This window comes from Gorilla gorilla, chromosome 1, assembly GCF_029281585.2.
Source record: "Gorilla gorilla gorilla isolate KB3781 chromosome 1, NHGRI_mGorGor1-v2.1_pri, whole genome shotgun sequence".
NCBI classification, from domain to species: domain Eukaryota; kingdom Metazoa; phylum Chordata; class Mammalia; order Primates; family Hominidae; genus Gorilla; species Gorilla gorilla.
In genome coordinates this window covers 181,402,584-181,546,762 of record NC_073224.2, presented here as the reverse complement: position 1 = coordinate 181,546,762, position 144,179 = coordinate 181,402,584, and the positions used below count along the sequence as shown (strand labels likewise).

Here is a 144,179-nt window from a genome sequence, read left to right as displayed (position 1 = left end):
TGCCGAGCAGAGACAGTTATGATCTGTTAGCACCCCAACCCTCACAGCAGCTGAGGAGTGTGTCCCAGCCAGCAAAAATGATATGGGAGAGGCACCATCAGCATTTACTGCAAGGAAGATGAAGAATTGCACCCTGATTCTTGCATGTTTCTGCCCCGAAGTGATGCACATCTCTTGCACTCACATTTCATTGGTCAAAACAAATCACCTGGTCATGCCTGAGATCAAAGGTTCTGGGCACAGAAAGAAGAAAACTATAAATACTGATGAGTAGCACTAATGTTAGATGAGCATTATTAATGGAAAGGGGCTTTCTTAGAAGGCTAGAAGCCCTTTGTTTATACTGAAATTGCAGTTCATCAAATAATGAGTGTTACTATATTAATAATATGATGTATCTTATGTATACATTATATATAAGCATATGATATATACATATTATATAAAATGGCAATAATAATTGTTGCTGATTGTGTTTTTAGCAATTTTAACAAATAATCTTCTACCTCAAATATATATCAGCTCCACTACTTGCTAATTGTATGATTTTCTAGTTTGACCAACCATCCCAGGTTCCCTGGGGCTAAGGGATTGCCCACGATGTGGGACTTTTGGTCCTGGGCAAACAATGACAGTTGGTCACCCTTACCTTGGCAAGCCTCTTAACCTCTCTAAGCCCCATGTTTTACATTTGTCAGATGGAAGATAACCAAATCTACTTTTTGTGGTGATTAAATGTATATGTAAACACATGGCACAATTTCTAGTGCATGGTAAATTCATTAAATTCTGACTATATTAGTAGCAGTAGTATAAAGTTCCCAATAATTGGATGAAATAAAAATCAATATTCCCACCTTACAGAGGAAGACATTAAAACCCCAGCAGATCATGAGACTCACCTGAGTACACAAGCCCACCGCAAGCCTGCTCTTTGGTTCTGCAGAGGCCAGGCACTGCCCTCCGTCCCCACCCCGCCTAGCAGCAGGAAGCTGCTTCTTGGGCTGAGGCCTTCTCTGGCCTGGAGGAAGTGCTGTCTTGCAGCATCTCAATGGCTCCCCTCCATGATTTACACCTCCCATGTCAACTTACTTTACGCAGGTGCTTCTGTTCTTGGATCTGTGAAAAACGCTTCTTGCTGGAGGATTTAGAAACCTGGATGTGTGGCGAGAGATGTGCTCTGAAAACCCTCTTCTGGAGAAATAGGGGCTTTCCTTCAGGGAGTGACAAACTACAGTTTCCCTAAAGGAGTACTCATCCCTTATGCTTAGGAAGCGCGTGATATCTGGTAAAGGCTTTCTATAGGAATCACTCCACTTGTTATTCCCAAAAAACATAAGAGAAAGGAGACTTCATCACCTCCACTCCCCAGAGACAGAAAGTCAGGCTCAGGGAGCTGAAGCAACCCCAGAGAACAGGTCTCCGGCCTGGCAGAGTTCTCTCTGCCATAATAAGATTTTCAGATGGCACTCCAGGAGTCATGGTCTATTAGGGTAAGCAACCATTCTGATTTGCCCAGGACTGTCTAGATTTTAGAACTGAAAGTCACCCATCACAGGACATCCCCGGTCCCGGACAACCAGCATGGCTTCCCTGGTTACCCCTAACCATCCCTTTTATACCATTATTTAAATTTATATATATCTTATGCTCCTCATTGTAGACTCACCACAGTAATAAAAAAGAAATTAATTGGGAAATTGACTTCGTCTTGTGCACTAGATTATAAGCTTCAGGCAGGCATTGGCCAAATCTGTGTTCGTTGCTCCCAGCCCATTACATTACATATAGGAGTCTCTCAATATATCTTTCTCTAATAAATGAATGAATAAATAAATTTCTCAGTAAATATTAGATAAGAATACCTAGTAACCACCCTTGCTCACATCAGCATTTCCTAAAATATCTTCCTTCCAGAAGCTGTTAATATTCATTTTTTAAAATAAGGGTTTCCTTGGTGAAATGAACACCAGAACACTGGGTTAGACAAAGCCAGTTGATTTATTTATAATGCAGGGACCTTCCTATTTACTGAGCAAAGTACAGTCAAAAGGGCTGGGGGTGGGGTGGTGGACAAGTAAGTGCACGCTGTTCTCCAAGAACAGTAATTTAACCATGAACCCTTTTAGCAAAGGGCATTTGAGAGACTTGTGCTCTGCCAAACATCTTCTGAGAAATGCTGGACTAGATAACTAACCATGTGTACTCTCTGCTGTCAACTCCATTTCCTTTGAGCCTGTAATTTTTATTATTGTTACTAATGCCATCCATCCTTGTTGTTCCATGTCAATGGATAAGAGAGAACTAAGGATAAGCTCTGCCCCTCTCCCTGTAAACTCTAACTCTCCAAACTCCCATACTTTCTCCCTCCAAGGCAAACTAATGTGTCATAAAAATAAATTACCATGGTGTGCTGGCTTGTTTCCAAAATACTCCTGAGGGATGACAAGCTGTTCCAGTTTATTCCTCCCCAAACCCTCGTATCACCTTCCATTCATGATCCTCATGGTCCCTACTGAACAGTGGAAGGAAACTCTTTGGACATCCTATTAGGATGGTGTTGGTGGCAAAATTGCTTTTATCTTACTAGCTGAGAGCTGAGTGCTCAGTGGCCAGGTGGCCAGATTCCCCCATGGCTCAGCAACCTCCCTGGCCATTATTCACAGGTAATGACTAATCAGTCACCTAGAGCCTGTAGAGGAAGAAAAATCAAACAAAGGGTTTGCTTGACTGTCATGAATGCTAAAAGAATAGTAGCAAGGGGTGGCGGGAATTGCACCGGCTCCTGAGGGGATGAAATAATGGTGCATTTCAAAGTACATTTAAAGTTGTTTTGAAATACATCAGCCAATGATTGGGTACAAAGTCATCTGTCAACATGAAAAAAAGGAGTTGATCAACTTTCAGTCTCAGAAAGGACACAAAGATAAACTTTCCTGCTATGTACCAGTTTTTTTTCCTATTGATATTCATGTATTCATTTTTATTCTTTAATTTAACAAATATTTAAGAACCAATTACATGTTGGGCACTATTCTAGCTACAAGAGACACAGTGGTCAGCAAAAGAAACACTGCCAGCCTTCCCAGAGCTTATAGATTAGTGAGGGAGAGGGTGAATAACCAGATAAACAAACGCTCGTAAGTGCTATGAAAGAAAAGAAGGAACGATACATAGTGCTAATGGCAAATGTATGACAGAACAATGTGAGCTTGGATGAACAATCAGGGAAGACTTTCTTGAGGAGGTGACATTTGGACTGAGATCTAAAAGATGAGCAGAAAGTCTCTTATTTGAACATGGTAAGATAGGTATTCTAATACCATATATCAGAATAGTTTTGCCTGTGAGTAGCACTAACTCAACTAAAAATGACTTAAACCAAAAAAAAAAAAAAAAAGTCTTATGCAATAAGAAGACTGGAGGAGGCAGAGTTTCAGGGTTGATTAAGTGGCTTAACAGTGTTATCCAGAACTAGGTTTTCTCATCAATCTACCTTGCCATTCCCTTGGGGGTATGGCATGTCCTTTTGGTCTGCCACATGCAGCCTCATGCAATGGCTAACACAGCCCAGGCGTCACATAAGATAACAACATTCTGGGGCAGAAAAGTATGTGTTTCTTTCCCTGAGGCTCCTTTTTCTTTTGCAGAAATGCTTTCCCTGTGTCTCCCAGCAAGCATACCCCTCATGCCTCATTGGCCAGAATTTCAACACATGCACATACTTAAAGCAGTTGTTGGCAAAATAAAGGAATTACCTTGATTGGCTTAGATCAAGATTAACCCACTGGGGGCTTCAACCTCCTCCCCAGAAGTTTGTGATTACTTGATATCTATATAAACATAGGGTTTTGTTAGGTAGATAGATAGATAAGATAGGTAGATAACAGAAAGTAGATAACAGAAATTTTGCCCGTGGTCAATTTTACAATAAGAAAACTGAGATCAAAGAGTTGCACAACTTGCCTCACACAATTTTGAATTGGAGCACAGATGAATCTGACCCCAGTTTGTGCTTTTCTCTTTATACTGAAGCATGCAGTGAAGACTGGACCAGATCCACAGGGAACTGATTCTGTGTTCCAAGATGGGGGGCTGGCCCTGGTGTTGAGTTCGCAGGTGAAGGAGCTCCAATTATAGGAGGAAACAAAAGGCTAGGAGCAGCAAGAGCCCAGCACATTTTCAAGGGAGAAATTTAGGGACAGGGGACACAAGCACAAGAGATGACTATAACTAGGGATCCCATTAATGTCTCAGAAATAAGGGGAAAATCCCAGCTACTGGAATTGAGGCTCTGGCAGGCAGACTAAGTGACTGAGTAAAACGCTTGCATCCCTTCCCTGTCTCACCACTGGACTGCACAGCTGCCTTGGCTGTGAGTACAGCGGGGCTAAAGAATGTGGGAGTAGGGCAGATTATGAGAACAGTTCAAAGGTGGTCCATCTACGTTTATAGAGTAGAGAAAGAAATAGAATCCAACAAAAGAAAGTGGAAGAAATAATCATTGAGGTAGAAAAAATGGAAATAGCGTAGAAGGCAAAACAAGATTTTCATAGGAAAGGGATGGTCAAACCAAGGTCTGGCATAGAATATGAGTGGAATACACTTGGATACATCCATGCGTGCATGAATGAATAAATGGCTGAATGAACTGGCCAAGCACAGAGGAAGGGCCAGAGAGGCTGTAGGACCTGCATGTATCACGGGAATGAATCTTAGCCCCCAGGGGTTGGAATTGAGGAGAAAAGAGACAGATGGAATGCTCTTGAGGATAACTGGTCAATCTCAGGACTTAGGTCCTCTTGGACTTGAACACGGGGTGGGAGCCAGGTTACCCTGACCCTTTTTCAGACGCAGCTGCAAAGTCAGGCTCTGCTGCCTTTTCTGCCCTTCATAGATGATGTGCATGTCCTCTGACAAACTGGCCAGGGTCCTTGAAACAAAGCCTACACTACTGCAAATAATAGAAAACCAAGCAGATGGAACTTCCCAGGATGGGTGAGAATAGGATAGGAGAGACCAACCACCAAATGTAAATTTTCTAAACTCAGAGATGACCTTGGAGGAGTCCTCGTGCTCCACTCTAGGATTGTGTTCAGTCACACCCCTGTCCTGAAATCTCAGGGAGGCCTAGGTTGGAGGTAAGACACCACTTCTTCAAACGTGCCCCCTTGATTTCCTAATCCAGTGCCTCAGTGCATGCTGTCCTCTCAAAGTGAAATGCTTGCCTACCCCACGTTGACTTGTCCCCAAAGGAGACAACTTCCTGAAGCCAGGCTGTTTCCTTACAGATCCCCTCATTTAAGGCAGTTGGGGCTTCCATATATCATAGCAGTCATTCCACTGTATTTACATCTAATAATTCATCTGTTTTCCTTCTAGCCCAAGAATTTTTTGAGATAGGAACAATATTTCATGTCTGTATCTGCAGTGACTAGCATAACACCTGATTATGTGGTCAAATCAGGGGTATTGATTGACATATGTATGATTTTATAAGCAGGTATATAATAATGCATAAGAATGAGTGATATGTGAATGAGTGAATGGGAGTACGTGACATAATTGGAGAATAAAAAATAAATCAGGGTTTCTGGTTCCAATCAAGACGGTATATGCACCCTTCACTCTGTCTTGCTCCTACTAAAAGTAACTGAAAACCCTGCAAAGAAATCATAGAGCAGCTATCTAAGGACTCTGAAAAGCAAATGATAGCGGGTGAATCTGCAAAGGAAACAACTTCAAGTAACAGCAAACTGTTGGTGGATTTCCTGCTGATTTTTAATCCAGGATTCCCCCATCGCGCCCTTGACTCAAAGGTGACCTGAAATCTAGAACCATGCACTGGGTGAAAATAGAAGCCCTAAGAAAAATCTTCTAATCCTGGTCCGAGGAGTGGCTTCCCACTCCGGGAGGTGGAGCTCAATTTCTTTCCCCCCAATGTGTGGGCTGGATTTAGTGACTCACTTCCAAAAAACAGAATACGGAAAGGAAAAATCGAACAGTTGGCTCACGTCTGTAATCCCAGCACTTTGGGAGGCCGAGGCGGGCGGATCACAAGGTCAGGTGATCGAGACCATCCTGGCTAACACAGTGAAACCCCATCTCTACTAAAAACACAAAAAATTAGCCAGGCGTGGTGGCAGGCGCCTGTAGTCCCAGCTACTCGGGAGGCTGAGGCAGGAGAATGGCGTGAACCCGGGAGGCGGAGATTGCAGTGAGCTAAGATTGCGCCACTGCACTCCAGCCTGGGTGACAGAGCGAGACTCCGTCTCAAAAAATAAAATAAAATAAAATAAAACAGTAACTTGACAGAGAGAAATGTGGCAGACAAGTCTGTAACCAAGAGATCAAGGTTAAAGTCAGCAGTTATGTTGGTATCAGGTATTCCCTGAGATGATACAATGAGAAGGGCACTACACCTGTGCAACCCTAGTCTATCATAAGAAAGTGTCAGACAACCCAAATTGAGGGAGATTTTACAAAATACCTGTCTGGTACTCACCAAAATTGCCAAGGTCAGGAAAAACAAGGAAAGCCTGAGAAAGTGTTACAAATCAGAGGAGACCAAGGAGACACAATAACTTTCTAATTTTTTTAATTTTTATTAATTTAATTTTATTTTTTCATGGATATGATTTTGCTCTGTCACTCAGGGTGGAATGCCGTGATGCAATCACGACTCACTGCAGCCTCAGCCTCCTAGACTCAAGCAATCCTCCTGCCTTAGCCTCCCAAGTAGAGAGGACGGTAGGCACATGCCATACACCCAGCTAATTTTTTATTTTGATTTTTTGTAGAGGCAAGGTCTCACTGTTTGCCCAGGCTGATCTCGACCTCCTGGGCTCAAGCGACCCTCCCACCTTAGTCTCCCAAAGTGCTGGGGTTACAGGCGTGAGCCACTGAGCCCATCCCTGACACATGATAACTAAATGTAATAAGAAATCCTGAATTGGATCCTAGAGGAGAAAAAAGTCTTTAGTGAAGAAATGGGTGGATCCAAATTAAAGTCTGTAATTTGGTTAATAGTATTGTGCCAGTGTTAATTTCTTAGTGTTGACAACATACCATGATAATGTAAGACGTGAACATCAGGGGAAAATGGGTGAAGGATACATGAGAATGCCCTGAATACATAAAGTTATTCCAAAATAAAAAGTATATTTTAAAAGATAAAGGACAAGAAAAGACATACTATACAAATACTGATCATAAGAAAGCTAGACGGGCTTTAGTAAACATCAGGATAGAAAAAAATACCGAAGATAAACAGAGGGAAACACAGTTAATGATAAATGGAGCAATAGAAAACAAACGACAAGTTAAGACTGGAAGAAAATATTTGCAGCTCACATACTCAATGTAAGACTTATATTCAGAAAAATATAAAGAAGTCTCAAATCTCAACAGTAAGAAGCAAAGCATCCACTTTCTTTCTTTTTTTCTTTCTTTTTTTTTTTTTTTTTTTTGACGGAGTTTCACTCTTGTTGCCCAGACTGGAGTGCAATGGCACGATCTCCACTCACTGCAACCTTTGTGCCCCACCGCCCCGCCCCCTGGGTTCAAGCAATTCTCTTGCCTTAGCCTCCTGAGTGGCTGGGATTACAGGTGCGAGCCAGCACATCAGGCCAATTTTTGTGTTTCTAGTTGAGAGGGGGGTTTCGCCATGTTGGTCAGGCTGGTCTCGAACTCCTGACCTCAGATGATCCACCCACCTTGGCCTTCCAAAGTGCTAGGATTACAGGCGTGAGCCACTGCACCTGGCCTGCATCCTTTTTTTTTTAAAGGGCAAAAAAAGAGACACTTTACCAAAGAAATTATTCATATGGCAAATATGCACATAAAAGATGTTAAACATTATCAGCCCCTAGGAAAATGCAAATTAAAACCACAATGAGATAGAGATACCATTATAACCCTATGAAAATGGCTAAAAAAAAAAAGAAGACAAAGCCACATGTTCACAATGATGTGGGCCAACTGGAACTTTCATTCACTGCTGGTGGAAATGCCACATCACAGAGCCACTCTGCAAAAAAGTCTACAGTTTCATACAAAGCTAAACCAGGCGCAGTGGCTCACTCCTGTAATCCCAGCACTTTGGGAGGCCAAGGCAGGTGGATCACCTGAGGTCAGGAGTTCAAGACCAGCCTGGCCAACGTGGTGAAACCCCATCTCTACAAAAATACCAAAAAAAAAAAAAAAAAAAAAATTAGCCGGGCACGACGGTGGGTGCCTGTACTACTCCCAGCTACTCAGGAGGCTGACGCGGGAGAATCACTTGAACCCGGGAGGTGGAGGTTGCGGTGAGCCACGATTAAGCAACTGTACTCCAGCGTGGGCGACAGAGAGAGACTCCATCTCAAAAAAACAAAAAACAAAAAAAAAAACAAAGCTAAACCTACACTTGCCATACAGCTCAGCAGTCCCATTCCTAGGTATTTAAAGTGAAAAAATGAAAAAATATGTTCACACAAAATCCTGTACATAAATGGTATAACTTCTCTTTTCATAATTACCAAACACTGGAAACAATGCGGTGTGGATAAACAAATTGCAGTTTATCCATACGATGGGATACTACTTAGCATTTAAAAACAACAACAAACAACATGGATGAATCTCAAAGGCATCGTGCTGAGTGAAAAGACCATCTCAAAAGATGATACCGTGCATGATTCCATTTATATGACCTTCCGGAAAAGGTAAAATGCTAGTGAGAGAGAACTAGTGATCACCGGGGGGTAGAGGTGGGGGAGTGTGAAGCACTCAAAGCAAACGGACACAGGGAGTTTTGGGAATGACAGGCTCCTCTGTGTCCTGAAGATGGTGGTAGTGTCACTAATCTATACATGTTTACCCAGGGAAAGGAAGTCGACTTGACTGCATGTAAGCTCATATAATAATTATAATTGAGAACAGCAATAATAACAATGGTGAATGGCTATATTCCTACTCGCGAGTCTTTGCTCACACTGTCCCAACCTGAAAGGATCTCCTTCACTCCTGCCAGCCTATCTGTAGCAATCTCAACTAATTACTGGAATCCTGCCTCTCGAAATTCGTCTCTTTTTGAATCTCACTGTCCCAGGTGGCCCATGACCCGAGGCGTGCTGCAAAGGCTTTGTGAAATAAGCCCCTCTGGAGTCAACCTCCTTGATGAGCTGGGGATGCCATCCTCGCCTCTGCAGAAACACTCCTCACTGCCCTCAGGTGCTCTCCAAGGGCTGCAGCTACCTCGGGTTCTGTTTCCACCAAGATTCTTGGCTGTATGGAGGAAAACCTCCCCCACCTTGCACTAGCTTTAGTAGAAGGCACTTATTGATTGTAGGACTTCACAAAGATCTCACAGAACCTGTGAGAGAAAACTGAGGAGAGTCAGGACTCAGGAATGGAGACCTGACCTCTAGCTCCCAGGCCTGCCCAACCTCTCCTTTTCCCCATGGGTCTGCTCCAAGCCCTGGCTCTCCCTCACACCTGCTTTCTCCTGCTTGTACATCAGCTTGTACAAGGTCCCCAAGTCTTCCAGCTCCAAATCACCTTCGTGCTACACACTAGCAGCAGTCTCTTTAAGTTTTCGATACCAAGTCTTGGAGAGAAATATCAATTGGCTCAGCCCAACTTTTTAAATCTGCTACACAATTCTGGGCTTCGACTGGGCATTCACCTCTGGCCCAATTAGCAATTGGATAAAGAACGGGATCAAATGGCCTATGAGCTGCTCCATCGAGGGGCTGTGGCAAGAGCAGGCAATACAATAATTGCCTCTGGAATTAACTCACAGAAATGGCAGGCTACAAACACACAGCTCTCCCTGGGATGCAAAGTCAAGACTACACGTCCAGCTGCAGGAGCAACTGCAGTTTGGGGGCAGCCAGTGAAGCCTCAGCTTCAGACCCATTCAGATGGGCCAGAGCAAGAGAAGGCCCTGGGTGGGTGAGGTCAGGAGGCCTCCTAGAGCCAGACGCTTGCAGGAGTCGACCCAAACTCAGAGTTCACCTTGAGCAAGAGACGGCCACAGCAACACAGAAAAGCTTTGTCGACGGATGTCAGGGCAGGCTAGGGGCGGGTGCAGGGGCGTGTCTGTGAAGGGCACTCAAGGAGGCAAGGAAAGGAACCCACGTCCGGGGCCACACCTCCTTGCTTTCTAAGTAGCATCAGCCTCCTCCTGCTCCCCACCACCTGGGGACCCTCCCTCCTCACCCAGGGCTTGATTGAGAGGCGGCTGCCTTGTCCCCTCTGCTCCAGGCCTTTCTGAGATTTCATCAGTTCCGCCTGTTCACAGACAAAACAATTCTCCACACTCAGTTTGTGACAGTAAAGCGCTTTTCTCCTTTCTCAGGAAAGAAAATACGTGGTCACACCCTTTTCCTACCTTTGAATATTTATTTTTTCTGTAAAACTGAAATCCCTCCCTTATCCTACCACCCCAAGAGCAGATCTAGCCTGACCTGCCCTTGTGCTGCCTTCAGGTCACTCAGTGGTGACCTGTACCATCCGAAACTGCATTTGCACATTTTCTCTCCAGCTCATGAGCTCTTTAAAGAGAATGCCTTTTCCATCTGTTTCCCTATCACCTTGCACAGTTCTGAGGAAGTGTCTATATTTGAGTTCTTCCAGAAGCCACTCTGAGTGAGAGCAAGTAGTTCAACTGGGAGAAGATCTCAGGAAACACCTGCAGGGGATCAGGAGTGTGGGAGGGGGAAGGAAAGGCAGCCAAGGGCTGATGCATTTAAAATCCAGCTATGACTTGTGAGCAAATGGAGCTTAGCCCCACTGGGAAAGCCCTGGGAGTGCAGGATGCACACTGTAGAGTTGCCCTTCCACAGGGCGAGGGAGCTAGGGTGGTTACTCACCAACACCTGTCAGTCATCAGGGGAGGGGTGCTTCTACGTGGCCTTAATACCCTAGGATTGCAGGCCCACCCCGCGGACAGGCACAATGCGCTGCAGCAGTCAGAGATGGTCCTCAGCAGAGACATGCAGGCACTGGCCATTGGAACTTGGCAGAATTGGAAATGAAGTGATCAGGAGGCGGAGAGAGGGGTGAGGCGGTGCAGTTTAGTAAACACCTACTGAATTATGCTCAATGAACTTCAGAGGTCTTTGGGAATTGACTGTTTTTCTTTTCTATCACTACAAAGGGATACACAAAAGAATGAATGTTTTTCTATTTAATTATTCACAATTTTGCTGGAGAATCTTAGGCTGGTTACTTCAGTCTACTATTCCGTCCCAATTGCCTTTCCTTTAAAAAACAAAAAGACACAAATATATCCTCTAATTGGATATCTGTCACAAATTGGACGGTTGATTCTGATTCTGTGGTTGAACAAGTGAGTGGTGTCTCCTTCTCTCCTTCCTCTCCCTCTATAAGCATCTCTCGCAGAGCTGTGAGGTCAATCAGAGCAGAAAAATGTCCCCAGAGGGATAGCTCTTCATCAGTCAGGGGCACACCCATAGCAGGGGCTACAAGTCAGCCCAGAGCAGGGCCCTGGCTCTACCTCCACTCAGTGTATGACAGTGGGCAGATTACATCACTTGTCTGTGCCTCACTTGCGTCATCTATAAAACGGGCATCTACCTCGCTTAGTTTTGTGGAGATGAAATTACATAAAGTATGGAAAGCATTCAGTACTACGCTCAATACTTGGAATCTCTCAATTTTCTTTTCTTCCCTAAATTCAGGGTAACACTGTAAGGCAGGGTCAAATGAGGGAGAGCAACTGATTTCAAAGACTGGGATCTTGGGGGATCCCCATACACATAGGAGAGAACTGAAGCACAGAGAGGTCAAGAAAATCATCCCAGATCACACAGCTCAGCTGGGATTAGAACCTGGATTGTCTGGCTACAGAGTCTACATTCATAATCACTATGTTCTACCGATTTGTCTGGGAGGATGGTGTGAGTTGAATACTAGAAGTGGGAAGGTGATGAAGTAGGTTCTTTGTAAGGAAAGAACTCAGAAATTCATTAACTATGGTCTGAAGCAGAGCAGGCAGGGGTGGGAGTGGAATGGAGGCATGGACAGGAGGGATGTGGCAATGGAGGAGCGTGAAGACTGGGGAAGGCTGAGGGAGGAGGGCAGAAGGAAGAAAGGATCAGCGGGGATTTGTATTTGCCAAGCCTGTGGCTGGTTTTTGGCATGTGTAACTTAGGGCCAGAAAGCAAGGTTTGCAGAAAGACGATGACACAAATCTTGAAAATATCCATTAAGTCACCAAATACTTATGAAGCTCCAGCTACATATAAGCTCCACCACCTCCAATTAGGCCTTAAGTATGGCTCAGAAATACCTAAGGAGCTGGCTGTTAAAATCCTAGCACTCAGACCTTACTATAGACAAGTCAGTATCTCTGGAGGTGAAGCTATGGGCATTAGTATTTTTTAAAAACATTCCAGGTGATTTTAATATGCATGCAGGGTTGAGACCCCTGGAATTCATTATCTCATTTAATTCTTACAGCATCCCTGTAAGGTTCTATTATTATTATCTCAGAAAGACTAAGAAACTGCTCAGAAGGAGCAGAGCCAGGGTTTAAACTTTAGTCTATGTGCCCACAAAATCCATCCTTTCTGCCAGTATGCAAGCTTATAGCTTAAAGGAGTCTTAAAGTTTGCCCTGTTCCATCTCCTCTCATTTTGCACAGTAGAAAATCGAGGTCTCAGGATTGGAAGTGAACTGTCAGAGGTCACTCATACCAGTCATGTCAGAGTCCAGACTCCAACCTGCCTCTCCTGGCCCTCAGCCCAGAATTCATTCTTCCCAGCCAGGCTGCATTCTGTTTTAGTCTAGAATATTGATCCAAGAAGTAGTGAGGAAAACCACCCGAGAGTCAGACAGTGCTCCCTCCCTCCCAAGGCTGGAAAGACAGGCACGGTATTTCAGGGAGGTAGTGAGAAAAAGAGTCCCAGCTGGCCACCTCCTCATGTCTACACAATAGCTCCAGCTCAGTGACAGCCAAACTCCTTATTAAGCGGCCTGTGCCATCTCACCTCCTGCCCTTGCTGAACTTACACAGCTCATGTTGTAGAGATTAGGGAAAAAAATCCCTTAACCCCGAGGCAGAGCAATAACAACATGGAAGCCAACGGGGAAGGCAGTTCGTTGTGTTGGCTTGAAAAATAACGAAGGTGACATTTAGGGCTGCTCTGGCCTCCCTGTCATGGAGTCTCATCATTAATTTAACCGTCTCTGTTACAAACTTCCCAGTCAGTCTTGGAGTGGGGGTGAGGGCTTCCTATCCTCTGTGGCCCATTAAAGATGTAGGAGTCTTCTTTTATTTCCCTCTGTCCCCCCAGTCACCTGAAATCTAGTCTCTGTCCAATTCCTGGTACTCACATGACATTTCTTCAGGAGAGCATAATTGGCTGTTGTTGACGGGGAAAGGTGGGGAGAAAAGGCAAGAATGGTCCGCTACACATCAATGCTGTGCCTGGCTGATAGATGCTATTTATTGAAAGCCCATGATGGACCACTCACTCATCCATACATTAATTCATTCAACAATTAGTTACAAGTAACTCATTTATGTCAGGCACTGTACTAAGTGCTGAATATGCCATCTGATCCAAATAGGCATGTCCCCTGTCTTCCCGGAGCATAGAGTCTAGTGCTGCCCAACACAGTGGTCACAAGATTCAAGTGGCTTCTTAAATTCAAATTGGTTTAAATTACATATAATTAAAAATTCAGTTTCTCATTTGTACTAGCCGTATTTCAAATGCTCAATAGCCACGTGTGGCTAGTGGCTGCCAAATCAGACAGACAGAACAGTCCCATTGTCACAGAAAGTTCTACCAGACAGCACTGGTCTAGTGGGACAAGCAGACACTTTCTGTATATTCTTGCCTCTACCCCTCAAAGATCCTTTGGAGATAGGTGTTGTTTCCCCATTTTAGAGAGGAGGAAACAGTGATCAGCTGGTCAATTTGGAGCCAGGATTTGAATCCAGGTTTGTTCTACTCCAAAATCTGTAAGTAACTAAAAGGTACCAGCATCAAAGCTACAGGTAGCAAAGTTGTTAAAAGAATATGTTTTGCAGGCTGGGTACAGTGGCTCATGCCTGTAATCCCAGCACTTTGGGAGGCCAAGGCGGGTGGATCACTTGTGCTTAGGAGTTTGAGACCAGCCTGGCCAACATGGCAAGACCCCTTCTGCACTAAAACTACAAAAATTAGCTGGGCATGGTGGTGCATGCCTGTTATCCCAGCTACTTGAGAGGCTAAGTCAGGAGAATCGCTTGAACCCAGGAGGTGGAGGTTGCAGTGAACTGAGATTGAGCTGAGATTGTGCCACCGTACTCCAGCCTGGGTGACAGACAAAGATTCTGTCTCAAACAAAAACAAAAACAAAAACAAAAACAAAACAACAAAAAAATGGTTTGCAGTCTACTTACCAAAGTCTAAATATTAATGTGGCTCAGGATTTTTTAACCTCTCTGAGCCTCAATTTCCTCATTATATAAGGATAGTCATATGGTCACCTGATATTAAGGTAGAGATGAGTGGTGAGATAATATATGTGTGCATGATGCCTGGAATGCAAGTCCTCAATGCATGGTAGCTGTTGTTTTGGATAAGAAAGCTGAGTGTAAGATAGGAGAATGAACAATAGCAGCCTAGGACCAGAACAGGATTAGCCCAGAAATCATTTATTTGGAAAAGTTAAGAAGACAAAAATTAAAACCGCCAAAGAACACAGAGAGTGGGCTCAGGATTTTGAGCATTGCGTTATCTACTGCAATGTTACAAAATCACCAAAACCTAGGATCTTAAAACAATAAACATGAATTATCTCACTGTTTCCGAGGTTTAGAAATTGGGGAACAGCTTAGCAGGGTAGCCCTGGCTCAGGATCTCTTGCAAGGTTGCAAAATAACTGTTGGCTTCGGCTGTATAATCTGAAAGCTTGACTGGGGCAGGATAATCAACTTGCAAGAGAATTTAGTGATCAGGCTGTTGGCAGGAGGCCTTGGTTTCTCTTGGGCTGTTGGTAATCATCCTGGATCTTTACCACATGGGCGTCTACACAAGGCTCTCCAAGTACTCTTAAGAATGGCAACTGGCCTTTCCAAGGGCAAGAGGCCCAAAGGAGAAAGAAAGAAAAAGAGAGGGAACAAAAATAAGAGTGCAGAGAGAGAAGGAGCATCCAGTCTTTTTATAATGTAATTTCACAAATAACATACTATCATTAATGCTTTATTCTATTTATTAGAAACAAGTCACAGGGCTGGGTATGGTGGCTCACACCTATAATCCCAGCACTTTGGGAAGCCAAGGTGGATGGATCACTTGAGGCCAAGGGTTCAAGACCAGCCTGGCCAACATGGCAAAACCCCATCTCTACTAAAAATACAAAAATTAGCCTGGCTTGATGGTGCATGCCTGTAATCCCAGCTACTCAGGAGACTGCGGCATGAGGATCACTTGAATGCAGGATCCAGAGGTAGCAGTGAGCTGAGATCATGCCACTGCACTCCAGCTGGGTGGCAGAGTGTGACTCTGTCTCAAAAAAAGAAAAAGAAGAAAATCACAAAGTCCAGTCCAACCTGGACTAAGAGAGGATTTATACTCCACATCTTGAAAGGAAGAGTACTGAAGAATTTGTGGACATGTGTTGAAACTACCATAAACATGAACTGGGCTAAGTGCCCAGAGCTCCCCTTGAGCAGAGAGCATGGATGACTCCACAAGAGTTGAAGCACAAAGTCTAGGCATATATATATACCATTTTACTATCCAGGAGCTCTGGGTCAGACCCAGAGGGTATTAAGATGCCTGATCCTATCAGATGAGGAAAATGGCACCAGTAGGACATATCTGTGGTAGAGATGCACATACGTGGGACTGGGCAGGGAAGGAGGGTGCATTGTCTGTATTTCAATAGGATATGACACTCAGTACCCATACAACCTTTCTTCTAATTGGGGTGTTGTGTTTGGAGAGGTGGGGACCAGAAACACTTCTACGGAGAAACATTTCCAAAATTGCATTGTTTTTTATTTCTGGCCAGAACATCTGTCCTGAATTCCTGTCTCCCTTCCTTCACTTGGCATCAGGTTGAATAGTGAGAAGGAGAAGGAAGAAATGAATAGTTACTGAACACTTACTATGTCATTTTATTTATTTCTCATAACTGTCTTATCAGATAGGTGTCACAGGCAGACTATTGGAAAGAGGGTCCCTTCCCACGCACGTGTGTAGCTGTCCGTAGTCCTGAATCTCATTGCTGTCTGACTGGGCTCCACCAAGACAGTGTGTATAATGATTCACGGGAGCTACGGGGAAAAAACATATTGGCCTTTCAATTTAGATATTTAAATTTAAAATCTATGAAGGTTTACTAAGATGCAATTTACAGATGAAAATGAATGCTCAGTATTTGTCACCTACTGTTTGTCAGAGATCCTGGAGAAAGTGTAAGTGCCCCATGGTGCAGAGGAGCCACCCATGACACTCTCACTCCATGTTTGGCTTTCAACATTTTATGGTTGATTAGGGATGACTTGTGCCCAGTCAAGTAGAGTTACAGATTATATTATTTAAAATACTAGAGCTGAGAAAAGATTATGAAAACCTTCTGTACCAGATAGAGTTTCACTGGTTATTCCAGTGGGCTGGGTACTTAAAAGAGTCATCAGTGTAAGCAAGCATTTTTCTTCCATTAGTAAATTATTTTAAATTACTATTTATTTTTATCTCATGCTTTTAAAAACCTCCATCTTAAAAATGTCCACTTATGTATGTTTTAGAAATAAAATATTAGTACAGAAGTTAACTGTGTACTGTGTTAATATAGAAATATATATACATTGGTACTAGAAGCTCAAAATTTTTATTGCCAGTAGAGGAATATGATCAAAAAAGAGTGAAGACTACTGCCTTAGAGTCTAGTTCTTTCTTTTAATGTGATTGAAACTTGCTCTCATTCTTTTGGAGCAATTAAAAGTAAGGAAAAGGCAGGGGTAGCTAGAAGGGAAAAAGCAAAGACGGAGACACAGAAGAGATGAAGGCTTTGGCGGGCCAGCGCTACTCAGGGATGGCCCAAGAGAAAGCAAGAGAAAAATCTGTCCAAAGCTGTTTTCACATAATCACAGTAACCAAGGACAAAACCACAGTCAACCCCAGCTAACCTACTAAGCAGCTAAAAAAGGGTCAGAAAGGTACATACACATCAAAGGATATGGAGCCAGCAAGTGTGGAGATGAACAATGGTGGTTCTGTGAGCACCCCAAAGACCGCCAATGAAGGCACTGAACTCTCTCTGAGGCTGAAGTATTCCCAATGGCTCCTGATTTTTTCTGTTTTTATTTTCTATCCTGATGAGAAATGCGCTGATTTTCACCCTGTCTCAGAACAAATAGAACTTTGACATGTAGTTCACAATTTATGTAACTGATTTCATATACTTCTGCCAGCTGTATCATGTCTCTGACAATTACAAATATTTCTCTCCTCACACCAAGGAATTGTGGGGCATCCACAATCATGCTGCTCTCCCTTGTATTCTACAGTCTGGGTGCTATTCCATCTGACACTGCAGGCAAACAAACTGAGGCTGACAGGGGTGATGTTACTTACCCAAGGACTCGGGGGGTAATTGGCAGAGACAAGATTGAGATCCACGTCGATCTGAGAAGGTTCCTTAACTAAATTCTTTTCTGTATTCTAGGTGTTAGTCTGGATAGCGTCAATCCCAAGGCATCTCAACCAGTAGCAATTTTTAGAGGTTCAGGGTATCCCCAAGCTGTCCTCAAAACTTCAAAAGTCTCATTAAAATGGCACAATACAGGTGATTTTTTAATGAGTACAGTGTTTTTATTGGATGAAATCTTTCAAGGGTGGAGTTAATGATGTAAGAAAATCAGATATGTGGTCATCGGTGGTCAGAATATGGGGAGCCATTGCTTTAGATTTTCACCCAGAAGACAAATATCCCGCATTAAATCCCTTTAACTTCAATAGCATACAACTTAGCCAGACTTCTTATTAAGCAGGTAACCTCAGGCTGTTCATTTGACCTTATGTGCTTCAGTTTCCTCCTCTGTAAAATAGGGATGAAGACAGACATACCTCTGAGTGTTATTGGAAGGATTGAAAGAACTGAAACACGTACAGAACTTAAAACAGTGCCTGACACATAGTAGGAATTCAGGGACAACTGTCATTCTTATTGCTATAACCTCAGCTTCCTTGTCTGTAAAATGGGGGTAGTTTATGTACTATTTATCTCATAGGATGATTGTAAGACTCAAATGAAATGGTGAAAAAGTGCTTCATAAGCAATATCAACCTCTGAAGATGAGAAAGTATGCTGCAATTTTCACTCCTATGTCTCACATATGAAACAAGTCTAAGAACAGTGTATTCCAGCCAAAAAATTAAAAGCTTTGTTCCTTTGGAGTCAAGAGTGTGTCCCTGCACAGATCAATGTTGCTGAAGTGAAAAGAGAGAGATTTAATTACCTCGAGCCTTAGTGCTTTCCCCACTGAGAGCAGAGAGTTCCTGGTGAGAGGAGTAGCTGAGTGTGGAGGTGACAGGTCGTCGTATGAGTGCCTGGGGACTCCTAGACATAAGCTCCGTCACCTTCCTAGGGCCAGACAACTTGACAAGGGAAGAGCTGGCTCTAAGGAGAAGGTGTGAACCTGTGTCTTTGAAAGGCCATGATCTGTGATGAAATCTGTTTGTGTGTGGCACCCTGGGGAGAAGGAGGCTAAGGCTGCCTTCCTGGCCCTTGCATGGCTGTGTGTATATCTTCATGTTCAAGGCATATGGTGTTTGCATACACTGGTATCCACATCCTAAGGGGTATGAGCACCCACATACTGAGTCTCATATGCATAAGGTCATATGCATGCTTGAGAGTCTGTGTGTACATATATCTACGGCCTGGGCACATCCTGCATGCATAAATGGGTTTGCATGTGGATTCTGCTTCTGCCTCCATGGGCAAAAATGTGCATCAATGTCTCTGCACTTGGCCTGGTGGACATTTACAGATGTGGATGGCCATGTGGACCCACCTGTGTGAGTCCATGGCATCACAGATATATGAATTCTGTACATGTCCTTGTCATGTGTTTCAGTAGAGTTTGAGAATCTGAGACAGGCTGTGGGGTTGTCCACTGGGACCATCTGTGGACCTGGGTCTCCAAGACTGTGGGTGAATGTCCCAAAGCTAGGAAGAGATAGGAAGGTTTGCATGAGAGAAGCTGAGCTCACAGCTCCAAGCAAATGGATCTTGCATCCAGCCAGAGGGGTCAAGGAAGACCAGATACTAAATGACAGGAGGTGCAGAGCCTGGGCTGTGAGGAGGAGAGTTGAAGAGCAGGGAATGGCACACTGCAGAAATGTGGAAGCAAAGTGCTCTGGCCACCAGTCCACAACTGCCAAGCAGGCACAGGCAGAATAGCATTTTTGTTGTTTAATTAGAGATGTTTCGTTAAAGGTATCATACCAGCTATACCATGTGTATGCATGGAAGACATCAATGTGTGTATTGTCATGCATACACTGAGGTCTGTATTTGTACAGGTCCTTCCCAGGGCTTGACATATGCCTAGGGCATGTCAAGGATTTCCACTGTTACTCAGACAGCATTTAGACAGCACTAACTGTGTGCATGATATGTTTGGGAGAGGATGGAATGAAGTGCGATCACGTACCCTGTCCTTGAGGTTTTTATATTCTAAATGGGGCCAGAAACAGAGAAATATGCAAGCAGAGAAAAATTATAAAGCAGCATAAATAAGATGGGTAGGAATTCTACTGCCTAGACTTGTGTTTAAGCCTGAACTTGGCCTTGTACTAGCTGTGTGGCCTTGTGAATGTTATTTAACTTCTCTGAGTTCCTTTTCCCTCATCTATTGGATATAGCATCAATATAACACAAAGATATAGCACTAGGTTGCTGTGAGAATTAAAGGAAGTAATATATCAAAGGCACCTAATAAAATATAAAGTATAAAGCAAATACGATGGATGTGGGCTTGCTCAGGCAGGCTTCTTGGAGGAGGAGACGAGAACTGACCAGGGTGATGGGCAAGGCCAACCCTAGCCCAGGACAGGATGCGACCGTTCTAAACTCCATATCAAGCAGCCCTTGCCCTCACACCTCAGCAGTATCCAAACACCAGGCTTCCTCTAATCACTGAATATTGGGGCAGGAGAGGACCTTAGAAACATGAACCTAACCCATCATGTTGCTAAGGCAGAAACAGACTCAGAAGAGCTCATTAAAGCCTTTCCAGAAGTTTGCAGGAGTAGCTGACACAGTGTGAGGCACTGTGCTGGTGTTTCTGCACACATTCTCAGCCTGGGTTATTGGCTGAGTTGCTTGCTGTTAACCAATACAGTATCTTTATCAAATAAGAAAAGTACTCTCCTCTGGACAGATGCAGTCCATCAGAGACTCGCATGACAAGCTGTAAGCAATGTTGTGTGAATGCAAACTAGAACACTGCCTCCTTCAGGCAGGCACAGCCCCTGAGCACACCACTGGCCACCCAGCCACAAGGTGGACTGCAGTCCCCCTCTCCTCTCAGGCAAACGCCCTGCATGACCCTAGAGAGTGGCTGACCCTGGGTTTGAGCCTGGCTAGGGCAGGGGTCAGCCAACATGTAGGCACTGATGATGTGGCAGGAAACAGGACATCGTCCTCACCCCCACAGGAATTCTCAGTTTATTGCAAGAAATGACAACAACGACAACGACAAAATGTGCAACCAATCATTGTAAAAAGTTCTGTGGGAAAAGGAGGCTACAGGCTCAGAGGAGGGCCCCAAACCAAGCCTCAGGGTCAGGAGCAGCTTCGTGGAAAGATGGTGAAGGATTTAGGACACAGTGAGGTGTAGGTATATTTGGCACACAGCAGCGGTGGGAGTGCACAGCTTTTACATTTTGATGCAGAGCCATCAAACCAATGCATTGAAATGGCCCCTAAATAAAAAATGGATCCATTAAAATAATAATAGATACCATTTATTGGGCACTTACCATGTGTTTTAATTCATGTACTTCTGTCACAACCTTGAGAGACAGGAACCGTCATTATCCACACTTAACCACGAGGAAACTGGGGGGTTCAGTGCCTTGCCTGCGGTACCCATGGTCAATGGCAGAAATGGGGGCTGCTGTGAAGCTGTGACCCTCACCACTACCCGATGCCACCTTTTCTCAGGACTACTTCCCTTGGCAGATCCCAGGAACAGGGGCTGAAGCAGAAGCCAGATGTGCAGGGTTACCAAATCTAGGGGAGTGTGGTGGCCATGGAGAATATTCCTCTCAGATACCCAGCTTCAGGGAGCATGACTGCCCAGCGGTCCCCACAACTGCTTTCCAAAATCTAGCACAAACGCTGTGTCCTGACCGCCCCTGGCCACCCCCAGCCAATGGAGGAGCAGGGCAGGGATAATGAGGAAGGGCCCTTCCTGGAGACTTGGGACTCCTCTCGTGGGCAACTTTGGCTCCAGGACTCCCAGACAGCCTTGCCAAAGTTTCCGTAGGATTGTCTAAAACACTTCCCCCCATCCCTCCCTCCCCTCCCTTGCTCCTTCACCGGGAGTCAGGTCTGCATCGTGGACTTGTGGCTTTTCCAGCCTCCCCTGGCCTCTACATTTTTTCCCACAGGCATTTCCCCTAACAGATTTCTTGCATGTTTAATCCTGTCTCGGTTTCTGCTTTCTCGGAGGCCCTGAACTAACACAGATGGGGTGGGTAGGTCTGTGTGGAAGCAATGTGGGGGCCCAAGGGAGGTCCCTGAAGCCAAGGACTTGGAGGCTGGAAGGCAGATGAATGGGATACTCGGGAAGAATGCACAAGCAGCTGTCAGGGGAAGCCCTGACACTCTGCTCATTCATCTTCAGGCCTCAGAGAGGCTGCCCTTTCTTGAAAGGGACAATCCTCCTTCCCTCCCAAACACCCTCCTGTCTTCCCTCCACCCACCCTCACCTGGTCTCATCTGGAGGTCATTCTTCCAGGAAGCCTTGACATTCCACACGGGTGATGTTTTGCCTCCTTTTACCACCACAGCCAGGTTGACCAGCGCCTGTCCCATAACTGGTCTGTGCAGGGGGAGCTGTGTTTGTGCATCTAAGCCCCCACTAGTTGGGGGACTCCTTGTGGTGGGTGTCAGTCTGAGCCATTCATCACTGTATCCTAGTGCCTGGTGCAGTAGTGCCTGGAATGCAGGTGTTGTTGAATGAATGAATATGTGAATACATGAGTGAGTGGCCTCACAGCAGATCCGCGGCTTGCCTTGTGTGATGCAGATACAGTGCCTGGATGTAGTGCCTCCCAGGGGACAAGTGGGACCAGAGAGTCTGATATGAACCTGACCTTGCTAATGAGCAGGTGGGTGGCTCTGGCCATTCTCAAATTCACTGAGCCTTAGTTTCCTTATCTGTGAAAAGCAGTGATAATGCCGAACTCCCCAAGTTGTGAGAATAACGCCAAACTCTTTGCCTGAAACATGTAACAAAGTGGCTGTCACTGTAACAGGAACTCAAACACATCAGGCCCTGTGGCCTGGACCCCAGCTGCCCCACTGCAGACCTACTGCCCATATGTAGCAGCACTCAAACAAAAGCAGAACGTCTGCTTTTTTGATTATATTGAAAAAATAATTACTTAGGCTTTGCCGTCTGCACTACCTGCCATCTCTCTCCCCAGTCCCCGTTTTCTCTTCTCCTGATTATTAAAAACATAATAAACACATATTGCTCCCTGGCTACTGTCATAGCCACTGGGGATTAAGAAATGAGGAGATGAGAGTCTTCTTTCTTAGAGCTTGTGGTCCAGTGAGGGTTGGGGAGAGAAAGAGAATAGAAACAAACATAAAAATAAATAATCGCTACTCGGTGCAGTAAAAGCCACAATAGACTAAGACTCAACTGCTGGCATGTGACAACATATATCCGAAATTTCCCAAAACATAGCCAATTTCAAATTATTTTATTATTTTTCACTAGAAACAATTTGTTGGGCATGATTTAATATGTTTTAATTTTTTATTATGAAATACCTCAGGCATATAAAAAGCATAGGTATAATGAACAACTGTGTACCAACCACGCAGCGTAAAATACAAAACCTGTTTGCATTTTTCTTTTTCTCCCCAGTGGTAACCTCTCTCCTGAATTTGGGTTTATCTATCATTAGCGTGTTTTTGGTTTGTTTGTTTTGAGATGGAGTCTCTCTCTGTGCTCAGGCTGGAGTGCAATGGCGCGATCTCAGCTCACTGCAACCTCTGCCTCCCGGGTTCAAGTGATTCTTCTGCCTTAGCCTCCCAAGTAGCTGGTACTGCAGGCATGTGCCACCACATTCAGCTGATTTTTGTATTTTTAGTAGAGACGGGGTTTCACCATGTTGGCCAGGATGGTCTCAATCTCTTGACCTCGTGATCCACCCACCTTGGCCTCCCAAAGTGCTGGGATTACAGGCGTGAGCCACCGCACCCAGCCCTTAGTGTGTTTTTATGCTTTTGTCACATATGTACTCATCTACAAATTATATATGACATTGTTTCACAAGTTTTAAAACTTTGTATAAATGTTACATACTGTATGTATCACTCTGCAACATTTTTGTTTTTGCTCAACATTATGTTTTTGAGATGTATGCATGTTGATGCCTATATCTCTAATTCGTTCATTTTGACTGCCCTATAGTATTCCATTGCATGATGATATCATAGAATTGATCTCTTTCCCAGGTGAGAGACGTGTGGGTTGAAAAACAGAGTCACTGTGTCTTTGCATTAGCATTCCTCAGGAAGTAGACACCAAGATGGGATTAGCTGTGCATGAGATGTATTGGAGAAGCTCTGGTGCATGACAAAGGAGAGGATCAGGAGGAGGCAGAGAGAGCCTTCAGACCATGATGTGGGTCTGCAGTGCGAGAAAGGAGAGTGGGAAAGAAGGAGGAGGAAGTAGGAAGAGCTGTGACTACAGTGCAGTTCTAAGAAAGTTTTGGCCAGGTCAACAGGGAGTCCTCATGCAATAGTCATCCATGACACCATCTCATGTGCAGGAGGAACGGCCCAGCTCTAGTGCCCCTGCTATATTCAGTTACCATGGGCCTGAAGGTGTGACAGCTGGAGCATTTGTCAGTCATGCATGCCACAGAGGACTCACTTGAAGAGTGATCTGAGTGGTACCCCTCCATGGCCGCTACACTGTATATGAGCAGAGAGGAAGCAGAAACATTCTTCCTGGCAGACCTTCTTTCATTCATTCATCCTCCGTCTTATGAAAAGAAAAGTGAGATGTTAGAGAAGGTTATCACAGGACAGGGTCATTAAAGCTGGGTCCTAAGGGACTGTCTCAGGCATCATTACTGGCCAGCAGTCACAGCAAGCTACTTTCATTTATTTTTGGTATCTATGTTGAGCTCTGCTGCCAGGAATCTGCCATCAGTGATCCAAGAGGCTCCATGGTAAGGCTTTGGAATCACACAGACCTGCATTTTATTCTCATCTCAGCCATTTGGGCATTGCATAACATTGTATAAGTCTTTCACTGATGTAGGTCTCACTTTTGTTATCTGAAAAATGAGGATAACCAGACCTATCTCATGCAGTTGTTATAGGGATTAAAAAACATGATGTAAGCATAGAGTCTGGCACCAACAGTAGGTGCTTTAAAAAAAAAAAAAAACATTAGTTCCTTCCCTATCCCACTACGACATTATTAGGGGAAAAGAACTCTTTTCTTAGATGTAGTAATTTTTCTCAAACTGAGTAATGTTAAAAAACTTAGGGCCTTAGTTCTGTAAACTCCAGCTATCTATAGCAATCGGGGTGAATCAGAATGATCTCCACTGAACCTTCTAATTCACACCCATCACTCTTTCTAAAGCAGCAATTTGTGATTAATCTCACTCTAGGGCTAAATCAGTCCCAAGCGCTTACAAGGCACTTGATAAAGAAGCTCTCTGATTTATAGCAAACACCATTATTGAGCGGTGGCAGGGAGACGCCATTGGGGATTTGTCTTGCTGGAAACTCTCTCTGCCGGAGCCATTTCTTCTATTTTCCTGGGTAAGAGCTCAATTTATTTCAAAACAGATGGATGGAGTTCCTTGGTGAGGTAGGAGGAAGGGAGGACTTAGAGAATTTTTAAAAATAAATAATAATACTTAATATTTTAAATTTGTGAAATTCTTTCAGCTTCCACAGACATCAGGACTTGATAGAAGGCTAGGCATATAGTAGGCCTTCAATAAACGTTTGTAGAAGTGTACAATCATCTCATTTACTCTTCACAGCAGCCCCAGGAAGTACACTGAGGCCATTCTTCCCATTTGACAAAGACGGAATTTGAGGTTGGCAGCTACGAAACAGCAAAGCTGGGACTTTCTCTTTATTTATTTTTTTATTTTTATTTTTAATTTTATTTATTTATTTATTTTTGAGATGGAGTCTCATTCTGTCACCCAGGTTGGAGTGCAGTGGTGCAGTCTCGGCTCACTGCAACCTCTGCCTCACAGGTTCAAGCGATTCTTGTGCCTCAGCCTCCCAAGCAGGTGGGATTACAGGTGTGCAGCACCGCACCCAGCTAATTTTTGCAGTTTTAGTAGAGATGGGGTTTTGCCATGTTTCCCAGGATGGTCTTGAACTCCTAACCTCAAGTGATCCGCCCGCCTTGGCCTCCCAAAGTGCTGAAATTATAGGCATGAGCCACCGCACCTAGCCAGAGCTGGGACTTTTCATGCAGATCCAGGCCTGATCCTTATCCTTCACCATGCCATCACCCTCAACGGTCCAGGAGCAGCACTGTCAAACCCATTCCTGGAGCACAGATGTATGAAGCACTGTCTCATCACCAAACTGGAAACCTGGTTAGCAAAGACTGCAGTTTCTTTTTTGCCTATTGTTTGGGCCCATGCGGTTCTATTCCAGAACACGTTCATGATATATTTGCATCTCGCACGCAGTCCGTCTTCCTGACTCCTGTCTACTTAAAGCCTGGCTCTCCTTCCAGTGACCTTCATGAATAGCTGTCTTATCTTTGCTTGAGCATCTCCTATGACTGAGAGCTCCCTACTCGGCTGCCCAGTGTCAAGAGCTCTTCTTATTTGATTGAGCGAACCTACTGCCCCTGGAATGTAATTCCCCTGGACTGTAGACTTGGATCCAGGCAGAATCGTAGCAGCAAAAGCTTATTAGGCCTTCCCACTTATGAGCTGTGTGACAGAGGGGAAGGGATTTAATTTTTTTAAGTCCTCATTTTCTCAATTATAAAATGGAACCAATACTATTTTATCAGTAGGAATACTTTTAGGTGCAAGTAAGAGAATACCCAATTAATGGTGGCATAAATAATAAAGACATTTAATATCTCACTTCACAAAAAGTTTTGAGGCAGATAGTGCCAGCATTGTCCTAGCAACCCAGTGCCACTGGAGTTCTGGGGTCCTATGTTGGTATCCCCAGGATTTCCTGGGCCATGATATCTTGACACAACACTTGGAAGGCAGGGATAAAAGACACAGGTAAAAACAAACAAGCAAAACAGACTTTTCTGTGGCCTCTCTCTTCTCAGGGAGGAAAATATTCACTATCCTTGGAAAGTACTTGACTTTGTTCTCTTTCTTTTTCATCAGATCTAGTTACACACCTGTTCCTAGACCCGGCCTTGGCTTAGGTGAATAGCATTACATAATTGACTTAGACATTCATGATATCTCGGGCAGGGAATACTGCCACCTAAACAAAATGAAGGTTTGCAGAAAAAGAAGAGGAAAAGTGGCTGTTGGCTGGTGATATGGTTTGGATCTGTGTCCCCATCCAAATCTCATGTCGAATTGTATGTAATCCCCAAACCCCTTTTTGGAGGTGGGGCCCAGTGAGAGGTGATCGGATCATGGGGCAGGTTCTGATGAGTGGTTTAGCACTATTCCCTCTGTGCTGTTCTCGTGATAGTGAGTGAGTGAGTTATCACAAGATCTGGTTGTTTTAAAAGTGTGTAGTACCTCCCCACCCCTCCTGCTCCTGCCATCTGAGGTACTTTGCTCTGCTTTGCACTTCTGCCATGATTTTAAGTTCCCTGAGGCCTTCCCAGAAGCTGATGCCACCATGCTTCCTGTACAGCCTGCAGAACCATGAGCCAATTAAATCTGTTTTCTTTAGAAATTAGTCTCAGGTATTTATTTTAGCAATTCAAGAACAGACTAATACAGCTGGGCAACAACAGCATTATAGTGAGTGCAAAATTGGATAATATATGCAAAGTGTTTAGTAGAGTTCCCAACACCTTCTGCTTCATAAATGTTAACTATTACTGTTGCCTACTATTATGATAAACTTTCATAAAAAGTAACCAGGGTCCCTCTGATCATCTCTTTTCCCACTTAGGACTTCTGTTCACCTTCAATTATGCCCTACCTTGATAGTCACGCTCCTTGGAAGAAAAAGACACCCTAGGTAGAGCTATCTTATTGCCTAATCCCATGGAGTGCTACTCACATGTTACTCTAGGGAATGTACCCTATGGAGGTGTGACTGTTAGCCTCAGTCCTGAATAGGAGTAAAATAGTTCTTCCTCATCTGTCTTCACTATTTCATCTTATCTGAGATGTGGCCTCCCCTTGTCCTTGGTATATTTGGTCCTGATATAACTTTATAGTTTTTATTTTGTTTTATTTTTGTCATTGGCACTTTTCATAAGTCTTGCTTAGAAACAGCCTGAATCAACCTCTTTTCAACATTGTGGGTAAAAGAGGGAGAAGCGGTTCCCTTCAAGTGAGTCAGTGACCAATTGTGGCCCCTGAGCTTGACCATGGGTGCTCTATCTGTTCTTCTTAGGTCAGTGGGGATGTGGGGAGGGGGCCTCCCCAGCTCTGCTGGGACATTTGAAATAGTTCAGAGAAAGAGACCTCACCAGTAGAGGACAGAAAATCCAAGGTGGGTAATGGCTTGTTACTACTTAAAGCTATCTTGAGTAGAAAACAAAAGACCGATGAAAACCCCTTCTTACACTTGTCTCTTGAAGTTCTCTGCCTTACAAAAGAATCTCTTAAATAAATGGAGTCCTGGAAAGAAGTGAATCTGCTCTCAGGCTTTGGCTCCAAAATTTTCCTTTATAAATCACGTGTGGAAGTAGGTGGAGCATACACCACAAAGCGAGAGGGAAAGAGGAGCAGCCAGCAGTGGCCACTCATCATGTGCCAGGCCCCTAAAGGCACAAACCCACTGCCTTCTCAGGGTGCTCTATGGGCAGGTGTTAAGATTTGTTAAGAGAGGAAGTGGTCCCAGGAAAACAAAGTAATTTAAATGACATTTCCCCGCACCACACTGTATTGTCATGCTTTACAAACCATCCAACCAGCCAGAGCCAACCTCCCAATGCTTAATGCTTCCAAATAGCATTTCATCTGAGACCCAAGAGCTTGCAAGGCCAAGGTAAGTCTTACCTGGGAGGTCTGAGTCAAGTCACTCAGACTCTCTGGGCTCAATTTCCTCATTCATAAATAACATGGGACAATTTTATCTGCCGCATAGAATTGTTGCGGGAGTCAAGCAAGCTACTGCATGTCAAGTGCTTTCAGAGCTTGGTTTACAAGAGGTCTCAATAATGAATGCTAGCCATTATTATTGCTCTTGTTACTGCTCTTATTGTTAGGGACTTGATCTTACCAAGCCCTAATGACCCCATCTCCAGAACAGTCTGACCCAAGAACGCTCTGCAGAGAAAGTCTGAGCACCGCCAAGCACACTTCCCAAGACTGGTGTGTCTTCCTAGCCTGTGTTTCCTTCACATTTCAACTCCAACAGATTTCTGTGTTCTGGATGAAGCTGTTGAGCGTTAACTCTGCAATCTGTTCTGGCTGTTCAATAAACTTCTCTTCCCGGACAAGCTGTCACATGCACGTAAATATCACTTTATGCCTGGACTTTGATTTCCGAGTCAAACTTCTACTTCATGGTGGCTATTAGGGTCATTCCCAATCCAGAGCCTAGGAATCACCAATAAAGCATCAAGCATTCCTGTGGAGTGTAGATGAAAAAGATGAGGATGCCAGAGCTCCTGCCCTCAAGGAGCTTTCAGGCCAATAGCCAGCTTGCAGCACAATGGGATAGTTGCAGTAATAGAGCTCTTTGCATGGCCACAACATACAGGTGAGGATAAACTGAGCTTTCGAGAGGCTTAGTGACTTGCTGGATCTCACAGCTGGTAAGGAAGGCAGGATGTGAACTCAGATCTTCTGACCTTGAATCCTCAGTGGTTTCCTAAACTATAGGTTTGTGCAAAAGTAATTGCCTTTTAAAATTTGCCATTTAAAAGTAATGAAAAAAAAAAGCAATTACTTTTGCACCAACCTAATAGTTCCCCTGAGAGAAGGAGTTGGTTCATTGTGATAAGCTCAGGTCAAAGCTGGTGGCCCATGTGACTTTGGGTACCTATTAGGGTCCAAAAAGTACCCTAACCCCTGTGTTGCCAAGGGTCAACTGTATGTTCCTGAGGCTGCTGGGCCTTTTTCATGAATACCTTTTAGTTAGCTGATTGGCTCATTGCAAAGGGAGCTGGTGTTGAGAGATGAGATCATGGAAAGTTTCAGGGACTGTGGAGCAGGAGGAATGCTCTAGGCATTCAAACAAAGCAAAGATCCCAAATAATTGTTTCCCTCGTTGCCTTGCCAATTGTTCTCACTTCTTGTGTGTGAAGGGAAGCATATTAAAGACAGTGAAAGCCTTTGAGTTTCACAGACCTAGCTAAACTCCTGGACTACTGTGTGACCTCAGTAAAGTTACACAGTCCTGTGAACGCTCATTTTCTTATCTGTAAATTAGGAGAATAAAACATGCTTCACAGGGTTGCTGTGAAGATTAAAAGGAGAGGAAGGTTGTAGAATCTTGCCTTAATAGGGCTCAACAAATACTAATGCCCATTTTCCCAGCCCATCATCTGGCGAATGGATTGGTGATTCCAGGAAAAGACTGGCCTTATTTCTCCAGATTTAAACATTAGAATGTAGAAATTGATGGAAATCAGGAACATTCTCCAGACAAGAGCCGTAATGGATTAATAGAATTTGATTAATTATTATTAGTAGTAGTAGTACTGAGACTGAGTCTTGCTCTGTCACTCAGGCTGGAGTGCAGTGGCACGATCTTGGCTCACTGTAACCTCTGCCTCCTGGGCTCAAGCAATACTCCTGTCTCAGCCTCCCGAGTAATTGGAATTACAGGCACCCGCCACCACAACCACATCTGGCTAATTTTTGTATTTTTAGTAGAGACAAGGTTTCACCATGTTGGCCAGGCTGGTCTGAAACTCCTGACCTCAAGTGATCCGCCTGCCTCAGCCTCCCAAAGTGTTGGGATTACAAGAATGAGCCACTGTGCCTGGCTGAATTAGGTTAATTAAACACACACACACACACACACACACACACAAACACGAATCAGACTAAAACAAAACGTGCCACAAATAAAAGTTCCCTTTCTTCTCACACTCAGGTAGGAAGACATCATCATCACTTCTGAGTTGTAACAGATCAGAGCCAAACTTTTGGAAGTGACCTCTCTTAACTAATAATCTCACAGCCCAGATGAAGACATGTTAGAATATATTAACAAGAATCAGCACAATGCAGCACTTGGGATGTTCAGTAGAGCATATACACGTTACTATATTTAAACCCATAATAATTCTGGGAATTGGGCAGGGCAAATATTACTATCCTATTTTCCCAAATAAATAAATGAGACTAGTGATGCTGCCCTTAATACTTTCAAGGCTACCATAACATCAGAAAGGAATAATTTGGAAAAAACTAAACTCAATATTTCTGTGCAAAAGCAATAGTTACTTAAAAACATACAACCCTTAAGTATAGAATAACAAAATCCTTAAGTAGAACATCCACCATTTCTAACCTATGAAAATATGATTATACTTTAATATATTGGTCAAAATTAACACGTTAACTTTAATATTCTGAAGGAAGAGGAAAACAAATCTGATTTTAGACCAATGCTGCCCAGGACAAGGTCCCGGGCCTCTTGTGGTCTATGAAGATGGTATTAGGAACCTGTCAGCTATGCTTAATATTTCAAAGAGCTTAACTAAAAATTTTATATTTTCTCTCACATAATTAGGTACTCAAACTAATTAAAACAACAATTTTTTTTTTCTTTTGGCTGGAACTTTGGTAACACCAGAGATCACATGATGATCAAAGGCCCTGCTTGGTCTTTGATGATATCAGAGACATCCTAAGACCTGGAAACAGAGCTGCACTGTGACTTATGCCCCATGCTCTGCAGTCTCCTAAACAGCCAGTGTGGTGAGAACACCTGGGCATGAGTCTAGACACACCAACTCTTCAAGACAGAATTTAGTGGTGTAAAACCCCTTGCACGCAGAGCCAGGTACTGTAAAAGGAGGCCTGGGTGATTCAGAGGCTGGGAGTGAGCCACTGGCCTAACTTTTCTGATGGAAGTTAGGGGGCAAAGTGTAGATGGGTAGGACACTGACAGAGTTTTCTTCCCAGTAATGAAGTGGGAGATTTATCTCATCTCACTACAGATTAAAGAATTCTCTAGGCTCTCACAAAAACATGTTATGAGGTAATTAACAGAAATTTCATCCCTCACATGTATACATACGCTTAAAATGGATATTTTTACCATCTGTCATAGACTATTAAAATGGGTGCTTTTAAATAAGGGAAAAGGTGTTGGCCCTGCTGTTCACAAGTGAAGGGTGAAGGGAAATGGACATTTTTCATCCTCACTTCCTATATGAGATTTGTTCATGTAAGTGGCAGTACATGGAGGAAGAGGACGGACTTTAGAGTCAGAAGATGGGAGGGTTTGAACCAGTTCTGCCACTGAGAGGTGAGTACTGCTGGACACACATTGACTAATATTTTTGAGCTTCAGTCTCCAGGTAAGTGGAGGTAACAGCTCCCTTTCCAAAGACTGCAGTATTGCTGAAAGAACACTGGATTACAAATCACTGAATTCTTTAGTTCCAATCCCAGTTCAGCCATTTACTTGAATGCATACTTGGACCACTTGCCTAATTCTCCAAGCGTTAGTTTTCTCCCCTACGAGTAAGTGATGCCATTTGTCCTTCCAATCTCATAGGCTGGTTTTGAGGATATAATTCAGTACAAAACAAGACAAAACAAAACAAAAAAACCTTGTAAATGGTAAAGCAAATATGCTAATGAAAATTTGCTATCATATCAATATAAAATTTAAGCTACTTTTTTATCAGATTAAATGTCATTTCAGATAAAATTGTCAAGGAATCATCTTGTTTCTTTGCCTGCTGAAAGGATAAACATTAGGTTTTAATTCTAGTTCTGCCACTTACTTCGTAAGCCCCGTGGTTGCATCTCTTCTAACACGCAGTAGCCATTCTGTTTGGGTGGTGTTGACTCATACCCATCCTCAGCTTGAATGTTGGATCCTGATAGGTCCAAGCCAATCAAGATAATGCCATCCCCTGCCATGGCGATTGCTTCAAGGGTGCAGTTAGAGTGTTAAAGGCTTTGTTTCAATAGTTTCGGTGTGAGTCAGTCACACATCCAGCTGGATGTGAAAGCATGCAACCCTGGGAGCTACTGGCAGCCATCTGGATATCACCAGGGAACAGGTGAGAAAGATTGCAAAGAAAAAAGAGCCCTTGCTCTGATAATATCATGATCCCCTGGATTAAACTGTGCCTGAAGCAGCATACTTCTGGGCTTTTCTGTCAGTTTGAGGCAACGAATTTTCTTGGTTGGGTTTGTGTTGGTTCCTCTGTTCTTACAAGTAAAAAAACCTTAAGGAATACACCATGTAACCCTGAGTAACTTCCATTACCCCTCTAAACTTCAGTTCCGTGATCTATAATAGGGCATAGTAGAATAGAATGCCTACCATAAATAGGGTCACTGTGGGGTTCAACGGTGCTTGAAAAATGCTTAGCACCACACATAGATGATATGGTTTGACTCTGTGTGTTCCCACCCAAATCTCATTCCAAATTTTAATCCCCATGTGTCAAGAAAGGTAAGTGATTGAATCATGGGGGCAGTTTCCTCCATGCTGTTCTCCTGATAGTGAGTGACTTCTCACCATATCTGATGGTTTTATGGGGCAGTTTTCCCTGCTCTTACTCACTCTCTCTTGCCTGCCACCACGTGAGATGTGCCTCTTACCCTTCCGCCATGATTGTGAGATTCCTGAAGCCTCCCCAGCCATGTGGAACTGTGAGTCAATTAAATCCCTTTTCTTTATAAATTACCCAGTCTCGGGTATGTCTTTATAGCAGTGTGAAAATGGACTAATAGTACAAAGTATGCGTTCAGTATATGGTAACAATTTTTCTTACATTTGCAGCTCTAGACTTTGTGTTAAATGCTTTAAGTATATCATTTCACTTGGTCATTGGTCAACCTAGGAGGATTTTTTTTGTCCCCATTTTACAATTAAGAAATGAAGGTTAGAGAGTTTGCATGACTTGTCCAGAGTTCCACAACTACAGAAGCAGATTTTACAGAGTATGATTGTTTCTCCTTTTTTTCAATCCTTTGAACAGATAATTATTGTACAGTGTCAATGTTAATTGAATGCCTATAATGTGCAAAGCATTATAAGTATATAGCAGTAAATATACACACTGTCCTTTAGTTTTAGAGGATAGTCTCACCCTATCTGAATTACAGAAAAGATCGGGTTGAGTTTGTGCCTTGGATTTATTAGCATCATGCTCCTAACAACTAAGTTAACCAGCCTATCATCTAAATCCTATAGGCACATGAAAAGTATTGACAGGAACAAAGTAGTTCTGCAACTAAGTGTAGAACATACAGCTTATTTCCATATAAAATTTAAAGTATATATATACATCTTGTATTTCAACTGCTATTTAATTTCTTCTAAAGCATTGAGCTGAACTGTAACATTTCTTTTACATTTAATTCCACTGGTTAAAAAAAATCTTTTTCATATACTATAAAGATATTATCTCTGCTCTTTCTGACATGGTGTCAACTTATATATGTTTCTAGCAAGTATGAACAACACAATTAGAAGTGACAATGGGAATGGAAGAAAAAGTAGGCCTTTGCTACATTATTTTCCCAGGAAATCTGAAGGAAAATCTAATGCTGTGTTTTACTGTTTACCTTTAGGTGACATTCTCCAAGTGTCTTTATATGTTATGGAGTGCCTTTTACAATACTCCAATCACAAGGAGTGTAAAAAATGATTATATGGAGAATAGTTAATGTGAACCTCTTCATGACCAATGTTGTCTTGTGTGCAGATCAGGAAATTCCTTACAAGTAATGTATAATAATCCCTGAGAAACATAAACAGCCTCTGAACTTGTCTTCTTAACAACTAGATATTCTGTCTAAGAAGATTTAATAATGTCAGGACACATCCCAAATGAGATTTCACAGGCTTTCACAGGCAGGGGGAGAGGTTCTACTCTCCTACACTGCCTCATCTACGCTTTTCATGTCAATTTTGATAGAAGGGTCTAAGAGAAGAACCTATAAAATCAACCTACAGAAAACACAAGCGGTCCCTGATTTCATAATGATGAGATTTTTACTTATATTGAAACCATATGGGGGGAAGCTAATGAACAACTGAGAATACTTTGTTCCTTGTCTTGATAGCTTAGTCTTAGATATCTGAGAGTTGTAAAAAAATGGACAGATTTGTAGTCAGATAGACTCAGCTTTGTTCTATCTAGGTGAGAGACATTGGATATATTATGTAACTTCTCGAAGCCTATTTGTCATTGTAAAGTGAGAATAATAAAACCTAGTAGGGTTATGGAATAAAGATAAATACAGGGCCCAGTTCATAGTAGATTCACAATACAAAGTAGTCCCTTTCCTCTTTAATTCTCTAAGAAAATATTTATTTAATATAATGTATTTCAAGAAAAATGCCCTTCTTAGAAATATAACCTAAGCATCACTAGACTTCACTAGTTTGGGAATACAAATATTAAATAACTCGTATTTCCACATTTATATAATGCAGCAATTTCTGGGCACCACTGGGGGTGTGTCTTGTGCTGCTTCTCTTGTCGTTTTCCTCCACTCGTCTTGTTGATATCTGCTGCTCAGGAAGGTCAACTTGGGGACAGTGCCTTGCCTCAGCCTCTTTTGAGGGACAGTGCCTTGCCTTTGCCTCTTTTTCTTCTCTGGGAACCCGAGATTCCCAAATGGTAATCTCATGGAGCAACCAAATGACATAACCTTCTGCTAAGACTTCAGTGCACCAGGAACACCCTGTGTCTCTGTGGAAATGCCCTCTCCCCCAATTCTGTTTCTTGCTTTGTCATCTGAACCACAAACTGTACTTCTTTTGCCTCCCTATGAAAATGGCTTCTGCCAGTAGCATTTTCTCCAGTCATCCACAGGTGAAGACAAGGAAATTCTCTATCCTGAGGCCCCCTTTTCCACATAATCCCACCGCAATGCAAACTATTTCCTGCAAACAGATACCTTCAGACTGTTTCCCACTTCATCATAACGACCCAGATTTAGAAAGCCAGTTTAGGCTCAGTTGAAACATTCTCTACAATAAAAACTACTGTATGGGCTCATTTCTCATCCACTATGGGTCTGCCTTCTAAATCAAAGGCAAGTAGAAGACAGAGTAAAATGTGTAATATAAATTTATTCTGTGACATTTTCCTCATTGAAGATATTTTAACATAGATTAAAATACATCAATATTTCATGAAAAATAAATTCTAGAAGAATTTAGATAATATCTGTAATGTACATGATTTGACCCTGAATATCCTTTTTTTTTTCACTTCAAACATCATTTTTTAAAAAGTAACATAAAATGATAAGGACTGCAACATTCTTCATATATCTTGTGTCTCATAAATTTTAATTCAACTGCCAGTTCTTTTCTCAACTATGTATGTTAATGGTATTTGCTCCTGTTTTTGAATAGGAAGAGTATCCATTTTCTCTTTCTTCGTGATGTTTAGGTCTTCTTTCTCTGATTCTTCAAGAAAATGCTTCATGCTGAGTTTGAATAGTAATCGAGGGTCTGGATTAGACAGTGGTGGACAATTACACATCTCTCTAATTTTGAGAGCCTATAAAGAAATAATAAAATAAAAAAATACTATATATATACATCAATGTATTCAGATTGTTTCAGTAATCCCTAATATGCTCCATGTAAAACAAAGAATGCATTCTGTATTTTTTTAATAAAAGGTATCTTGATTATAACACATAAAAGAGAATCACTGAAAAATCTACAGTGAACAGTTGTTTTCATGATTTGGTCAAATAGTATTATTTTAAAAACAACAACAATAGTATTAATAATCTGTAACAACTGCCCTAATGCTGTTTTGAGGGTAAACAAATCTTAGAGATACATCTATGGTTTCAGTTAAACTCTAGCAGACCGGAGAATCATTCAGATTTAAAAAGGCTCTATGAGAGATTTTTTTCAAGAAAAACTGCAGAACATAGATGATTGAATATACTGAAAAAAGATATACATAACTGATACAGTCTTGGGTAAAATTGATGATAATAACCTAGTGATATGGTTTGGATATGTCTCCACCCAAATCTCATCTTGAATTGCAGTTCCCATAATTCCCACATGTCATGGGAGGTAACTGAATCATGGAGGCGGGTGTTTCCCGTGCTGTTCTCATGATAGTGATTAAGTCTCACGATGGTTTTATAAAGGGCAGTTCCCCCTGCATATGCTCTCTTGACTGCTACCATGTAAGACATGACTCTTCTCCTCATTCGCCTTCCACCATGATTGTGAGGCCATCCCCAGCCATATGGAACTGTAAGTCAATTAAACCTCTTTCCTTCATAAATTACCTAGTCTCAGGTATGTTTCATCAGCAGCATGAGAATGAACTAATATACTTAGAAAAGTAAACAAATCAAAATCATGACAATTTTTAACTCCAGGAAAAATAAAACATCGCAAAGGAAGGAAAAGTAATCACAGTATACTATGGGGCTCAGCTATGACTAGTGCTTACAGTTTAAAATACCAAATCTTGATGAAACCAAAAAGTACAATTTCATCATACTGAGAAGGGGAGAGCTGCATGTGTGTGCACATGCATAGGGTGTGACACTGGAAAGAGAGGGCTTACGTCTCATCCTGAAAGGTGGAAAATAATTAAGGCCCAAAATTGAAGTTAGAACGTAGCAACATAAGCATGTTATTGAGACACAATGGGAAATACTAAAAGAATCGTCCAATAGAATTGGAAATAGTTACCCCTGAAACTGATGGCAGGGTCGAGGGACTGGCTGCTGATTTAAGTAACTAGCCTTAGAACTATTTAACTCTTCAAAGTGGGTATATGGATAATTTTAAGATATAAGAACCAAAATAATTTTTAAGGATAAATGGTCTTAATATTTAGGAGTTTTAAAAGAAAGACATTTAGGGGAAAAAGCTAATTCAGTTTTTTACGACTTCTGGCTTTCTGATACTGATGTGTCTTAAGGGAAGTAAATAAGGCAGTAAAGGAGACAGTGTTTGAGGGACTGGTAAAATCTTAGAAAGACTATCCAGGCAAGGCCTCACTGATAGGATAATGACTTTGGGGGTCAAGAGGGGCACAGACCTGAAGGACATGAGGAAAGAGACCATGTGGCAACCTAGGGAAAAACCATTCCAAGAGGGAGCTGCGAGTACAAGGGAGATGGGAGTGTGCCTGGGGTGTTTTGGAACAGTGAAGAAGCAGGTACAGCCAAGTGGAGCAGGGTGGAGGGCAGGAGCAGATGATGTAGGACCTCACAGGTCATGCTAAGGATTTTAAGTTTTACTCTAAACAGCCTGCCTCTAATATTTGTGGGGTCCATGGAAAGAATGAAAATGGAGGCCCAGATACCATGTCTCTAAACACCTAAAAGCAGTAAGTCAAGCTAATACACTACTACTTAAAATCTGTTCTATTCTCCTACTTTGAAGAATACACATTCGAAATTACCTGGAAGTCCAGGTACAAAATTAGAATTCTTGAATTTCAGAACATGTAAGATTGCAGGGAGCTTACTGTGTAGCTCTTGCCACTAGCCTGCCATCTGCCCCCTCTCCCAGCCCTAGCTTATCCGGCACTGTAAAGGGCCTTGTGTGCGTGTGTTCAAGGAAGAGGTCCAGATAGGCCCTGAAAGCAGGCTCAAACATGTCTGGGCAAGGAATTCCATTATTCCAGATACCCTGAGTGGGGTGTGGTAGGGGCACAGGTTCTTGTATGCTAACATTTCATTGAGTCCCACAGGAGAGAGGGACTTGTAGTCAGATGCGAGCCAGATAGATGTTCTCTAAGTGAATGGGGTCAGGGCAGAAGCTTGGGTCTAGGAGCACTTCTAGCTCTGATTAGGCTCTGAGTTACCAAGGTAAGCTGGAGAGCTGAAAAAACATTACTTAATGTGAAATTCTTCAGTGGCAGTGGCCTTGTCTTATTTTTCTTTGTATTTCACAGCAGATTTAAGATTTCCTTATATCTACTGAGTGTTAAGTAAATGTTTAAGTAAACTGAATTGACACAACAAGAAAATGTTTCCCAACTATAGCACTTACAGCACTTAAGTAAACAGAAAGTCAGATCCTCAGCTAAATGGTGACCTACTGTCCAAACTGGGATACCTTTGAGAATGAAATGAGATGCTAGCGAGATTTGCACTGAGACATCAGGCATGAGCCATGACTGTCTCTGCAAAATTGGGACGTACGGTCACTCTTGCATTAGCTCCTTTACAATGATGTTAATTTTCTTTCCCAAGTGAGAAGTTTACCTGTCATGGCTGCTATATCAGTGTAGTGCCTATGTTTAAGCGCTGCACTGGCATCAGTAAAGGGGGAGAGTATGGAGTCCAGCAGGTAACAACTGGCACAGCTGAGTGTGGCAATGAGAGATGCAAAGCAACAAAGAGAAGAATAGGATGCCATCCCCTATGATCTTTGTGTATTCAGTAAAAACTCTTCTCTTATCCTTAAATTCGCTTATTCAGTCTTTTTAATACAACAAATATTTAGAACACCACAGTGAGTAAGGTGCTAGGTACACATTGGTCAGAATAGTCATGGTCCCTGCCCTCATGTAATTTACTTTGTATTTCTCCGTTACTGGGCATTAGAATTGTTCCCACAGTTGTGTCTATTTGGCTTTTATAAATTACCCTGCTATAAAAACTTTTCTTTAAAAAAATCTTTTCTCACCTCCATTTGGAGATATGTGAAGTCTAACACCCAAAATAGAATGATCTGATCAAAGAGCAAGCACAGGTAGATTATACTTTTTGTTATATAGGACCAAACTGCTTTCTACCAGAAAGGCTTTATCAACCTTTAATTTCACCAGCAATACAGGCATACTTGAGTTATTCACAGTTATTCACATAAGATTTCATGACTTTTATCTAGATAATTACATAATTTCAAACCTCAGAATCCTTAGAAAATATCAGCTCAATTTTACAGATGAGGAAACTGAGTCTCGGAGAAGTTAAATGCCGGGCAAGGAACAAAAAGCTGGCTTGGTAAATGTTTTTAACAGCTTTATTTGCTAAAACTTGGAAATAACCAAGAGTTCCTTCGATAGGTGAATGGATAAACTGTGGGATATCCAGACAAAAGAATATTATTCAGATCTAAGAAGAAATTAGCTATCAAGCCATGAAAAGATATGAGGAACCTTAAATGTATATTGCTAAGAGAAAAAAGCCAATCTGAAAAGGCTACATGATTCCAACTATATGATATTCTGGAAAAGGCACAACTATGGAGACAGTAAAAAGATCAGTGGTTGCCAGGGGCTAGGGGGAGGGAGGAATGAGTAGGCACAGAGTGTATTTTTATGGCAGTGAAACTACTCTGCATGATGCTATAATGGTGGATATATGTCATTATACATTTGTCAAAATGCACTGAATGTACAGCACCAAGAGTGAACCCTAATGGACTTTGGGTGATAATGATGGGTCAACATAGGTTCATCAATTGTAACTAATATTATCACTCTGGCATGGGATTTTGATGGTATGGGAGGCTGTGACTATGCAGGGACAGATATATAAGGGAAATCTCTATACCTTCTACTCAACTAAAAGTTGAAGCTTTAGAGTCTAAAAATAAAAGAGTCTACTACTAAAAAAAAAAAAAAAAAAGCTGGCCTGGAAGTAAAAAAGCTGGGTTTAGAACCTGTTTTGTTTTTACTGCTTTTGCTCTACATGCTTTTTGTGCTCATGCTTTTTTGCACCACATGATATTTCTTGAGTAAATTTTTTACTGAATAAATGTACTTTGGAGATGTCTGAGCTAGGTTTCTTTAATTGCTAGAAACACTACATGTTCTTCATACAGGTTTTCTATCACTACTTCTTCATGTGTGAACTGTTTCTCCTCCCCAACTATCTATCAAGCAGAATCCTGTTATGACCATACATATTTCTATCAAATCTTCATCTACTTTGCATAGTAAGATTCTACTGGATGTCTTGGTAACTTATTTTTTCTTTTTTCCTTTCCTTTCCATATTCATTTTATATATTTCAGGGCGCCAATGTCTTTTTATTTTTATAAATTCTAATCTATCTTATTAAATATACCTTCATCTCTTCAAAAGTGAGCAAAATTTTCCTACCATATAGCTAGAATATGTCTTTCCACTTCGTTTACTTTGTTTTCTGTGTTTAACTCCACGCACTGCACATAATAGGCACTTAACAAACGCATGCTAAATTTTAAACAAACATTTATAGAACACGAGCTATGAATAAATCATTATGATAAATGTCATAGAGAAAATACTCTTAGGAGTTTACGGTTTAAGAAAAAGCAGGAATGTATTTTAATAGCAAGAATATATGGTTCTGAGAATACTGAGGAAGATTTGAAGTTAAATATAGAATTAGCCAGCCTAAAGACTACAACTATGAGTGAAAGAAACTAACATCTACTGTTCACTTTCTATGTGCCTTTCACTGCGTGAGGTATTTTACACATCTAAATTGACACTGGAATTTGAACCACTTTTGAAATCTTGGGCCTGACATAAAATACTTATCATTAAAATGTCTATGCCAAAGAGAGGGGGACAAGGCAGAGAAGACAGCAGGACCTTACCTACAGAAATGCACAAGTATGTACATCCAACATCTAGGAGATATTGCTATCCTGATTTCACATATGAAGAAAACTAAAGGTTGGATTAGGTAACTTTCTCCAAGTTAAATGGCTGAGTCAATTAAAACCGAAGACTCCTAAGACCACTGTTATCTTTATATTACTATTTCCTGCGACCATCTTTCTCCCGTTACCAACTATTAATGTCCTACATGCTAAATTTCTATAAGGGAGTGGAAGGACTGTTCAATTCTACTGCCAATTTTTCTATTTTTCACCCACTATTATATTGCTTATCCTGCCTATTATTACACATCATGCAATCATTTAACAAATATTCACTAAGCATCTCAACTTGTCATAGGTACTATGGATACAGCAGTGTACAAAGGCCTTACACACTAGGGTAAAAGCCAATAAACAAATAAGGTAATTTTAGTTAAGTACATGAAGAAACTAAAGAGTGAGGTGTGTTGGACGGACAATGAGTACATGGAAGGGAAGCGATTTAAGATTATGGGATCAGAGAAAGCCTCCCCAGGACAGTGACATTTGCCTAAAGAATTGAGGGAAGAATGTTTCAGACAGAGAAATCAGCAAGTAGAGGAGCTGTAAGGAGGACACTAGCTTAATGGGGAACATACACTGGTCTTGTATGTTTCCTAGACCAACGAAAGCCTAAGGAAAGGGGCATGTGGTGAAGTTGGAGAGCTAGGCAGTGGCCAAATTACGTGCCTGGAAGACACAGGAAGAGTCTGGATTTTTATTCTAAGTTAGATGAGAAGCCACTAGAGGGTTTTAACCAAGGAAAGGACATTACAATGATCACTCTGGCTACATATTGAAAACAGGTTGTTAGGAGTTGAGGTGAAACATGACATCGTGAGGTGAAAAGCGACAACAGGAAATGACTGCGGTAACTTGGGAGGAGATGATGGTGACTTTTACTAGGAAAGGAGCAGTGGCGAAGTTGAGAAGCCCATAGATTCTTAATGTACTTGTTGAAGCAGTCAAGATTTTTTCATGAATAGGATACAGAAGTGAAGGAAAGAGGAACTGAAGATGAGTCCTAAATTTCCTCTTCTGTTTTAATAGCTTTTCTTTTATGATGCTGCTCATGCATTTGAGGATAATTAACTTGCTCACAGTAAATAATTACTGTAATATAATATCGTATTGTCAATTAATGACCCCAGCCCATAAATTCTTTTAAAGTTATTGTTTTCATCAAATTGTCAAAACAAAATCATTTATGCTTGTAAAATGAATCAGAAACTTAATAACATACCTTTTTACATTTCGAAGGTAGAACTAATTAGTAACTAGGCAATTGTTCTCCAAACTTTTGAAAAAATTCTCCAAATTAAATCCCATCAGGGCTAGGCGTCCTTTTCTTTGCTAATTTATTATGACTCTATGGGTTCTAATAGTTTTTTAAATTTGATTTATTTATACCTTACTTCTTTCTAAAATTAATTTGAGAAGCTTCATTCTAGCTATAATTTGTACACCTAGCTGCATCCACTCTGGCAATTCCCCTCCCCCCTCAACACACATATACTTTAATTACTTCTGATTTTGACCTGAGCTATTAATTAACATCATCTAACTAAAAATAACATTCTCTCAAATATTTCAGTTTTCTTGCATGTTACCATACCTCTTCTCCTGATACTATTTACATTTTACTCTTCGTCTAACTAATCTAATGATTATGACTTTGACTAAATTTCCCAAAGAATCAACTGCTGTCATTTTGCTTATTTCTGCTTAATTTTATTAATTATATTTTCCCTATCTGAGACATTTATAGTTCTATATTTTTCTCTTTTTCTAATATAGACATTTAAACTGATAAACTTTTCTTTAAATACAGATTTAGTAAAAACTCATGAAAATATAACTACATCATTATAAAGTTCATTGATTACAAGGCATCCTCTTATTGTCCATAGATTTCTCTCTTGCTTTACATGTGCAGAATTTTAATTTTCATGTGGTTATCCATCTTTTAATTTTTGTTACATTAATTTTACTATACTATGTTCTGATGATTGGAACCATAACTTTTTGTTTTATTTATTTATTTATTATTTCAATAGGTTTTTGGGGAACAGGCAGTGTTCGGTTACGGGGAAAAGTTCTTAAATGGTGATTTCTGAGATTCTGGTACACCCATCACTCAAGCAGTGTACACTGTACCCAATGTGTAGTCTTTTTTTTGAGACGGAGTTTCACTCTTGTAGCTCACACTGGAGTGCAATGGCGCGATCTCAGCTCACTGCAACCTCTGCCTCCCGGGTTCAAGCAATTCTCCTGTGTCAGCCTCCCGAGTAGCTGGGATTACAGGCATGAGCCACCATGTCTCGCTAATTTTTGTATTTTTAGTAGAGACAGGGTTTCTCCATGTTGGTCAGGCTGGTCTTGAACTCCCGACCTCAGGTATCTCCTGCCTCGGCCTCCAAAAGTGCTGGGATTACAGGCGTGAGCCACCACGCCCAGCCCCAGTGTGTAGTCTTTTACCCTCACCCCCTTCTCACTGTTTCCCCTGAGCCCCCAAAGTCCACTGTATACTTCTTATGCCTTTGCATCCTCATAACTTAGCTCCCACTTATCAGTGAGAACATAACATTTTTATATTATGTATAGATATTTTTGTCCAAGTTTTATGATCAATATTTTCATGAAAGATGTGTATTTGAAAATATATTCCTGGTGGAGCCAAGATGGCCAAATAGGAACAGCTCCAGTCTACAGCTCTCAGCGTCAGCGATGCAGAAGACGAATGATTTCTGCATTTCCAACTGAGGTACCGGGTGCATCTCACTGGGGATTGTTGGCCAGTGGGTTCAGGACAGTCGGTGCAGCGCACCAAGCGTGAGCCGAAGTAGGGCAAGGCATCGCCTCACCCGGGAAGTGCAACGGGTCAGGGAATTCCCTTTCCTAGCCAAGGAAAGGGGTAACAGACGGCACCTGGAAAATTGGGTCACTCCCACCCTAATACTGCGCTTTTCCGATGGTCCTAGCAAATGGCACACCAGGAGATTATATCCCACGCCTGGCTCAAAGGGTCCTATGCCCACAGAGCCTCGCTCATTACTAGCACAGCAGTCTGAGATCAAACTGCAAGGTGGCAGCAAGGCTGGGGGAGGGGTGCCTGCCATTGCCGAGGCTTGAGTAGGTAAACAAAGCAGCTGGGAAGCTCGAACTGGGTGGAGCCCACTGCAGCTCAAGGAGGCCTGCCTGCCTGTGTAGACTCCACCTCTGGGGGCAGGGCATAGCCAAACAAAAGGCAGCAGAAACCTCTGCAGACTTAAATGTCCCTGTCTGACAGCTTTGAAGAGAGTAGTGGTTCTCCCAGCATGCAGCTGGAGATCTGAGAACAGACAGACTGCCTCCTCAAGTGGGTCCTTGACCCCCGAGTAGCCTAACTGGGAGGCACCCCCCAGTAGGGGCAGACTGACACCTCACACGGCTGGGTACTCCTCTGAGACAAAACTTCCAGAGGAATGATGAGGCAGCAACATTGGCTGTTCACCAACATCCGCTGTTCTGCAGCCTCCGCTGCTGATATCCAGGCAAACAGGGTCTGGAGTGGTCCTCCAGCAAACTCCAACAGACCTGCAGCTGAGGGTCCTGACTGTTAGAAGGAAAACTAACAAACAGAAAGGACATCCACACCAAAACCCCATCTGTACGTCACCATCATCAAAGACCAAAGGTAGATAAAACCATAAAGATGGGGAAAAAACAGAGCAGAAAAACTGAAAATTCTAAAAATCAGAGTGCCTCTCCTCCTCCAAAGGAACGCAGCTCCTCACCAGCAACAGAACAAAGCTGGACGGAGAATGACTTTGACGAGTTGAGAGAAGAATGCTTCAGACGATCAAACTACTCTGAGCTAAAGGAGGAAGTTCGAACCCATGAAAAAGAAGTTAAAAATCTTGAAAAAAGATTAGACGAATGGATAACTAGAATAACCAATACAGAGAAGTGCTTAAAGGACCTGATGGAGCTGAAAACCATAGCACAAGAACTAGGTGACGAATGCACAAGCCTCAGTAGCCGATTCGATCAACTGGAAGAAAAGGTATCAGTGACGGAAGATGAAATTAATGAAATGAAGCAAGAAGAGAAGGTTAGAGAAAAAAGAATAAAAAGAAATGAACAAAGCCTCCAAGAAATATGGGACTATGTGAAAAGACCAAATCTACATCTGATTGGTGTACCTGAAAGTGACAGGGAGAAGGGAACCAAGTTGGAAAACACTCTCCAGGATATTATCCAGGAGAACTTCCCCAATCTAGCAAGGCAGGCCAACATTCAAATTCAGGAAATACAGAGAATGCCACAAAGATACTCCTCGAGAAGAGCAACTCCAAGACACATAATTGTCAGATTCACCAAAGTTGAAATGAAGGAAAAAATGTTAAGGGCAGCTAGAGAGAAAGGTCGGGTTACCCACAAAGGGAAGCCCATCAGACTAACAGTGGATCTCTCAGCAGAAACTCTACAAGCCAGAAGAGAGTGGGGGCCAATATTCAACATTCTTTTTTTTTTTTTTTTTTGAGACGGAGTCTCGCTCTCGCCCAGGCTGGAGTGCAGTGGCGCGATCTCGGCTCACAGCAAGCTCTGCCTCCTGGGTTCACACCATTCTCCTGCCTCAGCCTTCCGAGTAGCTGGGACTACAGGCACCCGCTACCATGCCCGGCTAATTTTTTTTGTATTTTTAGTAGAGACGGGGTTTCACCATGTTAGCCAGGATGGTCTCAATCTCCTGACCTTGTGATCCACCCACCACAGCCTCCCAAAGTGCTGGGATTACAGGCATGAGCCACTGCACCCGGCCCTTCAACTACTTAAAGAAAAGAATTTTCAACCCAGAATTTCATACCCAGCCAAACTAAGCTTCATAAGTGAAGGAGAAATAAAAAACTTTACAGAAAAGCAAATGCTGAGAGATTTTGTCACCACCAGGCCTGCCCTAAAAGAGCTCCTGAAGGAAGCACTAAACATGGAAAGGAACAACCGGTACCAGCCACTGCAAAAACATGCCAAATTGTAAAGACCATCGAGGCTAGGAGGAAACTGCATCAACTCACCAGCAAAATAACCAGCTAACATCATAATGACAGGATCAAATTCACACATAACAATATTAACCTTAAATGTAAATGGGCTAAATGCTCCAATCATAAGACACAGACTGGCAAATTGGATAAAGAGTCAAGACCCATCAGTGTGCTGTATTCAGGAAACCCATCTCACATGCAGACACATACATAGGCTCAAAATAAAGGGATGGAGGAAGATCTACCAAGCAAATGGAAAACAAAAAAAGGCAGGGGTTGCAATCCTAGTCTCTGATAAAACAGACTTTAAACCAACAAAGATCAAAAGAGACAAAGAAGGCCACTACATAATGGTAAAGGGATCCATTCAACAAGAAGAGCTAACTATCCTAAATATATATGCACCCAATACAGGAGCACCCAGATTCATAAAGCAAGTCCTTAGAGACCTGCAAAGTGACTTAGACTCCCACACAATCATAATGGGAGACTTTAACACCCCACGGTCAACATTAGACAAATCAACGAGACAGAAAGTTAACAAGGATATCCAGGAATTGAACTCAGCTCTGCACCAAGTGGACCTAATAGACATCTACAGAACTCTCCACCCCAAATCAACAGAATATACATTCTTTTCAGCACCACACCACACCTATTCCAAAATTGACCACACAGTTGGAAGTAAAGCACTCCTCAGCAAATGTAAAAGAACAGAAACTATAACAAACTGTCTCTCAGACCACAGTGCAATCAAACTAGAACTCAGGATTAAGAAACTCACTCAAAACCACTCAACCACATGGAAACTGAACAACATGCTCCTGAATGACTACTGGGTACATAACGAAATGAAGGCAGAAATAAAGATGTTCTTTGAAACAGACGAGAACAAAGACACAACATACCAGAATCTCTGAGACACATTCAAAGCAGTGTGTAGAGGGAAATTTATAGCACTAAATGCCCACAAGAGAAAGCAGGAAAGATCTAAAATTGACACCCTAACATCACAATTAAAAGAACTAGAAAAGCAAGAGCAAACACATTCAAAAGTTAGCAGAACGCAAGAAAATAACTAAGATCAGAGCAGAACTGAAGGAAATAGAGACACAAAAAACCCTTCAAAAAAATCAATGAATCCAGGAGTTGGTTTTTTGAAAAGATCAACAAAATTGATAGACCGCTAGCAAGACTAATAAAGAGGAAAAGAGAGAAGAATCAAATAGACGCAATAAAAAATGATAAAGGGGATATCACCACCGATCCCACAGAAATACAAACTACCATCAGAGAATACTATAAACACCTCTACGCAAATTAACTAGAAAATCTGGAAGAAATGGATAAATTCCTGGACACATACAGTCTCCCAAGACTAAACCAGGAAGAAGTTGAATCTCTGAATAGACCAATAACAGGCTCTGAAATTGGGGCAATAATTAATAGCTTACCAACCAAAAAAAGTCCAGGACCAGATGGATTCACAGCCGAATTCTACCAGAGGTACAAGGAGGAGCTGGTACCATTCCTTCTGAAACTATTCCAATCAATAGAAAAAGAGAATCCTCCCTAACTCATTTTATGAGGCCAGCATCATCCTGATACCAAAGCCTGGCAGAGACACAACCAAAAAAGAGAATTTTAGACCAATATCCCTGATGAACATCAATGCAAAAATCCTCAATAAAATTCTGGCAAACCAAATCCAGCAGCACATTGAAAAGCTTATCCACCATGATCAAGTGGGCTTCATCCCTGGGATGCAAGGCTGGTTCAACATACGCAAATCAATAAATGTAATCCAGCATATAAACAGAACCAACGACAAACACCACATGATTATCTCAATAGATGCAGAAAAAGCCTTTGACAAAATTCAACAACCTTCATGCTAAAAACTCTCAATAAATTAGGTATTGATGGGATGTATTTCAAAATAGTAAGAGCTATTTATGACAAACTCACAGCCAATATCATACTGAATGGGCAAAAATTGGAAGCATTCCCTCTGAAAACTGGTACAAGACAGGGATGCCCTCTCTCACCACTCCTATTCAACATAGTGTTGGAAGTTCTGGCCAGGGCAATCAGGCAAGAGAAAGAAATAAAGGGTATTCAATTAGGAAAAGAGGAAGTCAAATTGTCACTGTTTGCAGATGACATGATTGTATATCTAGAAAACCCCATCGTCTCAGCCCCAAATCTCCTTAAGCTGATACGCAACTTCAGCAAAGTCTCAGGATACAAAATCAATGTGCAAAAATCACAAGCATTCTTATACACCAATAACAGACAAACAGAGAGCCAAATCATGAGTGAACTCCCATTCACAATTGCTTCAAAGAGAATAAAATACCTAGGAATCCAACTTACAAGGGATGTGAAGGACCTCTTCAAGGAGAACTACAAACCACTGCTCAACGAAATAAAAGAGGATACAAACAAATGGAAGAACATTCCATGCTCATGGTCAGGAAGAATCAATATCGTGAAAATGGCCATACTGCCCAAGGTAATTTATAGATTCAATGCCATCCCCATCAAGCTACCAATGACTTTCTTCACAGAATTGGAAAAAACTACTTTAAACTTCATATGGAACCAAAAAAGAGCCCTCATTGCCAAGTCAATCCTAAGCCAAAAGAACAAAGCTGGAGGCATCACGCTACCTGACTTCAAACTATACTACAAGGCTACAGTAACCAAAACAGCATGGTACTGGTACCAAAACAGAGATATAGACCATTGGAACAGAACAGAGCCCTCAGAAATAATGCCACATGTCTACAACTATCTGATCTTTGACAAACCTGACAAAAATAAGAAATGGGGAAAGGATTCCCTATTTAATAAATGGTGCTGGGAAAACTGGCTAGCCATATGTAGAAAGCTGAAACTGGATCCCTTCCTTACACCTTATACTAAAATTAATTCAAGATGGATTAAAGACTTACATGTTAGACCTAAAACCATAAAAACCCTAGAAGAAAACCTAGGCAATACCATTCAGGACATAGGCATGGGCAAGGACTTCCTGTCTAAAACACCAAAAGCAATGGCAACAAAAGACAAAATTGACAAATCGGATCTAATTAAACTAAAGAGCTTCTGCACAGCAAAAGAAACTACCATCAGAGTGAACAGGCAACCTACAACATGGGAGAAAATTTTTGCAATCTACTCAACTGACAAAGGGCTAATATCCAGAATCTACAATGAACTCACAAATTTACAAGAAAAAAACAAACAACCCCATCAACAAGTGGGTGAAGGATATGAACAGACACTTCTCAAAAGAAGACATTTATGCAGCCAAAAGGCACATGAAAAAATGCTCATCATCACTGGCCATCAGAGAAATGCAAATCAAAACCACAATGAGATACCATCTCACACCAGTTAGAATGGCGATCATTAAAAAGTCAGGAAACAACAGGTGCTGGAGAGGATGTGGAGAAATAGGAACACTTTTACACTGTTGGTGGGACTGTAAACTAGTGCAAACATTGTGGAAGTCAGTGTGGCGATTCCTCAGGGATCTAGAACTAGAAACACCATTTGACCCAGCCATCCCATTACTGGGTATATACTCAAAGGATTATAAATCATGCTGCTATAAAGACACATGCACACGTATGTTTATTGCAGCACTATTCACAATAGCAAAGACTTGGAACCAACCCAAATGTCCAACAATGATAGACTGGATTAAGAAAATGTGGCACATATACAGCATGGAATACTATGCAGCCATAAAAAAGGATGAGTTCATGTCCTTTGTAGGGACATGGATAAAGCTGGAAACCATCATTCTCAGCAAACTACTGCAAGGACAAAAAACTAAACACCGCATGTTCTCACTCATAGGTGGGAATTGAACAATGAGAACACATGGACACAGGAAGGGGAACATCACACACAGGGGTCTGTTGTGGGATGGGAGCGGGGGGAGGGATAGCATTAGGAGATATACCTAATGTTAAATGACGAGTTAATGGGTGCAGCACACCAACATGGCACATGTATATATATGTAACAAACCTCCACGTTGTGCACATGTACCCTAAAACTTAAAGTATAACAATAATAATAATAAAAAAAATACATTCCTTTTTTTAGGATTTAGTTTCTTATGCCACTTAAATTTCATTTTTCATATTATTCAGCTGAATTATTTGGTAGTTCCTTACTTGATCTGTGGTTTTCTAACAATGGCAGGGGCAAGCTAGTTACAATTATATTTAAACAAACAAAACTGTATATTTTACCTAATTCCTGATTGTCACTAGATTCTGGAAAGAGCACTGTTGCAACCAAGCACTTCACTGACATATTGTCCTATGTGTTTCATTTACTAAGGATCTTCCACCATAAAAAAAAAAAGTTAGTTTTTGTAGATATCATACCAAAGTGTATTAGTTCCACTGTTTTTTGTTTTGTTTCTTTCCTCCTAAACTCTTACACTTCCTCCAACAGCAAGAAGTATAAGAACTTAGGAGGAAAGAAATATCTTCCTTATACTTATGAAAAGCAAGGTCCAAAGTCATTCTTACTCTTGTATGCCTTTTTACCTAGGTAGCTTGTAAGAGCCTGTCTTTGCAATGAAGATTAAACACTTCATAAGTTTAAATATCTAAGCTTGTCATTTCAGGGCTTCTCATGGATGATACTCTGGGAATCTCCTAAAAACCCATCTTGAGAAATGTTAACTAAATAAAAAAAAATATGATATAGAAACCACGATCAAAGAAATGAAGACATGTACAAATGTATCTTTCCCATTGTTATATGCAGCTTGGACTTCCTGGTGCCTTTTCAATATTCTTTCATTTTTTTAGACTTTTTTTTGGCTTTGGGCATTTTAATTTGGTTGTGCTATGTTCCTCTATCTTCCGCATCAATGAGTCTTTGCTCTGGGGTATCAATTCTGCTCTTTACAGCCTCCACCGAAAGTTTTACAGCTTCTCTGTTGAATTCACAAGTTTAACAATTTTCCGAAATGGATTTATCTTACATTTGTAAAGTCGTTCTTTCAGCTTCTGTCACTTTCAGTGCAGTTAAATCAACCTTATCATGCCAGCTTCAGGTGGCACTGCTTCTATGTTCTTGCCACCTTGCCTGTCCTCTCCCATAAAGTAACATTTTTAAGTATGACCTGAGATTTGGTTTTGTTTTTCATATTTCTGCCCTTTAAAGCTTATCTCACTGGGGAACAATGAGTATTTCAGAGGCTTTGTTTTGTGTTGCTATTGCTGAATTTAGTTTACATGAGGGTCCTTGTGGAGTTATTAAAGGCACTTAGACATTCAATAATCTTTTAAATAAGATTATCCTCATTTTTCCTTTCAACTTTGTTTTTCCAACTCTTGTACACTTACCGTTCTGATTTTTTAAAAGTCTCTCTTACCTACCTCTTAAGTCTATTCCTGAATAAGAGAAAAGTGTCTGTAACATCTTTTATTCCATTAGGGTTAATTTGGCTGGTCTGAGTTCTAAATACATTCTACATAGATTTCTCGTGAAGACATATTTCTCAGGTTATTTGAAAACTGATTATTTGCAGGGTGGTGCTAAATTATCACCCCAGAATCACTTGCTGGCCACAAGGAAGAAAACCACCTTTACAAACAAACAACCAGGCCATCACCATCCAACCCACTGATGGCCTTCAGCATCACCAGATGTGGGGCAGCCAAGTATTAAGAGACTTCCAATGCAAAGCACTATGAAGCTTAGTTGCATTACCTATAAAATATCCTCCCCAAAATTTAATCTCTATTTACAGGTATATATAGAAACAAGTTAGAAATACCTCAAAGAAGCAATCAAGTTAATCCAGAATCTACAGTGTGGGATTATATGTACTCACCAATTCAATGACAAGTTTTAAAACAAACAAAACAAAAGGGAGGGGGGTACTGTCCTAAAGTCAAAAGGACTTTAGGGACGTAAGGACCAAATGCAATGTGTGGATCATGAAGTATCCTAATTTAAACAGGCCAACTGTAACACTGCTGAGATAGAGAAATCTGATGTAGACAGAATATTTAATTTTAAGGAATTACTATGAGTTTCCTTAGGCATGATAATGTTATGATTATGGAAGAAAATGATACTACTTTCTGAAATGCATACTAAAGTTGATGGAGTTCAGGACATTTCATTCCAAAATAACACTCCAGGAGACCAGACTATGCCACCCCAAATATGCCTCTTTAGCATAAGAGTTATTTTCTACTAATTATTTTGGGCAATAGCAGACATAGGGGAAGTTCTGAAAACAGGAAGAAGTTACCGTTTTCTCGGAGAAATATGTATCTATGAAGGAAATCTCTAATTTGCAAGTATGTCTCCCTCTCTGTACCAGAAAGAGAAGGATGACTCTAAATCACTGGAAACTCTTATCAACAAAGAAGGTACAATCTACATAACAAACCTTACCCTTGCTCACTGCTTTTCCTGACCACCTCTCTACAACGTGGCTTTCCCTGCACCTTTCTGTCTTAGTTTCAGTTGAAGATGGTATTTACACCTGAACTCAAAGCCACCTCTTGGAGAATTATTCATTCCATGGGTATCTCCCAGGTATACAGGAAGTATACATGTTAAAAAGCTTCCATTTCCCTCTTGTTAATCTGTCTTTTAATACAGGGGTTCATCTCAACTAAGAACTATGAAGCATAGAGAGAAAATTATTTTCTCCTCCCCTATAAAGCCCTGATATCTGGGCTTTATATCAAAATACTTCTGAGAAAAACAGAGATGGGACAGATGAAGCAAGTGTATAAAAGGATTATACTGTTCAATATCAGTGGGTGAAAAATAGGGGCTCATTAAGCTATTCAAATTATTCTCTATCTTGACACGTGTTTTAAACATTTATAATAATGGTAAAACTAAAAGTTAAAAAAAAAACAATCTTTTCCATTGTCTTCCATTCTCCTCTACCATTTTTGCATTCCTATAACTTCACCCTTGATTTTACAACTATGTTTTTAGTTCTAAATGGCTCATGAGAGGTTTAAATTTTAAATATTTCTCCTGGAAAATGAAACTAGTCCCTTTACTACCACCTCTATTTCCAACTCTCTCCCTTAATTTCTAAAAGCAAGCATATACTTTTAAGAAGGCCTAAGGAGTTAGGTGTCAATGGCCCTAATCCAAAGACTCACTATGCAATAGATTTAACAGAAATTAGAGAGAATAGTGGGTAACTACTTTAAAAGACAGAAAAGAAATACAACAAGGATAATGCCTATATGGCTACTTATTAACAGAACAAAAACTCTATAAAGGAAATCTCTAAGTCATTTCAGCATTCCTTCTTGCCTGTATAACTATGTTTCTTGAATTCTCTTTTGAACTAGTTGTAACATTAATTACAGTTTCCCTCATTAATGAGTTAAATAAAATCTCAGAGATGTGTTCATTTTATATTTGAATGATTCATGATTTCACCTTTTAAAAAAATTATTCTTTAATTCATTTCATTTACTTTCACAAACACTGCAATGGAAATTGGATTCTGACTAGTTTTTGAAGTGTTCTAAAGTAAATAAGTATAAATAACTGAAGTAAATAATTTAAAGTAAATATAAAAAATTAAAAATTAAGGCCACCTTGACATAGGACAATTATCCTCTGGAATGATAAAATAATTAGGAAAGGTTTTCAAACAAACCTATAAAAACATTTTATAATCAACCATTCCTAAAATATGAACATGATAAAATCCTACCATTTGCAACAGTATGGATAAATCTAGAGGACATTATGCTAAGTGAAATGAGCCAGGTACAGAAAGAAAAATACTATACAGTCTCACTTATATATGGAATCTAAAAAAGTCCAACTCAGAGAAATTGTGAGTAGAATAATGATTACCACAGGCTGGGGATCGGGGAGTAGGAATCGGGAGGTGTTGGTCAAAAAGTATGAAGTTTCGCCAGCCAGGGCAACACAGCAAGACCACATCTCTACAAAAAAAAAAAAAAAAGGCCAGGCATTGTGGCACATTCCTATAGTCCTAGCTACTCTGGAGGCTGAAGTGGGAAAATTGCTTTAGCCCAGGACTTCAAAGCTGCAGTGAGCTATGATTCCACCACTGCACTCCAGCCTAGGGAACAAAGCCAGACTATAGATAGATAGATAGATAGATAGATAGATAGATAGATAGATAGATAGATAGATATTAAAAAGTATAAACTTTCAGTTAGGAAAAGTAGCTTCTGGAGATCTACTATACAGCATTGTTACTACAGTTAATAAAAATGTACTGTATATTTGAAAATTGCTAAGAGAATAGATTTTAAACATTCTTGCCACAAAAAGTAAGTATGTGAGGTGATTAATATCTTAGTTGGTCTGATTTAACCATTACACAATGTATACAGATATTGAAACATCATGCTGGACTCCATAAATATATAAAAAATTTTAAAAATTAGTTAAAGTAAATAAAAAATAAACACTTGTGTTGAAAAAAAAAAACTGGCTATATTTATTCCCAGTAACAACTAAAGTATTTATGAAACAACTGCTAATACACATCAGTATTCTGACAGGTATTACATATCAAGTAAAACATCAACTACTTATTCACAAAAAGTAAAATTAAGTTTAAAAAAAGAAGAAAAAAATGGACAAAAATTAATGCCAGAGAGTCTTCACGACTGGATTAAAAGCTTCCTTTGAAAACAGAAAGCAAGACATTTCAAGAGGGAAAAAAATCAACTCTATTTTTAGCATGTTTTTCTAAAATATCATTACTTTCCCCTTTCCCCTCAAAAGCAATTTTTTCTAATAGCCCATTCATTTCAGCCTCAAGTAGATACACATCACATGCACCATAATATTTTTTTTAAGGGTTTAGACAATGTTACTGTCAGGCTTCCTGGCTTTATATGATTCAGAAGCCAATTCAATTACAGCAGCTGCTATGATATTTGCCTTTTCCTCAACACTATGTCAGACAAAACGAAATTCTGTAAGGTGAACAGTGTATGTTTGTGTACACTGGCCAACAACGACATTTCACTTCAATGTTAAACACTCTCATGTTTTCTGCTCATGAGATGTATAATATTAATGATTTATTCATTTACTTTGTCCAATTATAAACGTGTAAGAATGATTTACACGAGTTCAAACCCCTAGCTTCCTGAAAGTGTAAAGGATTCAAAATAAAATGAGATTAATATGAATGCAGCCACCAAGTGATTCTGATATCTAAAAATTGAATGAAGTGAATTTGATAAAGATTTTTTAAAGTTTCTGAATAAAGCCAGTATTGAAAGCTCTAAAAACATTTAAAAATATATCCTATTCAAATTATGATTATAAACATAACCATAAACAATGAGTAAGTTCAAATTACATATCTTTCCTATACATTCTATCATTCTCCATACCCTTCACCCAACAAAGAGGGGATGGTGGAGAGAAACAGGGTTGGTAAGTGAAGTGGAGAATAAGAAATTCAGTCTAAATGTTTTCAGTTTTAAAATAAATCTTTGAAGCAGATTTCTCTTATTCACATCTATTCATATTTTATAACAATCTTTATAGAAAAAAGTTAAATAAGGTGTCTCTTTCAAGGACAAATTATAATATACATAAAGTCTGAACAGTGTAACTATAATTTTAAAACTGTCATACTACTAAACATCAACAAATTGATACAACATCTGCTCTTCATTTTTTCACCCAAGTTGTTATGATAACCAAAATATGTGGAATATGTGTTTAACTGATTATTTCAAGTAAATAAAATTATAACATATCAGCTTATTAACTACAAGTAATATTGCTACAAACCTGTATTTATCCTTTTTAAATGCTAATGGATCACAAGATTATATTTAGGCAATTTATACATGTTTTATCTTGAAATTCACATTTAAAAAAGCAAAGGTTTGCTTTTTTTTTCTAATGTGATGGGTTATCTTGACTTAAAGCAAGAAAGGAACTCATCTATTTTCTGAACAATATATTATGCTAAAATGATCCAAAATTATATTATGGTACTGTTTTGCAGGAGCTGTAGATCACATCGTTTTCAAACATAAGTGACCTTGTCACTCCTTCAGTCCTCTGCTCAAATCCCTCCACTATTGTCCCATCTCTGTGAACAAAAGCCAAAGTCCTCACAGGGGCGATAAGGCCCACGCCCTCCCCCTTCCCTTGCTCACCCCATTCCACCCACACTGGTTTTCTTCTTGTTGCTCCTGCCCCACAGCCTTGTACTCTTCCCCAAGACAGCCACAAGCCTGGTTCCTTCACTTATTTCAAATCTGTGTTCAAGTGTCAGCTTCTCAATGAAACCTTCTTTGATTGCTGAATGACCCCATTTTACACTGCTATTCCTGCACCCCTCCCATCTCTGCTCACACATAACTGTGTGCTAAGGACTCATGTGTTCCTCTAAAATTCATATTTTGAAGTCCCAACCTCCAGTGTAACTGTATTTGGAAATAAGGCCTAAAAGGAGGTAACTAAGGTTTAATGAGGTCTGAAGGGTGAGGCCCTGATCGAATAGGATTAGTAGCTTTATAAGAAGAGACATAAGAGAGCAGCCTCTCCCCCACTGCCCCCGACTCCCGCCCCCAGCACCAAATTTATTATCTGTCTCCCTTTACTGCAGAATAAGTTTCATGAGGACAGGGATTTTTGTCTATTTATTTCACATCACCTACAACCTGGCACGTAACAGGTGACTGATAAATACTTGTTGAATGCATAAAGTGTAGATTTAAAACATTTTAAAAGTTGATAAGCTATAGTAAGAAACAATACATTTTTGTGATGATATGCAAGGGATCCAATAAGAAATAAAAATATACAATCTTCAATAAGCTAAAGTTTAAAAATCAAAATGATCAAAATTTGTGTTCTAATCACAGACCCACAGAATCCTGCTTTCTTGGTTTCCTATTTGCTTTCTTGATTTCCTATGAATCTGATCCAACACAGGCTCTGTCTTCCTCCCACCCATTAAATGTGGAAAATACGCAATACTGTTACTTTGATCTTTTTCTCTAATCACTTCCTACGTGAACTCATCCATTCTCATTGCTTCAACTATCACTTCTTTTTAGATGACTCTGAAACTCTGAAATCTTCATCTCTGGCCTGGATTTGTCTATGCTCTCTAGTGCTGTATTCTCAACTGCCTTTGAGGGGAACATAACTTCACCATACTGCTAGAGATGTCAAAGGACAGGAACCTTAGGTAGAACATAACATACTCACTAGACCATGCTACATAAAATATAATTTTAAAATGTAGTAGTAGTATATAGACTCACATAATTCTATATACTGCCTGAGAAACTGCCTTCTTTCATTATATGTCAGAAATTAGACTACAATAATAGGGAATTCCAATCTTTGAGTTATGACTGTATATTCTAATTAACAATATACCCTTGTACTATCAGATTCACTTCAACCACTGAGTTATTCCCAATATTGCAATAGAGTTTTATTACTTTCAAATTGAATTTAATCACTTGGGGTGGGGAATATAAGAAATTATATGAGGTTTTCAAATTAAGTTTCTGAACTAGGATAGTTTATTTTTAGAAGAAAAATGTCTCACGTCTTTGTCTTCATCATTTGCTCCCAAATAAAATTTGTTTCTCTAGCCATTTTCCTTCCTACTCACTAATCAATTCATTATTATTTTAAAGACATCTCTAAAGCACAGTTTTTACCTCTCCGAAGATGCTCAGTAATTTGATGATGAAATGACAACTCAGAATTTAGGAGTCTTCACATGAAAAGTTGGCTAACAGAATTTATTATCCAATTAAACAAACCACATATTTTTAGAATTTCATTGAGCGAAAATAAAAAGAAAAAAAATTCAAGAGAAAATCATATTGTTATCATTGCTTTAGAGACAGGCCCAGGCCTCCCAGGGTGCGATAAAGTCTCAGGGGCCTTGGATAGCACAAAGGACCCTCTTATAGTCAGTGATCCTCAGTACAAGTCAGTTACTGAAGAAATACATAATGTCCCATGCCTATACTGCCCATTTAAGAGGAATAATTACTACATATTATATCCGGTAAATTTCACTGCTATTTCTTTCTCAAATTTTTTTTCCAATTAAGAATATAAATGAAATCTAGTTAAGATAGCTGCTGATATAGAGTGAATGTCTGTGTCCTGCCAAAATTTATATGTTGAAATTCCAACTCCCAATGTGATGGTATCAGGAGGTAAGTGCCTTTGGGAGGCGACTGTCCTAAGGGTGGAGCCCTCATGAATGGGTTAGCACCCTTATAAAAGAGGCTTTTGAGAGCTCCCTTGCCCCTTCTACCATGTGAGGTTACAAGGAGAAGATGGCTGTTTATGAGCTGGGACGTGGACCCTCACCAGACACCAAATCTGTTGGAAATTGGATCTAAGACTTCACAGCCTTCCAAACTGTGAGAAGTAAGTTTCTGTTGTTTATAAGCCACCCAGTCTATGGTATTTTGTTATTGCAACCTGAACAAACTAAAATAGGTGTTAAGAAGCCATGCTTGGCTGTCCTCAATGCTCACAAAAGGCACGAAGTATGCCTAAATTACCAACAAATCCTGTCATCACTCCTTTCAAAATATACCCAGAATCTGACTGATTCTTTCCCCATTTTCTGCTACCAGATATCTTGGTCCAAGCCACCATCATCTCCTACCAGGATTATGAGAGTCTCCTAAAAAGTCTCCCTGACTCCACCGTTGCCCCACTAGTCTACTCTCCACACAATAATGCCAGTGATCACAATAAAACATGAGTCAAATCAAGTCACTCCTCTGCTCAATATCCTCAACTAGCTTCTCCTATCACTTGAAGCGAAAGTCAAGTCCTTACAATGGCTTAGAAGATCCTTCGTGGTCTGGTCCCCTTTCACCTCATCTTGAACTGTTCTTCCCTTCCCTTACTCCATTCAGCCCCAATGTCTTCCTTGCTATTCCTTGAACACATCAAACATACGCTGACTTTAGGTTCTCTGCATCAGCTGCTTCCTCAGCCTGAAAGGCTCTCTCTCCCTCCACACAGCTAAAGGACTTGCTCCTGTGCTTCCTTCCGGATTCTGATTAGTGAGGCCTTCCTTGACAACCGAACATAGACTAGTACCCCTTCTCTGCTGCCCGCCCCTCTCTAATACCTTTAATCTGCTTTATTTTTTCCCAAGGTACTTATTATTGCTTGGCATACTATATGTTTGTTTCTTATTTGCATTACCTAACTAGAATGTTAACTCCAAGAAAACAGACTGTTTTGTTCCTTGCTCATTCCCCAGCAATGGAATACAGAATAGTAGATTAATCAATAAGTATCAATAAATATCGATCGACTAAATGAATGAATAAATCTTGCACTAGTTTCTTATCCCAAACTAGATGCAGATTCATCTTCCTTCAAACTGCATACTGTTTTTATTTTTCTTATGATAAATCATACCCTTGTACTAATAATCATTTTTTATGTATCTTAGCATCCTGTAAATATCAAGAACCATGTCTTATTCCTCTTTGTATCCCCCACATCTAGCATCATTTCTTTCTTTTAAGAGGTACTCCGTATTTATTGGGCTGAATTTGAAGTCATACTGAAAGATACTTCTTTTTTTTTTTTTTTTTTTGAGACAGAGTCTCACCCTGTCACCGACTGGAGTGCAGTGGCACGATCTCGGCTCACTACAACTTCCGCCTCCAGGGTTCAAGCGATTCCCCTGCCTCAATCTCCCGAGTAGCTGGGATTACAGGCGCATGCCACCACACCCGCCTAATTTTGTATTTTCAGTAGAGACAGGGTTTCACCCCGTTGGCCAGGCTGGTCTCGAACTCCTGACCTCAGGTGATCCACCCACCTCAGCCTCCCAAAATGCTGGGATAACAGGCATGAGAAAGATGCTTCTATAATACACCTGGATCTGTTGTGCTATGCCTTAGCACATGGCCCAGTACCAATTCTTAAATTGCTAAAAAATGTTCTGCTTTCATAACAAGCCACCAAATTTAATACAAGTGAGATAGAAGAGAGCATGTAACCTGGCTCAGAGATGCCTAACATCCATTTTGTCCTGATATGGAAACCATAAAAACATTCTGAATGATGCCAACAAATCAAAAGATTTTCAGAGGATACTGAAAACTACTTGGCAGAAAGCCGCCTCAGCTTGACCCACTTATGAATTCTACAGAAAGAAAAGCCAGAGAGCAAATGCTTCACTCTTATCTTCATAAAGAAATAAACAACCAGTAACAAACTAACATGAAGATATTTTTCCTAAAAAAACAAATTCCAGTACCACTACTACAATTAATATCCACTTGACCCAAAACTTTTGTACAACTCATTAACTGGTATTTTTAACAAAAAGCTTAAATCACCAAGGAAAGATTAAATTATCATCAACATGTTTAAAAAACTTAATATGCCTTGAGTTTTAAACTTTCATCAAGTCAGTTAAAATTAAAGTCTCATACTAAAGGAGCTAAACCTTCACTATTAAGAAAAGTCAACTGTACATAGTAATTTATTCTCCAAGACTTGTGGACAAGCAGAATTTTGCTTTTCAGTCAAATTCTTTGACAACTGATAATCCATAATTATAGTAATCAAAATAGTTAATAGGCTAGAACTCTCTTTTACTAAGCAAAAGAAGTGACAACATTAAAAATAAATGATACAGTAAAAATAATGTCCCGCCTTCTACAGTGTCAGCTCACCTGAGGTATAAGTCTATCCAAGTGCTCAACTCGATTGCCATGAGAAGGGTGTGTAGATAACCATTCTGGCATCTTGGGTTGGCCATGCAGGCTATCAACAAACTCCATTTGCTGCCAAAACACTGAACTGGCTCTTATGTCTGCACAAGCCTAAAACCAAAATTAGTAAAACCACACAATGAGCTCAGTTTTGAGGACTTTTTTAAAAATACAACTTTATTTTTTTTAAATTTTATTATTATTATACTTTAAGTTTTAGGGTACATGTGCACAATGTGCAGGTTTGTTACATACGTATACATGTGCCATGTTGGTGTGCTGTACCCATTAACTCGTCATTTAGCATTAGTTATATCTCCTAACAACTTTATGTCACTACATGCTTTAAAGTCATTTTCTATCATCACTTTAATAAAAGTAGAACATGCCCATTGCTTAGAAAAAGACCCACCTCAAACAACATGGTACCACAGTACTGAAATAACAGAATGCCTGCCCTTCCCATATACAACATTCACAATAACCCTGCTAACCAAAGATAGCCCACTATTTTCAGTATGATGGATATTAAGAACATGTATTAAGGGTAAAATCTTTTACACAAATTAAAAATTCTGTTTTCATAAAGTTTTAAAATATAATCTGTTATTAAACTGTGTTAAAGAAACTTTACTTCTATGCCACTAGAACAATCAGAAAAAAACTTCAAATAAACATAAAGAGATGACATTTTTATTGTGCACATCAATTTACCCAATTTTCTGAATGTATATGGAGAATATATTTAATTCATATACCTTATAAAACACAATACCTTATAAAAGTACAATATAAAAGTACATTAGTACTTTTTAAAAGAATATATGTAGATCTTGTGTATGTACAATTCCATCATACACTCATATACATACTCATACGTATATACTTGTATATGCATAGAACATATCTGAGAAGCTATTTAAGAAACTGTTAACAGTAGCTACCCTAAGAATGTACCTGAGGTATCTGATAGTGGAGAGGGAGCAGGACTTTTATTTCTGAACTATATTAAAATACATTATTTTATAATTAAAATTATTTTTAAATCCTCCATAAGGTGGATTATTAACAAATATTTTATTAATTTGTTCAATTTATTCACATTTCTTAACTTATTCTTTCTATAATAAGTAACTGGAAAACAAGTGGTTATATTTCCCAATGATTTTATTTTTGATTAAAACTAAGAAAAAATATATATACGAGGGAGGAGCCAAGATGGCCGAATAGGAACAGCTCCGGTCTACAGCTCCCAGCGTGAGCGACGCAGAAGACGGGTGATTTCTGCATTTCCATCTGAGGTACTGGGTTCATCTCACTAGGGAGTGCCAGACAGTGGGCGCAGGCCAGTGGGTGCGCGCACCGTGCGCGAGCCGAAGCAGGGCGAGGCATTGCCTCACCTGGGAAGCGCAAGGGGTCAGGGAGTTCCCTTTCCGAGTCAAAGTAAGGGGTGACGGACGCACCTGGAAAATCGGGTCACTCCCACCCGAATATTGCGCTTTTCAGACCGGCTTAAAAAACAGCGCACCACGAGACTATATCCCACACCTGACTCGGAGGGTCCTACGCCCACGGAATCTCGCTGATTGCTAGCACAGCAGTCTGAGATCAAACTGCAAGGCGGCAGCGAGGCTGGGGGAGGGGCGCCCGCCATTGCCCAGGCTTGCTTAGGTAAACAAAGCAGCCGGGAAGCTCGAACTGGGTGGAGCCCACCACAGCTCAAGGAGGCTTGCCTGCCTCTGTAGGCTCCACCTCTGGGGGCAGGGCACAGACAAACAAAAAGACAGCAGTAACCTGCGCAGACTTAAATGTCCCTGTCTGACAGCTTTGAAGAGAGCAGTGGTTCTCCCAGCACGCAGCTGGAGATCTGAGAACGGGCAGACTGCCTCCTCAAGTGGTTCCCTGACCCCTGACCCCCGAGCAGCCTAACTGGGAGGCACCCCCCAGCAGGGGCACACTGACACCTCACACGGCAGGGTATTCCAACAGACCTGCCGCTGAGGGTCCTGTCTGTTAGAAGGAAAACTAACAAACAGAAAGGACATCCACACCGAAAACCCATCTGTACATCACCATCATCAAAGACCAAAAGTAGATAAAACCACAAAGATGGGGAAAAAACAGAACAGAAAAACTGGAAACTCTAAAACGCAGAGCACCTCTCCTCCTCCAAAGGAACGCAGTTCCTCACCAGCAACGGAACAAAGCTGGATGGAGAATGATTTTGACGAGCTGAGAGAAGAAGGCTTCAGACGATCAAATTACTCTGAGCTACGGGACGACATTCAAACCAAAGGCAAAGAAGTTGAAAACTTTGAAAAAAATTTAGACGAATGTATAACTAGAATAACCAATACAGAGAAGTGCTTAAAGGAGCTGATGGAGCTGAAAACCAAGGCTCGAGAACTACGTGAAGAATGCAGAAGCCTCAGGAGCCGATGCGATCAACTGGAAGAAAGGGTATCAGCAATGGAAGATGAAATGAATGAAATGAAGCGAGAAGGGAAGTCTAGAGAAAAAAGAATAAAAAGAAATGAGCAAAGCCTCCAAGAAATATGGGACTATGTGAAAAGACCAAATCTACATCTGATTGGTGTACCTGAAAGTGACAGGGAGAAGGGAACCAAGTTGGAAAACACTCTCCAGGATATTATCCAGGAGAACTTCCCCAATCTAGCAAGGCAGGCCAACATTCAAATTCAGGAAATACAGAGAATGCCACAAAGATACTCCTCGAGAAGAGCAACTCCAAGACACATAATTGTCAGATTCACCAAAGTTGAAATGAAGGAAAAAATGTTAAGGGCAGCCAGAGAGAAAGGTCGGGTTACCCTCAAAGGGAAGCCCATCAGACTAACAGCGGATTTCTCGGCAGAAACCCTACAAGCCAGAAGAGAGTGGGGGCCAATATTCAACATTCTTAAAGAAAAGAATTTTCAACCCAGAATATCATATCCAGCCAAACTAAGCTTCATAAGTGAAGGAGGAATAAAATACTTTACAGAAAAGCAAATGCTGAGAGATTTTGTCACCACCAGGCCTGCCCTAAAAGAGCTCCTGAAGGAAGCGCTAAACATGGAAAGGAACAACCAGTACCAGCCGCTGCAAAATCATGCCAAAATGTAAAGACCATCGAGACTAGGAAGAAACTGCATCAACTAATGAGCAAAATCACCAGCTAACATCATAATGACAGGATCAAATTCACACATAACAATACTGACTTTAAATGTAAATGGACTAAATTCTCCAATTAAAAGACACAGACTTGCAAGTTGGATAAAGAGTCAAGACCCATCAGTGTGCTGTATTCAGGAAACCCATCTCACGTGCAGAGACACACATAGGCTCAAAATAAAAGGATGGAGGAAGATCTACCAAGAAAATGGAAAACAAAAAAAGGCAGGGGTTGCAATCCTAGTCTCTGATAAAACAGACTTTAAACCAACAAAGATCAAAAGAGACAAAGAAGGCCATTACATAATGGTAAGGGGATCAATTCAACAAGAGGAGCTAACTATCCTAAATATATATGCACCCAATACAGGAGCACCCAGATTCATAAAGCAAGTCCTGAGTGACCTACAAAGAGACTTAGACTCCCACACATTAATAATGGGAGAATTTAACACCCCACTGTCAACATTAGAGAGATCAACGAGACAGAAAGTCAACAAGGATATCCAGGAATTGAACTCAGCTCTGCACCAAGCGGACCTAATAGACATCTACAGAACTCTCCACCCCAAATCAACAGAATATACATTTTTTTCAGCACCACACCACACCTATTCCAAAATTGACCACATAGTTGGAAGTAAAGCTCTCCTCAGCAAATGTAAAAGAACAGAAATTATAACAAACTATCTCTCAGACCACAGTGCAATCAAACTAGAACTCAGGATTAAAAATCTCACTCAAAGCCGCTCAACTACATGGAAACTGAACAACCTGCTCCTGAATGACTACTGGGTACATAACGAAATGAAGGCAGAAATAAAGATGTTCTTTGAAACCAACGAGAACAAAGACACAACATACCAGAATCTCTGGGATGCATTCAAAGCAGTGTGTAGAGGGAAATTTATAGCACTAAATGCCCACAAGAGAAAGCAGGAAAGATCTAAAATTGACACCCTAACATCACAATTAAAAGAACTAGAAAAGCAAGAGCAAACACATTCAAAAGCCAGCAGAAGGCAAGAAATAACTAAAATCAGAGCAGAACTGAAGGAAATAGAGACACAAAAAACCCTTCAAAAAATCAATGAATCCAGGAGCTGGTTTTTTGAAAGGATCAACAAAATTGATAGACCGCTAGCAAGACTAATAAAGAAAAAAAGAGAGAAGAATCAAATAGACACAATAAAAAATGATAAAGGGGATATCACCACCGATCCCACAGAAATACAAACTACCATCAGAGAATACTACAAACACCTCTACGCAAATAAACTAGAAAATCTAGAAGAAATGGATACATTCCTCGACACATACACTCTCCCAAGACTAAACCAGGAAGAAGTTGAATCTCTGAATAGACCAATAACAGGAGCTGAAATTGTGGCAATAATCAATAGTTTACCAACCAAAAAGAGTCCAGGACCAGATGGATTCACAGCCGAATTCTACCAGAGGTACAAAGAGGAACTGGTACCATTGCTTCTGAAACTATTCCAATCAATAGAAAAAGAGGGAATCCTCCCTAACTCATTTTATGAGGCCAGCATCATTCTGATACCAAAGCCGGGCAGAGACACAACCAAAAAAGAGAATTTTAGACCAATATCCTTGATGAACATTGATGCAAAAATCCTCAATAAAATACTGGCAAACCGAATCCAGCAGCACATCAAAAAGCTTATCCACCATGATCAAGTGGGCTTCATCCCTGGGATGCAAGGCTGGTTCAATATACGCAAATCAATAAATGTAATCCAGCATATAAACAGAGCCAAAGACAAAAACCACATGATTATCTCAATAGATGCAGAAAAAGCCTTTGACAAAATTCAACAACCTTCATGCTAAAAACTCTCAATAAATTTGGTATTGATGGGACGTATTTCAAAATAATAAGAGCTATCTATGACAAACCCACAGCCAATATCATACTGAATGGGCAAAAACTGGAAGCATTCCCTTTGAAAACTGGCACAAGACAGGGATGCCCTCTCTCACCACTCCTATTCAACATAGTGTTGGAAGTTCTGGCCAGGGCAATCAGGCAGGAGAAGGAAATAAAGGGTATTCAATTAGGAAAAGAGGAAGTCAAATTGTCCCTGTTTGCAGACGACATGATTGTTTATCTAGAAAACCCCATTGTCTCAGCCCAAAATCTCCTTAAGCTGATACGCAACTTCAGCAAAGTCTCAGGATACAAAATCAATGTACAAAAATCACAAGCATTCTTATACACCAACAACAGACAAACAGAGAGCCAAATCATGAGTGAACTCCCATTCACAATTGCTTCAAAGAGAATAAAATACCTAGGAATCCAACTTACAAGGGATGTGAAGGACCTCTTCAAGGAGAACTACAAACCACTGCTCAACGAAATAAAAGAGGATACAAACAAATGGAAGAACATTCCATGCTCATGGTCAGGAAGAATCAATATCGTGAAAATGGCCATACTGCCCAAGGTCATTTACAGATTCAATGCCATCCCCATCAAGCTACCAATAACTTTCTTCACAGAATTGGAAAAAACTACTTTAAAGTTCATATGGAACCAAAAAAGAGCCCGCATCGCCAAGTCAATCCTAAGCCAAAAGAACAAAGCTGGAGGCATCACACTACCTGACTTCAAACTATACTACAAGGCTACAGTCACCAAAACAGCATGGTACTGGTACCAAAACAGAGATATAGATCAATGGAACAGAACAGAGCCCTCAGAAATAATGCCGCATACCTACAACTATCTGATCTTTGACAAACCTGAGAAAAACAAGCAATGGGGAAAGGATTCCCTATTTAATAAATGGTGCTGGGAAAACTGGCTAGCCATATGTAGAAAGCTGAAACTGGATCCCTTCCTTACACCTTATACAAAAATCAATTCAAGATGGATTAAAGATTTAAACGTTAGACCTAAAACCATAAAAACCCTAGAAGAAAACCTAGGCATTACCATTCAGGACATAGGCGTGGGCAAGGACTTCATGTCCAAAACACCAAAAGCAATGGCAACAAAAGACAAAATTGACAAATCGGATCTAATTAAACTAAAGAGCTTCTGCACAGCAAAAGAAACTACCATCAGAGTGAACAGGCAACCTACAACATGGGAGAAAATTTTCGCAACCTACTCATCTGACAAAGGGCTAATATCCAGAATCTACAATGAACTCAAACAAATTTACAAGAAAAAAACAAACAACCCCATCAAAAAGTGGCTGAAGGATATGAACAGACACTTCTCAAAAGAAGACATTTATGCAGCCAAAAAACACATGAAAAAATGCTCATCATCACTGGCCATCAGAGAAATGCAAATCAAAACCACTATGAGATATCATCTCACACCAGTTAGAATGGCAATCATTAAAAAGTCAGGAAACAACAGGTGCTGGAGAGGATGTGGAGAAATAGGAACACTTTTACACTGTTGCTGGGACTGTAAACTAGTTCAACCATTGTGGAAGTCAGTGTGGCGATTCCTCAGGGATCTAGAACTAGAAATACCATTTGACCCAGCCATCCCATTACTGGGTATATACCCAAAGGACTATAAATCATGCTGCTATAAAGACACATGCACACGTATGTTTATTGCGGCATTATTCACAATAGCAAAGACTTGGAACCAACCCAAATGTCCAACAATGATAGACTGGATTAAGAAAATGTGGCACATATACACCATGGAATACTATGCAGCCATAAAAAATGATGAGTTCATGTCCTTTGTAGGGACATGGATGAAACTGGAAACCATCATTCTCAGTAAACTATCGCAAGAACAAAAAACCAAACACCGCCTATTCGCACTCATAGGTGGGAATTGAACAATGAGATCACATGGACACAGGAAGGGGAATATCACACTCTGGGGACTGTTGTGGGGTGGGGGGAGGGGGGAGGGATAGCACTGGGAGATATACCTAATGCTAGATGACGAGTTAGTGGGTGCAGCGCACCAGCATGGCACATGTATACATATGTAACTAACCTGCACAATGTGCACATGTACCCTAAAACTTAAAGTATAATAAAAAAAAAAAAAAAAAAGAAATCAAAAAAAAGAAAAAAATATATATATATACTATACTGACTAAAATGTACTCTCAAAAAGGTTTATAATAGTGTAATTGTGAAACCCCAAAAGGCAAATATATTAATAGAACACTGCATGCTAGTCAGCATCCATGCTACATCATTTCTTAACAAATACCATTAAAACATTTCCAAATGTTAGCAAAATAAAAAATTTTAAATTCAAGTAAATCTTATTCAATATTTAAAGAAATATAATTCCTTAAGACCTCCGAGTATTCTAAGTTGAAAAGAATTCAAGGTACTTTATACACTACTGCACAGATATGGATATACATGTTTATATGTATATAAACAGGAATACACAAGATAAATGTATATAACAAACAAATATTATTCATGTTTGTACACATATAAATACATATCTATATATGCAAAATGTGTGTGTGCTTATGTGTAAAATATGTATGTAACGTATATATCTATAAAGAAATAATTATTTGATGCTGAATTAGAAACACCCAGAGGACTATGCCCCTCAGTAATAGGTAATCACATTCACAATAAAAATACAGGCTGAGATTAACAAGTATTCTTCTCAAATAATTCATAAAAATATAAAATGACTTGAAAGAATTCTAACACAAACAAAAAACCCCTCTGAAAACTGGAAGATAAACATTTGAATGGACTACAAATTCACGAATTATCTAACATGAAGTTTGTCTGCTATACAAACCAAAGGCATACTTATCTCATTTTTTTAGCCTAAAACTGTTAATCAAAAGACAAAATATTTCCCTATTCAATCTCTAAGTAACACAACTGAAGGGAATCTTTAAAGCAATATTTGATATGCAGAAATAGAAAAAGAAATTAATTATCCCTACAGACTAGAAAGTATTCCAAGCTAAAAGTATTAAAAGGGGACTTGAGATATCTACTTTAATGTTAAGATAAGAGTGTTGAGTTTGTCTGTACTTCTCAAACCCAGTTCAAAGACCCACTAAAGTCAGATAATTTTGTTTCCAAAATGAGTATTTTATTTACATTTTTCCAGTTTAGGAAAAATAAGTAACAGGGTGACATCAGCAAGATGGAAGAATAGGACGCCCTGAACCCTCCTTCCCCACATGAACACACTGATTCAACGATAATATACAAATTCCCTTTGTGAGAAATCCTGAAACTAGGTGCAATGCTTCTGCACCTGCACAAGTACGAAATGAACAACATCAAACCTGGTAGAAAACTGGAGACACCCTCTTGCCATAATCTGTGAGAGCAATTATGTACCCCCAATACAGCACCATATGATCATAAGAACACCTGCAGCTCCCCACCACTCCTTGGGGAAGGAAAAACTTGGCTTGTGTATCTAACATTCCAACTTTTCTAAGAGCTGCCCTAGGAACTGGCTTCTGTCTTGCCAGCCTTGTAGCACTGATGGAATCTAAAACGCCCTAGATATCTAGGGGCCAGTGATAATGTGACAGAAGTTTGAACAAGCACACAAGCAGTTGCCATGACCACTCCCTGAAGCTCAGCATGAAATGAGTTGGAGAGAAACTCCAGAGCCCAGCTTCTCCTGGGGCAGGGCTCGGGGAAGAGGTAGATCACGTGTCCAACATTCTAACATTTCTGAGGGCTGTCCAAGGGACTGGCTTCTGTCTCATATGTCTTGTAGCACTGATAGGACCCAGCATATGGACCAGATGGACCAGACAGGACCCTAGACGCCTAGGCACCACTAAGAACAAAGACAGCACTTTGGACTAGCATGAAGGTTTGAGAGGTTCTGGGAATCTCTGCTGTGCTGACTGGTGAAGATCTTCTCCTGTACAAAGACAGTCTGTAAAGGCTAAGAGGTTGCTGTTTTTTCCTAATGTGTAGATATCAACAATAAGAGTGAAAAAAATAAACAGAGAAATATGTACCAAAGGATGAAGATAAATCTTCAGAAACTGACCCTAATGAAAGAGAAATATATTACTTATCTAACAAGAGAATTCAAAATAACCATCATAAAGACACTCAATGAGGTCAGTACAATGTATGAGCAAAGTGAGAATTTCAACAAAAACTCAGAAAATGTAAAAAAGCACTAAACAGAAATTCTGAAGCACACTCCTAAACAACATACTCCTGAATAGCCTATGGGACAAGGAAAAAAAAAAACAAAAAGAAAATGATTTTGAGACAAATGAAAATGAAAACACAATATAACAAAACTGATGGGATACAGCAAAGGCAGTTCTAAGAGGATAGTTTATAATGATAAACACCTACATTTAAGAAAAAAAGAAGAAAGCAAGCAAATAAACTAACTTTATACCTGTAAGATCTACCAAAAAAAAAAAAAAAAAAAAGGACTAAGCCCAAAGTTTACAGAAGGAAGGAAATAATAAAGATTAGAGCATAAATAAAGGAAACAGAGAATAAAAAAATAGAAAAAAATTAAAGCTAAGAGCTTTTTGGGGAAAGATTTACAAAATTGACAAGTCGTTAGAGTAATTAAGAAAAAAAAAGACTTAAGTGAACAAAATCAGAAACAAAAGAGGACACATTACAACATACCATTATAACTGATACCATACAAAGGATCATAAGAGACTACTGTGAACAATTATATGCCCACAAATTGGATAACCTAGAAGAAATGGATAAACTCCAAGAAATATACAACCCACTAAGACTGAAAAAGAAATAGGAAATATGAACAAATCTATAACTAATGAGATTGAATCAATTATAAAAAAACTCCCAACAAAGAAAAGCCCAGAACCAGATGACCTCACTGGTGAATGCCACCAAAAACATTTAAAGAATTAATGTCAATGACTCTCAAAGTCTTCCAAAAAATTGAGGAGGGAACACTTCCAAACTCATTTTATGAGGCCAGCATTACCCTGATACCTATGCCAAAGACACTACAAAAAAAAATTACGGGCCAATATCCCTGATGAACATAAATACAAAAATTCTTAACAAAATACTAGCAAGCCAAATTCAAGATCATATTGAAAGGATCACACCTCATGACCAAGGAGGATTTCTTCCTGGTAATCAAGAATGGTTCAACACACAAAAATCAATTAATGTGATATACCACATTAACAGAATAAAAAAAACATGATCATCTCAATAGATGCAGAAAAAGCACTTGACAAAATTAAACATTCTTTCATAATAAAAACTCTCAAACACTAGAAATAGAAAAAAATTATCTCGACATAATTATAGCTATATATGAAAAGCCCACAACTAGCATCACACTTCATGGTGAAAAACAAAAATTTTTTCCTCTAAGTCTAGGAACAAGGCAAGAATGCCCAATCTTACCACTTCTGTTCAATACAGCCCTGGGAGTCCTAGCCAGGGCAATGAGGCAAGAGAAAGAAATAAAAGGCATTTAAATCAGAAAGAAACAAGTAAAATGATTTGCAGATGATATGATCTTATAAGTAGAAAACTAAAGACTCCACACACACACTCAAAAACCCTGCTAGAACTAATAAATAAATTCAGTAAAGTTAGGATACAAAAATCAGCATACGAAAATCAGTTATGTTCTACACACTAACAACAAACTATCCAAACAGGAAATTAGGAAACAATTCCACTTACAGGAACATTAAAAAGAATAAAATACTTATTAAACCAAACTAAGGAGGTGAAAGCCTTCTACACTAAAAAGTATCTGAAAAAAACTGATGAAAGAAATTAAAGACAACTCAAATAAATGGAAAGACATCCCATGTTCATGGATTGTAAGACTTAATATTGTTAAAATATCCATACCACCCAAGGTGATCTACAGATTCAATGAGATCGCTATGAAAATCCCATTGGCACTTTTCTTATAGAAACAGAAAAAAAGATCCTAAAATTCACATGGAACCGTAACTAACCCCAAATCGCCAAAGCAATCTTGAAAAAGAGTAAGACTAGAGGCATCATGCTTCCTGATTTCAAAATATATTACAAAGCTACAGTAATTAAAACAGTATAGTATTAGCAGAAAGATAACCGTTAAATGAATGGAACAGAATAGAGAGCGCAAAATTAAGCCCACACAAATACAGATCTTTGATGAGGGTACCAAAAATATACAATGGGAGGCCAGGCATGGTGGTTCATATCTGTGATCCCAGCAGTTTGGGAGGCTGAGGCACATGGATTGCTTGAGACCAGGAGTCCAACACCAACCTGGGCAACATGGTGAAACCATCTCTACAAAAAATTAGGCAGGTGTGATGGTACACGCCTGTGCACCAAGAGGCTGAGGTGGGAGGATCACCTGAGCCTGGGAAGTCGAGGCTAGAGTAAGCTGTGATCACATCACTGCACTCTAGCCTGGGTAACAGAGCAAGACCCTGTCTCAAAAACAAACACACACACACACCCTCCCCCCACAATGAGGAAAGAGCAGTCTCTTCAACAAATGGTGCTAGAAAAACTGAATATTCACATGCAAAAGAATGAAACTGGACCCTTATCTTACACTACACACAAAAACCAACTAAAAATGGATTAAAGATTTAAATGTAAGACCTAAAACTATAAAACACCTAGAAGAAAATATAAGGGAAAAGTTTCATGACTTTGGTCTTGGCAATGATTTTGTGAATATGACACCAAAAGCACAGGAAACAAAAGGCAAAAATAGACAGGTGGAACTACCAAAAAGCTCTGCACAGCTAAGGAAACAGAGTGAAAGGCAATCTACAGAATGGGAAAAACCATTTGTATACCAAATAACTGATAAACAGTTAATTTCTAAAATATATAAATAATTTCTACAACTCAATAGCAAAAAACCGAATTTAAAAAAATAGGCAAAGGATCTCAATAGACATTTCTTCAAAAAAGACATTCAAAAGTAGGTAACAAGTATTAGAAAAAATGTTCAATATCACTAATCATCAGGGAAATGCAAACTGAAATCAAAATGAAATATTACCTTACACCTGTTAGGTTATCTATCATTGAAAAAAAGAGACATAAGTGTTGGCAAGGATGTGAAGAAACTGGAACTCTTGTACACTGTCTGTGAGAATATAAAATGGTGTGGACTTTATGAAAAACAGTATGAAGATTACTCAAAAAATTTTTAAAAAGAACTATCATTATGATTCAGAAATCCTACTTCTGGATATTTATCCAAGAGTTGAAATCAGGATCTCAAAGGGATTTGCACTCCACATTCATTGCAGCATTATTCACAATAGCCAAGATGTGGAAACAACCTGAATGTTTATCAACGAATGAACAGATTAAGAAAATGTGGTATAAACATACACTGAAACATTATTTGGCCTTAAAAAAGGAAATCCTGTCATATGCAACAATACGGATAAACCTTGAGGACATTAAGCTAAGTGAAATAAGCCAGTCACAAATGGACAAATACTAGACGATTCCACTTACATGTGGTATGTATCTAAAGTAGCAAGCTTGTAGAAGTAGAGAATAGAATAGTGTTTGTCAGGGAGTGGAAGTAGGAGGAAATGAGGAGTTGCTATTCAATGGATATAAAGTCTCAGTTCTGCAAAATGAATAAGATCTAGAGATCTGATATACAACATGTGCCTATAGTTAAGCATGTATTGTAAAATTATAAATTTAAGAGGGTAGATCTCATGTTAAATGTACTTACTAAAAAAGAGAAAAAAAGTAACGATAGACCAAAATAAAGGCATTTTTAAAATAAATACTCAGTTTATCACAAGTCTAACTCTTTTGCTTCAAGAAAAGTATTATAGAAAACTAAGAACTTATTAAGCAACTGATATGATTTGGCTGTGTCCCCACCCAAATCTCGTCAACAACTGTCATCCAAATTGTAATTCCCATGTGTCGAGGGAGGGACTTGGTAGGAGGTGACTGGATCATGACAGCAGTTCCCCCATGCTGTTCTCGTGATACTGAGTGAGTTCTCATGGGATCTGATGGTTTTAAAAGGCAGTTTTCCCTGCTCTTACACACTCTCTCTCTCTTCTGCTATGTAAGACACACCTGCTTCCCCTTCCACCATGATTATAAGTTTCCTGAGGCCTCCCCAGCCATGGAGAACTGTGAGTCAATTAAACCTCTTTCCCTTATAAATTACCCAGTCTTGGGTATTTCTTTACAGCACTGTGAAAATGGACTAATACAGCAACTAATTCAGTCTAACTCATTGCTTCAATAAAATTATTGAACTGAACTAAATAACTTATTAAGCAACTGTAAGTACACGAAGAAAGAATTAGACTCTAGGTAACCTTTCCTTCTTAAAAACAGAACTAATAATGGCTACCGCTGGCCAGAGAAACATAAGAAAATATGTGTCAGTGAAATACTTTGGTCCTAGAATATTTTTTGAGACTGTAAACTAAGATAATGGAGAGACTACAGGTTTTAGAATCGGAAATCTCTGGGTTCAAAATACTGATTATTTTATTTATTAACAGTCACTTATATGACACCACATGCCAAGCATTGTTTTAAGTGTATTACAAATATTAACACATTATATTAACTCATTTAATCCTTATAACAACCTCATGTGGTAAGTACTGTTATGACCCTCACTTTACAGATTAGATGAAGAAACCAAGATCCATGGTGACTACATAACTTGACAAAGCTCAAACAGCTAGTAAGTGACAGAGCCATAATTTGAACCCAAGTAGTCTGGTGACAGAGTTTTTGCCCCTGGGTCAATAATTTAGTCTCTAGGAGTCTCAGATTCATCTGTAAAACTAAATTAAAGCAGTGAATTGTCAAGTTAAAATGTGATAATTCTTGCAAAGCAGCCAGTCCAGGACTCAGAACACAGCGGACACTATTTCTACCTTCCTTTCCCCTGGTGAGCAACTGGAGGCCTATGGTAATTGCAAAATGCTATGTTTGGTCCTAAGTGATGATGTCATGAATTTACAAGAAGGTTCTAGTACAATCCAGAGAATATAAATGTATATGAATATGCATTAAGGAACATATTGAGAAAGAATTTGCTACTATTAAATTATAAATTCAGTGGGATATGATATTCATAAAGAATACAGCAGTATAAAAATTGTTCTTATAATTTCACCATTTCCCAATGCCAAAACAATACTAGAGAAATATGTATAAATAGATCTAGACCAAGTAAAAGCCTAACTGTACCATTACCTGTAGCCAACGTTTTCATTAGAAATGCAAAGATGAAAAGTATCTCTGAATTTTGCTGTCTGTATTCACTAGACACTCCAACAAAGCTCCTGTTAGCCATCACCCCCTTCCAAAGGTAAATCCTGACACTGAATGAATCTGAATCTTTTTTTAGGAAACCATTAACACCCTATACTTGTCCCAGTCATTGTAGCATCCTTTCCTGTATTCCACATAGACATGTGATAGGTAAAATAATCATCTGAGACAATACTACAAAGGATTGTGGCAGGGGGAGCTGGGCTCCTACAGCTAGAAAAATACACTGAGGCTGTTATAAGATTTAAAGGGACCAAAACAGATATAAAAATGATCATTATTTTAGAGGCAATACCGCAGAAAACCAAAATTGTTTCCAGCAGGCAAATATAAGATGGAAAGTTCCCTTTCAGAAATGAATGTACCTCCACTTTGGGAGAGGGAAACCTTACTGTCTATGAGAGCTTTGCCAAGTTACTTAACTCCTCCATCCCTCAGGTTTACCTATACCTCAAAGGGTTGTTATGAAGATCAAAAGAATAAACACATGTAATACACTCAGGACAGTGCCCAGCACATTAAAAATGTTAATGATTATTATACACTACAATCATCATTGTCATCATCTACCAGAAACTAGTTCATTTCAGTCTCACATACTTCCATAGGTTCATCATTTTCCAATATTGCTGATGGCATCACTTCTTAAAGCTCATTTTATTTTGTAATCCACTTATTCTCTAAACAACATTTTTCCAGGAAAAATTTAAAATTGCTCTTTTCCAACTAAATGCAACATAATCTTGAGATAATTTCAGCTAAGCCATTCTCAGTATTTGCCAATCCCTCACACCAAGAGAAAACTTAACTTATCAAAAATACTTCATGTGCTCCAACATAAAAATGAAAGACATATGTTGGTCATTTAATCTTAATTTTTTGCTCAATTTTCTGCATCTTTTGATTGCCAGCAGGTCATTTCACCAATCAATATAATAAATTAAGTTTTAATAAATTTTCATGTTACTTTTTTCCCTCTATCTTAGGTAAAGTTTTATCATAAGACTCAACAGCTGAAATCATAGCAATGAAAAATCAGATGAATACACACAAGCCTGTCTCATTTTTCTGGGTGATAAAATTAAGTTCCAAATAATGTATGTATTATGAAAGTTACTTTACAACATACCTATTAAATAAGATGGTCTCCTTACTTACTGATTCTTTTCTTTCTTAAAAGAATCATTAAGCAAAGAACCTAAAACAGTAACCCAAATAAAACACAAAGATACTTTGCTGTGATGAAAGCTCAGAATACTAACCTGAAAAATAAGAACTAAGGGTCTTCCTACTAACTAGGTATAGGTTATTAGATAAATCACTTCACATCTTTAGACTCTGGTTTTCTTATCTGTAAAATGAGAAGGTATATTAAATTAGCTCCAATCTTCCCTCCTGCTCTAAAAGTCTATGATTCTACAAGGTACTATGTTAAATAAAGTTTAGAATTTGAAATTTTCTCATTTCTGTGATAAAAAGTAGATTTTGCTTATTACCTAATGCCCTCACTAGATGGTGCTATTGGCACGGTTATCTCAGGTTACTTGAGGAAACTAGCAGGCCGCGTTTCCCAAAAGGGCCACTTAACAGGCTTTGGGGATTACTCCCAGTAAGTGCTTTCCAGGCCACTATAGGATATTTATTATCCCCATTTCCCTCACATTAAACATCAATAATTCCCCCCACTTCCCCAATAACTGTGACAATCAAAAACAATCATACACAATGTCATCCTAGAAGGCTAGCCCAGTTCAGAACCACTAAAAGAATATCAGTTTTCTTTTCCAAACTTAATAAATTGTTACAAAAAAATTAAAACTGATAGTTTAGTTGCTTGTGAAATTTTTAAAAAGTCATTTCTATAATGACTGCAAAGTGTCAAAAGCTCTTTACAGTGACAAATGAATATTCATACCCCAAAAGATCAAATACTTAACAGGACCTCTTTTGTCAGCCGAAGACTGAACAGCTTGTTACTCTATGCTTAATTTACATGTTGGTCTTACCAGTTATTACTAATTCTATATTAATCATTCCGATAATTTATATAATGACAAATGCCTTCCAAATGAAAAATTAAAAGAACTCCTATAAAAACATAAATTTGCCCAATAAAATCACTCATAGCCAGTAGCAGAGGAGCAGCAGAGAACCCTAGGGAAAGTGGGCTGCCTACTTTGAAAGAGGCTTCATGAGTAACATCGTTTTTGGGAATTTTGCATGTTGAAACCTCATAAATCCAATGGGACTGCATATGACCAATAGAACCATCTCTCAGAAATAGTTCCCAGTGACCAAGCTCACAAGATTGACATAAAACAGAATGCCAACTTCTTAATTTACAGAGATAACTACAGCTGCCCAAACCAGCAAGAGCACATGCATCTATGTCCTTGGGTCAGGACTTTCTCTCCCTTTTAGGCATGCTACAGAGGAAGCCAGGCTGTAATCAGAAGGTTGCCTAGGAAGGAGAGAATTAAGAAAAGGAGGATTATGTTGACATGATTTGAATGCTACAATGGCAAGAAGTCAAGGGAGTCTGATGCTTCAAGGTCCAGAAAAAGGATACAAGCCACAAATAAGAATCAAGTCCAGGATACCCAAAATAACTCTTTGATGGAAGTACTATCATTATTCTCACTATTCAGACTACAAAACAGATTTGAAGAGGTTAAGTCATTTGCTACAGTCATGTGGAGGAGACAAGAGCTCAAACACACATCTGGACTACTGAACCCAAAGTCCTGACCCCTATGCTAGACAAGGTGTAAAATCCTTAAAATTGCTAATAAAGAAGTTTCTGCCTATCCTTCAGTTTTATCTGTTGCCATTGGTGCTCTTGAATTCTGTTGACATTTTAACCACAACAAATTTTCAATTCCTGGAATAAGCCATTGCTTCTCTTGCCTTTGAACACACCATGCCAAACACTACACCTATCAACATCTTCATCAGGATAATTACTATTTATCTTTCAGATCTCCATTTTATCTATTTCTTTCTCAGTCTAATCCCAAGACTAAGTTTTCCTACGTAATTTGATGTAACTTGAGAGATCCCTCAAGTTACATCTCTGCTACATTCTCCCATGGAAAGAATGTTTCCTGTATCGCCAATTCATAATACTTCAAACTTTGTTAAAATTATTTATTAAATTTCTGTCTCTTGAATTCTAATGTCATGAAGATATTATGTATCCCTATAATCTGGAAGTTAATTACATTCAATTAATAAATGAAAATCATCATAATGGATCAGAGAAGAGCTAGCACCTAGGTCTGTAAGATCAAACTGTCTTCTGATTGTATTAATGTAAAATGTCAATCCAAAGTGGGGGATTGGTCAGGTGAGAAAGGGAAAAGTCTGGAGGAAAATTCTGGTCAATGTCTTCTTAAAGCCTTATCTTAAGAAAGTGAGTATCAGGCCGGGCACAGTGGCTCACGCCTGTAATCCCAGCACTTTGGGAGGCCAAAGTGGGTGGGTCACCTGAGGTTGGGAGTTCAAGACCAGCCTGCCCAACATGGAGAAACCCCGTCTCAACTAAAAATACAAAATTAGCTAGGCATGGTAGCACATGCCTGTAATCCCAGCTACTCAGGAGGCTGAGGCAGGAGAATCGCTTGAACACAGGAGGTGGTGGTTGCTGTGAGCTGAGATCGCGCCATTGCACTCCAGCCTGGGCAACAAAAGTGAAATTCCGTCAGAAAGAAAAGAAAAGAGGAGAGGGGAGAGTGGAGAGGGGAGAGGGGAGAGGGGAGAGCAGAGAGGGGAGGGGGAGGGGGAGGGGGGAGAGGGGAGAGGAGAGAGGAGAGAGGAGAGAGAAGAGAAGAGAAGAGAAGAGAAGGGAAGAAAAGAAAAGAAAAAAGAAAAGAGAATATCATCATAGCTTACTAGATCTGTTTCTTACTTGTGGCAGGGTGGAGAATGGAATGGAGGGGAGTAGGACTGGAGTCAATGAAAGCTATCATGAGCCTGGTACAGAAGTTTAGGTAAAAGATGCTAGTACTGGAGATGGGAACATACTGAGATATATTTTATAGATAGAACTGCCAGGTCTTGGTGAAAAAATTAAGAGTAAATGATAAAGAATGAATAACTAAGGAGGACTCCAGGTTTTTTTTTTCCAAAAGCAACTGAATAGAGGGTAGTATATTCATTGGGAAAAGGGAGACCAGAAGAAAAACACATGTAGGGAGAAATTAAGAATTTAATATTGAACATACTGGGTTTGAGATAATGTATCTGTGAAATAAAGAAGAGGAGATAGCAGACAGTCCTTTTAAGATAAATGATTAAAAGACACGAGCTCTAAGAATTTTAATTGTATTAAGTGTATGAGATAGGTCCAATACTGTTCCTATCCTACAGATAAGAAAAGTTGAGGCACAAAAAGGATAAATAACTTGATCATAATCACACAGCTAGTACTCTCTCTGGGAAAGCAGATTCTCAAACTTGGCAGTATAGTTCCAGAGTTCATGCATTATCTCTACAGTTATTGCTCGCTTCTTTGGCAATTGATTGATTACCCCACACTACAGAGACCCCAGAAAGATTTAGTATTTGACTTCCAAGAAAGAAAGGTTGAGATGTAAGGGTCATAACAGAGAATTTTTAAAAGTCTCCACAATGAATGGGAAAACCCTACTCCCTTTTCCACTGCCAATCCTCAAACACTGACAAACCAGTTTTTTTACTTGTTTTTTATTTTTGTGGGCACTTGGTAGGTTATATATTTATGGGTTACATGAGATATTTTGATAGAGGCATGAAATGTATAGTAATCACATCAGGGTAAATGGGGTACATCCAACAGCCAGTTTTTACAGGATTCATCTGCAGACACTTGAATGACCACAGAGGAAAGGCCAATATACATTCTACGGGAAGGTTCCCCAAAGAAAGAGCTAGATCGCTGTCCTATAATCTTACAGTAGAGCTCATCATCCCAGCCTATGCAAACTCACCTCAGGCTCTGAATGAGTGAAGAGATCTGCTATGCTCTAAGTGACCACTTAGCACAGAGAATACCTCTGATGGAAAAAAATATATATCATTCAGAGCCAACAGAACTGTTTATATGAAATATCCAGCTTTCAATCAAAAATAAGCAACCATGCCAACAAACAAGACCAAAGCCAAAAACAGACAACAGAAACGGACCCAGCTATAATACAGAGATTAGAGTTAAGAAACATGAATTTTTTAAAAAAAATATGATTAACATATTCAAGAAAATATAAACAAAGAAACATACGACAAAATGGAGAATTTCACCAGAGAGGTGAAATTTATAAAAGAGCATCAAAGGGATATTCTAGAATGAAAAGACAAAGTAACTGAAATTTAAAACTCAAATACGAATTTAATGTAGAACAAATACAGCTAAAAATAAGATTAATGAACTTCAAGATAGGTAGTGGAAAACATACATTCTGATACATGGACAGTCAGAGGTTAAGTGATTAGCCTATTGCATGTTCTCATTCATAAGTGGGAGCTAAACATTGACTACACATGGACACAAAGATGGGAACAACAGACACTGGCAACTACCAGAGGGAAGGGGGAAGGAGGGGAGCAAGGGTTGAAAAACCACCTTTTGGGTACCATGCTCACTACCTCGGGGAGAGGATCATTTGTACACCAAATCTTAGCAACGTGCAATTTACCCACGTAACAGACCTGCACATGTACCCTGGAACCTAAACGTTGAAAAAAATAAAAAATAAAAGAGCAAGCCACAGAATGAAAGAAAACACTTGCAAGACACATATCTGACAAAGAACTTGAACCTAGCACATATGTGAAAAACTCCTACAACTCAAGAATAAGAACACAAACTTCTTTGCCCAATTTGAAAATGGGAAAAATATCTGAGAAGATAATTCACAAAGGAATATAAATGAAGTGCCAATAGACACATAAAAATGTTCCACATTATATAAATAATTACAAATAAGAAATGCAAATTAAACAAATAGACTAACTTTTCCCCAAAAAAGGGCAAAGATAAAAACAACAGCAATGTTCTGTTTACAAGGGCTACACACACAAGAACACAGGAAGTTTGAAAATCAGAATATTAAAGATTTACCATGCAAGCACTAACTGAAAGAAAGCTGAAATAACAATACTAAAAGGAAAAAGTGGACATTAGGCAAGAAGTATTACTAGAGACAGTGATTTTATTGCAAGAAAAGGATCAATCCACTAGGAAAATCTAACAATCTAACAAGTATGTATATTAAAGATACTTTTAAGATGTACATGGCAAAAATTAATAGCCCTAAAAGGAAAAAAGAAAAATCTACAACCATAATGAAATATTACCAAACCTCTCTTGATAACTACAAAAAAAGGAAAAAAAATCAGCAAGAATATAGAAGATCTGAAACAACAAAATTAACACACTTGGCAAAACTGACATCCACAGAACACTGCACCCGCAATGGCAGGATCCACTTTCAAGTGCACATCATTTTGACAAAATTGATCACATCCTGAGCCACAAAGCAAGACCCAACCCTTTTCAAAGGATTCCAATCATTCAGTATATTATCCAATCAGAGTGTAACTAAGCTAGAAATCGAAAACAAAAGGTAACTTTAAAATCATCAAATGTTCAAAAACTAAGCAATATACTTCTAAATAACCCATGGGTCAAAGAAGAAACCACAGTGAAAACAAGAATACATTTTAAACTGAAGAAAAAATACATATCAACCCTTGCAACATGACAAGTAAAGATGCTCTCAGAGGAAAATGTACGGCCTTAAATGTATGTACTAGAAAAAAAAAAGAGTTTAAAATAAATGATGGTAGTATTCATCTTAAGTTAGGGAAAGAACCGCACATGAAACCCAAAAAATGAATGCAGAATAATGAAAAAAAATGGTAACTGACATAACAGAAAACAATTATATAATAGAGACAATAAGCAAACCCAAAAGATGGTCTTGAAAAGACTGATGAAAGTGATAAAATCTAGCAAAAAAAAGACAAGACAAAGATCACCAATATTAACAAAGGGGACATTTAAAAGATACATGTAAAATAACAGGTATCCTTCAGACATTAAAATATAATAAGAGTATATTAAAACAACTTCATGCCAATGATTTTGAAAATTTAAACAAAAATTCCTAGAAAAACTACAAAAACTGAAACAAGAAGTAGAAAAATCTGAATAGTTCTATATCTATTAAAGAGACCGAATCCATAATTAAAGACAAACTCATGAAGAAATCTTCAGGCCCATATGGCTTTACCCAGGAATTCTCCAAACGTTTAAAAAATAAATATAGCTAATCTTACAAAAACTCTTCTGGAGAAGAGAAAATGAAGAACACTTCCCTGATCAATTTTATGAGGCCAGCATAACTTTGATTCCAAAACCTGACAGGACATTACAAGAAAAGAAAATTCTAGGCGACTATCTCCTTTGAACATAGAGATAAACATCCTAAACTAAGCATTAAACCAATTCTAGCAATATATTAAGGGATAATTGACAAAATTAGGTATATTTCCCCAAAAATGCAACTCAACTTTAAAAAAAATTAATGTAATTTGCCACAATAACAGATTAAAGGAGAAAAATCATATAATCATCTCAATAGAGGCAGAAAATGCAGGGGGAAGGAGAACATCAGGAAGAATAGCTAATGGATGCTGGGCTTAATACCTAGGTGATGAGTTGATCTGTGCAGCAAACCACTGTGACACATATTTATTAACGTAACAAACCTGCACATCTTGCACATGTACCCTGGAACTTTAAAGTTGAAGAAAAAGTGCAGAAAATGCATTTGATAAAATTTAATATATATACATAATTTTTTTAAATCTTAGGATATTAGAAATGGAAGAGAAACTCTTTCATTTGATAAAAATCTATAAAAAGCTTACAACAAACATCATAATGGTGAAATACTGAATGCTTTCTTGCCCTTAAGATCAGGGAGATACAAAGTTGCCCATCACCAGCTTTGTACTAAAGTTTTTGGCTATTGCAATAAAGCAAAAATTAAAAAGTACAGTTGACCCTTGAACAACATGGAGGTTAAGGGCACTGACCCCTCTGTGCAGTCAAAAATCCACATATAACATTTGACTCCCCCAAAACCTAACTACTAATAGCCTACTGTTGACCTTGCCAGTAACACAGTAAATTAACATGTTTTGTATGTTATATGTATTATATACTGTATTCTTACAATAAAATAAGCTAGAGAAAGGAAAATGTTATTAAGAAAACCATAAGGAAAATATATTTACTATTCATTAAGTGGAAGTGGATCATCATAAATGTCTCCATCCTTGTCTTCACATTGAGTAGACTGAGAAGGAAGAGGAGAGTTGGTCTTGCAGTTCCAGGGGTGGCAGAGGTAGAACGGGAGACAGGAAAGGCAGGCACAATCAGTGTAACTTAATGGAGATACTTTGTAATTTCTGTCGTAAAATAAGTCAAAAGCGGTCTTGAATAATCAGAATCCTTCTGCTAGATTGTCTAATGTCAATTTGTTTTCTGGCACTACTATGTCTTTTCTACCTGGCACCATTTTGGAAGCACTCATCTCCATCAAGTCATCCACGGTTAATTCCTCTGATAAGGTGTTTCTATTAGCTCTTGAATTTCTCTAAGATCTGTATCTTGAAACCCTTCACTCCCCACCTTTTTTGCCATATCCATAATCTTTTCATCATTTCCTTGACTGGGCTCTGTGTGGTCACGCACAACATCTGGATAGTTTGCTTCATCAACAGTTTATTATTTCAGGCTTGATGGCTTTCATGGCTTTTTCTATAACAATGATGGAATCTTCAGTGGTGTAAACCTTACAGACTTTCATGATGTTCTAACGGGGTTCTCTTCGATAGCAGTAACAACCTTTCCCTAAAGTACCCTGTTGTACTGAGCCTTAAAGGTCCTTATGGCCCTCTGATCTGAGACTCAACTAGGAATGTTGTGTTTGGGGGCAAGTAGACCATTTGGACGCCTTCAGTGTTGAACTCATGGGGTTCCAGGTGGCCAGAGGAAGTGAGAATGTAAAAAGAACTGGCAGTCCTGGCCGGGCGCAGTGGCTCACGCCTGTAATCCCAGCACTTTGGGAGGCCAAGGCGGGCGGATCACGAGGTCAGGAGATTGAGACCATCCTGGCTAACAGGGTGAAACCCCGTCTCTACTAAAAACACAAAAAATTAGCCGGGCGTCGTGGTGGGCGCCTGTAATTCCAGCTACTCGGGAGGCTGAGGCAGGAGAATGGCGTGAAGCTGGGAGGCAGAGCTTGCAGTGAGCCGAGATCACACCACTGCACTCCAGCCTGGGTGACAGAGCGAGACTCCATCTCAAAAAAAAAAAAAAAAAAAGAACTGGCAGCCTTTACTGGCAAGATAATTCTTAACTTCAGGAACAAAGCATGGATGGAACCAATCCAGAAAAAGCGTTCTCATTGTGTAGCAGGCCTTTTTGCTTTACAACCAAAAGACTGGCAGCTGGTATTATCTTCTTCCTTAGAGGCTCAGGGGTTACCAGCTTTATAGATAAGGAAAGTACTTAGAAATCCAACTCCATTTCCGCAAAACAGTAGAGTTAGCATATCCCTTCTGCCTTAAATCTTGATGCTCACTAATAAATGTCCTTTATGGCATTATCTTTTTTCCAGAATAGCACACTTTCATCTGCATTAAAAACCTGTTCCAGCAGCTATTCTTTCTCCTTAACGATTTTCTTAAAGCATCTGGGAATGCATCTGCTGCCTCTCGGTCAGCAGAAGCTGCTTCTCCTGTTATCTTGACATTTTTAAGCCAAATCTCTAAAACTATCAAACCATCCTTCGCTGGCATTAAATTCTCCAGCTTTAGATCTTTCATCTTCCTTTTAAGTTGTAATATAATGACTTTGCTTTTTCTTGAATCATATTAGAGTCTATAGATAGGCCTTTCTTATGGCAATCCTGCACCCACATAAAAGGTGCATCTTCTATACAAGATAAAAGTCTTTTGCAAAAAGTGCAAGGTTTTCATGCTTGCTGGTAGAGTTGCAGCTATGACTTCACAAATTTTCTTTTCCTTTTTTCAACGGTCCTTATTCTGGATTCGTTTATTTTGAAATGGCAGGCAACCACAGCTGCAGACCTCAATCTACAGTATATATCAAGCAACTCAACTTTTTCTTGTAATATCATGAGTTTACTTCTTGGGAACATTTCCAGTATCACTAGCAGCAACTCATATGGGTCTCATGGTATTATTCAAGGTGTTTACAGTATTGCACTAAACACAATGAAAAATATGCAAGAACTGCAAGAGACCATTTACTAAGATACTCAATTTACTGGAGAGAAAGCTGCTCACATGGAGATGATTAGTGTCTTCTGGTGTTTTAAGTAGATATTCACAATATTTGAGATCACTGCATTAGCAACAGGAAGTGAATACAAAACTATAAGAGTAGTACCACAGGTACCACAGTTAATTCTATGCAGTTATGATTTAATACTGCATCTTTACGTTTGTTTACATTTCTCTCAACTGCAAATGGCACCATGTATGGTCTGTGTAGGCACACGTTTTGATAAATTTTCATAACCGATTTGTGTTTTATGGTAAAAAATTATAAAAGACTAATATCTACATGTATTTTATGCATTCATGACATATCTTTTTCTTAATTTTTTCAATATTTCTAGGCTACATGGTTCACCTGTGAGTTTTTTCAAATTGTTGCACATTTCCAAAAAACTTTCCAATATATTTATTGAAAAAAATCCTATGTATAAGTGGATCTACACAGATCAAAAACATGCTGTTCAAGAGTCAACTGTATACAGATTGGAAAGGAAGAAATAAAGGTTGCTGGGTACAAGGTCAATTATAAAATCAATTGTATTTTTATATACAAGCAATTTACTTTAAAAATGACACTATTTATCATGACATCAAACACTTAGCAATAAATCTAACAAAAGATGTGTAATTCCTACATACAAAAAAATTTCAAAACATCGAGAAAAATTAAACATCTAAACAAATTGGAAAATATATCATATTTATGGATGGGAAGAATCAATACTACAGACACTAGTCAAGTGTCCCCAGATTCATGTATAAATGCAATGTAATTCCAATCAAAACCCCATGTGTTTTTCTATGTATGTATAATTTAATAAGCTATTTCTAAAATGTATATAGAAATGCAAAGATCCAAGAAGAGTCAAATCAATTCTGCAGAACAACACTGGAGGACAGAAGCTTCAGATATCAACACTTACTACAAAGTTATAGTGATAATATGGTACTGGCTGAAACATAAACAAGCCAATGGAACAGAACAGTGTGTCTAGAAAGAGACCCCAGATATACTCCCACCTTTATGACAAAGAAACACTGAAGTCTGGTGAAAAAAAGGTGACTTTTTTCAATAAACAGTGCTGAGTCTATTAGCTATCCATATGGGAAAAAAAAAGATGTTGCCCTCTTCCTCATACTATATATTTTAAAAATAGTAAAGTGTATTAGAAATAAAGCAGGAATAACTTACTGAGATAAACAAAGATTTCCTAACCAGAACACAGAACACACTTAACATATAGGGAAAATCTGACAGACTGGAGTACATGAAAATTAGGAAATTCTTAATACAGCCAATCTGTGGCCCCCTTATGTGGGAACTTCTTAGGGTACGCAGTCTGATAATTCACTTAATCACATTTATTTAACATTCAAAGAATTGATTTTGCTTTTGTGAAGGAGTAATAACCTTGATTTATGAAATTAAATCCATAAAACTTACGAGAGGTTCAAATAAAATGATTAATAGTTTTAATAACTACCAGAAACATAACAAAGGATCAAATAAAACTTGAATTTAATATGTGAAGTGGCATTGTTTTCACTCATTTTTTAAAATGCAGTATTACTTCTAATCTTAAATGCTACTAATAACACTCAGTTATCACAGGTGATTAAAAATAGCTGCCAGGTGCCCTGTTAAGTAGACAGGAACAAAGTCAACTTAAATAAAAGTAAAGGCTCAGAGCTGCTCTCTATGGCTAGCAAAAAAAAAAAAAAAAAAAAAAAAAGCCATCTGCTACAACAAAAATAACCTAAATGTCTGTTCATCTACTGTTTATTTAAATGGTAGAAAATCAGTTTGCTTAGCCAAGATCATAGCTACAACAGGATCAACCTATCTTCAAGTGGGGGAAAACAACTACCTATTATCCTGTTTACTCAAAAAGCCTCCTTAGATCAGAGAAGCAAGGGGTAAAATATTGGAGTACTGGAGTAAAATAAAGATAGCATTAGCTTTCCAGAGGGACAAATGTTAAAAGGCCACAGGGGATGACACATTACATAACCAAATGTTTTAAAATTTCAATTTGTATGTTTCATGTCTATAATCAAAAAATTTATACACGCAAAAAATTATTTCCAATCAAGAACTGACTTTCTGTTAATAGAACCTGATAATTACTATAATCTTATGGATTCTGTCTAAGGCATAATACAGCTTCAAATATAGAAGGGAATTGAGACTCTTCAGTTATACATTCTTTCAAGGTCCATAATCTTCAAATTTCTAGATTAACAGAAATTGCATAAAGGGCTAATACAGTCCAACTCTCATTCTCTGCTTATGCCAAGCCTCATTAAAATAACACACATTTATCTTTCAGCCTGGGAACGGCATTATGTATTCTCAACTACTAAACACTTTACCTTTGCAGCAAGCAGTAGTCCAATTTTGTCAGCTTCGGCCTCCAATTTTCTGCTGTATGGTCTATTAAACATATACTAAGAAGAAATGACAGAAAAGCTCCATTAAGACAATTTATTTCATGAAAAAAGGAGTAACACAGAGAGATTTTTAAAAAACAGTTTCATGGAGTATCTAGGATAAAATTCCTATACTGTCTACTAACATTAAAATAACTCCATGATATAAAATATAAACACAGCCTTTATTTCCCTGGTTAGAAATACTTTAAAAAATGATAAGAATAGAAGTCATGCCTATAAATTTCTTGACAGTCTGTAATACAAGGAATTTACTTCTATTTTTCCAATTAGTCTCCACCTACTGAGTACAGGATTCACTAAGAAAGCTTATTGATGAAGGCTTTTTAATATGGTCAAGGAATATTTTGACCTTGAGTTTTAAAAGAAAATCAAGAAAACGTAGGCATATAATATCCAATGACACTACTAGACAATTTATTTCAGTAAAAAAATTAACCATATAGCAGAATGCTCTTTCTTTGATAAATTATCTTAATTTCCTTTTTCTTTTCTAAGTATTGATTAGTTGGGAAAATGAAATTTTCTTCTGACTTCAATAAAAAACACACATACATACAGTAACTTTAATTTTCCTAATTACTTGTATTTATGTGAATGCTTTCCAGTTAAATTCTAATTTTCAGTAAGTACTAAAACTTTGTAGGAGATGAATCAATAGGCAGGACTTTTGAGAAAAGAGCTATTAATTGGGGAAGCAATCTTTCAAAGGTAGCCACATGTCTGTGATGGCCTGAAATAATACAATAAATCTGATATACAGTATGTGACCATTACAAATGACTTCCTTCCTTTTCAATCAGTCTGTTTTAGGTCGATGATGTATATCATATAGTGCCTTCACTCCCCATGAGCAGGCTGCATGTGCCCCCGTCAAGTCTATTGATAACATAAGGATTTAAAACTTTGGCTTTAAAAAGAGAGAAACTTAAGTTCAAGTCCAAATACTGTTAACTTATTGTTAACCCTGAGCTAATTGTTTAACCCCGCTAAACCCAGTAGTATCATATGTAAAACGAAGCTAGTAACAGTTCCAAGCTCACAGAGCTGCAGAGGGGATTAAATGAACAAAAATAATAGCTCATATTTATTGAGTCCTTATTTGTGCCAAGTACTGTGCTAAGTGCTTTAAATTAATGATTCTAAACCTAGTGTGATTTTGTCCTCCAGGGACATTTACAAATGTTTGGAAATATTTATTACTGTCATAACTGAGAGGAGGGAGAGCTACTGACATCTAGGGAATGGGGGTCAGAAATGCTACTAAACATCCTACAGCGCACAAGACAACTCCCCCACAACAAAGAATTATCCAGTCCAAAGTGTGAGTAGTGCTGAGATTGAGAAATCCTGCTTTAAATGTATCATTCGGTCCTCATAACAGATGAACCTCAGCAATTCCCACACCCTAATGACTTCACTATCAGCATTCCTCTCTGCTCTCCAATCACAGTGAGCAACTTTCTAGAGAGAAACATCTCCTCGTCACCAAAATTATTGAGGGGCCTTGATTTAGGAAAAAATAATTCAAATAGAATCATTCCTACTTTATTTTCATTGAAGAATTACAGTGAAGTGGCAGAATGTATCAAGTATTTCAAGAAAGAAATAGATACATGTTATCTTTCTTATGACCAACTCTGCTGATTCCATTACAAAAAAAGCAATCTATAGATAGATCGGGAAAATAACCACATTAATTCTTTTAATTTCCTGGCGGGTCAGTGACAGAAACAAAATTCAAAATATGAGATCCTACAACCTAAGCAATAACCAATCTTTTATTTTCTCTTTAAGAACCTTTACTTCAATATAAATGAAGCCAAATGACATGTTAATACTGAATAATAGACTTAGTTATCCAATCTTAAAAACAATTTGTCTCATAGAATTTTGCACATTAGATTTAAACAGCACCCAGATGGCACTCTGATGGGTACTCCACAAATCATTAAATAAACAAATAACAGATTGTTCCTAAATAACCAAACCTCCTGGGACAAGAGAAAATATTCAAAGAAAGATGTAAAACAAAAAAATCATGGTTAACAAAGCAGTTATAAAGATTGCAAGACCTACTTTCAGTATTACAGTGTTTTGGACAAAATGAGGCACTCAATACATTTTTGAGATGATTATTATACATAAGCACTAAAAACAAAAGTTAACAAACACCTAGTAAGACTTTCCTTTCAGCATTTTCAAAGCAATGATATTTTAACAGAGTGAAAAGGAAGGAAGGGTGGCAAAGTAGCTTTAGCCAATTCTGTGCCCATTAAAGTTCAGAGGTTTTAACAGTGCTGCATTAAAACCCAAATACAGTTGGCTCTCTATATCTGTGGATTATGCACCTGGTAGATTCAACCAATTTGGATAGAAAATATCTACGAAAAAACAATTAAAAAAACTACAACTTAAAAATATATATAGTAAAATAACTATTTACATAGCATTTACATTGAATTACAAGTAATCTAGAGATGATTTAAAGTATATGAGAGGATGTGCATAGTTACACACAAACACCATGCTTTTTTTTTTTTTTTTTGAGATGGAGTCTCACTCTGTCGCCCAGGCTGGGGTGCAGTGGTGCGATCTCGGCTCACTGCAAGCTCTGCCTCCTGGGTTCACGCCATTCTCCTGCCTCAGTCTCCCGAGTAGCTGAGACTACAGGCGCCCGCCACAATGCCAGGCTAACTTTTTTGTATTTTTAGTAGAGACGGGGTTTCACCACGTTAGCCAGGATGGTCTCAATCTCCTGACTTCGTGATCCACCCACCTTGGCCTCCCAAAGTGCTGAGATTACAGGCATAAGCCACGGCGCCCGGCCAATACCATGCCATTTTTTATCAAGGACTTGAGCATACTCAGATTTTGGTATCCACAAGAAGTCCTGTATACCAAGGGACGGCTGAATTTGGGAGTCATTCAGTTACTATGAAAGGAAGGGTCAGTGGCTGGGTTTTCTCTCTGTAAAACCAATAAATATATTTTCAAAAATTATATTAGCCAAAAGTTGCCAAGCCCTTCTAACTCTCCATACCCATCATTTGAGAGATGTAGTATTCCTTAATTCAAATATTCATATATAAGAATATCCCCTAAAAACGAGAAAACATAAGACACTAAAAATTCGTACCCATATTTCATAGTAAAATGTAAAAACATCTCTGGATTTGCTGCTTTACAGTAGTATTAAAATATCTTCACCAGAGGCTATGATCAATTCGAGTTATTGTCTCAGACTTACCTCCTGCAATTTAGACTGTATCCACTGGCACAAAAGTGCCAAGCTATCTCGAGGACAAATGGCCCAAATCATTGTGAGGAAAATCATACCTAGGAAATCCAACAAATGAACCATGCCAGCCTTTTCTGCCTAAGAATAATCAAAATAATAAAAATTACATTTCATACATCGAGACAGTATATGCTTACATTTTCTAGTTCATCATGTGTTACAATTACCTGACCTTCTCCACCTAAGACTGAGAGTTCTCTTTTTCTTCTTTTGCTTATTCTTTCCTGGTCTGTTTTTCCCTTCCTTGGTTTATCTACTTATACACCTATTCATTCATTTAACTAGTATCTACTAAGCCACTTACTATTAGTCAGAGGATATAAACCTACAATTTCTTATATTAACAGGCATAATAATCTTGTGAAATAGCTACAATTATCCCTACATTTACAGATAATGAAACTGAGATAGAGAGAGGTTAAGAGTTGCCCAGATTTGCACAGCTATTACTAAAAGGACCAGAAATCAAACCCGGTCAGTTTTAGTTTTTAATATAGTTGCATCATTTTAAAAAATCAAGTAAATGTTTTATTTTACTAATATTTTTGGATAAAGACTAAACACTACCTAATATATGAAGCACTTAAAACAAGAAAAAATTCAGAAAAAGACTGGAAGTTTATTTTAAATAAAAGCATTCTGATCTTCAAGACCTAATATACGAAATATTATTCATTTATACAAGTTTGTAAATTTGTAAGTCTAGTATTTATCATGAAAGAATCAGGTTCTATGAATTTTTGTATTTACTTATATCAGTTACCAAAAAAGATTTTTCATAAAATAGTTGTTTTGAGTAGTAATATCTAAGTTTAATGAACTAGATTGTTCATGGTTTGCCATTAAAGGTGATTAGTAAATGTTAACGTTGTAATGCTGAAACTGATAAAATAGCAGTCATTACTTGAATGTATGAAAAATGACTGAAAACTAAAAACTGACTTAGAATATTGTCCCTTAACAAATACTGTACCCTCACAAAACACACTTTACCTCCTTATATTTGCCTCATTACTTTGCCTCAAAACACAAATGTGTGTTTTGAAAAACAATTATGGATTTTTCTTTTTTTTTTTTGAGACACAGTCTTGCCCTGTTGCCCAAGCTGGAGTGCAGTGGCGAGGTCTCGACTCACTGCAACCTCCGCCTCCAGGTTCAAATGTTTCTCCTGCCTCAGCCTCCCAAGTACCTGTGATTACAGGTACCCACCACCACACTCAGCTATTTTTTGTATTTTTAGCAGAGATGGAGTTTCACCATGTTGGCCAGGCTGGTCTTGAACTCCTGACCTCATGATCCACCCGCCTCAGCCTCCGAAAGTGCTGGGATTACAGGGGTGAGCCACTGTGCCCAGCCCAATTATGGAATTATTTTAACATGAAAAAGTGAAACTCAAAATAAGGAAGTTGTTATAGAAGAGAAAGCCCTTGTTATTAAAGAATATAATTGCTATTATACAGTCTTAGAAAACTGGAAATACACACACAAAAACCTGTTTGTAGAATAAAGAAAACATAAAAGCCTAGATAAAATCAAAATTGAGACTCCCAAAAGAGAAAATATTGTGCTGACAATGTTTAAGATCTCTGCAAAAACATATTAATAACTATGTTCTATTTTTAAGGCTGCTGTTTGCTTTTTACATCTCATCTACTACTGTTCTTGCACTGATAGAGATGACAATACACTGAATATAAGGCACTGAACTAGATGCCTAAAAAACAAATGTACTGAATAGTAACACCTTTCGAATGCTAAAATGGCCAAAACTGATTTTGCAGTTGTGAAGCCATTACTTGAAAGATATTAGAGTGCGTATAATAACACTGCTTAGACGTATTCTTGTGTATATTTGTTTAAGAAAAAAAGATTTTTTTTCTTACTTTTTTGTTTGAGACAGTGTCTCACTCTGTCACCCAGGCTAGAGTGCAGTGGTGCGATCATGGCTCACTGTAGCCTTGATCTCCCAGGCTCAAGCAATCCTCCTGCCTCAGGCTCCAGAGCAGCTGGAACTACAGGTGTGAGCCACCATGCTCAGCTAATTTTTAAAATTTTTCTGTACAGACTGAGTCTATGTTGCTGAGGCCAGTCTCAAACTCCTGGGCTCAAGCAATACTCCTGCCTCAGCCTCTCAAAGTGCTGGGATTACAGGTGTAAGCCACTGCACCCAGTCAAGAAAAATGTTTTTAAAATCTTCCTGTAACTCAAAAGAAATCAAGGAGATAATTACTTTCAGTGTTTCAGAAAAACAGTTTAGCCCATCTCATCTTATTAATAGTCTAAGGAACAGGTAGAATTTGAGATTACTCTTAGATTACTCTTAGAAGGATTAGAATCATTATCATTTCCATTTGAAGTTAATGTTACTTGTATTTCTGATTTAGCATTTCAGTCACTTCACTATGTACCTCTGCGTTTACAATTTAAAAAATACTTCTCTCTAATGTAGACAAAAGAGCCATTTATATTTTTAAATGAATAACAATTTAAAAAATGTGTGAAACAGATGTGTTATTTTCCTGGACTTATATCAAGATGAACAGACATGTATTCACAGGAGCACACATCAACTTGAATTCTATGATCTATAAGAAAAGCGCTGCTAAAAACCAGGTAACTGTAGTGAAAGGAAGAAACACTGGACTAACATACAGAAGACCCAGGTTAAAGTCCCAGTTCAGTTACTTTGTCAGGTTAGTCATGTTACTGTTTTTCTAAACATTAGTTTTCTCTTATATAAAATAGTAATAATAAATACATACCTCATTAGGTATTAAAATTATGAATGGGAAGCTACATATACTAAAAAGCTCAGTAAACTGTAAAATGGCAAGGTATTGTTATTACTCTGTATTAATTACACATGACACATCATTCTAGACATTTTCAAAGATGCTCCAAGCTATCCTCTGAGAATGAATAAAAAAGAAAGATGATTTACCCACTTAAATAGTAATATCACTTCCCTACAATTAATTTTCTGACGATTACAAGTATATTAATAATTATAGAAAGTTTAAAATTTAATTTGAAATAATTAGGGGTTGAGAATAATTACTTTTTAGCAAAAGAGACAGGTGATAAAAATAGTATTTAAGAAAAATCTTATTCAGTATCAAATACTAAAGACCATAAAAATTCTCAAAATTAGCCAATCATGTTTTTTTCAGGTAGCAGATTAAGGCAATTACCCAAAACTAAAAGTCTATCATTTTTAAAAAACCTGAAAAAAATCAGTTCTTTAAAAGATTTAACTTGCTAACTTCAAAGCAGTTTTTCCAAATCTGAACATTCATTTTAGGTACTTACAGCATGCCCAAGTACTGCATGTGCTATTTCATGGCCCAGAAGGAAAGAAAGTTGATGAATATTGGTTACACTATTTAAAAATCCAGTGAAAACAAACATTTGTCCATTCTGCACCACAAAGAAAATAATGTAAGCAATTAGAACATCATAAAAAATAAGGACAATAAATTTAACAATTATAATGCATTTGAGAACATGTACTTACTGGAAGCACGAAGGCATTAATAATTGGGGAATCAACCACATGAATAACCCAATTGATCTGAGAGATCCCTGGAACATCTTTATTGCATTCAATTAGATGACAAAGCACTTCTTTAGCAGCCAGGTATCGGGCATCTTTCTCAGTTAGCATATCATTTTTAAATTCTTCCATCCACTGAAAGATTAAAAATTACTTCTTATTTTAAAAGAGCACTACAAAATGCTTACTCTGCTTCATGGAAAGTTATATGGCTACTTATTATTGAACATTTTAAGTTTTAATTATATAAAAATCTGCATATATTAAGCACTCAAATTTCTCAAATCTGAATTATTCATGCAAAGACAATGTGGTTTCTCACAAAGGAATAAATTCTAATACTAAGATTTTTTTATGAATAGATTGACATCAAAATTTCATTCTTTTCGATTAAACTACAAATGAATACTTAAGTATTATTTCTACTTTCCTAAACATTTTAGAAAACACTGCCTAGGCCAGGCAAGATGGCTCACGCCTGTAATCCCAGAACTAGGGGAGGCCAAGGCAGGAGGATCACCTCAGCTCAGAAGTTCAAGACCAGCCTGGGCAACATGGTGAAACCCCGTCTCTACCGAAAACACAAAAAATTAGCCAGGCGTGGTGGCATGCACCTGTGTTCCCAGCTACATGGGAGGCTGAAGTGGGAGGATCGCTTGAGTCTAGGAGGCGGAGGTTGCAGTGAGCTGAGATCTCGCCACTGCACTCCAACTCCAACCTGGGTGACAGAGGGAGATCCCATCTCAAAAAGAAAAGAAAAGAAAAGGAGAGCCTAGAGAACTTAAGATTTCATCTAAGTAAAATACAAAAGAAAATTAAATTCACAATGCATTGAACAGAAAAACACCCTATACCTAATAAGAAAGTTAAACTACCAAAACAGACATTTCATTAATTTTAAGGTGTTTTATTCACAGATTGAAAGGAAATTACTGAAATCTCAGAACTAATGAGCATTATCACTGTCTCTACAAGATGCTGATTACGACTAGCCACCAGAGAAGATACTTTTTCTGAAGTTATATTCATGAGAGCTCTTTCAAGTGTACTGAGAAAATTAAAAATGTTCTGAAATATTACTTTAACTTTCATAAAGTGTATGCTTTTTTTCACTTAAGAATCAACAAGCGGCTGGGCATGGTGGCTCATGCCTGTAATCCCAGCACTTTAGGAGGTGGGCAGATCACGAGGTCAGGAGATTGAGACCATCCTGGCCAACACGGATGAAACCCCATCTCTACTAAAAATACAAAAATTCGCCAGGCGTGGTGGCGCACACCTGTAGTCCCAGCTACTCAGGAGGCTGAGGCAGGAGAATCACTTGAACCCTGGAGGCGGAGGCTGCAGTGAGCCAAGATAGACCCACCACTGTACTCCATGTACTCCAGCCTGGGTGACAGAGGCGAGACTCAGTCTCAAAAAAAAAAAAAAAAAAAGAATCAACAAGTTAGTAACTTTTCTCCTTGAGGCGCATTACAAAGACATTATTTTATAGAATATGAACTTACAAGTAGTCTTTATCTTAAAGACTTAAGCATGATTCACCAGTGTGAACTGCCTAAAACAAACAAAAACCCCCACTACTAACTCTTCTGAAGTAGATAAAACAAGAATAAATGTAATTATAGCACTTTATAATACCCCTATAAGAACATGTGTTTAAATTTTCCTATCACACAGGTATTACATTTGTAGCTAATACGAGAAAAAAAGAAAAATGCATCTATGTCTATATGTATATACACGTATACAGATATATATAAATTTTAAAAAATTTCTTAGCAATGTGAATGGTAAAAGATGCACTAATACTAGGCCTGTCTCAATCTTTCCAGAACACTTTCCTTAAACCTGCCTCCAACAAAATCCTAAGAAACATCTCAAATCTCTGTATATACTCTACTACAAGAGATTGGTCTTGCCTGGATTAAGAACAATTTTTAAACTAAGAAAACATTATTTCTTTTTTTTCATAGTAACTTTCCATTGACAAACTCAGAAGTTCATTTGGAATAAAAAGATTTAACCATGCCGGGTGCGGTGGCTCACACCTGTAATCTCAGCATTTTGGGAGGCCAAGACAGGTGGACCACCTGAGGTCAGGAGTTCGAGACCATCCTGGTCAACACGGTGAAACCCCGTCTCTACTAAAAACACAAAAAAATTAGCCAGGCGTGGTGGTGCATGTCTGTAGTCCCAGCTACTCTGGAGGTTGAGGCCGGAGAATAAGTTGAACCTGTAAGGTGGAGGTTGCAGTGAGCCAAGATGGCACCACTGCAGTACAGCCTGGGTGACAGAGCAAGTCTCTGTCTCAAAAAAAAAAAAAAAAAAAGATTCAGCCATACCAAAGCTGTCAAGTGAGGCTACTGGACATGAATTCGAAAAATATTAATTGAGCCACAGGGCACATAACATGTGTATGTGCTATGAACTGGAGAGAAAATGACCTCTGTCCCTAAGAAACTCACTAGGGTACAAAATGTTTAACTACCTGAGTTACTATACTTTCCAAAGAGGTAAGACTTCTAAATTACAACTTAAATTTGGATTAAAAAAATATAATAAATTGCTAAAACTGATGTTTGGGAAAAAAATCTTATATTACTTGATTTTCAAGGTATAAGAATTCTGACTATAAATCTATTTATTCAATAAATATATACTAAGCTCTACTCTTACATACTGTGTTAGTATTTAAAACCATAAACAAAACAGGTAAGATCCCTGCCCCCATGAAGCTTAGTCTAACAAGGAAGACAGACTATCAAAAAAATAATTATGCAAATAATTATGTTACTCTCATGAGTGCTTTGAAGGAAAACTACAGTATGCAGAGAAAAAAAGCCTAGGAGACCTACCCCCAGTAAAGCCAAGCAACGGGCACAACTACAAATGAGCTGGTTCATAATTCAGTCAGTATGAAGGATACCTCCTATGGCCTGATCCAGTCACCCTGCCTAACCCAGTCTGGATAATCAAGGAAGGCTTTCCTGAGAAAAGTGACATTTAAGGTGAAATGTGCTGAGCAGGAGTTAGCTGGGTGAATGCTAGGAAAAGCAATGTAGGCAGTAGGAATACTAAGTGTGAAAGGTCTGAGGCCTTCGGGAAAAAAAAAAATGCTAATTTCGTATCAAAGACTAAAATTAAAAAACAACATATCTTTCACATTTAAGATACTTTCCTACTTTGAGTGTTATATTAAGCAGTCTAATTAAAAACAACTCTTACTACTTACTGCTTCATATTCCAGTTCTGATAAAAGTCTGAACTGCTCTTTCCCCAATAATAGTAGCTTGCTCCTTCCTGTGATTGGACTTACTTCCAGGTGAGTAAAATAAAACACCACAAAGAGCACTCCAAAACTACTCAAACCAAGGAATAGCTTCCATTTATTCTTCCTTATATTTTCTTTAAATACTTCCTTCTTGTTAGGAGGAAGTGCCTGCCACCATTTCCTTATGCCCCTACAGCAAAAAGAAAAATTCAAAGTTCTGATAATCATTCCAGCACATATCACTAAAGCTCAAATGCATACACTAGAATTTTATGTCCTCAAACACCTGAATTTGTATGATATATTTCGCTGAATACATCGCTTTTCCAATTAATAAAATTCTTAGCTAAATGATGAAAAAATAATCAATGATGTAAAGTTACAGTTAAAAAATTCTAATACTCATCGAAATTTTCTTATTCAGCTATTTTAAGGATAAACAGTAAATGAGATGCTAGTTTACTATAACTACCACTGGTTAATATTTATTACTATCTAGTACATGCAAAATTCTCTCTCTCTCTCTCTCTGTATATATATATACCATCTCATTTAATCTTCATAATAACCCTGTTACAGAAGATAAAATTGTTAGGTAACTTGTCCATGGCCACTGAGGTAATAAAAGGAAAACCAAGCAATGAAGGCAATGACATTCCAGAGTCTGACCACTTAGTCACTTAATAGGGATAAATGCCTAAATAATTATGTAAGAGGTTACAGTACAATAAATCTATACCTGGAACCACTATTTTTCCCACTGCTCCTCAGACCTCCAACACAATTTGCCAGTGATTCTACAAGGTACAAGGGAAACTGCCTCAGCGTTCATTTTGGAAATAAATAGTGCTCAGTAGCAGAAACTCCACTATCCTCTTTACAACGTGAAAAAGGAGAGATAACAAGATCATAGGTATTCATAAGAAAGTGGGAGATTTTATAGATAACATCTGAGAAGGTCCAATTTCTACCAGGCAACAATACTCTCTGCCGCTTAGCAGTGTTCAGAAACATTTTGACAACAAGCAACGTTTTCAATACTGGGACAAAAATTTTCCTTATGAGTTGATCTGTAAAATCACAACAAAAATTTACCACATATACATCATTCTCTTGATAAAAATTTATTTTACAAATTCTTAAAGTTCTCTTTGTGAAGTGACACACCCCAATGCCTTTACACAAAGTGTGTCCATTTAAAGGGACATAAATCAAACTATCGAGTATACTTATTTCCTATTTAAAACTTTACATGACATTATCCTTTATTTAAAATGTATGAAAGACATATTCTAAATGAAAAATTTTAGGTGATCAACAATAGTAACAAAAACAAGAAAGTTACAAATAAATAATTTAAAAGGATGAGGACATAGTAGAAATCAGAAAGAGCATCCCAAGAACCTGGGATAAGCGTATTACTTCAACCAATAGTCAATACAGCTGTATCGCTTTTGGGTGCCAACACCAAATCATGAAAAACACAATAAGTTACAAATAGAAGTTCTTGGTTTTTGATCAAAAGCAAACTGGTTTGGTTCATGTGGTAGTAAGAAGGCTAGAAGGGACTTCACAGTCATCAAACACAAGAAAGCTTTATGAAGAAACAGTGATTAGCTTTCTTCCATCTTCATAAAACAAATAAGAGAAAAAGGGTTAAAGCACTACAAGCTGTGAAAATATTATTATAAGGATCACCAAGAAAAAAAACAAAGATTTGTTGGGAACAGAATAGAAAGAAAAGAAGCATTAATGACTTAAGAGTTAACTAGGAGTGAGCCCACCCTTATATAAGCAAAGTTCCTCAGTTTTATGATTTGCTGCCTTAAATTCCACAAATTAAAAAGAAATGTTTGTAAGTACTCTTCTTATACATAAGTGATAACCAACACTTCTGATCCATATATCCTAAGATCTTGTAGTCATAAATATAAGATTTTTTAATGCCTATACAAAATGTAAGAATAACTTTTTAAAGAGATATTTCTGTACCATAAATTAGTATGCAGGAAATTGTTTCAAGATTATTAAATCATACAGAACAAAATTGGGCAGGACCTACTGTTTAGAAACTTCACTTTGAGCTAAATGGGGGGAGACAGGGGATCTGGCAAGGTTTCTTTAAAAGTACAGTTTTATAAATAAAAAAATTAATTTCTAAAAGTTAATATAAGTTAACACAAAATATTAATGCAAAAAGTTAATATAAAAGTTTATTATTCTAAAAAAGCATTTTACCTGCCTACAATGATTGCAAATAACTTCTGTACTGGTTTAAGAATCATCAACAAGAGAGGAACCGGAGCAGCTTGAAACCGTGGAGAAGTATGGAAATTCCTAATGGCTCTTATGGAAGCAGGGCTTAGAGGATGCAATACTGACAGACTAGGGACTGCTGTAACTTCTTTTATTAGCAGCTGTCTTGAAAAAGCATCATTCCATACAGTACATTTGCTGGTAATCCTCCAAATTTCCTTACTTTTGGTACTTGAGAGACCTCCTGTTCTTTTGTTGTTAAAAGTCCTATAAAAATGAAAGTTTCCAGGCAGAAAACTCCACCTGTCACACTGATTTACTCCCAGTCCCTGATACTTATTTACTATATGGTTAACTTGTACTTGATGACAGCCCCGTAAGGTTGATGCTAATGTGTTACATTTTCTCCAGTTAGACAGTGAATTAAATCGGAAGAAAACATGGTTTCTAGCAGCAGACTGCAATCCACAGATGAAGCTCATTTTTTCACTTGATTACCTGAAACACAAAAAAAAAAAACCATAAATATCTGTGGAAAATATTTACTTACCAAACTGGGACTATAACACTTATTAAATAGGTGTGTCAGTTGTTCTTCTAACACACCTCAGGCTAAATTACCTTGGGTTTCAACTCATCACCCCTAGAGCAACGCCTTCAGCAGGACAAACCAGGGTATATACACCACGACATTTACTATGCAACATTTACTTTAGAAGCTTGAATTTTTTTCATTTCATTTTTAATTTTTAGTTAGGGAAGAGCCATTTGTATTTTAATGGCAAATTATTTGAGCAATAAAGTGGATTAGATAAAAACAATAGTAAAACTTTATCAGTTTGCAATAACTGGAAGGAAGCATGTAATACAGAATAGTAAAATCTAACTTATAAAATGCACTGGACATTAGGCAATGAAGAACAGTGATCCCTAAGAGATGGGAAACAGAGCCCTACAACTGTCCTAGCTTATTGCCTGGAAAGTGCTTCCAGGCCACAATGCAGACAGGGTAAACCTAGGTGGAGCCCAGTGGTTCCCCTAAATCGAAGAGATAAAGCTGGGAGGTCAAGTAAACCAAGGTTGCTAGAGCTCACAGGACAGAGGACAAGAGAAGACAAGAGCTGCACAGAGAAATAACTCTAGAGTTCTGCAGAGAATCCCCCTCCCATATTCAGCTGAATCCTGTCTGGGCATATGTGTAAGAAAATTCCCTGGAGCTGGGAAAGGGCCACCTGAAAAGATTGCAGGGAACAATATACAGGGCTCACACAGGGCATGGTATACTGCCTATCCCCTCCCCCCCATTCAAAGTGGAAAACCTTATAATTCGTGGGTAGAGTACTCAGAAGGGTTTTGCCTCAACATTAGAGAAAGATTAGTCTGAGACCAAAAGCTGCTCTGGCCCCACCTAACAAATATTAAAAGCAACCCCCAAAAAGATTAAATGCTTCCAAGCAACAACTGCATCCCAGGGGAAAAAAAAAAAAATCTAAACAGGTATTAGGACACAAAACTATTTAGCACTTAACAAGGTGCAATTTACAATTAAAAATCACCAAGCATGCAAGCAGCAAGATATGTGATCCATAATTAGAAGAAATATCAATCTGTGGAAACTAACTCCTAAATAAACAAATAACAGCATTAGTAGATAAGGATATTAGTTATTGTAACTATACTGCACATGTTTAAGGAGCTAAAGGAAAATATGAGCATGTTATGTAGAGATATGTAATATATTTCTTTAAAAGACCTAAACTTCTGGACAAGAAAACTGTAAGAACTAAGATGAAAAACATACTAGATGAGACTAACAGCAGATTAACATTGTAGAAATAAAGATTTGTGACTTCGAAGACGTATCAATAGAAACCATCTAAAATGAAATACAGAGAGAAAATACAATAATAAAAAAAGGCACAGGGCATCAATGAGGTATGCAATAACTTCAAGTGGCCTAATATTCATCTAACTGAAGTCCCCAAAAAGCGGGGAGGAGGTGTAGACAGAAAAAAAAAACACTTGAAATAATGGCCAAAAGTTTTCCAAACTTGATGAAAATTATAAAACCACAAATTCAAAAAGTTTAACAAATCCTACACAAAAGAAACACAAAGGAAAAAAACTACAAGGCACATAACTTCTTAAAATCAATGAAAGATAAAATCTTAAACTTGACATCTTAGATGAACTGTATAAATTCATTGAAAAACACAAAAAAAGCTGGGCATGGTGGCTCACGCCTGTAATCCCAGCACTTTGGGAGGCCGAGGCAGGTGGATCATTTGAGGTCAGGCATTCGAGGCCAGCCTGGCCAACAATGTGAAACCCCGTCTCTACTAAAAATACAAAAATTAGCCAGGTGTGGTGGCACTTGCCTGTAATCCCAGCTACTCAGGAGGCTGAGGCAGGAGAATCGCTTGAACCCGGGAGGCAGAGGTTGCAGTGAGCCGAGATGACGCCACTGCATTCCAGCCTGGGCAACAGAGTGAGACTCTGTCTCAAAAAAAAAAAAAAAAAAACAGGAAAAACACAAGAAAGTACATACTCTGATTACATCTCTATAATATAAACTGCAAAAAATGCAACCTAATCCATAGTGACAGAGAGATGAGTGACTGCTTGAGGAGTTGCAGGAAAAAAGCAGCAGGGGAAGGGATTACAAAAAGTGGTGCTTGCCTGTAAACCCAGCTACTTGGGAGGCTGAGGCAGGAGAATCACTTGAACCTGGGAGGCAGAGACTGCAGTGAGCCAAAATTGTGCCACTACACTCCGGCCTGGGCAACAGAATGAGAACCTGTCAAAGAAAAAAAAAACAAAAAAACCCCAAAAACCAAAAACAAAAAAACCCAGATTGAGGGAATCTAAATATGAATTGAATTTCAAGTTGTTTTAGGTAATTATTATTTTCTTAGGTGATAATATTGTGGTTATGTGACTATTTTATTCCTGAGATACTTGCTGAAGGATCTGTTCATGATAAATAAAACTCACTTTCAAATTGTACAGCAAAGGTACACACACAAAGGACATAAAGTCAATAAACAAAATATCAGCAATCATTGTATCTCAGTGATAGTTACATATATGTTCCTTAAATTTTTCTGCATGTTTCAAAATCTTCATATAAAAGTTGGGGAAAAAATATGTAAACCTCAACCTAAGCTAATACGATATTATCTAGAAAGATGCTCTAGGACTACCAGTTTTAATAGTATTATCTACATATCAAACTATTTGAAAATTACTCAAATTTATTTTTTATGTAATTCATACATCCTGCCCTTGCACTGTTAATGTATAATGTTAATAAAGGGCATGCTAAGTAAAACATTAACTTTGAGTTAACCCTTTTTGAAATACTACCAATTTTAAATTAGTAAAGTCTAGGCTGATATATAATAGTTTGACATTATTAACAAGATACTTTGTTTTTACTTTTTTGAACCAAGCTGAAAAATTGTAAAATAATTTAAGCCTAGAAGTCATTTCACAATTCATACTGGAGTAGCTGGTAAGGTTTTCATTGGCTAGGGGCCATGAGAGTTATGCAGCACAGAATATAGTCCTGCTCTCATGGAGGTTATAATCTAGTTGGGGAGACAAAACTGAACCTAAGTAAGACTATTAGGGGATAATAAAATTCAGTTATTAAATACTACATACTGTATGCATTCTTAAAAAGACATCCATGAGTAGCTGAAGAGTTCAGGAAGGCAGCAATTATTTTTCATGCCATTTAGGCAGATGCAGAAAGACAAAAAAAAAGGAAAGAACTGTTTTAAATGGGAAAGTGTATTAAGGTTTAAATGTAAAGTCTTCTTCTAGAAGTCAAACTGCAAAAACAACACAAGCCCACTTTCTTTCCTTGACCTCAAATCTGATGATTTACTGTAGTAGATAAGCTTCAGACACTTGCCCAAGCACAATTCCTTTTCCAAATGTGCATCTTACAGCCTCATTTTAGGGGACAGGCTTAGACGGCCACATTCATCCCTAGCAACCCCTACCATTAGCTACAGAGCTAGGAGTAGGTATTTGACACTAAAAAGATTTTACATAAAACAGTATTAACGCACAGGAATATAAGGGCATGTGTAAGTTGGGTCTACAGCGGGTGCTATGGCTAAACAAAGCAATATGAAAGCAAGAACTACAAACAAAAAGCTTTTTTAAAAAAAAAAAAAGTGGATCCACAGAAAAGACAATGGACTATTAAGTGTAGACAGAAGACAAGTGAGAGACCACAAAGCCAGAGTGAATATGAGAGAATAAGACCTCCCTGATTCCCATGAAACCATTGTACTTCCTACACTTAATTGAGCTTCATGAGCTTTTACTTTATCCCCAAAATAATGCGCTTTCTTCAATGAGTTTCTGTACTCTGCAAATAAATGATCTCTAAGACGTTTACATGGTATAAAACAGTTATACATTTGTTTTTGTAAATTGACAGCATTTTAATATTATACATGTTGTTTACTGGAACTAGCTGAGGGTTCCTCCTACACTTTGCAAAGCCAAATTTACCAATTTTCAACATTTAATCAGTTCCAGAAATACTGGATTATCTCTACAGCAACTTTAGCATCCAAAATATCTCAGCCCACATTAAATCAGTCATGTTAATTCTACCTCCTTCTTATCTCATTCTAGCCTTTCCTGGGCTCTGTGGTGTTATGGTGTTGATCACTACCCACCTAATCTCCCTGCCTTATTTCACCACTAATCCCTCCCACTCCAGTTTGACCCCAAACTAGAGCTAAAGCATTATTTCTAAAATGCAAACCCTGGCAACACAATCCTACCCCGACAATTAACATACAGTCCTACCCTGGTAAATACCATGTAATCATTTAAAAAATGACATGATGATCTGTAAATCTTTAAAAGATTTAAGGAGGAGCTGGTGGCGTCGGCAGGTTCGAGGCGATTCGAGCTCCAGCTAGGATGATCGAGGTTGTTTGCAACGACCGTCTGGGGAAGAAGGTCCGCGTTAAATGCAACACGGATGATACCATCGGGGACCTTAAGAAACTGATTGCAGCCCAAACTGGTACCCGTTGGAACAAGATTGTCCTGAAGAAGTGGTACACGATTTTTAAGGACCACGTATCTCTGGGGGACTATGAAATCCATGATGGGATGAACCTGGAGCTTTATTATCAATAGATGAGAATCCTCATCTTCCTGCCCCGCTTTCCTCTCCCATCCTCATCCCCCACATTGGGATAGATGCTTGTTTGTAAAAACTCACCTTAATAAAGACTTAGATGTTGAAAAAAAAAAAAAAAGATTTAAAAGATAGCAATCTCTGGCAAAGGGATATACAAATTTAAAAATAATAATAAATGCTACCTAAAAACTTCTGTATAGCAGAGGTGGCAAACTCAAACGTCTAAAGAAGCACCATACAACAGACCTTTCTACAATGATAAAAATGTTCATGTCTGCACTGTCCAATAAGGTAGCCCCTACGTGTGACTACTGAGCATTTGAAATGTGACTGGTGCATCTGAGGAATGAAATTTTTAACTCAGTTAAATGGCCATATGTGGCTAGTGTCTACTGTATCGCACAGTACACATTTGTAGGGTCCAGGCAAGTGAATATCAGCAAAGTGATACTGATGTGAATGCAGATTCATGACCATCTAAAGGAGGTGCAAACAGTTATGATGGAATTTGAACTTGCTGTGGCCAAATGATTCAAAACTTTTAAGTAAAGCCAGAATTTCAGATTTTAGGTGAAATTTATCAATTTTTAAATGTTGGCAATGAACTTAAAAAATTTTAACGACCTTAACCAAACATTCAGATTTTGTATTTTTGACCTCTGAACTGTATTATTATTCATTCATTCTGAAAATGTTTAATGAGTGCCCACTAAATGCTAGGCACCATAATGGATGCCAGAGCTACTGCAAAGAACAAAACAGATTTAAAAAAACCCTCCCCAATTTGCAAAAATAGTAATGAGAAAATATGCTAGTATATACAAAAATAAATCCAAAAAAAGATACACCAAACTATTCACAATTATTTTGAATGGCAGGATGGTGGTTAAGAGGGATTATTAGTATTTTCACCTTATATATTTCTGTGCAGTTCAAATTTCTACAGGATGTATTATTACTTTTTTAAACCTCCACTCAGGCAACTATTTCTGTAATTCCCATTGTTTTTCTTTTCTTTTCAAGACAGGGTCTCACTTTGTCGTTGTCCAGGCTGGAGTGCAGTGGTGCCACCTCGGCTCACTGCAACCTCGCCTCTTGGGTTCAAGCAATTCTCGTGCCTCAGTCTCCTCAGTAGCTGGGATTACAAGCATGCATTACCACATCTGGCTAATTTTTGTATTTTTAGTAGAGACGGGGTTTCGGCAAATTGCCCAGGCTAGTCTCGAACTCCTGGCCTCAAGTGATCTGCTCACCTCGGTCTCCCAAAGTGTTGGGATTATAGGCCTGAGCCACCGCACCTGGCCAGCCCAGCTAATTTTTTAAATTTTTTCTGTAGACACGGTGTGTCACTATGTTGCCCAGGCTGGTTTTTAACTCCTGGGCTCAACTGATCATACTGCACTGCGAAGTGTTGGGATTACGGTCATGAGCCACCACACCTGGACTTTCGTTGGTCTTCCATGGCTTCCACAAACTCCTTCATATGGTGAACCAGGCCCTCCTACTACTTCTCCAGGCACCTTCCCCAACCCTCCCTCACCCATTCCTAAATTCCAAACTCCCTGATTTACTTACACCCCACAGAAAAAGAAAGCTCTCATCTCTATGTCTATGCACATCTATTCACACTGCTTAGTTCTGCTCATGACAAGCAAACTCCTTCTCATTTCTCATGACTTGTGTAAAAATTTTAAAAGAATCCTACTGACACAGAAGGTATAAGCAAAAGCCCCAACACTACACATATATAATTAAAACCATTATCATTTCTATCACTGACAACCAAGTGTCGTTTTGAATAGAAACAGTGCCTGATATTTTGTAATACCCGGTTTATCCTGAAGAAAGGGTAAAGAATGAGGGAAGAAATCTATTCATGCATTTTCAAGGAGCCAATCACTAGACTACAGAGCACATAAGAAATAAAAAATCAGGGCTGACATATTCTCTTCAAAGAGCTGTGGCAGGTCAACAAACATAGCTGGCAGACTTCTAGGATTACAAGATTAATGATGTGAGAAAATTAAACAATTTGGATTGTTAGCCTCTAAGAACATTTCAGATCCTTAATTCTTTAAGTACCATCTCAGAATGAGAAAGTGCAGCATTCACTGGCACTCACAGTTGAAGCCTGGAAGACAGTTTTAACAACTCTTGCTGAAAATGACTATTTCTTCTCTAGTTTCTATGGAAACAGCTGTCAGATTGGCAAAAATAGGACATGTACTTTAAAATAATCATTCAAGCAAAGTACACACATGATGGAAGGCTTTAAAAAAGAATTGGACGGCAGCAGACGTGGTTCTTAAGCTTCCAAATGTCAGACTACACCCCTTCACCCCGGCTGAGAATGACGGAGATGAACCTAAATCCTTTTAGCGAGGGTTGCACGACCTTGATCAACGCCTGAATGCCAAATAAGGGATTTTCATCTCCCTGGACTACAATCTCTTGTTGAGGATTGCACGGCACAATAAAACTGTTGCTCCACACACAGGCGACATTTAAACAGTATACAGTCAGTTCTGTAGACGAGTTTACGAGGAAATTGTTAAAACACCCCGGAACTGCTTAGACGGGGAATGTTCTGGTTTGCCCTGCCGAGTTTAGGCTGGAAAACGTGTTCAGTTTCTCCTGAAGAGGGAAGGGGTGAAAGAGACGGATGCCCGACGCGCCGGGAGGCGGTCCCCTCTGGCAGAGGTGCCGGGTGAGGAGCCCGAAGCCACGCGGGTGAGAAACCCCGCTCTGAAAGCGGAGCCGCGGAGAAGGGCGGGCTGAGGGGGAGGGCAGGCGGCCCACGAAAGTACTGCCACGGGGCAGACACACGGGGTCACCGGCGTGCCCCGGGCAAGGCTAGGGGAGAACCGGGCTCCCCCAGGACAGATCCCCTCCGTCTCCCGCCCCGGCGCCCCGCGCCCCTCCCCTCCACGCAGCCTTATCGCCCACCCACGCCTCCTCCTGTACCCCCATCCCCAAGGATCCCCACTCCTTGCCCGGGCGCCCCCGCAGGCGCTCTGCGCTCCGCCCCCTCCCCACTGCCGCACTCTGCCTCCTCCCCTGGGCACGATCCTACTCGCAAAAGCTGGGGAAAAGCGTCACCGTGAGGACTGACTCAAGCAGAAGCGAAAGCGGTGACACCGCCGACCCGACCTATGCGCAGGCGCGCACCCGCACTTCCTGCCCGCCACACCGGCCTGGGCGCCCTTGGCTCCGCCCACACCCGGCAGTCAATACAGCCGCCCAGAGTCGTTCTCCCAGCTGCCCCGGGCCCCGCGGAGACTGTGGCGCTCTAGCGCCTCCGTGTGGCTTAAGGCGGGACATGGCCCTGGGCTGGGCTGCTTGCCTAGGAACAACTTTCTCCTGTCCTTGGTGAGTTGGGTCCTCTAAAGAATGATCCACGCAAGGCTGTATCCGTTGTAGTCTCTACGGCAGTACCGGCCAAAAGGGAAGAGACTTGAAGACTGCCGAAAGACGAAGGCTTCCTGGTTCTGAATCTGCATTCATAGAAATAGTCTTTGGAGTATGGGAACAGTGCTTTCATATGATTTTTGGAGGGACGCATTTTAAGAAAGATGAAGTATAATCTTAAGTGTCTGGAGGTTAAAGTAGCTGGCTCCAAAATTATGTGTATAGTATGTTTCATTCATTTCACCAAAACATATTTCTTGAGCATCAACCACATTTTAAGTGCCAAGGATGTAGCAGTGAACAAGACAGACCTGAATTTCGTGAAGTTTATATCACAGTGAGGAAAGACAGGCGATTAAAAAAAGTGTACAAATAAACACAAATAAATAAAAGTGTACAAATAAGCCAGTACAAATAAACACTGGATTGTGATGGATGAGTAGTGAGGTCCCATATTAGTTTATTATGTTTACACTCTGTGCACAATGAAAACATCTCAAAGGACATAAACACTATGTCAAAGGACATGAACACTATGAACAATTTTAGGTATCTCTTTTGGAAAATTTGTAAGTTACTGTTTCGTTTATCTTATGTGTATTTTATGATTTGCCTTTTACTTTGAAAGGGATATCCTGGAAAACCCCTGACAACTGGACCCCTAAAAGCTGAAGTAGGAGGTCCTTCAGTCTTCGTAGGATTTATCTCCCAACCTCTGGAGTGCACGTGTCTTACCAAAGTTTCCAGCATGCTAGCCACCTCTTGCTCATCTTGCCTGATTAGCATAATGTCATTGGTGAAATAGATGGGTGTGATGTTCTCTGGAATTTCCAGTTGATCCAGCTCCTTTTGGACTGCACAGAGCCATTATGTCTTTATCCTGGGTCCACCTGATTTCCAAAGGGGCCAGACTGGCAAGTTAAATAGAGATATGGCAGGGATGACCAACCGCTCTTGTATATTTTAGGTCTTTAATTATGACATTAATCTCCACCATCATCTCACTATCCCCTCAGATGAAATATCGGTTTTGATTTATTATCTTCACTTGGAAAGAAGGACAGCTTCAGAGGCTTCCCATTGGCTTTCCCCACCATGATAACTCAAGACCAAGGACCCTGAGCTTCTTACCAATGTGGAGATTGCTCCAGCTGCCGAATATGTACTCCAAATTATGCACTCAGGAACTAAGAAAATGACTACTGGATGGGTCAGTGTATTCCTGGACCCACTGTAAGCTGGACGTTATCCAGGACTCTGCTTATTACCTGATCCCCATAAGCCCCCACACTTAGAGAGGAGCCATGTGTGTTACATACTTTGGGTAACACCTGTGAAATGTCTGGGTATTCCTCTTTCCTCAACATATAATCAGTCAAGAAAATGGCCGTGGGACACAGACCAAAGAGTAATCATTAATTACAGTAAATATTTGTTTCAGTATTGCAGGATTCTTCTTTATAGGGACCCAACAACCTCTTAAGTCAACAGATTCTGTGGTCTCAGTGTGAAGATAGGCTCAGGTCTGAGACTTGAGCAATGAGCAGTGCCTTTTATTAAGCAACTACTCCCTGCATAGGGTAAATAGCTTCTTGTCTTCCTCCAGTTGTAGATGTTAGGCAACACTCTTGTTGGCTGCCCATCTGTTTTTCCCCTAGGGAGACCTTATGCTATTAAAGCCCTCCACAGCCTCCTGTGGATCAAGCCCCCTTGGCTGCTCCTCTGCCCTTGGCAGGTGTTACAGTAATTACATCTTCTGGGGTCCTCATGGTTAAAGCCACCACCTGGCTTCTACTACTTCAGGATCCTGTTATCCCAATGGATATTATCAAGCCCAGCCCTGTGATCGCCTCTCCTACCGTCAGCCCTTCCCTCCAGAGGAGAGCCTTCTCTGAACTTCTTAGTGATGCTAGTGCCCCTAATGCCAGTGCATTCCCCATGGCCATAGAATATGATGCATCCTCTGGGCCTCCCATGGAACATTCCCCTCTGTCTGCCTTTGGGCTCTACACACACAAAAAAAATTCATTCAGGCAAGTCCACTTCCCTCAGCTCCTCTGTCCTTCTACCATTTGCAAGGGCAATTCGGGCATTCCTGCTTTACTCTGCATGCACTATGGCTTTCTCTCAGCTTCTAATAGTCACCTAGCAGTGAGTTTACCCATCTTCTAGAGTCCCAAGTCCCGAGAAAGTGCCCCCAAGACAATGAATTTTTATTTAGCCAGGGTTGTTCTGGAATAGGAATTAAAAGAAATTAAAGAATGTGTAAACAGAAACTCAGTTCTATGTAAGAAAACCCAGTTCCCCCCGAGAAAGAGAAAGAGCTGGAGTCCTTTAAATATTAACTGCCTGTTTTTCTGTGGCTAGTGAGCCTTATCTCTCCCTTTCCCAGGCATTGTAAAGACCCTGTTTCTTTAGCTGTGCAGCTGCAAGTTCACTAGACAGATAAACTCAAGCCGTTAAGACACGTTTTTCCTTGAAAAGTAAGAAATGATGTAATGCATGCCTCAATTAATTAAATAACTGTCTTTGTTTCTTGCTTCTGTAACATGCTTCTCCCTGCACAGATCTCCCCCAACCCCATAAAATGCTTAAAAGATAACTTGACTCTTTGTTTGGGGCTCAGTCCTTTGGATGTTAATCCGACTGGGCCGGTGCACCTAAATAATAAATCCTCCTCAACCTCTTGGTATCTCTGATTCCTTATCAATCCCGCCACAGTTCCTGCCCACTTTGATCAAGCACCTTCAGAAATTCCATTCCAGGGGTCCTCTCCTGGCTCCTGCTGGTACACGCTAGGTAGTTCTTTTAGCTCCTCCATTATGCAATCTTCCTCCCCACACCTTTACAGGCCCAACACACAGGCAGCTGGGTGATGCTGGAATTTAACCTGAGTTATCACCCTGGCAGATATCTAAGAGGAGATGGGGCAGGTCCTGAGTGGGCACCTATTTATTCCTTATGCTAGAGGCTTCAACACTGCCTTCCCACTTGAGGGAAGTGTTAGCTTTGACTAGGGAAGGGTCAGCCACCTCTGCAAGCTCTGAGGATCTGCAGAGTCAGTATCCTCAGGGATTCTATCAGGATGTCCCATTTCATGCTTCAAGATTCCAGATTTTCCCAACCAGGGCCCAGACCTGCCTTGGCTAAGCATTTAAACATCTCTGGGGCTCTACAACTCTTTTCATGAAAATCTCTTTTGCTCCTCTGCTGTCCACACTCCTCCACTGCAGGCGGTAAGAGCCTGTCTGTTACCTACCAAGGAGACCTCTGACTCCCACTCAGCCTTAACTGTTTACGAATGACCCTCACTTTCTCATTATCCCATGCAGGGCATCAACACAATGTAGCAATAACCAGCCCACTGCACTGTTCTTTCAGACACTGCTCCCTCCATCTTTCAAGTGTGTTAACTATCCCACCTAAATGGCATTGCCCTCCACTGGGCCAGTTTCCCAGGTCGCCATCACTGAAATCCACACGGGGGCCACTATCTTGTGCCAGACACTATCCAAGACCCCACATTCCACTCAAGATGGAGTTCTTGTAGCCAGTTGGGCAATTAATGAGCCACTCTCAGAGCCGATCTTACCATCTTCTTCTCAGATCACCCCACTTCTAGTCCACCTGTATCAACAGGCCCTCTAAAAAGCAGATGCCAGGGTGGAATCAGATGTGCAAGACATGTTTACTGGGTGGAAAATCCTGGGAAGGATAATGGAGCAGGAGCAGGAATAGACAGGAAGGGCCCTCAGATCATGACACTCGTTAAAGGAGAGAGGGAAAGAAGAAAGACTGGATTAGAAGCACCTCAGGTTGTAGCACAGTTCTAAGAAGGTTTTGAAAATGAGGAGTCCTTAGGCCAAAATTGCCTGCTTAGAGGAGTTCCATATTTTGCAGAGATGGGCATCCACTAGTATCCACACCATGCGTGCTCATTGGCTAAGAGCAGTCTATGGGGAGCATGCGCTTGTTACAAATGGAGTTGGGGAGCCAGAAGGTCAGGGGCAGGGCCTGGCAGTCAACTATGCTCCCCAGAGCAGATCTGAGCGGCACATTCTCCCGGTCACAGCTGCTGGAGGATTTAGAGTTTGAATAAGTCTTCTGTTCTGGCTGTACATCTTCTTTGTGCTGCCCTTTAAGCAATTTTTTGATCAACGTGCTATGGACTGAATGTTTGTATCCCTCTGAAATTCATATGTTGACCCCTAAATTCCCAATATTACAGTATTTGGAAATGGGGGCCTTTAGGAGGTAATTAGGTCATGGGGGTGGAGCTCTCATGAATGAGATTCGAGTCTATAAGGAGATAAAGGGATCAGAGAGCTCCCACTCTGCCACGTGAGGATAAAACAAGACAGCTGTCCGTACACGAGGAAGAGGGTCCTCACAAAATCCAACCATGCTGGCATCTTCATTTCAGACTTCCAGCTTCCCAAACTGTAAGAAAAAATAGTTTGTTGCTGAAGCCAGTCAGTCTATAGTACTTTGTTGTAGCAACCTGAACTGACTGAGACACATGATCAGATTCCATTCTCAGAACCAAACTTCCAACCAAGCAATATTGATTTGCTACGCTTAAAAGTTTGGCTTTTGTCAAATTTCCAAAGCTATTTACCCTGTCTGAATTCAGAGGATTGACATGAATAATTTCCTTTGGATATGCCCTTGGGAAAAGGGCTTCATTTTAAGCACAGCTTAATGAGGTGTAAGAAGCTTTTGAAGGTGTTCTTTATGGAGTATTCATGGTAGGAGGGTTGCTTGAAGGGTCACACTGAAGACTGTGTCCTGTGACAGCATCACTGAAGTTTGACTTTGGATTTAACACTGAAAGTAGATGCTGTGCTACACCAGCAGATCCCCGTTCACTGAAGTTATCATTCTGGCAGCTGCCTGCCTCCCTAGAGATTTCCCTTGGCTGGAGACACCTGCTTCATCCAAGGATAGGCTCTCTGCCCAGCGACAGCACTTACCCCACAAACTTTGGGAGTACACAGTCCTGACTCCTATGCTTCAATTGAGGATAACACTGCAAGGCCATCCACGCTGCAGAGCGCTCCATGGGACTGGAAGCTCCACTTCTGCCTCTACCCAGTCCTGTTTCCCTTACTCCCTTATAACTGTTGTTCCTTGGCTGGGCACAATGGCTCACGCCTGTAATCCCAGCAACTTGGGACGCTGAGGTGGGCAGATCACTTGAGGTCAGGAGTTTGAGATCAGCCTGGCCAACATGGTGAAGCCCCCGTCTCTACTCAAAATACACACATACACACACACACACACACACACATTCACACACACACACACACACAGATTAGATAGGCATGGCGTCTTGTGCCTATAGTCCCAGCTACTCGGGAGGCTGAAGCACAAGAATTGCTTGAAGCTGAGAGGCAGAGGTTGCAGTGAGCCGAGATCACACCACTGCACTCCAGCCTGGGTGACAGAGCAAGACTCCGTCCTAAATAAATAAATAAATAAGTGTTGTTCCTGAGGTCTCTCCCCTATAAGCCTGCACACAAAGATTTATCTCAGAATCTGTTTCCAGGGAACCCAGCCTAAAACAATTCAGTCTTCTCCAGTGGAAAACTGTATTAAATGCCATGACACAGAAAGACATTCATTCATACCTCCTATAGAAAGTGCTGGATGCTGAATACTGAGTTAAAGAAGAGAGTGACTCTGAAGAATTATGAGGCATGGGTTATCTTATAAGAGGTTTAGACAGAAGTTCAACAGACAACAATCAGGTCTCTGATGATATAGATTCAGAATGAGAGCCAGGTGAAACAGCCACAGGATTTGATGAGGGTCACGTACTTGCAAGGCTGCAATGTATGGGTGGCACCTTGACTGAAGTGGCCTTTCATTTTTCTTGAATATGTGCCAGGCATGACTGTCCAAAAGGGTTGAAATTGTGAATCTGAAATCACTCCAACACAGAGAATTTCAGCATCTTCATTGAAACGTTCTACTCCAACAAAAATCAGCTCAGTGCTTACTTCCACCACAGTTGACTTCTTTTTCTTTCTTGTGTCATCCCAGCCCTTCTTCCCACATAACATGAATAAATCTGCCATTTTAAAGTTAATTTTTTGCTCGAAGAGAATGGTCACACCAAGTTCCAGTGTGTTATTTTTACGAATTACCATCTAAATTATTAGTGCACTAGTATCCTGACTGGTCTCCCTGTCTCCAGCCTCGTTCCTCTTGTCTATACTGCAGCCACCAGGACCCAGCTCCTGAAATTGGGTGTGGGATAATTCAGTATGGCTCAGCGAGCTCCATGCAGGGCCATGGGGGAAGGTCTTACTGTGGACATACCCTTGCTCACTCCCCAGAAATCAGTTCTTCAAAGATTCCAGATGAGCACTTTTCTAAGTGTCAATGCAAACTATTATTTCTTAATTGCACAAGTGAAATACTAATACCATAGAAAAGCAAAACAAAAAAGAGAAAAATCACCCTTAACCTCACTATCCCAAAATAACCACTGTTAACATTTTGATGTGTAACCCACTTGAAAAGCAAGATTTAAATTACCTTAAATATTTAAAACATTGATGAGATCAAAGCTTCCTCATTGTTTTGATGTGTATTCCTTTGATTTATAATAATGTAAATGCTTTTTCATGCTTTTATGCTGTTTGGATTTCTTCTTTAGCAAATTGCCTGTTCATGCCCTTAACCCATTTTTCTGTAATATATTCATTTGTATTTTATAAACTTAAAAAATGTTTTCATACATTTAAGAATTGTCTGTCATTTATGTAGCAAACATTTTCCCCACTTGAAGTTTGTCTTTCAACTTTGTTGATTCAGGTGCAAAATATACTTAATTGCTGAAATTTTGATACAGTCAAAAATATCCACCTTTTCATTATGGTTTCTGCCTTCGAGATCATATCTACTGTCTGTCTCAAAATTAAGATTAAATATTTATCATTATTTTCTTCTAGTACTTGAATGACTATGTTCTTTCTTAAATCTTTTAAAATATTTAATCTACCAGGAATTTATTTCAGCATAAAATAGGAGGAAAAAAAATAACCTAAAATATTTTCGGAATAATTAGGCCAGTGGAGCTTTTACAAAGGATGCATGCATGTGCCCTCCCCATGGTTAGGACCACCAAAGTAACTGCTGTCCCAACAATTAATTTAACGTGTCCTGACTGACTTAAAGCATCACTGTCACAATATGCTAAATTCCTGTAAATATCTACATATGTTTCTGCAGTTTCCCTTTTTTTCCTTCGTCTGACTGTTCTGGAGTTAGTGCATGATTCTTTCTATTTATTGTAACTTTGTAATATACATTTTATTTTCAAATATTGTCTGGCTCTTACACATTTGACCTTCAAGATGAACTTCTGAACAGTTTTTTTTCAGCTCCCTTCCTCAAAAAAAAGGAATTGGGATTTTTGATTCTGTTATTGTTGTTGTTTTTAATCTTGGATTCATTTGGGTGAGATGTATATCTTTGCAATGTTGACTATCAATCAAGGAAATATGTGCATCTCCATTTATCCAGGTCTTCTTTTATGTCTCTCCATAAAGTCTTACAGTTTTCTTATATGGGTCAAAGCAGTATATTTTTAAAAGGAACTATAAACTTTACTTCTTAGGATTACGGAATCTCAGAGCTTGAAAGGACTTAAAAATCACCTCACTGGCCGGGTGCGGTGGCTCATGCCTGTAATCCCAGCACTTTGGGAGGCCGAGGTGGGCGGATCACGAGGTCAGGAGATCGAGACCATCCTGGCTAACACGGTGAAACCCCATCTCTACTAAAAATACAAAAAAATTAGCCCGGTGTGGTGGTGGGCGCCCGTAGTCCCAGCAACTTGGGAGGCTGAGGCAGGTGAATGGCGTGAACCCGGTAGGCGGAGCTTGCAGTGAGCCGAGATCGCGCGAATGCACTCCAGCCTGGGCGACAGAGTGAGACTCCGTCTCAAAAAAAAAAAAAAAAAAAAAAAAAAAATCACCTCACCACTCCCACCCCATCTGCTGCTGAGTCCGCATCTCAACCAAAGATATGTGGCATATTTTTAGTGGTTTTTTTTTTTTAACATAATGGTATCACACTATGAATATTTTCTGTAACTTCCAGGTTATCACTTGCACAACATGCCTTGGAGAAATGTCTTTATCAATACTTGTAGATCAATTTAATCCATTTTAAGCACCATAAGATGTCTTCTGGAAAAGATTTTGCGTCATTTACTTTATTACTGTTGATGGACATTTAAACCATTTCTATCATTTTGCTCTCACGAACAACTCAGCTCATAACCTTGAGCTCTAACTAAAGTAAGTCTCCAGATTCCTAGAGCACACGCCACTGGGGGCACAGTTCCCCTCCTCATATATCACTACCAAGTGTTGTAATGCCTGTTCAAAGAAAGGCATTCGTTTACCTTTCCATGGAGTCTCAATTCTGTTCAACAAACATCTATTGCGCATGAATTATTTAGTAAGTACTGGGCTTTTTGTTTCTAATCACTAAGATTTATTTTTTAGGGAAATTTTAGGATCACAGCAACATTGAGCAGAAAGAGTGTTTTCATCTACTCCCTGTCCCTACATGGGCACAGCCTCCCCCACCACCAAGAGTGGTACATTTGTTAAAATTAACATGCCATTATCACCCTAAGGCCATAGTTTATATTACAGGCATTTTTAACACACTAATTTTGATACAATAAACAAATCCATACATTCAATAATACTATGGAGGCTACACTATATGCCAGATACTCTACAGAACCTGGTGCTCCAGGGAAAATAGGAAATCCCCTACTCCTCCTCTCAACCTAAACAATTCCCAAAATAAAACATGGGTCATCGCATCATGGTATCTATTTATTTATAAGCACAGGTAACTCTTCATCTATCAGATCACTAGACCAGGTAGCAGATTTCCAAATAATTTGGATAACCTCTGGAATTTGAGGTATCCATGCTTAAATTTCCATGTTCTTGTACATGCTACTCTTTCTGTGTGTCTCCCAAGGAGACCTCCCTATTAGACAGCATCCCGCACAGAAAGAGTAGCATGTACAAGATGAGGATACAAATGTGACAAGCACAAAGATTCCAATACAAGTAACTTATTTGGGAGGTGATCCTAGGAAGCACCCATTGGTGAGTAGAGAAGTGAGACAGGGAAGGAAAGAAAACTAATAAAGAATACATTAGCAAACTAGTTACAAAAGGGGCCAATGGGGTGTCATCCCTCTGAGGACGGCTAGGAGAATGTGTAAAACAGGGCACAGAGTTTTACCAAGTGAGTTTGGGGAGGCTGGGCTATTTATTCACCATTCCTGCCAGTAGCATTGGTTGAGGGCTGTCCTAGTAATGATTAATTCTATGACACTTCCAGCCTCCTGCATATGCACATAGAGTGGGCTCCTACAGGCCAGAGAAAGACTCAAGCAAGGAGCTTCAGGTTCTGGCAGTTGCCAGTTGAACCAGTGTGTGCAGAAATATGGGCCAGGCACCAACATAAAGGGAAATGTGAGTGGACACCAGTGGAATCTGCTACAAATGCCTATTTCTATCAACACCTGGCTAATTCACTCTTCAAAACACAGGGCAAAATTGTCCACTCTGGCAAGTGTTGCATGTATCTGCACCAGGCCTGGGGAGCTACCCTACTTCTGTATACCTGGGGCAGTTTGTGCTTATGTCACTCCTACTAAAAGATTGTAAGTGGTTGCACTGAGTCCAGGTTGGCCTGACTCCACATCCCAAGCTGAAACCCCTAAGCCAATATAAGTGAGCCCCTTAGCCCATAGATGCATCATTCTAATGTCTGCCTCCATCTTCACATTGCCCTATTCTCTGTGTTTCTTAGTGTCTCTCCTCCTCTTATAAGGACAGTAGTCATTGGATTTAGGCCCACAAGATCATTAACTTAATTAACATCTGCAAAGACTCTATTTCCAAACAATATCACCATTCTTTTTTTATTATTATTATTTTTGAGACGAAGTCTCGCTTTGTCACTCAGGCTGGAATGCAGTGGCACAATCTTGGCCCACTGCAGGCTTTGCCTCCCGGTTTCAAGTGATTCTTCTGCCTCTGCCTCCCAACAAATAAGATCACCATTCTGAAGTTCCAGATGGACATAAATTTTGGGACTCTCTTCAAACTACTACATGGACAAAACAGACCAATTAGACTAATATCATATTTTACCATTGAAGGGATAAAAATTCTACTGTGTGGCTCTTAAATTAGGCAAATATAAGACAAGGACTACCGATGTGCATTTTGGCCAAGATGAGGAAAAAGCTGGCCTAGAAAATGAAATGAAGCAAAGAGCAGATGAAGATATTAAGAAACAGACAATCAGCATAAGCTTATATCTATTAACGAAACTGATCCAATAATTAATAATCTTCCATAACAGAAAACCCCAGACCCAGGTGGATTTAATGGTAAATTCTACCAAACATTTAAAGAAGAAATTATACTAATTCTCTACAATCTGTTTCAGAAGATAGAAACAAAGGAATACTTCCTGACTCATTCTATAAGGCCAGCATTACCTTAATACCAAAACCAGACAAAGATATAAGAAAATAAAATATATCAGCAAATATCTTTCATGAACATAAATGCAAAATTCCTCAATAAAATGCCACCATATTGAATACAACAATGTAGAAAAGGAATCTTATAGCACGACCAAATGGGAATTATTCTAGATATTCATAGGTCAACACTTAAAAATCAATTAATGTAATTTGTCACATCAGCAGGCTAAAGAAGGAAAGTCACATGATCGTATTAATACATGCAGAAAAAGCATTTGACAAAATCCTATGTCTAGTCATAAAAACAAAAACCTCTCAGTAAACTAGGAACAGAGGGAAACTTCCTAAACTTGATAAAGAATCTCTACAAAAAGCCTACAGCTAACGTCATACTTAATGGTGAAAAACTAGATGCTTTCCCGCTAAAATCAGGAACAAGACAAGGATGTCACCTCTCACCACTGCTTTTCAACCTTGTACTAGAAGTCAAAACTAATGCAATACAATGAGAACAAGAAATGTAAGGTATATGGATTGGGAAGGAAGAAATAAAACTGTCTTTGCTGTAGATGACATGTTCATCTAAAGACAGAATCCAAAAGAATTAACCAAAAAGGAAAAAAAACCCTCCTGAAACTAATAAGCAATTAAAGCAAGGTTGCAGGATACAAGATTAATATGCAAGTCAACTACTTTCCTACATGCCAGCAATAAACAAGTGAAGTCTGAAATTAAAAACACAATACCATTTACATTAGCATCACTCAAAATGAAATACTTAGGTATAAATTTTTCTTTTTAAGTATAAAATCTATATGAGAAAAAGTGCACAATTTTAATGAAAGAAATCAAGAACTAAATAAGAGATATTCTGTTATTCATGGATGGGAAGACATAATATTGTCAGTCAGTTCTTCCCAACTTGACCTATAGAGTCAATGTAATTTCAATGAAACTCTCATCGAGTTATTTTGTGGATATTGCCAAACTGATTCTAAAAGCAAAGAAGCCGGAGTAGCCAAGACAATATTAAAAGTGACCAAAATTAGAGAACTGACACTACCAGACTTCTAGACTTACTATGAAACTACAGTAATCAAGACAGTGTTGTATTGGCAAAAGAATAGACAAATAGACCAAAGGAACAGAAAAGGGAGTCCGAGTCCAGAATTAGACCCACATAAATATAGTCAACTCATCTTTGACAAAGAAGCAAAGGTAATACAATGGAGAAAAGATAGTCTTTTCAAAAAATGGTGCTGGAACGACTAGATAGCCACATACCAAAAAACAAACAAACAGAAAAAAAAAACTAATCTAGATATAGACCTTACACTCTTCACAAAAATTAACTAAAAATGGATTACGGATGTAAATGTAAAATGCAAAACCAAAAGACTCCATTTTGCATCGTAAAATGCAAAAGTATAAAAATAGGTTTTCTCACTGTGTTGCTCCAGCCTAGGAGAAAATCTAGATGATCTTGCATTTGCCAATGACTTTTTTTTTTTTTTTTTTTGAGACAAAGTCTTGCTCTGTCGCCCAGGCTGGAGTGCAGTGGCGCCATCTTGGCTCACTGCAAGCTCCGCCTGCCAGGTTCACGCCATTCTCCTGCGTCAGCCTTCCGAGCAGCTGGGACTACAGGTGCCTGCCACCACGCCAGGCTAAGTTTTTGTATTTTTAGTAGAGACGGGGTTTCACCGTGTTAGCCAGGATGGTCTCGATCTCCTGACCTCGTGATCCGCCCTCCTCGGCCTCCCAATGTGCTGGGATTACAGGCATGAGCCACTGAGCCCAGCCAGCAATGACTTTTTAAGTGCAACACCAAAGGCATGATCTATGTAAAAAACAATTAATAAAATGGACTTTATTAAAATTAAAATTTTCTTCCCTGAAAAAGATACTGTCAGGAGAGTTAAAAGAAAAGTGACAGACTGGGGAAAGTATTTGCAAAAAAATACCTATTTTAAAAATGTTATTCAAAATATGTGAATAACTCTTAAAACTCAACAACATAAACACACAAAAAAATCTGATTAAAAATGGGTCAAAGACCTTAACAAATATCTCATCAAAGAAGAAATACAGATGATAAATAAGCATATAAAAAGATGCCCTACATCATATGTCACCAGGAAAATGCAAATTACAACAACGAGATACCACTACACACCTATTAGAATGGCCAAAAGGCAGGACACTGATAACATCAAATGCTGATGAGGCTGTGAAGCAACCGGAATTCTCATTCATTGCTGGTAAGAATGTAAAAATGGTACAGCCACTTTAAAAGAACAGCTTCTTACCAAACTAAACATACTACTTTTTATCAATGATCCAGCAGTTGCACTCCCTGATAGTTACCCAAAGACGTTGAAAACTTACGCCCGCACAAAAACCTACACGCAGGTGTTTATAGCAGACTTATTCATAATGCCAAAACTTGGAAGCAATAAAGATGTCCTTCAGTAGGTGAGTGGATAAAAAAAGCTGCAGTACATCAAGACAACGGAATATTATGCAGCAATAAAAGGAAATAAGCTATTAAGCCATGCAAAGACATGAAAGGCTGGGTGAGGTGGCACATGCCTGTAGTCCCAGCTGCTTGAGAGGCTGAGGTGGGAGGATGACTTGAGCCCATGAGTTCAAGTCCAGCCTGGGCAACATAATGACACCTCATCACTAAATAAAATAATAAATAAATAAATAAAGTTTTAAAAGAGAAAGGCACAGGAGAAACATAAATGCATATTACTAAATTCAAGGAGCCAATCTGAAAAGGTGACATACTGTATAATTCCAACTATATAACATTCCGGAAAAGGCAAAATTATAGAGACAATAAAAAGATCAATTGTTGCCACAAGTTAGGGTAAAGTGAAGGATGAATAGGTAGAGCCCAGAGGAATTATTTTAGGGCTGGAAAACCACTCTGTGTGATACTGCAATGGTAGATACATGTGATACATTTGTCCAAACCCATTAAATGTACACCACCAAGCTTGGGCCCTAATGTAAACTATGTACTCTACATGATAATAATATGTCATTTTATGTTTATCAATTGTAAAAAGTCTACCACTCTGGTGAAGGCTGTTGATAATGGGGGAGGCTGTGTGTGGAGGGGCAGGGGATATATGGGAAATCTCTGTACCTTTTGCGAAATTTTGCTGCGAACCTATAACAGCTCTAAAATATAGCTTATTGTGATGGTTAATTTTATGGTTAATATGATGGTTGATTTCACTGGGCTAAAGGATGCCCAGATAGCTGGTAAAACATTATTTCTGGGTGTGCCTCTGGGGTGTGTCTGGAAGAGATTAGCATTTGAACTGGTAGACAGTAAGAAATAATCCTCACCAGTGTGGGTGAGCCTTATTCAGTCTGTCCAGGGACCCAATAAAACAAGAAAGTGGAAGAAGGATGAATTCACTCTCCCTATTTCAGCTGTGACATGCATATTCTCCTGCCCTCAGTCATTGGCACTCCTGCTTCTTGGGCCTTCAGACTTGGACTAGGATTTACACCCCTGGCTCTTCTGGTTCTCAGGCTTTCAGGCTTGAACTAAAACTCACCGTTGGTTTTCCTGGGCCTCCAACTTGCAGATGGCAGATGGTGGGACTTCTTAGCCTTCATAATCACGTAAGCCAATCCCTCAGAATAAATTTCTCTCTCTCTCACTCGCTCACTATCCCTTTGGTTCTGTTTCTCTGAAGAACCCTAACTAATACATCTGTTTAAAAAAATGTAAAGATATTAAGAAAGAAAGAGAGTCCTGACAACATTATTTGAACACTTGGATCCAGCCATGGCTAAAGCTAACACCTCCCCTTCACTTTCCAGTTACACAAATCAACATATTTTCTTTTTGTGTAAACTTACTTGAGTTGAATAGCTAACATTCATAGCTGAATAGTCCTTGCTAATATAGTCAGTTATTGCACATCTAGTTGCCTCCGCAATACATTTTCCTTTCCTCTTCTTATACACGACAAGCTCCTGTTTGTCCTCAGGTCTCAGCTTAAGCAGAACTTTCTCGAGCAGATCTTCCCTAAACTGATTCCTACTTCCACTCCAGCTTACGTCAGTTCTCCTTGCTGGATGTTCTCATAACGCCCTGTATTTCCTCATAACACTCATCCCACACTATTGTAATTACTTGTTCCATTTATTCTCCCTGTTCCACCACCACTACCACGCTGAACTGTTAAGATCTTCGAGGGCAGAAAAAAAAATATTCTGTTCAGTGCTATATTATCATTTCTATTGTGATGGAATGAAGTGGGTAGCCAGTGTCTGTTCATTCATAGATTTAAATCTTCATTTGATTTTGAAAATTATGGTAAAATAAATTATGAGCAAGCGTAAGTGTTTTTGTATGGCTACCAGACAATTTTAGTAAGTTCTGATTAATTTTTAGCATAAAAGCTAGTAATCGCTTTTACTTAGGGAGTTCTAAATGAAACTGTAATAATTTTTTTTAAAACTCCCCAGGCTGATCAAAGGGAATAATTTCAAGAAGGTAATTATGCACATGGAGGATGAAGATTATTGCTTTAACAGTATTTAGCAGTCTGATTAAAGAAAGAGAGAACCCAGTCTGCCAGTTCTTTGAGCATTTTCTGAAGATCTGGATTGAAGTCTAAAGAGATTCCTAATTCATGCGTAAAAATCACAAGCATTCCCAGACACCAAAATAGACAAATCATGAGTGAACTCCCATTCACAACTGCTACAAAGAGAATAAAATACCTAGGAATACAACTTGCAAGGAATGTGAAGGACCTCTTCAATGAGGACTACAAACCACTGCTCAAGGAAATAGGAGAGAATGCAAACAAATAGAAAAACATTCCATGCTCATGGATAGGAAGAATCAATATTGTGTAAAATGGCCATACTGCCCAAAGTAATTTATAGATTCAATTCCATCTCCATCAAGCTACCACTGACTTTCTTCACAGAATTAGAAAAATCTACTTTAAATTTCATATGGAACCAAAAAAGAGCCCGCATAGCCAAGACAATCCTAAGCAAAAAGAACAAAGCTGGAGGCATCACGCTACCTGACTTGAAACTATGCTATAAGGCTACAGTAACCAAAACAGCATTGTACTGGTACCAAAACAGATATATAGACCAATGGAACAGAGCAGAGTCCTCAGAAATAATGCCACACATCTGCAACCATCTGATCTTTGACAAACCTGACAAAAACAAGCAATGGGGAAAGGATTCCCTATTTAATAAATGGTGTTGGGAAAACCGGCTAGCCATATGTGGAAAACTGAAACTAGACCCCTTTCTTACACCTTATACAAAAATTAACTCAAGATGGATTAAAGATTTAAATGTAAGACCTAAAACCATAAAAACCCTAGAAGAAAACCTATGCAATACCATTCAGGACATAGGCATGGGCAAAGACTTCACTACTAAAACACCAAAAACAATGGCAACAAAAGCCAAAATTGACAAATGGGATCTAATTAAACTAAAGAGCTTCTGCACAGCAAAATAAACTATCATCAGAGTGAACAGGCAACCGACAGAATGGGAGAAAAATTTTGCAATCTATCCATCTGTCAAAGGGCTAATATACAGAATCTACAAGGAACTTAAACAAATTTAAAAGAAAAAAAACAAACAACCCCATCAAACGTGGGTGACATGAACAGACACTTCTCAAAAGAAGACAATTATGTGGCCAACAGACATATGGAAAAAAGCTCATCATCACTGGTCATTAGATAAATGCAAATTCAAACCACAATGAGATACCATCTCATGCCGGTTAGAATGGTGATCATTAAAAAGTAGGAAACAACAGATGCTGGAGAGGATGTGGAGAAATAGGAACACTTTTACACTGTTGGTGGGATTGTAAATTAGTTCAACCATTGTGGAACACAGTGTGGAGATTCCTCAAGGAGCTAGAACCAGAAATACCATTTGACCCAGCAATCCCATTACTGGGTATATACCTAAAGGATTATAAATCATTCTACTATGAAGACACATGCACATGTATGTTTATTACAGCACTATTCACAATAGCAAAGACTTGAAACCAACCCAAATGCCCATCAGTGATAGACTGGATAAAGAGGATGTGGCACATATACACCATGGAATACTATGCAGCCATAAAAAAGGATGAGTTCATGTCCTTTGCAGGGACATGGATGAAGCTGGAAACCATCATTCTCACCAGACTAACACAGGAACAGAAAACCAAACATTGCATGTTCTCACTCATAAGTGGGAGTTGAACAATGAGAACACATGGACACAGGGAGGGGAACATCACACACTGGGGCCTGTCGAGGGGTGGGGGAATAGGGGAGGGATAGCATTAGGAGAAATACCTAATGTAGATGACGGGTTGATGGATGCAGCAAACCACCATGGCACGTGTATACCTATGTAACAAACCTGCACATTCTGCATGTGTATCCCAGAACTTAAAGTTTATAAAATAAAATAAAATAAAAACCACACACACACACAAAGATTCCTTTTGTTTAATTTCCATATAAACAACACTACCCATATAGTACACTTGCTTAGCCAACTTAATCTGAAAATTTAGGGGAAAAACCAAGGAGGTGTTTATGTCACAGTTCCATATATACCATTCATTCATTTATTCATTCAGCAGACATAATCTTTAAAATAAATGGAATATTAGAATTCCTTTTTCTTAGTCAAGTCACAAACTAGGGGTCTGATTGATACAGGAGTTAAGAAGAAATTACTTAGTCAGATAGCAAGGGCATGGGAGTCCTCGGTGAGGCTTTTCTTTTTAATGAAAAGCAGCCCCAAATCGTTTTCTAACAAAGAGCAAGCTGGGAACTTGCGCGGGTGAATGCTGGCAGGAACTAAAGACTAGACGTATTCACGATGGCAGCTCCATCTTCCCTTCTCTGCCAGCCACATGTACTATAAAGGAGGAGACAAGATCATGCTGGTTAACTGGAAATCTCCTTTGCATAAGAAGATTAGGGTGGGGCGAACAGCCTTCCCCGTGCACTATGTAAACGACATACCTGATCGAACCAATCTATGAGCCCTATGTAAATCAGACACTGCCTCCTCAAACTGGACTATAAAACTTGGGGGATTCCCCACCAACTGGTCCTTTCCTCTCGGAGACCCCTTCCTCCATAGAGGAAGCTGTTTCTCTTTCTCTTCTTTTTTACCTATTAAACCTTTGCTCCTAAATGCCTCCTGTGTGTCCATGTCCTAAATTTTTCTGGCATGCAACAACGAACCCCAGGGGTATATATCCCAGATAATGTAGCCACTTCATGATCTTATTTGAATAGTATCCTCCCCTAATTCATGTTCACCTGGAACTTGTATACGTGATCTTATTGGAAATAGGGTCTTTGCAGACATAATCAAGTTAAGATCAGTTCATACTGGATTAGGGTGGGCCCTCATTCAGCAAGTAGTGTCCTTATGAGAAGCCAAAAATTTGGACACAGAGATACACACAGAGGGAAGACAGCCATGTGAAGAAAGCAGAGATTGGAGTTATGCTGCCACAGTCCGAGGACTGCCCACAACCCCAGAAGCTAGAGGATGCAAGGAAGGATTCTTCCCTAGAGCCTTGATTTCAAACTTCTAGCTTCCAGGACTGGAAGAAATTAATTTCTGTTATTTTAAGCCTCCGAGTTTGTAGTAGTTTTCTATGGAAGCCCCAGGGTACTAATTCATGGTCCAATCTTCTGCCAAGTGACCCTTCCTTTCCCCTCACCACCCAGCCTCCATCCAATTCCAAAACATTTTCTCCCATGTCTTCTTTGTTGTTTCCTTTTAAAAGAGTTGGAGTTGAGTTTTGCCATGTTGCCTAGACTGGAATGTAGTATCTATTCATGCCATGTTGCCTAGGCTGGAATGTAGTGTCTACTCAAACACGCGATCCCTCTACTGATCAGCATGAGAGTTTTGATTTGCACCATTTCTGACCTGGGCCAGTTCACCCCTCCTTAGGCAACCTAGTGGTTCCCCGATCCCAGGAGTTCCCCAGATTGATGTCAAACTTGGTGTGGTCATCCAATCAACATAGCACACAGCAGCCCAGAACTCCTGGGCTCAAGCGACCCTCCTGCCTCAGCCTCCCTAGGAAGTGGGACTCCAGGCTCCAACCACCAAGCCCAAGTCTTTATGCAAAGCAGTTAAGGATCTTTAGCCCCTCACCCAAGCAAAGGCCTTCCCTTTGCATATAGGAAGGCTCAGACTCTGCCTCACTGAATGAGAGGCACCTAGAGAGCAGGTTTTCCTTTCCTCCACCCTAGCAGGCTTTTCAAAGGGTGAAGAGTGCAGTAAAATGGGAGTGTAGTAGAACAATTGATTTCTCCACTGATTAAAATTATACCATTCCCTTGAAGTTTAAAAAAAGAAAGACAAAAAATAAAACAGAAAATGAAAGCAGTTGCAATCAATTTGGATTTAAAACAACAAATTTTGCATTTAAAATGTTTGTTCCCATTTTTTAAAAATGGAGTCTTTTTATAATTTTGTTACTTCTGCCCCCGTCACGTAACAGTATATTGTGAGTATTTTCCCATGTTAGAAAGTCCTCAAGGATTATACCATAACGTATACAGATCCACAATCCCTTATCCACTGTCGGGGACAAGGGAAGCTCCTTTTCACTCTCTGAAGGTTCCCTGAAAAATCAGCTTACAAAGCCTGATTAATTGGACAAAAGGCATACAAATGTATTTAACTTATATACAATGAGAGCCTTCAGAAAGAATTTGGGGCTTGGATCCTGGCAAAACAGCTATAAGAGGAGAAGTCAATGGGCTTGAAGAACATACAATGGTCTATTGGGCCCACAGAGTGAAAGATGATTTGTGACAAAAGTCTGTCCAGGTTTGTTGACAGACTGGTCTTCCTTCCTGTGGTATGGGTTCAGTTAATGAAAACTTAAGGAAGGGACTGGAGGTAATTGTTCTCTTCTTTGGTAGGTCTGGACTTTAGGCAGATAAGGAAGCTTCGGAGAGCAACTTTATCCCATGCTTTGAGAGAGATGGAGGTGGGGGCAGATCTGGAGAGAGAAGTCAGAAAGACCTTGAAGCTCCTTTTTCAGTTTAGCATGTACAAAGCACTGCATTTTGGGATATCGATTTCTGAGCCACAACACCACAAATCCAAAAAGCTGAAAACCCAAGAGCTGTTTTAAAAGTTTGGCAGCAAAACTGACCTGAAGTGACCTAAGCCTGCTTATGGTCTATTTATACCACTTAGTGTGACTGTTAATGTTTCATGGCAGAAATCTAAATATATTGATTAGAGATGCTGTCACAGACCCTGTTGAAGGGATTAAAATCATGCACCAAATTATCCTTCTAAAATCCGAACATTTCTGAATTCTGAAACACACTAGATCTCAAGGTGTTATGAACCTATATAATCATCCCCTTGTAGTTAGATATTTATTTTCACCTTTTTACTATTATAAAAAGTGCTGCATGCAACATGTTATACATGTGAATCTTGTTTGCATCACTATTCATGTCCTTAAGATAAATTCCTTGATATAGAAATAGAAAGTCAGAAAAACTAAACATGTTCTTGGTAGATATTGTCTACTTGTTTTCCAGAAAGGTTATACCAATTAACACACCCCTCACCAGCACTGAGAAACAACAGTTTTATTAATTTCACGAAGGGAAATTGTCATACCATTGTGCTTTTAACTCATTTGGTTACCAGTGATGTTAGACATATTTTTAAAAAGAGGTTTATTAGTATTTCGAGTTCCTCTCCGGGAATTGTCTATTTATTACCTTTGTTCCTTTTCTACTGAAATTCATCTCATAAGCTTGCTTTGTGTATGTGCTGCACCAAGGCCAAGGGAGTGGGGGCCAAAATGAAGCCTGACTCTGATCACTAACTGTGTACCCTCCACTGAGGAGGGAGCACTTTTTCTTCTTTGAAAGGTGTCTCTCCACCTGGTGCACTTGCCAAGCCCTGCACTGTAAGGCTGAGTCCAACTAGATGGACTGTCTTTTTCTAATTTGTCTGCCCAGAGCAAACAGGATGCCCTTTCTAATTTGCACAAAAGTACCAAACTGAGATCTTAACTAGATGAATTGTGTTTCTAATTAATTTGAGTTTAAATTCTTTATATAAGCTAGGTGTGATGGTTCACACCTGTAAACCCAGCACTTTGGGAGGCTGAGGCAGGTAAATCACTTGAACAGAAGAGTTTGAGATCAGCCTGGGCAACATGGTGAAACCTGTCTCCACAAAAAAATACAAAAATTACCCAGGCATGGTTGGCGCATGCCTGTAGTCCCAGCTACTCGGGTGGCTGAGGCAGGATAATTGCTTGAACCCAGGAGGCGGAGGCTGCAGTGAGCCGTGATCATGCCACTGCACTCCAGCCTGGGGGCAGAGTGAGACCTGGTTTCAAAAAACACAAAAAATGTTCTTTATATAGTAAAGCTATCATATTAAAATTTCGAGTGTTATATTGTGCTGGCTGTGTTTTTCTTGCTTATTGCTTTGTATTTGTTTGACTCATAAGTTATCTAAACATCTTCCATTTTGCTTTTTCTTAAGAAATATTTGTGGAGCTATAAGTAGCTTTGTTTTTCTTCCTTTTGCTTCTGAATATTATTTTAGGTGGTGCGACATGGGTAGAAATGTTTGAAATCTAATCCTTGAACAGTTAATCCCAGCTGTCAAAGGGCCATACTTGGCCCTGTTTAAATTCCCAGACCAGAGATAGCCCTTCTGGAAGACATCTACACCCATCTCATCTATCCATCCATTCAACCAGCACTAATTATTGAGCACCCGGTATGCTCCAGGCACTGTGCGAGACATTGGGAATACAGAGGTGAATAACAGAAACCAGAATACCTTCCTTTATGGAGCTTGCAATGGACACCACGTGTTCAAGTTTCATATAACCATAACAATAGCTAACATTTAGGAGTGCTCACTGTGTGCAGGCACCAGTCTAAGTGCTTTACCTGCATTAATGTATTTACTTCTCTCAGCAACCCTATGAGGAGGTGGGTATATTATTGTTCCCATTTTACAAGTGAGGAAAATGCACAGGGAGGTTAAGTAACTTGATCCAAGATCACAGACCAGCAAATAGCTTGGTTACTTGTAAAGCTGTACCTAGCAAGTTTTCATCACTTCTGTTTCCCATGTCACATTCACAGATTTGTCACTTTGTGACAATGTGTCACAAATTTGTTTACCCCAACCCTCTCTTTCTTCCTCTTGGTATGGGGCTTTGCTTCCACCAATGCTTCCACGCCCTGCGAAGAAACTGCTCTGCCATCCGTGACTTCTGACTTGGCCTTTATCCCCTGGTAGCAGTCTGGGCTTGTCTTTTAGTCTCCACCCCTGGTTTTAACCATTCTTGGTTTCGTTTGCCAACGCTTTCTCATCTTTCTGGTCCTGGTGTGCTGGAGTCTTTTAAAGCATGGTGCTAGTTTTCTTCCCTTCTCAGTCTATCACCTTTTGCTAGACAATTGAATTTCTAACCCTGGCTTTTAAGTACTACCTATAAGCCAGTGCCTCCCAAATTCCCATCTCCAGTCCATACAACACCAGACTGCTATAGTCAGCTTCTGGATGAAAGCCTGAACTCAACTATCCAAAACCATCCTCATCATTTCCCTCACACCAAACATGTTCCCATCCCTGTGTTCCCTTTCTCAGAAAATAGTGCCACCAACCAGTTATGAAAGCCAAAAGCTACAACCATTCTTAACACTTCCCTTGTCCTCACCATTCCCATATAAAATCCATCCCCAAGTCCTGTTGATTTTATATCTGAAATATCCCTTCAGTACATCCACTTCTCCCCATCATCATCACTATTTTCTATTCCTGACCCTCATCCAAGCTGCTTTTTTTTTTTTTTTTTTTTTTTTTTGAGATGGGCTTTTGCTCTTGTTGCCCAGGCTGGAGCGCAATGGCACGATCTCAGCTCACTGCAACCTCCTGCCTCCCAAGTTCAAGTGATTATCCTGCCTCAGCCTCCCAGGTAGCTGGGATTACAGGCATGTGCCACCACACCTGGCTAATTTTGTATTTTTAGTAGAGACAGGGTTTCTCCATGTTGGTCAGGCTGGTTTCGAACTCCCAACCTCAAGTGATCCACCTGCCCCAGCCTCCCAAAGTGCTGGGATTACAGGCGTGAGCCACTGCGCCTAGCATTCCCAAGCTACCTTTACCTTTCACCTGAAATACTCCTATTACTGGTCTTTTATGATTTCCTTGCCTCTATTCTTGTTCCTTTTCAGTCTACTCTCCACACTCCAGCCAGAGTGATCTTTTCAGAACATGAATCTGCTTATGTCACCCCTGCTTTAAAACAAATAGTTTTTTCAAGGATTTCTCTATGCTGTTGACAGGGGAGCGGGTGAAGTTATGTCAATAGGAAAGTAGAGGACACTTATTTCTTCACACAAAGGCACCCACCAGGCCATTTGCCAAATTTGGCACTGCAGGGTTAAGTCCAACTTGATAGGAAGCATTTTTCTACCTTGTCTGCACAAGGGGTGTGCGCTTTGTGTCATTTGCACAAAAGTCAGAATACTTAGTAGGCTTGAAAGGCCTTCCATAATCTGTTCCCAGCCCACTTCCTCAGTCACAGGCAGCACCAGTCTTCTTGCTACCCACAATCCACCCATTCTTGTCTACTCTCAGGTCCTCAGATAATCCACACTTCCTCCTGCTTCAGGACCTTTGCACATGCTGTTCTTCCTTACTGAAATGCTTCTCTTCATGCACAGATAACATCTGCTCATGCCTTACATCTCAAATCAAGCATCAATTCCTTAAGGGTCTGACTTCCCCCAAGACTAGGTCAGAACATTCATATTTGCTTTTTTTTCTTTAGAGCATGTATCTCATTTTTAAATTGCACCCTTAGTTACATGATTGTGTTGTTAATGACTCTCTATGCTGTAGTCTTTATGTTCATTAAAGGCAGAGACTCTACCAGTCAGGATTCTTGGCTGTAAGCAACAGAAAAGGATTCTGGCTAAACTTAAGCATAAAAGGAATTTATTGGAGGATTTGGATTAAGTTCACAGAATCAGTGGGAAGGCTGGTGAATCAGACCCAGAAAATGAACAGGACCTAAGGTTGCCTAGGCAGCAGGGGATGTGGCCAATGTCAAGCTGTGGGGCAATCCAATTGGGATATTCTACCAACGCTGCTGCCACTGGACACTGGCACCCATGGAACAGCTGTGCTCTTGACAAAGCCAGTACTGTTCTGAGAAAATTTCTCAATTGTCCTGATCTATGGCTTCATATCCTCTAGGTCTCTGCCCAGGCAGGAGAGTTCAATTGGCTGAGCCATGTCACATGCCCATATCCCACCTGCCAGGGAACAGGACCATCAGGCCTCCCATCAAGGTTCACACAATGTGGGTGTTTCCCCCATTGAAAACATTGTGGGGTGCCAAGTAAGAAAAAAAAGAGCAGCAGAGAAACCATATCTGTTCAATTCATATGTTCCCCAAACTAGTATGATATCTGGCATCAAATAAGACAAAAAATATTTGAGGGAACAAATAAATGACCAATGCTGGGCATCTCTGAGGACACAGACTGTCCAACTTGTGCCTGCTTCAGGGTAACCGCTCACAATCACTGGGGCCTTTGCACTCCAGCTAGAGCCAACACTGGTCAAACTGGCTGCTTAGTCAAGATCACCCCAGTCCCACTGAGGTCAGATGAGGAGCCAGGAGCTCTATGAGCTAGAGTGAGTGGATATTACTAGACCCATTTTATAATGCAGATGTGAGGTTCAGGGAGGTGAACTGCCATATTCAAGATAATACAGCTGGAAAGCAAGAACAAGGACTTGAAGACTCATCTGCTGGCATAGTTTAGTACCTTTTCCCACCTTCTGTATTATGTTGTTTCAATTGCATATGACAATGTGCTTCACATAAAAATATTTGGGTGGCCAGGACATTTCCTCCAACAGTATCAGATAACAAGGGAGTGGAGAGTGCTGAGGTCACCTAAGGGATCAGCTACATCCAGCATGGGAGAAAGCTGGGCACACGGATTCCAAGGAGTTAATGCTTATCTAGTCAAGATCCCTTTCCTTGCAAGGAGACAAGATGCCTTGGTAAGCTGAGCTGCCTGCTGATAAACTGCTGGTTAACATGTTCAGGCTATCACTGTGGATCATTTATCTTTCCCTTCTTACCCAGATCAATTTGGCCTCCTTGTACATCATGAACCTCAGAATTTCCACTGAAATTGATGACATATGGCTTGCTGCAGTGCCAGGGGACACAACCCCCCTGTTTACAGTATAATTCCCTAATAGTGAATGGGCCCAGCCCCCCATCCATCCCCATCCCTCCCAACAATTCCTTCTTTGAGCTCACTATAAAAGGCTATAATGAAACCTCTAATGATATTTAGCAATGACAGGGAATGGTTCCAGGAGGGAAATTACAACTGGAAGATGTCCACCACGACCTGCTAGTAATTGTAAAGGAAATCTACTCAGGTCTCAAAGGGTCCTTTGTTTTATATAAACAGGAGGCTTCCAAGGTTGCTCTAGCCCCCTCTAATAGCAGAAGTCTATGGAGAGATATCTCCTTCAGAAAGTGGAGTGGAAGTTCTGTTCACATTACATTAGAAAGAACTCACTCATTACTAGTATTTTTCCCCCAAGAACTTGGGGGACCTTCCTCTAGTTCTAACAAGAGTGACTATTTACTAAATACATCATCAGGAGACTAACCAGGGAGGCAAGTGGAACACCAGACAGGATAGAGTCAGGGTGTTAGAGCTCTAGGGTGGCTCTGCCCCTCTCTGTCTGACTTGGGTAAATCCATTCTCCTCTGTGAGCTTCAGTGTCTTCATCTATAGAATCAGAATGTTGAACTAAATGGCTCTCTAAGCTTTTTCCAGCTCTGACATAACATTCTGTGATTCCACTTGGAAAATGGTAAGCAAAAAATTTGTAAGCAGAGGGAGGAATGGGTGATCTTTAAAAAAATGCTTCAATAAAAGAAACAGTAAGAATGGATAAAGCCCTGGTGACCTACACAAGGAAATCAGTCAAGTGTCCTCAGGAGGCTCAGAAGGCAGGCTGCAACTTGCTGGGCAAGCCACACCTGCTCCTCACATTCCTTCCAAGGGCAGCCCCAGGTCTGAGCTCTCGGCAGTGAACCAGTGAACTGTAAGGTATTTTTTTGTTTGTTTGTTTGTTTGTTTTTGGTGGGGAGGTGGGTGGAATCTTGGAGGCAGCTGCTCAATCCCTGAAGATAGCTGGTTCTTAAGACCCGACCCCAGCAGAGGAAAGCTGATTTTCAGAACAGAAGCATGAGGGGGCTCTTCCTTGGAAGAAGTGAGTAAAAAAAGGCATCTTAACCTGCTGGGTACCCAGCAGGAACAGGATGAAATAAGTATAATGGAGACATGTGGCTAGTTTTTACAGCTAATAGGTAAAACACATCTTTAAAGCACATTAACAGTAAAAATCTTAGCTACACAAGGCAAAAGTCCCAAGCCCCATATTTGGTATATGCAGGGTGTGTGTTCATGAGTTTACTCAATGTCTTTCAAATCTCAGTTTGCTGACATGTGACATGGATGTAATCTAAACAATTTAAAGTACATGAAACTTTCACTAAGCACCAGATTGTTTCAGACGCTCATATCAATTACTTCATTTAATATTCGTAATAGCGAGAGAGGGATTTATAGTTTCATTTAACTAATGAGGAAACAGGGGAGGTAAGTGACTTCCTGACCCAAAGGAATAAGATTTGACCTCAGGTTTGTCAACATTTGGGTTACTTCCAGTAAGTCAATGGCTCAAAGAAGATTATATGTGTGAAAACACTTTGCAAATTATAAATGCTATAAAGTGCAAGAAGTCACAGTCCTGAATTAATGCAGAAACCTAAATATCATCCAGAAGCAACATTCTGATGGAGTAAGGGGCTTTTTCAGGGAGTCTGCTTTGTTCAGTTGCCCACTGGATCCTTTATTTTCCAGGCAGACAAGTGAGTTTTTAAAAGTGACTCTTGAAACAATGAGGCTTTCTGGTTCCAGCTGTGCTACAGAAACATTAATCTTGAGAATTCACTTGCTCTTTTCATGTGTGAAATGCGGGGTTAGGTCACAGGTGATCACCAAGGTCACTTCCGTCAAAGCACTTCAGTGACTCAGAAGTGGAAAGCACCCAGTGAGACCTAGAGTGGGGAGTCTCACTCTCATTGTTAGAGAGCCAGTTCTAACTTCAGGTACTTGGGCCACCCTTCCTACTGTAGGAGAGCCAGCTCACATCCACCCTCTCCCCTTGGTAAGTCTTATTTGACCCTGGAAGGAAGTTTGGAGCCTGGAGGAGTTTCTCCCTTGGTGAGTGGCAGCAGACTTTGAGATCTCTGGCAATCCCACAGTATCCACTCCACCAGCGCATAGCAGCCACAGCCCTAAGTTGAGAAGCCAGTAGCTGAGAGCTCTCTCCCCAATTCTTACTGGTGTTTCAGTCTTGGGAGGTCCTCATAGACTATAGAAACAGGATGGGAGGAGGGGCATGAAATGGATTCCAGGGGAAGAAACTGCAGTCCTGGATCTAGCTTAGCTGTTGCTGAATATGTGATATACCAACCACTCCCTCCTTTGTACACACCTAGTGTTGTATCAGTTTCTCAGTTACTGTAGTAAGTTGTTTACTTGTGGGGTACCCCACAGCCACACTCATAAATGAACGTGAATGAGTGAAAAGGAAGAGATAAGTGTAAGAGGGACAAGTGGCTAGTTTTTACAGCTAATAGGTAAAACATATCTTTAAAGCACATTAATAGTAAAAATCCCTGGGTGCAGTGGCTCACACCTATGATACCAGCACTTTGGGAGGCCGAGGCAGGTGGATCACCTGAGGGCAGGAGTTCGAGACCAGCCTGGCCAACATGGTGAAACTCCATCTCTACTAAAAATGCAAAAATTAGTTGGGCATAGTGGTGGGCACCTGTAATCCCAGTTACTCAGGAGGCTGAGGTAGGAGAATCGCTTGAACCCAGGAGGTGGAGGTTGCAGTGAGCTGAGCTCACTCCACTGCCCTGCAGCCTGGACAACAGAGCAAGACTCCATCTCAAAAAATATATGTAATAAGTAAAAGTCTTAGGAAAACAGCCTGTGCACACCCAGCAAAAGTGTAGGGCCCACTGCAGACTGGCTCTAATTATGTGGGAAAGTCGTTTAATCTTAGAGCCACAACGCTTTGAGATTAAGTGATTTGCTCAAAGGCTAAATGGAAATAGTACCACCTATTTCAAAGTAGGGCTGGGATTCAAAGGAGATACAGCTCTTGAACTAGAGTTTTCTGTCTCCATTGGTGATAAGCCTTGTTTAGAGATGACCAAAGACTGGCACTCTTTTTCATAAAAGCAGCTAGTTTTAGCTTCCTCCCTCAAGCTCACCCTCCTGCAGTTTGAAGGAAGTTTCCAAATAATCTTATTTAGAAAGAATAGCATTTACACTGGCCAGTTAGTATATCTTAGGACACACCAGAGTAGCAACATGAAACACCCACTTCTGGGGAAAAAAAAGTGTTATAATTTGAAATAAAAAAAAAATACAAGTCTTGGGAAATTAGAGACCAAAGTGATAGAAATCTGGAGGGACTTTTCACAAATGCCAACTTCTGGTTTGTGCCTTTCCCATATTTTATTAAATTCGTGTTTTATTAAAAAAAATTACAGCAACATTATCAAAGACAACATATGTACAAACATTTTACAAAAAAGAACATTACCAATATCAGTGGTAGTAAGGGCAAGCTGAAGAATAAATAGACTGAGTTTCCGGGCAATGTCTGTCCTCAAAGACATCTAAACTGCGTTCAGGCAGCTGAAACAGGCTTCTTTCCCAGTGACAAGCATATGTGGTCAGTAATACAAACGATGGTAAAGGAGGCTACTACACAGGCCCAGTTAACAAACTCCTCTTCTCCTCGGGTAGGCCATGATACAAGTGGAACTCATCAAATAATTTAAACCCAAGGCGATAACAACGCTATTTCCCATCTAAACTCATTTAAGCCTTCACAATGTCGCAATGGATTCAGTTACTTGCAAACGATCCCGGGTTGTCATACAGATACTTGTTTTTTACACATAACGCTGTGCCATCCCTTCCTTCACTGCCCCAGTCAGGTTTCTTGTTGTTGGACCGAAAGGGGATGCATTTTAGAAATGCTTCCTTCAAGACAGAAGTGAGAAAGAAAGGAGACCCTGAGGCCAGGATCTATTAAACCTGGTGTGTGCGCAAAAGGGAGGGGGAAGGTAGGAATTTGAAAGGATAAACGTCTTCTTTGCGCCGAGGAATCAGGAAGCGTGACTCACTTGGGTCTGGGACGATACCGAAATCCGGTACCCCACCCCATCCCCTGCCCCGCCGGGTACCTACAAGCTCGGTTCCTTTCTCAACTCCCCCAGTTCCTTGATCTCCACCTTCTTGTACTTCCCTGACTTTCTCCGGTTGGTGATCACCAGGACGGCCATGCCGGCGACGAGGGCCACCACGACCACCACGATGACGGCGATGAGGCCGGCGGTGAGGCGCTTCATGGAGAACTTCGGGGGGATCTCGTCCAGGTAATAGATGAGCGTGCGCTCCACCTGCAGGGGTTCTCCGCGCACGCGCAAGTCCAGGCCGCCGCGGCCCTGGAATAGAGACTCGCCCTTGATGTCCCTCTCGAAGTAGTAGGCGGCATCGCCGATGTCCACGTCACCGGCGGCCTTCTGCGACGTGTTCTGCCGCAGCTCGATCTGGATGGTGGGCTGCTCGTAGTGCACGGCCGCCACGAACTTGGGGTGCAGCCGATAGCGCTCGCGGAAGAGCCGCCTCAGCTCGGCGTCCAGGTCTGAGTGGTTGAAGGCGCCGGCGGTGGGGCGGTGGCGCAGGTCAATGAGGATGTGGTGGGTGCGCACCAGCTCATCGCAGCGTAGGCTCAGGTCGCCCTTGTCCGTGCGGCGCACGCCCACCGAGTTCACGCACCAGCACACCGACGTCTGGTTGCACTGGCGCGCCTTGAAGCGGCCCTCGGGGTCGCAGTCGGGGTCGTAGAGGCCATCGTTGTCCACGAGCGCGTGCTCACTCGGCCGCACCAGCGTGCGGGCGTTCTTGGGGGCGCTCATGCGCGCCTTGAGCAGCAGACACTTGGAGGTCAGCGTGGAGCAGTCGACCGCCACGCCCGAGCCCAGCGCGCGGCACTGGCAGCGGCCGCCAGGGCCGTCGGGGCTGCACACGGTCATCTTGTTGGTGGGACACGTGCAGTTGTCCTGCGCGGCCGTGTGGCCGGTCACCGCCGCCAGCACCAGCAGCAGCAGCGGCAGCCGCAGCGGTGGCGGCGCGAGGCCGGGGCCCCGAGCCATGGTGGGGCGGAGGAACGCGGACCGGACGCGGGCGGATGAGGCGCGGGGACTCGGCGGGGCTCGGGCTCCGGCGTCTGGGATGGTCTGCAGGCGTCTGCCGCCCGGCCGCTCCCTGCGGCTCTTATACTCTACCCGACCTGCCCGGCTGGTTCCACCACCGACCGTCCCCAATGGTATTTGGGTGACACATCCCGCCCCCCTCCCCGTCCCACGGAAGGCCAAGCCGGCCCTGCGCCGCCCGCGATAGGATCAGAACAGGGAAGCTGCTCCCGCCTCCTCCGGACCGAAAGCCGGGAAGGGGAGAACCGATACTCACCTGTAGGCTTCTGGGGACCCGCCCTCGGCGCGGCCTCCTGCTACAGACCTGGCGCGTCCGGGCCGCTCTCCCGGCAGAAAGTCTACCAAGAGTTTCATTGCAAAGTGTGGCTCGCGACTGTCGCGCTCTCCTCTATACGCGACTCCCTTTTCGTTCTTTCCCAGCCCCAGCCCTCCCTTAATTTCTCTCACTCCCTCTCTTCTTTGTCCAGTTCTCACAGTAGCACACGTTTATATAGTTTACAGTTCACAAACATTATCTCATCCTCACACCAGTCCTGACAGGTAGGGACTATCAGACCCATTTTATAGGTGATGCTGATGAGGCTTAAAGACCTGAAGTCACACTGCTATCAACTTCCTCATATTTCTGAGAGGGGTCTTTGGCACCCTGCCTAGGAGTGATGAGACCTTAAATAAAGTGTTTGTGGACACGAAGTGACACAGAATCTGAAGGGAAGTTAGGGAAGCAGTTCTGTTACTCACCATATCAAGGGTAAAACACAGGTATCCTGGTGTTCAGAGGGTTAAAAGTTCTGTTAAACACTAATTTTCTGGACCTCACACAAGCGCACACACACAGGCACACACGCACATAATATTTATTTGTGCACTGGCTATAAAGAGACAAACAGGAACAAATTCTTAAAGAGCCAGCAAGACTGTAAAGAGTTTTTTGTACGATTTGATTCTAACACAGCAAATCATTGCTTTTCTTTTCCTGTATCCCACGTAAGTAGCTGAACCATGTAAATAATGAAAGAATGGAGACTGTGAGAAATTGCTTGTCTGCCACTGTGTGGCTACTTTCATGGCATACAGGGGTTGCAATCTCTTTTTGAGTCATTGAGAAAGTCTAGAGTTTCAAAGCTGTGGTAAAATTAACAATAATTAGCAAGCTATAATTATTCCCAGGTCCTCCATCAAAGCACATTTTATATGTTCAGCATTTAATGTGCACCACCAGTCGTGCAAGGGTGTTGTTTAGCAGATGAAAGCCAGCTGGGCCTCTGTCCCATTAATTTTCACGCAATTCCTGAGGCAGGAAGATTGAAATATATTCTGCCTTGACAGATAGAGGAAGCAGAGACGTGTGAGCGACAATTTCTTTTTTCTTTTTTTTTTTTTTTTGAGACGGAGTTTTGCTCTTGTCGCCCAGGCTGGAGTGCAATGGCGTGATCTCGGCTCACCACAACCTCCGCCGCCCAGGTTCAAGCAAGTCTCCCACCTCAGCCTCCCGAGTAGCTGGGATTACAGGCATGCGCCATCACGCCTGGCTAATTTTTTTTTTTTGTATTTTTAGTAGAGACAGGGTTTCTCCATGTTGGTCAGGCTGGTCTCGAACTCCTGACCTCAGGTGATCCGCCCACCTCGGCCTCCCAAGGTGCTGGGATTACAGGCATGAGCCACCACGCCCGGCGAATTTCTTTTTTTTTTTTTTTTGAGACGGAGTCTTGCTCTGTCACCCAGGCTGGAGTGCAGTGGCATGATCCCAACTCACTGCAAGCTCCACCTCCCGGGTTCACGCCATTCTCCTGCTTCAGCCTCCTGAGTTGCTGGGACTACAAGTGCCCGCCACCACGCCCGGCTAATTTTTTTGGTATTTTTAGTAGAGACGGGGTTTCACCATGTTAGCCAGGGTGGTCTCGATCTCCTGACCTCGTGATCCGCGTGAGGGACAATTTCTTATCCACAAACATGAGGAATTGTGGGATAGTCCTCTGCTGTCTATCCCCACTGTCTCTGTTCAGGTCTTCCTTGGACAGATATCTGAGTCAGGTTCTAGTTCCTTTTCCCCTCTCCGACCTCGGTCCACCCTGCATCCAAGAAGACTTTCTAAATCAGAAGTCTGTGCCCACCTCCTCTCTGTTAAGTAGAGTGAGGGTGTGCTCTCGGCTCTCCAGATAAAATTCATGCTTCTTATATTAGCCCTTAAGATCATTCCTATATGATGTTATAGGCAAGCTAAGTCTCTGTGCCTTAGTTTTGTCATCTGTAAAATGGGGATAATAAAAGTAACTACCTTACAAGGTAGGTTTTATAGTTAATGCAGATAAACCGCTTTGAAGAGTATCTGTTCTAACAGTATCTGCACATAGTAAGCAACGGATAGATGTTAGCTGCTGTCATTTGTCATCGTTGTCATCGTCGTCGTCATCATCATCATCATCATCATCATCATCATCACCGTGCTCCTGCCAACCTCTCCGGCAGTCCATGTTTTCAAGTCTTTGCAAAGTCACCTACCTGGAGTCTCCCTTTCTTTATTTAGTGCATAATTCTGTTTTTCTACTCAGCTCTTGAGTCACCTCCAAGATGCCTTCCCTAATAAGGCCCTCCCTGTTACACTCAGGGATATGCCTCTCTATTCGTTCCTAATCTCAGACATACTAGGATGGCAACATTAACTTTTCTGGGCTTTTGTCCTCCCATCTGTCAAATGGGCAAAATACAGCCTGTTTCATAGATTATGCTGAGAATCAAATACAAAGAGATGAGATGGTAGATGCCAAAGCTTTGTAAACTCTAAGACTCTGTAAAAATATTAGATTTCACTTTTATTTCTAAAATATATATACCCTCTTCTTGCTTTTCCAGGTATTAACTAGGTAGCCACAGTGTTCTATAACTAGCAGAGTTCTCTATTTTCCATTCCATCAGGTCCCAGGCTGGCAAGAGGAAAGCTGATGAGAGAGGGTTGGAATTTGTGTGATGGTGTCATTGACTACCAAGCTAGAACAGCCCCACATGGGTGGTACTGGGGCTAGTGCTCTGAGGCCTCCAAGCCTTTGCTTCTTCCAATTATGTTAGGTACTGAGAGGACAGGAATAGAAGGGGCCCAGCCTCAATATCTTCTGGGGAAGTTAGAGTAAGGCAAAGATGACCTCCTAATCCCCTCCCCCCACAGACTCCACTTGCTTAAATTCTCTGGTTCTGCCAGGCTTCCCCCAACAGCACACAAAGACCACAATGAGTTTATTATGTAAACACAGTCTCAGCTGTGATTCTCCCTTTTCCCTTCGTCCTTTTTCTGCCAAGTTCTGCAAAATAGCATGTATTAGCTTTATCTCTTTTTATTTTATTTATTTATTTATTTATTTTTGAGACAGAGTTTTGCTCTTGTTACCCAGGCTGGAGTGCAGTAGCATGACCTCGGCTCACTGAAACCTCCTCCTCCTGGGTTCAAGTGATTCTCCTGCCTCAGCCTCCCAAGTAGCTGGGATTACAGGTGCTCAACACCATGCTCAGCTAATTTTTGTATTTTTAGTATAGGCGGGGTTTCACCATGTTGGCCAGGGTGGTCTCAAACTCCTGACCTCTGGTGATCCTCCCGCCTTGGCCTCCCAAAGTGCTGGGATTACAGGCGTAATCCCACCACACCCAGCCTGTATTTTTAAATTTTAATTTAAAAAATATTTAACACGAGCATTTCAGGCTTGTCATGTGTTTATGAGGGGCGGGAAGCACATATAAGCACTGCATGTAGCCCCAGCACCAGAATATTAGGCACTAAGTAATGTTTATTGGATTAACACTGAGTTGTGCCCAGAATGTTTCAATATCAATATATTCTCCTAGGAGTGTTCATGTGGACCATTTCAGTACTTCTTTCCTTGTCTAAGCCTCACCACCTGCCCCAACCATGAATCTCTGTCCCTACCCTAACCCACCCTCCAAACACCCAATTTCAAGGAAGACTGGGTAACGATGCCCTTATTGCCATTTTTGTCCAATCCTTAACTTTTGTCAGCCTTGTGCCTGCAAGGATGAAGGATATGATCTGAGAACGCCAAGAGCAGCCACAGATTCTATGAGCAAGTGTATAATGTAGTTGAAAGAAAATGGACCTTGGATCCAGTGAGACTTAGGCTCAAGTTTTGGCTTCACACCACTCACTGCTGTGTGTTTCTCAGCAAGTTGTTTCAGCACTCTGCGCCTCAGCTTCCTTAACTGTAAAATGTGGGTAACAGGGCCTACACTGCATCAATGCCTGTGAAAACAATGATTTCCCACCTTGTAATTAATAACACATTTTTCCCCATTGAACTTCACACTTCAGCTGTTCTTGTGCTCTTTGATAAACTCTTGGTGATAATCTGATTCTCCTTGGTATAAGACCAATATCAGCATGTGAATTTTATATTAAAGGGTATGATATATAAAAACAAAACATAAAAATAAAACTGTTTGATTAATTAAAAATAAACAGCACTTACCATCGAGAATTATTTTAATGATTCCAGATAAAGAATATAAAATACTCAACATAATGTTTGGTATGTGCTAAGTGAAATATCTTAGCTATTATTATCAGCCATCTCAGGAATGTGAAGATGCTTTAAGATCATTAAAGGGTTCTTCACAAGGCCAGTGATTATGGGGACTGCTGAAGATCAAGTCCAGGGAGCTGAGTGCTAGGCAGGAGAGCAGCCCGAGAGCCCCCACCATCCCCTGACCTCCAGGATGCAGCAATATGGAGAGTATCTAGATGCAGATAGTGCTTTAGTATATTTGCCCCCATTATCTGCTGGGATCCCTGCAGCACCTCTGGGGGTTAGGCAGGGAAGATATTATTATCCCTATTTTATAGATGTGGAAACAGAGACCTTGGGGGAAGGGAAGGATTTGCCCATGGTCACATGCTTATAAAAGGTGAGGCCAGGCCTAGAAACCAGGTCTCCTGACTGCAAATGTATATAGAAATTAACAAAGATGGAATTAACAAGGGGTTGAAAGA

General features: G+C 40.1%; 3 protein-coding genes and 1 long non-coding RNA gene across 18 annotated transcripts; 2 read left to right on the top strand and 2 right to left on the bottom strand.

Moving 5' to 3' along the window:
• Positions 1-22,940: 22,940 nt before the first annotated feature.
• Positions 22,941-109,017, bottom strand: OMA1 (OMA1 zinc metallopeptidase). Of its 15 annotated transcripts, none has more exons than XM_063698296.1 (9): positions 108,883-108,957; positions 100,577-101,092; positions 98,300-98,528; positions 95,026-95,199; positions 94,821-94,928; positions 91,461-91,589; positions 88,133-88,207; positions 60,905-61,054; positions 22,941-24,247 (listed from the first exon to the last, which is right to left on the bottom strand). In XM_063698296.1, exons 2-9 carry the CDS (start codon positions 101,074-101,076, stop codon positions 24,233-24,235), a joined length of 1,380 nt encoding a protein of 459 aa, XP_063554366.1. In that variant the 5' UTR covers positions 101,077-101,092; positions 108,883-108,957; the 3' UTR covers positions 22,941-24,232. The 15 variants fall into 15 exon arrangements, with proteins under 15 accessions (XP_063554366.1, XP_055205868.2, XP_063554371.1 ...); XM_063698301.1 differs by having other exon boundaries at positions 22,942-24,247; positions 108,870-108,919; XM_055349887.2 differs by having other exon boundaries at positions 23,005-24,247; positions 108,844-108,932.
• LOC101144260 (ubiquitin-like protein 5) lies at positions 105,493-105,888 on the top strand. Its single transcript, XM_019019082.2, has one exon. The coding sequence runs from the start codon at positions 105,545-105,547 to the stop codon at positions 105,764-105,766; it is 222 nt and encodes a 73-aa protein (XP_018874627.1). The 5' UTR covers positions 105,493-105,544; the 3' UTR covers positions 105,767-105,888.
• LOC129524437 (uncharacterized) lies at positions 108,413-111,870 on the top strand. The gene is made up of 2 exons (XR_008668192.2): positions 108,413-108,500; positions 110,195-111,870. It is a non-coding gene; the product is annotated as an uncharacterized lncRNA (long non-coding RNA).
• A 25,528-nt stretch (positions 111,871-137,398) lies between these two features.
• Positions 137,399-139,314, bottom strand: TACSTD2 (tumor associated calcium signal transducer 2). The gene has a single exon (XM_004025878.5). It carries the CDS (start codon positions 139,124-139,126, stop codon positions 138,155-138,157), a length of 972 nt encoding a protein of 323 aa, XP_004025927.1. The 5' UTR covers positions 139,127-139,314; the 3' UTR covers positions 137,399-138,154.
• Positions 139,315-144,179: the final 4,865 nt, after the last annotated feature.

Excerpts from the sequence above, each read along its gene's own strand:
- LOC101144260 (XM_019019082.2), top strand. The coding sequence starts at position 105,545 with ATGATCGAGGTTGTTTGCAACGACCGTCTGGGGAAGAAGGTCCGCGTT.
- OMA1 (XM_055349865.2), bottom strand. The coding sequence starts at position 101,076 with ATGAGCTTCATCTGTGGATTGCAGTCTGCTGCTAGAAACCATGTTTTC. Across the intron at positions 95,200-98,299 it reads CAGAACTGGAATATGAAGCA|TGGATGGAAGAATTTAAAAA; the intron begins GTAAGTAGTAAG and ends TTAATCTTTCAG. Across the intron at positions 91,590-94,820 it reads ATGCAGTACTTGGGCATGCT|GCAGAAAAGGCTGGCATGGT; the intron begins GTAAGTACCTAA and ends GATTATTCTTAG.
- TACSTD2 (XM_004025878.5), bottom strand. The coding sequence starts at position 139,126 with ATGGCTCGGGGCCCCGGCCTCGCGCCGCCACCGCTGCGGCTGCCGCTG.